At 46.7% G+C, this 103,151-nt stretch overlaps 3 protein-coding genes across 3 annotated transcripts; all 3 read right to left on the bottom strand.

Annotated features, from left to right (window-relative positions):
* Nucleotides 1–204: 204 nt before the first annotated feature.
* LOC120018489 (secretogranin-2-like) lies at nt 205–32,485 on the bottom strand. The gene is made up of 2 exons (XM_038961721.1): nt 32,405–32,485; nt 205–2,229 (listed from the first exon to the last, which is right to left on the bottom strand). The coding sequence occupies exons 1-2, from the start codon at nt 32,483–32,485 to the stop codon at nt 205–207; spliced, it is 2,106 nt and encodes a 701-aa protein (XP_038817649.1).
* Nucleotides 32,486–41,594: 9,109 nt separating this feature from the next.
* On the bottom strand, nt 41,595–42,777 carry LOC120018851 (potassium voltage-gated channel subfamily E member 4-like). Its single transcript, XM_038962071.1, has 2 exons — nt 42,703–42,777; nt 41,595–42,556 (listed from the first exon to the last, which is right to left on the bottom strand). The coding sequence occupies exon 2, from the start codon at nt 42,518–42,520 to the stop codon at nt 41,984–41,986; it is 537 nt and encodes a 178-aa protein (XP_038817999.1). The 5' UTR covers nt 42,521–42,556; nt 42,703–42,777; the 3' UTR covers nt 41,595–41,983.
* A 3,737-nt stretch (nt 42,778–46,514) lies between these two features.
* LOC120018736 (long-chain-fatty-acid--CoA ligase 3-like) lies at nt 46,515–88,707 on the bottom strand. Its single transcript, XM_038961939.1, has 14 exons — nt 88,276–88,707; nt 86,950–87,127; nt 84,183–84,292; nt 77,359–77,497; nt 74,914–75,064; nt 73,909–74,032; nt 73,707–73,778; nt 66,349–66,488; nt 65,925–66,097; nt 49,816–49,890; nt 48,147–48,335; nt 47,343–47,457; nt 47,107–47,264; nt 46,515–46,911 (listed from the first exon to the last, which is right to left on the bottom strand). Exons 1-14 carry the CDS (start codon nt 88,645–88,647, stop codon nt 46,754–46,756), a joined length of 2,154 nt encoding a protein of 717 aa, XP_038817867.1. The 5' UTR covers nt 88,648–88,707; the 3' UTR covers nt 46,515–46,753.
* Between the last annotated feature and the right edge of the window lie 14,444 nt (nt 88,708–103,151).

Raw genomic sequence — 103,151 nt, 5'->3', positions numbered from 1 at the left:
CCACACACTCAGTTACAACCACCAATAGGCACTCCCTTGTAGCTACATCAGATCAAGTTTATGTATAAATTGTCTATTAAAGCATGAGCTGTAGTAAATCTACTGAAGAGACTAAACTCCATTGCATTTATTTATTTTTCAAAATACTTTATTATGATTCCCCCCTCATCAAAACAATATAATATGGATCTACATCCCCACCATCTACAGTCCTTTGACAGTTTTGGCATAAAGGTCCTTATCTTCGCCCTCTTCAGTCTCTGGGTTCAGATAGCCTAGAATTTTCAGCAGCGTGTCGTCATCCAAGCCCTGCGTTTGTGACACATCGCCCGTGTCCTCCTTGGGTTCTGACTGTCTTTTCTGAGGCGGGTTTTTATCTGAGTCCATTTGGTCAAAGTAGTAGTCCTGTATCGCCTGCTCCAACGTTCCCAGCACGAGCTGATGGTCTTGTGAGGGAGGCTGCGAGGCGCGCTTTTTTTGGTCTGCCTTGTTTGCTGTCTGCGGATACTGTGCCAACATCTGGGCAGCCAGATACGTCGACAGCTCGTCTTCGTCGACAGTGTTGTCGTAGTCGTCCTTTCCTTTCTCTGGAACATTTGGCTCAGAGAACATGTAGTTTTTCTGCTTTCCAGCTGGCGCGTAAAACCTTGACGGTGGGCTTGTATGCTGTTTCTGCTTCTTGAGTGCAGGTGCGTTCTGATTTGCCACACTTCCCAGCCCGAGGATTTTTAGAATGTCTTCTGTGTTTATTTCTTCCGGGACGTTGCTTTTTTGGGTCTCAGGCAGCCGTCTGTTGAAGAATGTCTCTGGAGGGATCTTATTTTTTTGGTGAGAGGAGATCTGAGTTAGTTTGTCCTCTACCCTGGCCAGATCATTAGGTGTCCAAGACTGTGCCTGTGTCCTCAGTGGTGTCCTGTCCTGTTTTGTCATCTCCCCACTCTTCAGCATGTCCATCAGGTCTTCTGGTGGGATTTGTAGTTTCTGGGAGATTTGGATGAGCTGGTAAATGGCCTGTGGATCTACCTTGTCACTGTACTGAGTTTGAGCTGACCTCCTCTCTTCCCTCTCCTCTTCTTCTAGCTCTCTCTTCCGCTCCTCCTGCTCTGTTTTCTCCAGCACCTTCAGAAGGTAGTAGTCAACTGGGTCATATTCTCTCGGACCTGGCTGACTTGATCGCTTGACCTCATCAATCTCCTCATCATCTTCATTATCACCATCATCATCATCATCTTCATCATCCTCCAAGCCTCTGTCGAACTCCTGCCTGTTGTCTCTCTCTTCATCCTCCGTATCCACCTGCTCCTCTAGGGGCGTCCAATCCTCTCCCCCTGTCACATCCTCATAGGCCAGGTTCCTCACCTTGAACATGTCCTCATCATCACCATCATCTTCATCATCCTCATCATCCTCAGTCTGGCGTTTGTGTCCAGCCTTGGCATTGGCTATCCTCCCCAGTTCCTCAAACACAGACTGCAGGTTGGCCAGGTTCTGGGGCGTGTACTTCCCCTCCATGTTCTCATTGGTGCGTTTGAAGGGGCTCTCGCGGCCCTGGACTCTGCCTTCTTCCTCCCCCTCACTGTCCTCTTCATCTTCAAACATCAGCGGGTACTTCCTGTGAGGCCGGCTAGCACGCTGCGTCCACGGATACGCCACGCCCTCTCCCACCTGGCTGTCCTCCTCGTTCGCCGGTCTCCGCCCTTTGCCCAGAGTGTGGCGGGCTGCACTGGGCCTCACAGGGGCTGGCTTGGGGCCCTTCTTGGTCTGCTGGAGGGTATTCAGTACCGCCTGCAGCCACTCATGGGTCTTGTTCTCCTTGTTGCCCTCCCCTTCCTCATCATCCTCATCTTGGTCCTGGCCTTGGCCTATATTACTCTGACTGGTCTGGGCAGGAGAGGGTAGCCTCAGCATGGAGAGGAGTTTCTCTGAGTCTGTGTCCATGTTGGTGGTGTCATAGTCTAGGGTGAGGGAAGCCTGCTCCTGTGGGGCTGACGCCCCGGTCCGCTGGCGGAGGCTCTCAATGTACTCCAGGGCCTTGAGCATGTCTGCGTTGGGGGGGAGGTAGGGGGTGTCTCCTCGCTGGGGGTCCAGCTCACTGCCCCTCAGTCTGTGTTCTCTGAGAGAGCCCCCCTGGGCACTACCGGGGCCCAGGAGGAGGAGAGGGAGCAGGGAGAGGAGGAAGGCCATCCCTGCCGAGGAGAGCTTGGGGAGTGACGGCATGGTGTCTTCAGCCTGGAGACAGACACAACAGGGAGAGAAGAGTCAGCGCTGACATTTTAGGTTTAGGATATGAAGATTTTTCACTGGTCAGACCATTATGTACTTATCTGCTCCTGTCACTTCAGTTTAGAGTCTTAATTTCTTTCAAACAAGAATATGTTCAAGGGCCGTGCAGTCAAAATCGTGATTTTCCTGTGTTTTATATATATTTCCAGACTAAATTTGTTAATAGACCAATTAAAAAAAAGAGTTCCAAACCTTACTGCCAATAACAGCTAATTTTCAGTTTTTCCCCTTCCCACTCTGATAGTCCTAGCAAAATTCTTGCTTGAGAAATTGCTCTTTGCTAAAAAAGCTATTTTATTAGATTTTATAACAATTTTAATTGAAAACAATCACAGTAAGGTACTTAATTGCTAGTCAGGAATGATTTGATATTGAGATAACTGCTTCATTGGCCCTTTAATGATGAGGCCAGTTTAAAGGCTTTTGTTATGATCAGCTCTAATGACCATTACAATTCTAAAATGTTTCATTTTTAGACCTGCCTTTTATTCCCGTTTGATGCTTCAGCTATATTGCTATAGACTATTAGTGATATGCATTGAGGTTCTGTCACTCTAGCTGCATTTTTTTACCCAGAGAATGAAAATCGCATCTGTTGAAAGCCCAAATGATTGTTTGCAGAGCAGTAATAGCATGGGCATTCAGCTCGCCTATAAATCTCATTAGTTTTCAAATTGTTGCTCTCCAGAATGAGTCACAATCCAGTTGTCTTGGTAACCCTTCGGCTGATGCTGGCTGCTGTCGAAACACTACTACCTACACCCAAGACATCTCTAGCACACTCAAACAATGTTGTGTTGCACAAGCCTTTCACTGAGAAAATGCAATGGAACTTTATAATCATGCACCTAATTTGGATACAAATATTGAACACTGCTATTTATAAATCAACTAGTGGATGAATTGGTTTTGAAATCAAAGTGTTGTTTAATTTAGGCTATGTATTATCTGCTTATCCTACATAATAAAAAATACAAATTACTTTAGCAAATCACTAAAAACGAAACTATAATAAACTTGAATAGTTAGTCTAAGACACTATAAAACAGATGATGCATCTCTTCACTGCGGTAGCCCTGTTTGCAATGCATCAGGTTGGTTAAAGATAAACGGATTTAAAAATGGAAATTAACATATTAAAAGAACTGAAAAAGGTACAACTGAATTCCATTTTCTTCAAATAATAATTTCGATGTAGGCCCTATGTAAAATCTTACCTCTGCAAAATAGTTTCAATCGATAGTCGTGAGTGAACTTAGCATCTCTTTCTCAGTGTAAGTGTGAGCAGGGATTCTCTGTGTTCAGCACCGGGGACAGCTCCTCCGGTTATATGAGGCGCCACCTGACTCGTGCGTCACTGCGACATACGCAATACTCGATCCAAAGAAACACACAAACATAATTAGAACTGGTTCACGTCTCTTCACCTCGACGTTCAATTGGAAAGCCTTATGTGATCACTGTTTTATCATCATGTCTAATTATATTGGTTGTTAATAACCAACAGCGATGACTAAGTGATTAATTAGCTCACAGCACAAGGTCTACCTATATGGTGATAGACCTATACAACTATGCCTACGAGTTTTCCAGAGAGAGTATAGGCAAATTATAGGTAACAGGTCCAGTTATAATAATTTGCTCCAGGGACTTAAGCCTACGTGAGGCATTTTGTAGGCCTATGCTAAATAATGTTGCAATATTTGTGTTTCAAACTAAACACTTGTGTTGGCTATAACAGAAACGCTACACAGCATTTTAGATAATGATGTTGGCCAGTCAAGGAAAAATGCAACATCTATTGATTAAAACATTGGTAGAGCTCAGTTCCCGTTCCCGTATCGCCCCCCCCCCCCCCCCATCTCCTACTCGGCACCATAACTGCTGATGTTCGCAGTAAATTGTGATTTGCACCTATGTATGCATCAACAAAACCGCGCTGCGGGCGTCCCTCTCGAAAGAGAGTAGAATCCATCGATGACTCACTCACGCCCAAGATCGGCCAAAGAATGAGGCGGGGTGATGAGGACTGCAGAGAGATCGTGTGCTATGGGAGCTGCCTATGACGGTGCAATCGTAAGCCACTGGTCTTTTATTTTGGTTGCCTGTCAAGTCCTGTCTGGCCCAGGTCAAGGGTACGTCGTCACTTTCATTCATACATTTCCGTCGGGAGTCGGCACTCAGATGAGTACGGTAGTATGATTTGTTAACTAGGGATCCTGATTCCAGATACGCTTTCAGAAATCGCTTCTATTTTGACATTGTAACAATAGATTATGATGGTGTCTCAGTGTGACCGTATGCGTCTGTTGATGCATTTGACTGACCAACCATATTTTGTTTACATTCAGCACATGCCTCCACTTTTCATGTAACTCCCTAATGACTGCATGATCTCGCGCATGCGCAAACACAGACACACACGCCAAGCAGTAAAGGATGTAAGGCTCAAGCAGCTTGGCTAATTGCTTGTGGTTGTGGCTGTGCTATGGGTAAACAGAAACCAATTACCCCTCTGTTCCAACCTCTCCCTCCTCCTACAGCCCATCTTCCCATTACACAGGCCTTTAAGGTCAAATAGAAACTTTTCTTACAGGCAATTAGCAGCAGTCTCAAATATAACTACAGCCATACACATATTGGTGTCATATCTTTGTAAGTGGTATCTGTATATGTTCCACCATCTGTTCAATGTGTTATCAAATTGTATCGGCCTATTAGAGGGACAAAAAAAACTCCTGTCTCCAAGTGCCTCAGATACTAATCAACCTGCTTTATCATAAGCCCTGGGTGTAGCCTAAAGATGCTCTCTGATTTCATTAAGATAACATCAGTGAACTTCAGGCCAATTGTGTTCTTAATGCTTGCTTGGCATCATATAGACATTGATCTGTAGTCGGCTATTGTTCTGTTCAGTATCAGTAATACACAGACATCTGACACATCTATAACAATCCCATTTGAATTGATCTCATCGATCAAATTGATTCCAATGCCATAGCAATTATCAATATCCCTGATGATGTCATATAATAGGGAAACTGCATCCTGACAGTGATACTGCTCCTTAACCCCAGCTGTCAATGTCCTGGCAGGGTGGATGGAGAAAGGCAGAGAGAGAGAGAGGCAGAGGCAGAGCGAGAGAGGCAGAGCGAGAGAGGCAGAGCGAGAGAGGCAGAGCGAGAGAGACAGCGCGGCGGAGAGAGGGAGGCAGAGGCGGAGAGAGAGGGAGCGAGAGAGGAAGAGAGGGAAACCAGAGAGCGAGAGAGAGAGAGAGAGAGAGAGAGAAGGATAATTGTATTGGTCTAGAAGCTTTGACGTCAATGGCTCAATTTACAGGTGGATCATGTCCCTCTTTGTGTGTGTGTATGATATGGGCTAGTTGTCCCAGCCGTTGTCTGCATATCTCTCTGTCTGTGTTGGGGGGGGGGGGGGGGCATGAACATGAGTCACTGAATTCTGTACATTTATGGCAATGGCAATTTGTTTCAGATAAACATCTTGGTGTGTGTGATGCACTTGAGTGTGGGAAGACTATGAAATGATTTCAATATGCTCCAGCCTCCAGAACCCCAGGATGCCATATTAATACTCATCAATGTGGCTAGGCCTTACCTTATTACTGTGAGGGGATGTAAAGATTACAAAGGTGTCATTATTATCAAGGACGTTTTAATGTCACGTACAGTGAAATGCCTTTCATGCAGACTCAAAACCCAACAATGCAGTAATCAAAAACATGATTAAATCAAGTAGTAAGAACATGAGAAAGTAAGCATACTATATACAGGGTCAGTCAGTTCCAGTACCATATTTACAATCTGCAGGAATACTGGACTGATAGAAGTAGATGTGTATAGGAGTAAAACATGTCTAACCTTTATGTGTAATTTGTGAGGCATTTATGTGTTGATGTAGTTGTAGCGCGACATACTGCTCTTACATAAATGTGCCCTTTTTTATTTTTCTGTTTTCATCTCCTGCTAAAAAAAGGAACACTTTTTTCATTACTACAAGAGCATGAGTCAGACGTAGCTTTTTTCACAGACAGATTGTGCTGAGAGAGAAAGCAAAGACAAACACAGACGTCCTCTGCTGTTGGATTATTTTCAAACTAAAATGATGTAGTAAATATAGAAAAAAGTGCATTAGTTTGGACGTTTTTGTCATTTGTATGATGGATTGACCAGGGTGATTCAGCAATGGAGAGGACAATGAGGGAAGTACAGTACATCATATTGTAAAAAGCAATGGTACAAATACAGAGCCCTGAAGAACACCACCAATTCAAATATGTTCTTTAAACAATCTAGATCTCTGCTTTTTTTGTGGAGTGCTCCAACTCTTTTCTACCTCGAATTAGTCCTTTAGGAAGTTTTTCTTGGTTAGCCCATTTCAGTCTGTTTGTAGTATTAACCATCAAACACATTCATGTTGATCCATAACGGTTTTGCATGTTTCTCAGAAGATGTCTTTGAGTTCAAATGCCATGTAATCCACAGTGAGACAGAATTATACTGGTTACCATGGTGCGCACATGTCCTTAGTGTTTGGTGTCCTGTGGTAAAGAGCGCTCTAGGTAAAATTCACTATACTTTTAGAAAAAAAAAAATCCTTATAGAACCAAAAAGGGTTCTATCAGTTGCTTCATAAAAGTTATATATAGAACCATTTTATTGTCACACCCTGACCTGTTTCACCTGTCTTGTGATTGTCTCCACCCCCTCGAGGTGTCACTTATTATCCCTGGTGTATTTATCCCTGTGTTTCCTGTCTCTCTGTACCAGTTAGTCTTGTATGTTTTTCAAGTCAACCAGCATTTTCCTGCTTCTATTCTCTTTTGCTAGTTCTCCTGGTTTTTGACCCTTGCCTATTTTCTGGACTCCGCACCCGCCTGCCTGACCATTTTGCCTGCCTTGATCTCGAGCCTGCCTGCCACTCTGTACCTCCTGGACTCTGAACTGGTTTTGACATTTTGCCTGTCCACGACCATTCTCTTGCCTACCCCATTTGGATTGTTTTATAAATATCAAGACACACCATCTGCCTCCCATGTCTGCATCTGGGTATCGCCTTGTGCCCTTATATTTATAGGGTTCTTTGACCAGAACCCTAGAGGCTCTTCTTCACTGAACCAAAATGGTTCCATATAGAACCTTGCATGGTGCCATTTAGGAATTATGGCTACTACTATTAAATTGTAATATTTTTAGCTAAGAATATAATTTAATAAACAATTAAATAATGGACAAAAGAATACCAGCATAGTTTTTAGAATTTATTGCAAACGTATTTTGGAAATATGCGCTGGTGGCCAGGGAGGCATCATTGTTTGAGTCATGGCCCACGTCAACTCTGGCTGACTTCTTTACAATACAGTACAACTTTGTCCATTAGTTAAAGTGAATAACAAAAATGTGTGTTCTGCTCCATTCTCAACCAAACAGCAGACCTCAAACACACAGTTGAGACAAGCACAAGCTGCAGTGCAGCGCCCCTGGAAGGAGAGCATGTTGTGGGGTTAAGGGCCTTGCTCAAGGGCCCAACAGTAGTGGAATGTTTTGAGGATGTAAACCCAGCAGCCCTTCAGTTGTCAGATCAATTCCTCACGTTTTTTTCCAGCACCCGGCCCGGGATTTGAACTGGACGCCTTTTGGCCACAGGTACAACTCCTGCCACAGGTCGAACTCCTTTGCCGCTGGGCTACCTAACGCCAGTACAGTATGGATTGTCTGACTGGTGCTAGAGAAGAGGAAAAAACGAGTTAATCTGCCAAAATGAAGACTGTTTAAACTGCCAGCTTCAGTCAGCTGATTCTAGCGATCCCTTCTGGTTAGTTCTATTCGAGCAGCTTAGTCTCCTATTCAGAAGACCCCCACTTTTGTTCGTGTCTTATTGGTCAAGGTAATGGCAAATAATTATCACCACATCTCCTTCAGCCCATCAGTGGCCTTGATTCCCGGGACTTCAGGTTAAGTTAGTCTATGACCCCAGCACGCTGTGTGGTCAGAAACGTGCTTTTCCCATCCTGATGAGCACTTCCACAGTTTTCCCTCTTGCTGAACTTTTCCTCCTGTGGACTGAATCCCTGTATGTCTGATGTTTAATTGTGCGTGCATCTAAAGGACCACGTGGACATGATTCTCAGTTATCTGAACCGTGAGTGGTCAGATGTGTATGATGTGTGTGTAAATGTGGACCTCTTTGTCCATTAAACTCCCCTTAACCTGGACATCCGCCTCATCCTTGTTCTGACCGGACATTGTGTAGTGGTTGCTATCGGCCCTAAGCCAACATCTAAGGTTTCTTATTACATTCATGGTCCTTTGATTCTCTACAATCCTAGCCCTATTTTTCAAAGACAAAATGCTATGCAGACATATGATGTAGATTAGAAGAACAACGTACATGCAGTTGTTCTCAGCAGCAGCCGAAAGAGATCCTCTGCCTCTGATAGTTCTGGGTTACTGCCAGACTGAGCAAAACATAGTGTGTTAAAAGCCATGTAATGATTAACTAGGCTATTGAATCACCAAGACTTATTATACATATTTCATTATGAATAACGTATACTTAGCTACCTCCTCTCAGTCAGCTACAGTCTCCTAATGATTCATGAAACATAGTCCCCTCAATTGACCCCACACTGAAATACTGAAATAAAAGTAACAATTAGCTAATTGCCAATGTTAGTCTGGTTCTGTAGCTCTATTTGGCATATCCCATAAAAAAGTATATTTTTTGAAGGAGTTAGCTGGCTAGCTTAACTTGGTGAATTAAAGTAGCCTAGCTTTTTCTGTTTAGCTAGCTAAATTAACTTGTTAAGTTTTGTTAGCTTACAAAAGTGCTCAAATTCAAATAATATTTCAACTTTATTTATTTATCTAGCCTATAGTTTATCATATGACTTAGGCTTCATATATTTGAATTAAATAATCAACTTCGCTTTCTTTATCCAAGACTGTATGCTTTTATTAAAAATCTTATTTCCTCCTGCTTCTAATAATTATGAATAATAACTGATTGGATCTATGTAGTGCTTTTCTACCAACTGAGGTACTCAAAGCACTTTACATAGTAAGGGGGAAACTCAACTCATCCACCATCAATGTGTAGCACCCACCAGTGTGATGCACGGCGACCATTCTAGATAGCATTTACTTTGCAACAGCACAGGTTTGTATGAACAACACAGGATTGTATGAACCTTGCTGTCTGCCACTCAGACCTCGGCAGCAATGTTTGAATATGAATTTGATCTCCCCCTGCCATAGAGGGCTAACGGTGTCGGATGTCAACTAGACATTTTTCTGACCAGGCAAAGTCATAGAGCACCATCATTCATTATGGATAAAAATGTCAATGCAAAACAGCTGAAACAAATTAAAAGGGAATGTTAGCTGTCATTCCAGAAATTTAATTTGACTGGGTTAGCTTTTGATAGCTGTTTTTTTTTTTCTTCGAAAATTCCCATTACACTCTGGGGAAGGGATAGAACCCTCACTGGATATATACAGTACCAGTCAAACGTTTGGACACACCTACTCATTCAATTGTTTTTCTTTATTTGTACTATTTTTTACATTGTAGAATAATAGTGAAGACATCAAAACTATGAAAAAACACATATGGAATCATGTAGTAACCCAAAAGGTGTGAAACAAATCAAAATATATTTTATATTTGAGATTCTTCAAAGTAGCCACCCTTTGCCTTGATGACAGCTTTGCACACTCTTGTCATTCTCTCAACCAGCTTCACCTGGAATGCTTTTCCAACAGGAGTTCCCACATATATTGAGCACGTGTTGGCTGCTTTTCCTTCACTATGTGGTCCAACGCATCCCAAACCATCTCAATTGGGTTGAGGTCGGGTGATTGTGGAGGCCACGTCATCTGATAAAGCACTCCATCGCTCTCCTTGGTCAAATAGCCCTTACATTTACATTTACGTCATTTAGCAGACGCTCTTATCCAGAGCGACTTACAAATTGGAAAGTTCATACATATTCATCCTGGTCCCCCCGTGGGAAATGAACCCACAACCCTGGCGTTGCAAGCGCCATGCTCTACCAACTGAGCCACACGGGACCCTTACACAGCCTGGAGGTGTGTTGGTCATTGTCCTGTTGAAAAACAAATGATAGTCCCACTAAGCGCAAAGCAGATGGGATTGCGTATCGCTGCAGAATGGTGTGGTAGCCATGCTGATTTAAGTTTGCCTTGAATTCGAAATAAATCACCAACAGTGTCACCAGCAAAGCACCACCACACCATCACACCACCTCCTCCATGCTTCACGGTGGGAACCACACCTGCAGGGATCATCTGTTCACCTACTTTGCGTCTCTCAAAGACACGGCCGGTTGGAACCAAAAATCTCAAATTTGGACTCATCAGACCAAAGGACAGATTTCCACTGGTCTAATGTCCATTGCGCATGTTTATTGGCCCAAGCAAGTCTCTTCTTATTATTGGTGTCATTTAGTAGTGGTTTCTTTGCAGCAATTTGACCATGAAGGCCTGATACACACAGTCTCCTCTGAACAGTTGATGTTGAGATGTGTCTGTTACTTGAACTATGTGAGGTGCAGTTAATTGCCGATTTATGAGTCTGGTAACTCTAATGAACTTATCCTCTGTAGCAGAGGTGACTCTGGGTCTTCCTTTCCTGTGGCGGTCCTCATGAAAACCAGTTTCATCATAGCTCTTGATGGTTTTTGCGACTGCACTTGAAGAAACTTACAAAGTTCTTGAAATTTTCCGGATTGACTGACCTTCATGCCTTAAAGCACAGGTGTCAAACTCATTCCATGGGGGGCCGAGTGTCTGCGGGTTTTCGCTCCTCCCTTGTACTTGATTGATGAATTAACATCACTAATTAGTTAGGAACTCCCCACACCTGGTTGTCTAGGGCTTTATTGAAAGGAAAAACCAAAAACCTGCAGACACTAGGCCCTCCGTGGAATGAGTTTGACACCCCTGCCTTAAAGTAATGCTGGTCTGTCATTTCTCTTTGCTTATTTGAGCTGTTCTTGCCATAACATGGACTTAGTCTTTTACCAAATAGGGCTATCTTCTGTATACCACCCCTTGTCACGAATCCCGTTTCCTGAGTCTGGTTGTTGCCTGTGTTCTGTTCTGGAGTGTTTTTCCGGTGTCCTGGAACGCACCCTGTCTGGTTGCTGGGCGTTTTAGCTAGTTGGGAGATCTCAGATTACCCGCACCTGTATCCCATCAGCTATCTGTGCACCTGGTCCTGATCATCATCTCTCCTCTTCATAAGCCCGGACCTGACATCCATTCCCTGCCGGATCGTTAGCCATTAACAGTATGTTGTGCCAGCGTATCAGCCTCCAGCTTGATAGAATTTGTTTTGTTGTTTTGTACGTCTTGCTTGCCTTAAACTTTCCCCCGTTTGTTCTGTCTTCAGTTATTCACCCGGATCACTTACCCCATTCCTGCCTGGTCGTCGGAGGCTTCCGCTACTCCCTTGGACCCACCTATTCACTCCCATCAACTCACCACCGCTGCCCGTTACGCTACCTGGATATTTCTACCCCTTCATATTCACTTGTAAATAAATACTCACCTTCTTCTTACTCTCCTTGTCCTGGTCTGCTTCTGGGTTCGATTTTGAAAGAACGTGACAGAACGATCCGGCCCAGGATGAACCCAGCGGACCTGGACCCCGTTTGCCATGCCGTTACCCAGCAGGGGAAGATATTGGAACAACACAACACGGCGCTACAGGAGATAGCGGGTTCAGTCCGGAACTTATCTGCTAGCTTGACGAAGATCCAGGATCAGCTCAGGTTGCCGGCGGGACATCCACCACCTGTTTCACCCATCTCACCTGCCGATTCTGGAGAGGTTTCCTTCCGTGAGCCCAAGGTTCCGACGCCTGATAAGTACGAGGGGGATTTCGGAAGATGCCGTTCATTTCTTATGCAGTGTGGCTTAGTTTTTGATCTACAGCCCTACTCTTACGCCACAGATAAGGCTAGGATAGCTTTCGTGATTGAACTGCTGCGTGGTAGAGCTCTGGAATGGGCTTCAGCCGTTTGGGAACGACCGGACACCTGCATGGCTTCATACCAGGAGTTCACGGCGGAGATGAGAAAGCTTTTTGACCATCCTGTCCGAGGTAAGGACGCAGCTAAACGTTTGTTCACTCTTCGCCAAGGAGCTCGCAGTGTGGCAGACTTTATGATCGAATTCAGGACATTGGCTGTGGAGAGTGGTTGGAATGAGGAGTCACTACAAGCGGCTTTTTACCAGGGGTTGTCGGAGCAACTCAAGGACGAGCTGATATCCTATCCAGAGCCTAGTGACCTAGACAGCTTGGTCACTTTAGCTATTCGGGTAGATAATAGAGTCCGAGAGAGAAGGAGGGAGAAGCAGTGGGGGCCGTCCAATCAATCAGCAACTCGGTTACCATTTGGTTCAGGAAATGGACCAGAACGTGTTGATCATGCTTCCCCACACGGGATTAGTGGAGGGGTCTTGCCACCAGATCCTGAACCAATGCAAGTGGGGCGACATGGGCTAACTAAGGAGGAGCGCCAACGTAGACGTGAGACCAACAGCTGCCTCTACTGTGGTAGCTCGGGACATTACATCTCCGCTTGTCCACAGCGCCCGTTAAACTGCCCGGCTCGCTAGTTTTGGGAGGAATTTTTGCGAGCCAGTTTCAACCTCTCAAGAACCCTGTCAGACCCCGTTTTCCTGCGACCCTTATGAATAAGGATCAGAGCTTAGAGATGAACGCTTTTATCGATTCAGGTGCCGATGGCAGCTTTATTGATGCCGACTTGGTGGAACAGCTGGGGCTTTCCAAGGAGCAATTGCCGGAAGCCATTGAAGCAACCACTCTGAACGGCAGTAGTCTGGCACGGATTACGATGAGGACTGAACCGGTTAAGATGTTGTTGTCGGGGAATCATTCAGAGTTTATCTCCTTCCTCATTCTGTCCTCGCCCCATGTTCCTCTGGTTCTTGGTTACCCCTGGCTGAAGGAACACAATCCCTCGTTTGATTGGGTGACGGGTAAGGTAACTAGTTGGAGCATTGAGTGTCATGCTAACTGCCTTAGGACTGCCTGTTCTCCTGCTGTTCCCAGTCAGGTCAGTGACTCTGCTCCTCCTGATTTGTCCCTGGTTCCAGAAACATATCACGAGTTGGGTGAAGTATTCAGTAAGCAGAAGGCTCTGTCCCTTCCTCCCCACCGACCTTATGACTGTGCGATTAATCTGTTCCCTGGAGCTGCCTTTCCCAAGGGACGGTTATACAGTATCTCTCGACCTGAACGTGAAGCCTTGGAGACCTACATCAAGGAATCTCTAGCTGCAGGTCTCATTCGGCCCTCGTCATCACCTCTGGGAGCAGGATTCTTTTTTGTGAGTAAGAAGGATGGCTCTCTTCGACCATGTATTGATTATCGGGGGTTGAATGATATTACGGTTAAGAACAAGTATCCCCTGCCCTTGATGAGCTCTGCTTTCGACTCTTTACAGGGTGCTACGGTTTTTACGAAGCTTGACCTACGTAATGCTTATCATTTGGTTCGGATCAAAGAGGGGGACGAGTGGTTGACTGGGTTCAATACTCCTATGGGACATTTCGAGTACCAGGTGATGCCGTTTGGACTGACCAACGCTCCTGCTGTGTTCCAAAGTATGGTGAATGATGTTCTGAGAGATATGATTGGTATTTTTGTGTTCGTTTACCTGGATGATATCTTCATCTTCTCGAGGGAGCTTTCTAGCCACGTCCAGCATGTCAAGCAGGTCTTGCAGCGGTTATTGGAGAACCGTCTGTTCGTGAAGGCTGAGAAGTGTGATTTTCACGCCCACACGACGTCCTTCCTCGGGTACATCATCTCCAGGGGAGAGATCATGATGGACCAAGAGAAGGTTCGGGCGGTTCGGGATTGGGCCCAGCCCGGTACGAGATTGCAGCTCCAGAGATTCCTGGGGTTTGCGAACTTCTATCGGAGGTTTATCCGTGATTACAGCCGGGTGGCCGTTCCTTTAACTGCCCTGACGTCTTGCACCAGAGATTTCTGTTGGACTCCTGAGGCAGACCGAGCATTTCTGGACTTGAAGAGCCGATTCACCAACGCCCCGATTCTCTCTCAACCTGACACTTCCCGTCAGTTTGTTGTTGAGGTGGACGCGTCTGATGTGGGGGTGGGCGCCATCCTGTCCCAGCGTAGCTCCACTGACGGTAAACTCCATCCCTGCGCCTTCTACTCTTGTCGTCTTTCTCCAGCTGAAAGAAACTACGATGTGGGTAACCGGGAGCTTCTCGCTGTGAAGCTTGCCTTGGAGGAGTGGCGTCACTGGTTGGAGGGAGCGGAGCAACCGTTTGTGGTCTGGACTGACCACAAGAATCTGGCTTACGTGCAATCGGCTAAACGTCTCAACTCCCGTCAGGCCAGGTGGGCTTTGTTTTTTGGACGCTTCAATTTTTCCCTGACGTTCCGACCTGGGTCGAAGAACGGGAAGGCGGACGCCCTGTCCCAGATGTTCTCCAAGACGGAGGAGAGTGGGGCCAAGACTGAGACGATTATTCCCCAGAATGTTGTCGTGGGAGCCGTTACATGGAGGATTGAGGAGGATGTGATGGCGGCCCTTCGGACGCAGCCCGGGCCCGGTAACGGTCCACCCGGTCGGTTGTTCGTGCCTGAGTCGGTCCGCTCTGCTGTCCTTCAGTGGTCCCACACCAGCAAGATAGCTTGTCACCCTGGCGTTGCTCGGACTATGGCGCTACTGCGCAGACGATTTTGGTGGCCTGCCATGGGAGAAGATACCCGGAGGTTTGTTGCCGCTTGTCCTGTTTGTGCGCAGAATAAGAGTTCCAATCGGCCCAGCTCTGGGCTTCTTCACCCCCTACCTATTCCCCGGCGACCTTGGTCGCATCTGGCCCTGGACTTTGTCACGGGGTTGCCCTCTTCTGTTGGTAACACGGTTATTCTGACCATTGTGGACAGATTCAGCAAGTTTGCTCACTTTGTCCCCCTCTCCAAGCTGCCTTCTGCCACTGAGACGTCCGAGATCCTGGTTAGGGAGGTTTTCAGGGTCCACGGGTTGCCCTGTGACATTGTTTCTGACCGTGGTCCTCAGTTTACCTCTGCTGTCTGGAGATCCTTCTGTTTGGCCATTGGAGCTACAGTCAGTCTCACTTCTGGATTTCACCCCCAATCTAATGGTCAGGCGGAGAGAGCCAACCAGAAGATGGAGTCCACGCTGCGCTGTCTTGTTTCCTCTGATCCCACCTCTTGGTCCTCTCAATTACCCTGGGTCGAGTATGCCCATAATACTCTCCCTTCATCTGCTACTGGGATGTCTCCCTTCCAGTGCCTGTACGGTTACCAACCTCCCTTGTTTCCTTCTCAGGAGAGGGATCTCTCGGTTCCCTCCGTCCAGACCCACATTCGTCGTTGCCACCGGACCTGGCATCGGGCCAGGAAGGCTCTCCTTAGAGTTTCTGACCGGTATCAGATCCAGGCGAATCGTCGCCGTATTCCTGCCCCCGCTTATACGGTCGGAGATAAGGTTTGGTTGGCTACACGGGATCTTCCTCTACGGACTGAGTCGAGGAAACTGTCACCGAAGTTCATTGGTCCGTTTGTAGTGGAGAGAATCATTAATCCTGTGGTGGTCCGACTCAAGTTGCCTGCAACACTTAGAGTACATCCCACCTTTCATGTCTCCTGCCTCAAGCCGGTTCTCCTCAGTCCTCTGTTGCCCCCTCCTCCTCGTCCTCCTCCTCCTCGGATGATCGGAGGTGGTCCTGTCTACACGGTGCGCCGCATCATGGACTCAAGACGGCGGGGTCGAGGGTTCCAGTATCTAGTGGATTGGGAAGGATATGGTCCAGAGGAGAGGAGTTGGATTCCTCGGCGTCAGATCCTTGACGCTGACCTGCTTCGTGACTTCTACCGCCTCCACCCTGGCGCTCCGGGTAGTCCGCCCGGTGGCGTTCGTCGGAGGGGGGGTACTGTCACGAATCCCGTTTCCTGAGTCTGGTTGTTGCCTGTGTTCTGTTCTGGAGTGTTTTTCCGGTGTCCTGGAACGCACCCTGTCTGGTTGCCGGGCGTTTTAGCTAGTTGGGAGATCTCAGATTACCCGCACCTGTATCCCATCAGCTATCTGTGCACCTGGTCCTGATCATCATCTCTCCTCTTCATAAGCCCGGACCTGACATCCATTCCCTGCCGGATCGTTAGCCATAAACAGTATGTTGTGCCAGCGTATCAGCCTCCAGCTTGATAGAATTTGTTTTGTTGTTTTGTACGTCTTGCTTGCCTTAAACTTTCCCCCGTTTGTTCTGTCTTCAGTTATTCACCCGGATCACTTACCCCATTCCTGCCTGGTCGTCGGAGGCTTCCGCTACTCCCTTGGACCCACCTATTCACTCCCATCAACTCACCACCGCTGCCCGTTACGCTACCTGGATATTTCTACCCCTTCATATTCACTTGTAAATAAATACTCACCTTCTTCTTACTCTCCTTGTCCTGGTCTGCTTCTGGGTTCGATTTTGAAAGAACGTGACACCCCTACCTTGTCACAACACAACTGATTGGCTCAAACGCAATAAGAAGGAAAGAAATTCCACAAATGAACTTTTAATAAGGCACACCTGTTAACTGAAATGTATTCCAGGTGACTACCTGGATGAAGCTGTTTGACAGAATACCAAGAGTATGTAAAGCTGTCATCAAGGCAAAGGCTGTCTACTTTGAAGAATTTCAAATATAAAATATATTTTGATTTATTTAACACGTTTGTGGTTATGACATGATTCCATATGTGTTATTTCATAATTTTGATGTCATTATTATTCTACAATGTAGAAAATAGTAAAAATAATAAAATAAATCCTTGAATGAGTAGGTATGTCCAAACCTTTGACTGGTACTGTATATACACTGCTCAAAAAAATAAAGGGAACACTTAAACAACACAATGTAACTCCAAGTCAATCACACTTCTGTGAAATCAAACTGTCCACTTAGGAAGCAACACTGATTGACAATACATTTCACATGCTGTTGTGCAAATGGAATAGACAAAAGGTGGAAATTATAGGCAATTAGCAAGACACCCCCAAAAAAGGAGTGATTCTGCAGGTGGTGACCACAGACCACTTCTCAGTTCCTATGCTTCCTGGCTGATGTTTTGGTCACTTTTGAATGCTGGCGGTGCTCTCACTCTAGTGGTAGCATGAGACGGAGTCTACAACCCACACAAGTGGCTCAGGTAGTGCAGTTCATCCAGGATGGCACATCAATGCGAGCTGTGGCAAAAAGGTTTGCTGTGTCTGTCAGCGTAGTGTCCAGAGCATGGAGGCGCTACCAGGAGACAGGCCAGTACATCAGGAGACGTGGAGGAGGCCGTAGGAGGGCAACAACCCAGCAGCAGGACCGCTACCTCCGCCTTTGTGCAAGGAGGTGCACTGCCAGAGCCCTGCAAAATGACCTCCAGCAGGCCACAAATGTGCATGTGTCAGCATATGGTCTCACAAGGGGTCTGAGGATCTCATCTCGGTACCTATTGGCAGTCAGGCTACCTCTGGCGAGCACATGGAGGGCTGTGCGGCCCCACAAAGAAATGCCACCCCACACCATGACTGACCCATCGCCAAACCGGTCATGCTGGAAGATGTTGCAGGCAGCAGAACGTTCTCCACGGCGTCTCCAGACTCTGTCACGTCTGTCACATGTGCTCATGTGCTCAGTGTGAACCTGCTTTCATCTGTGAAGAGCACAGGGCGCCAGTGGCGAATTTGCCAATCTTGGTGTTCTCTGGCAAATGCCAAACGTCCTGCACGGTGTTGGGCTGTAAGCACAACCCCCACCTGTGGACGTCGGGCCCTCATACCACCCTCATGGAGTCTGTTTCTGACCGTTTGAGCAGACACATGCACATTTGTGGCCTGCTGGAGGTCATTTTGCAGGGCGCTGGCAGTGCACCTCCTTGCACAAAGGCGGAGGTAGCGGTCCTGCTGCTGGGTTGTTGCCCTCCTACGGCCTCCTCCACGTCTCCTGATGTACTGGCCTGTCTCCTGGTAGCGCCTCCATGCTCTGGACACTACGCTGACAGACACAGCAAACCTTTTTGCCACAGCTCGCATTGATGTGCCATCCTGGATGAACTGCACTACCTGAGCCACTTGTGTGGGTTGTAGACTCCGTCTCATGCTACCACTAGAGTGAGAGCACCGCCAGCATTCAAAAGTGACCAAAACATCAGCCAGGAAGCATAGGAACTGAGAAGTGGTCACCACCTGCAGAATCACTCCTTTTTTGGGGGTGTCTTGCTAATTGCCTATAATTTCCACCTTTTGTCTATTCCATTTGCACAACAGCATGTGAAATGTATTGTCAATCAGTGTTGCTTCCTAAGTGGACAGTTTGATTTCACAGAAGTGTGATTGACTTGGAGTTACATTGTGTTGTTTAAGTGTTCCCTTTATTTTTTTGAGCAGTGTATATATATATATACCTTAACTTCGAGAAGGGTTCTTTAGTCTCGTCCAAAGAACCAAAAGGTTCTATATAGAACCCCAAATAACTATTTTTTTGTAAGAGTGCAGGTAATGCTCAGTCTTCTAACAGATGATGTTTACTACACTACAGTAGTGTCTATTCTGTGCTCCTTCTCCATTCAGTGCTGTCATAACAGACCACAATAGGACTTCATCACAACCACGCTACAGTGGTGCCACATATTTCCTTCACATTACTTCCAATGTATTCCTTCTGTTCCTCCCCGTCTCCTTTGCCTAAATCAGCTAACAAACCACCAGAAGAGTCAAGAAAAATCTATAAAACAAAGCAAAAAGTAAGTCGGCCTAGAAAGGGCTCATATTATATTTTCATTTCTCTCTCTTTCTTTACCCCATGTCCCTGACAGTCCCAGTCACAGCTTCCCTTTTTCCTGAATCCATTCTGCCATGTTACACAATAAAACACGCTCAATTCTGTTTGGGGTATAGAAATGGCTTCCCTTGGAGTCTTAAGATTCTTGATGCACTTCAACATAGGCCTTGCTGAATACAGGCTTGTTATGCTTACATTGTCTTGGGCTTTGATGTTTTTATTTTGAGAGATGGGGGGGTGTTTTGTGATTAGCAGATGCTTTGTGATTGGCACAGAGAAGGAGACCCATGTTAGCTTGGTTGGTCTGAAAGATGTGGCTCAGATAAAAATAAATCTCTCCCCGCTCACAGCTGGCATTTTGTAGAGACATCCCTTTGCTGCGATGACACAAACAAGTTGTAATTGGGGTAGGAGTCACACAGGAATTTTCCAAAAGAAACATCACATTACACTTTAACACTGCACATACCCACAACAAGGAGGAGAAACGAGGAAGAAAAGACGTAGAGGGATATTGACTATGCGTGTCTGTGTTCATTCCAGTGAAGCACATGCAAAGACACTTCTCATCAGAAACTTGGCTCCGTTTCAGCCCACTGAGTCCACAATCAACTTAGAGGAAATTCAACCTCCTCCCAATCCCCATCTGAACTGAAACCAAGCTGATAGTGGAGGAAACCACCATTGTACTACAGTATATGCAAATTAATTTTAGGTCTCTTTTCTCCCAAACATTACTGGTTTCTTTTGATCCCATTCCAACCTTATCCAACATTCTCATGCCACAGGTGTCAAAAGAGGCTTAATATTGATATCACAACTAACAGATATTTGACCACCAAGATCTATTTCCAGACCTCTAACATGTTCATTTAATTGACCCTCTTGTGTGTAAGGAGGAGGTTAAATGTTGTGAGAACTAGGCCTTTTGGTTTTGTCCCAGTGTGCCTGGCTTCCTGTAGCGGTGATCTATGGTCTCTCTAATTGACAGTTCAACATGCCGCGCACCTAGCAATTGCTAAGTGCCCATTGAGACAGGAAGCTGCATAGGCCCCGGCTGTCTGCTCTAGGAAAGCGTCTGATCCCAGAGACCAGAGAGAGAGGGATGGAAGGAGAGAGAGGGAGGGACAGAAGGGCAGAGAGAGAGCGGGAGAGAAAGGAAAGAGAGCGATATTAGAGTTTGAGAGAGGAGAGAGATGGCCTGAGGGGGAGAGGAAGAGAGAGCGAGAGGGAGGGGGGAAGGAGAGAGAGGGTGTCTGGAAGTACAGCCAGCATGACTCATAGGTCAGATTTGCACAAGAGAGCTATAAAATGTATGTGTGTGTGTGTGTGCAGACATCTTTGCCTGTGTGCATGTCTTTGCCTGTGTGCATGTCTTTGCCTGTGTGCATGTCTTTGCCTGTGTGCATGTCTTTGCCTGTGTGCATGTCTTTGCCTGTGTGCATGTCTTTGCGTGTGTGTGCGTGTGCATGTGTGTGATTGCGCTTCTGGTGATATGTGAGAAATGAGAAAAACAACCACCTGATTTTATCTCCCTCCTAACCCATGATACCCAAAATACCAGCGGCAGTTAGAGAGTGTCAATCATCATCTCTGAACACCCAAGACGATCGCTCTATAAAAATAAGTGATGGATATGACAGCAAGAAGACTCAAGGCTTCGAGATAAGCATGAAACCTAAAGTCATTGTTTCCCATGAAATGTGGTTTCTGCTATTATACTGACACAGCTAGCACATAATGTTCTCAGAACCATATGTTTCTTAGAGCTTGGTGAGAGCATGGTTGTCCTATGGTTATTTTGCATACAACCTTCCAACAACTTTCTGGGAATGGTGCAGGATAGTGGCTTGGCTTTGGAACATTCTCAGCACATTTAAGGAACTTGACAAAAAACGTTATTTTTTTATTATTAATGTGGATTCCACGTCACAATACTTAAATTTCATTACAATTTTTGACATTAGGAATGTTCTTTAATAGTTCAGAGAACATTAACAAACATCGTTCTTCTGTGGGAAATTCAGTACTTCAGCATAACATTTCCTACAGGGTTCCTCATGGTTCTATTTAAAGTAATTTCTCAAATTGTTCAGATAACGTTAAAAACTTCCCATAAAAAAACACAAGAAAACTTTGGTAATGCTCAGAGAACCTTCTAGGAATGTTAATTAAAAATATACATTCCATTCTCAGCACCAACAAAACTCTATCTTCTATCTTATAAAGTGTGTTCAGATGTGTTGACCGCACTAATTGGCCACACCTGATCTTAATGAGTGCTTGTTTCCTTTGAATTGGGTCTGTTTAAATATACTGAAATGAACAGCTTTGTATGCGTAAAAAAAACAAGGTATGCTAGCTCCATCCTGGTGGCATACCTTCCTGCAACCCAAAAATGTACGTTCCCAGAACAGGTGAAATTTTCACTTCCATTCTCAGAACGTAACCAAATGTGCCAGCTGGGGAGGTGCAGACTGACTGTCTAGACAATACATTCTGCTCCCTGGGTGGCTGTGAGACAGTGTAGAAAACGGTAAAATCAGTCCAGTCTATAGTAAAATGTTAAATGATAAGAAGGATACTGCTCTCATGCGACTTCCCTGAAATCCCTGTGGCTGGGTGACTTTTTTTTACCCCTTTTTCTCCCCAATTGGTAATTACAGTCTTGTCCCGTCGCTGCAACTCCCATACGGACTCGGGAGAGCCATGCGTCCTCCAAAATCACGACCCCGCCAAGACGCACTGCTTCTTGACACAATGCTCGCTTAACCCAGAAGCCAGCCACACCAATGTGTCGGAGGAAACACCGTACACCTGGCAACTGAGTCAGCATGCATTGCATCCGGCACAGAAGTCACTAGAGCGCGATGGGACAAGGACAACCCGGCCAGCCAAACCCTCCCCTAACCCGGACAACACTGGGCTAATTGTGTGCCACCTCATGCGTCTCCCGGTCGTGGCCGGCTGCGGCACAGCCTGGAATCAAACCAGGATCTGTAGTGACACAGCTAGCACTGCGATGCAGTGCCTTAGACCGCTGCGCCACTCGGAGGCCACGGCTGGGTGACTTACTTGTTGGTCTGTCTCCTATGGCGGTATAACGTCTTGGTCTGTCTCCTGGGGGGGCTCTTTCACTGATCTGGGACCTGTCTTTTAGGCCAGTGAGGATTTTCAGCATGAGAGAGCAGAGTGAGGACAGTAGACTACACACTGATAGGCAGACTACAGCTACTTTAGAGTAGCAAACACATACAGTCACTTGGGACCACTGGGCCTTAGTGTGGTGGGAAGTCTCAATCAATAAATCACTCAGGCAGATGAAATGGACTGAGGTGTGTGTTTGTGTGTGAGTATGTTTGTTGTGTGGGTGGCTAGGTTAGAGTAGAATGGTATGTTTAATGTTATTGGAAGCAGCTCATGATCTCCCTCGTCATTGAGTCCTCTTGCTCTGCTACATCTATCTACATTCTGCGTCTGATTTGTTGTGATTTTAACTACTATAACCATAACAACAGACAGAAAATACAAATCTTTTTGATGAACTGGCTTGGGCTTAGATATAAGGTAGACAATAAAACTAATGCACTGTGTATCACCATAGAGGCTTCTCTAAAGCAGGTATTTCCTGACAGGCTGAAGGCACGCTGTAATGTCTTTTATTATTCCCTAGGCAGGAGGAACAAGACAATTGTCTTCTGTCTACCAGGATGCAGTCTGCCGGCGGCTCTGACAAATGCCCGCAACAGAAACATTTGCCCCTTTCCTGGGCCATAGGAATCCACACAGCCTGGAGCCAGGGCCACTTCGCCATCCCCTGTCTCTCTTTATCATCTAACGACTATAAGACACGCGACGGGGCGAAGGAGAGGTGAAAGATGCCCCCTCTTCATTTGTCCCTTTATCTCTCTCTCTGTCTCTATCTATAGTATACACATCTCTCTCTCTGTCTGTCTGTCTGTCTGTCTTTTGGGCAGGGTTTGATTTGGGAAGTGTCACAAGAACAGGCTTATCTGAACTGGGTTAACAGAAGTATATTCAATATTCAATTAGTTCCAATCGAGCGCCAAACTGAACATTAAATCCCTGTATTTCCCTGTCATGCAGGCATCTAGCTACACAATGAATCAGACAAAACGCTTGATTACAAGGCAGAAAAATGACTGCAATTATACAGGACTAGGTGTTCAGTGTGTGTGTGCACGCAAGCAATCCCACGCATACACACACTGACCTATGCACATCAACATACACACATCACCTTACATCCATCCAACATCTCAAACTCTCATCAACACATGCACACAAGTTCTCACGTACACTCTGTCACACCTGCTGGTATTGAATCTCTTCTCACATCTATTTGCTCTTTGTCACTTCCTCTGCAGAGAATGCCACTTGGCTTTTGTGAGCAGCAGTATCCATAGTGACAAAGGAAGTTGCTCCATTGGTGGATGGCCCCCTCAGGAGCAGGTGATATGAAGTGGCTTTCAATTGACTTTTTATACCTTATAGCACAGTGAGACATTGTGACATTGTTACCCTCAGCAACAGGGGTCTCAGTGCAGTGGAGACATGCAGAGAAGTCACAGAAGTCAACTCAAAAACATTCAAAACATCATTGATCACTCTCAACATTCAACAACACAACGTAGAAAGACACATAGGTGTTAACGTCACTGTTATAATCACTTGCCTTATACACTCACAGACACACGCCACTAACATAATAAATATATTGTACTAAAATAAACATGTACTTTGTTATGAACAGTATAGAAAGCAGTATAGAAAATCAGAAACACACTGGTTCCTTTCTGTTCTCTATGTCAATGGAGGAGAAGGTGAGGTAGAGTATTGGGAGAGAGGTGGAGAGGACCAACAACCAACAATGGAGGCGGTATTTATAGTTTATAACAATACCATAAAAAATACACACAGATGATGCAATATGCTTCCCTGCCTCTGAAGGACATGTTTATTTATTTGACCTTTATTTTGTCAGGGAGTCATGCTGAGACCTATTTTACAGATGAGCCTTGTAATTACGTACAGTACCTTCAGAAAGTATTCACACCCCTAGACTTTTTCCACATTTTGTTGTGTTACAGCCTGCATGCGTTTTGTTACTGGCCTACACAATACCACATCATGTCAAAGTGGAAATATTTTTTTTGAAATTTGTACAAATTAATAAAAAATGTAATAAAAAATGAAAATATGAAATGTGTTGAGTCAATAAGTATTCAACCCATTTGTTATGGCAAGCTTAAATAAGTTCAGGAGTAAAGCTTTGCTTAACAAGTCACATAATAAGTTGCATGGATTCACTATGTGTGCAATAATATTGTTTAACATGATTTTTGATTGACAACCCCACACATACAATTATCTGTAAGGTCCCTCAGTCCAGCAGTGGGCTCCCGAGTGGTGCAGCGGTCTAAAGCACTGCATCTCTAAGGCACTGCAGGCGTCACTACAGACACCCTGTTTCAAATCCAGGCTGTATCACAACCGGGCCGTGATTGGGAGTCCCATAGTGCGGCGCACAATTGGCCCAGCATTGTCCGGGTTTGGCCGGGGTAGGCCGTCATTGTAAATAAGAATTTGTTCTAAACTGACTTGCCTAGTTAAATAAAGGTTACAATTTAAAAAATTTAAATAATTATATATTCAAATACAGATTCAACCACAAAGACCAGGGAGGTTTTCCAATGCCTCGCAAAGAAGGGCACCTATTGGTAGATGGATAAAAAAAATACATACATTGAACAGCCCTTTGAGCATGGTGAAGTTATTAATCACACTTTGGATGGTGTATCAATACACCCAGTCACTACAAAGATAGAGGCGTCCTTCCTAACTCAGTTGCCGGAGAGGAAGGAAACCACTCAGGGATTTCATCATGAGGGCAATGGTGACTTTAAAACAGTTACAGAGTTTAATGGCTGTGATAGGAGAAAACTGATATTAATTTATATTCATTTTTAAATAGTTACCGACGTTAATTGTTGTGATAGGAGAAAACTGACAATGGATCAACAACATTGTAGTTACTCCACAATACTAACCCAATTGACAGAGTGAAAAGAAGGAAGCCTGTACAGAATAAAAAATAATCCAAAACATGCATCCTGTTTGTAACCAGGCACTAATACTGTAATACTGTAATACTGCAAAAAAAAAATAATTCTGAAGAAACACGTTTTATGTTTATGGCAAATCCAATACAACACATTACTGAGCACCATTATCCATATTTCCAAGCACAGTGGTGGCTGCATCATGTTATGGGTATCCTTGTAATCAGGAGTTTTTCAGGATATAAAGGAAACAGAATGGAGCTAAGCACAGGCAAAATACTAGATGAAAACCTGGTTCAGTCTGCTTCCCACATATAAGGACACAGGGCGAGACCCAGATGCAGACACAGGAGGCAGATGGTTTGAGTCTCTGATATTTATTAAAATACAAGGGGCAGGCAATAGGTCAGAGTCCGAAAGGTACCGGGCGGCAGGCGGGCTTGAGGTCAGGGCAGGCAGAAAAGGTCGGAACCGGGAGGGCTAGAAAACAGAGACTAGGAAAAACAGGAGCATGGAAAAAACACGCTGGTAGGCTTGACAAGATGAACTGGCAACAGACAAACAGAGAACACAGGTATAAATGCACTGGGGGAAGATGGGAGACACCTGGAGGGGGTGGAGACAAGCACAAAGACCATGTGAAAAAGATCAGGGTGTGACACCACCAGACACTGGGAGATTAATTCAATTTTCAGCAGGACAATAACCTAAAACACAAGGCCAAATCTACGCTGGAGTTGATTACCAAGAAGACAGTGAACGTTCCTGAGTGGCCGAGTTACAGTTTTGACTTAAATCTACTTGAAAATCTATGGCAAGACCTGAAAATGGTTGTGTACTGTAGCAATGATCAACAACCAATTTGACAGAGGTTGAAGGATTTTGAATATAATAATGGACAAATATTGTACAATCCAAGTGTGCAAAGCCTGTTTTGAATTCAGGATGTAACACAACAAAATGTGTTAAGGGGTATGAATACTTTCTGAAGGCACTGTAAATATACACATCAATACACTAGAGAGTTTTGTAGATTATTGTAGACTATAACCAGATTTACCTTACTCAGTGGATATCGAAGGAATCTCAAGAGTTCGATATCCACTGAGCCATTCCTGTAACGTTCGTCATATTCCTCCTCCTCGGACGAGCATGGATCGGACCAACACGCAGCGAGGTATGTAGACATAAATGATTTATTAAACAAGACGAAACACGAAGAACACTTGAATAAACTATAAAACAACAAACGACGTTAAACAGACCTGAACATGAGAACTACATAAACACGAAGAACGCACGAACAGGAAAAACGAATGAACGAACGAGACATACCGTGTGGTGCAACAAAACACAGACACAGCGACAATCACCCACAAACAAACAGTGAGAACAGCCTACCTTAATATGGTTCTCAATCAGAGGAAACGTCAAACACCTGCCTCTAATTGAGAACCATATCAGGCAACACATTTAACCCAACATAGAAACACATAACATAGAATGCCCACCCCAACTCACGCCCTGACCAACTAAACGCATACAAAAACAACAGAAAACAGGTCAGGAACGTGACAGAACCCCCCCCCTCAAGGTGCGAACTCCGGGCGCACCCCTAAAACTCAAGGGGAGGGTCTGGGTGGGCATCTGTCCGCGGTGGCGGCTCCGGCGCAGGACGAGGACACCACTCCACCATTGTCTTTGTCCCCCTCCTTAGCGTCCCTTGAGTGGCGACCCTCGCCCCCGACCCTGGTCCAGGAACCTTCACCAAGGCCCCTCCTAAATAGAGGAGACAACTCAGGACAGAGAGGTAGCCCAGGACAGAGAGGTAGCTCAGGACAGAGGGGTAGCTCAGGACAGAGGGGTAGCTCAGGACAGAGGGGTAGCTCAGGACAGAGGGGTAGCTCAGGACAGAGGGGTAGCTCAGGACAGAGGGGTAGCTCAGGACAGAGGGGCAACTCTGGACTGAAGGGCAGCTCCGGACAGAGAGGCAGCTCTGGACTGAATGGTTGCTTCGGACTAGATGCAGCTCCGGACTATATGGCAGCTCATGACTGGAGGGCAGCTCATGACTGGAGGGCAGCTCATGACTGGAGGGCAGCTCATGACTGGAGGGCAGCTCATGACTGGAGGGCAGCTCATGACTGGAGGGCAGCTCATGACTGGAGGGCAGCTCATGACTGAAGGGCAGCTCATGACTGGATGGCGGCTCTGGCAGCTCCTGACTGGCTGGCGGCTCTGGCAGCTCCTGACTGGCTGGCGGCTCTGGCAGCTCCTGACTGGCTGGCGGCTCTGGCAGCTCCTGACTGGCTGGCGGCTCTGGCAGCTCCTGACTGGCTGGCGGCTCTGGCAGCTCCTGACTGGCTGGCGGCTCTAGCGGCTCCTGACTGACGGACGGCTCTAGCGGCTCCTGACTGACGGACGGCTCTAGCGGCTCCTGACTGACGGACGGCTCTAGCGGCTCCTGACTGACGAACGGCTCTGACGGCTCGGGACAGACGGGCGGCTCTAATGGCTCGGGGCAGACGGATGGCTCAGATGGCGCTGGGCAGACGGATGGCTCAGATGGCGCTGGGCAGACGGATGGCTCAGATGGCGCTGGGCAGACGGATGGCTCAGATGGCGCTGGGCAGAACGGCCGACTCTGACCTGCTGAGGCGCACAGTAGGCCTGGTGCGTGGTGCCGGAACTGGTGGTACCGGACTGGAGACACGCACCTCAAGGCTAGTGCGGGGAGCAGGAACAGGGCACACTGGTTTCTCAAAGCGCACTATAGGCCTGGTGCGTGGTGCCGGAACTGGTGGTACCGGACTGAGGGCACGCACCTCAGGGCGAGTGCGGGGAGAAGGAACAGTGCGCACAGGGCTCTGGAGACGCACAGGAGGCTTGGTGCGTGGTGCCGGAACTGGTGGTACTGGGCTGGAGACACGCACCATAAGGCTAGTGCGGGGAGCAGGAACAGGGCACACTGGTTTCTCAAAGCGCACTATAGGCCTGGTGCGTGGTGCCGGAACTGGTGGTACCGGACTGAGGGCACGCACCTCAGGGCGAGTGCGGGGAGAAGGATCAGTGCGTACAGGGCTCTGGAGACGCACAGGAGGCTTGGTGCGTGGTGCCGGAACTGGAGGCACTGGGCTGGAGACACGCACCACAGGGAGAGTGCGTGGAGGAGGAACAGGGCTCTGGAGACGCACTGGAAGCCTGGTGTGTGGTGTAGGCACTGGTGGTACTGGGCTGGGGCGGGAAGGTGGCGCCGGATAAACCGGAACGTGCAGGCGTACTGGCTCCCTTGAGCACCGAGCCTGCCCAACCTTACCTGGTTGAATGCTCCCCGTAGCCCGTCCAGTGCGGGGAGGTGGAATAACCCGCACTGGGCTGTGTAGGCGAACCGGGGACACCATGCGTAAGGCTGGTGCCATGTACACCGGCCCAAGGAGACGTACTGGAGGCCAGATATGTAGAGCCGGCTTCATGGCACTTGGCTCAATGCTCAATCTAGCCCGGCCAGTGCGGGGAGGTGGAATAACCCGCACCGGGCTATGCACACGTACAGGAGGCACCGTGCGCTCTTCCGCATAACACGGTGTCTGCCCGTACTCCCGCTCTCCACGGTAAGCATGGGAAGTGGGCGCAGGTTTCCTACCTGCCTTCACCACACTACCCTTTAGCCCCCCCCCCCCCCCCCCCCCATAAATTTTTGGGGTTTCTTCACGGGCTTCTTACCGCGTCGTCGTGCTAACCTCATTCGCCGGTATCCCTCTGCACATTGCTCCAACCGACCACCTGTCTATTTCCTCCCAAGTGGTGTAACCCAGATCCGGCTCCTGCTGCCGAGCTAGCTCCTCGAAACGCCGCCTCTCTGCTTTTGCTGCCTCCAGCTCTGCTTTGGGGCGGCGATACTCCTCTGGCTCTGCCCAGGGTCCTTTTCCGTCCAGCTCGTCCTCCCATGTCCATTTCTCCTGGTCCCGCTGCTGCTGCTGCTGCCCGTTACCCCGCTGCTTGATCCTTTGTTGGTGGGTGATTCTGTAACGTTCGTCATATTCCTCCTCCTCGGACGAGCATGGATCGGACCAACACGCAGCGAGGTATGTAGACATAAATGATTTATTAAACAAGACGAAACACGAAGAACACTTGAATAAACTATAAAACAACAAACGACGTTAAACAGACCTGAACATGAGAACTACATAAACACGAAGAACGCACGAACAGGAAAAACGAATGAACGAACGAGACATACCGTGTGGTGCAACAAAACACAGACACAGCGACAATCACCCACAAACAAACAGTGAGAACAGCCTACCTTAATATGGTTCTCAATCAGAGGAAACGTCAAACACCTGCCTCTAATTGAGAACCATATCAGGCAACACATTTAACCCAACATAGAAACACATAACATAGAATGCCCACCCCAACTCACGCCCTGACCAACTAAACACATACAAAAACAACAGAAAACAGGTCAGGAACGTGACAATTCCTGAGACCGGGTCTGGTAGATCACATAAATATGCACATCAATACATTACGAAAGTAAAACAGAGATTCAAAATACAATCATAAAATAAATAAATTCAGGTTAATAATGAAGTACGGTATGGCGGAAGTTTGTGCAAGAGTGCTTTATAAACAAAAAGAGTGCAATGCATCGATCTACGAGACTTCAAAGGGGGCCCGCCTACTTTCTGACACAGAATGCAGTGATGTGTGCTACACCTGCATTGCTTGCTGTTTGGGGTTTTAGGCTGGGTTTCTGTACAGCACTTCGAGATATTAGCTGATGTACGAAGGGCTATATAAAATAAACTTGATTGATTGATTGATGTGTACTGAACCTGTCGCCGTAATAAAGTGTATAGTGCGTTTTGATAAACTGCCTCCAATGGCTTCAATAAAGTGGCAGCTGCATTCATATAGACATATTGCCATAATCTATAACTGGTATGAATGTTGACTGAATTATTTAGTTTTTTGTTAACCTGCAGTTCAATGCATCAATCAGCAGCTGACATTTCAAGAGCAGACTTTACAAAATACTCAAATGCACTGCACAGAGGAACAGAAAGTCTGGCAGGTTTTGTTGAATGTTTCATACCATTGTATTTATGTGTGTGTGTGTGTGTGTGTGTGTGTGTGTGTGTGTGTGTGTGTGTGTGTGTGTGTGTGTGTGTGTGTGTGTGTGTGTGTGTGTGTGTGTGTGTGTGTGTGTGTGTGTGTGTGTGTGTGTGTGTGTGTGTGTGTGTGTGCGCATTCAGAGATGTTTTATGTTTTATGAGGAATTTGTCTTGCTCAATTAAAGCCCCCTCCTCTCCTGGTCTTTCTATAAATATTCTGGCTAGGTGACTCATCGTCCGCAATACCAGCCCTCCCTCGCTCCCTCCCTCGCTCCCTCCCAACACTGCATCTGTTCTCTCTCTCTCTCTCTCGCTCTCTCTCCCCCTCTCTCGCGATCTCTATTCCATCCAATCTTACTCTCTCTCTGCAGCTCTGCTCATTATTAGAGGTCCTTCATTTAAAGAGCTCAACAGTGTCTGCCACACCCTCCCAATATCCAGACTGATGTTTTTGTGGTTGTTGTTGTGATGTGTTTGCTTCCTCCACACGTCATGATGTGAAAAAAGCTAGTTTTACTCCACTATAGACATAATAGCACTGTCTAAGAATTTCAGAGTGGTTACATTTCTCTAGCCCCATCCCTCAGCTTTTTACCAAAACAGTGGCGTGGTGGCCACTTTGTTATTGTTTGAACTGCAGATTTCCCCTGGCTGCATTTGTGGAAGTCTAATTAACTATTCTATAAGCATTCTTGTCATTGCATTTCAAAGACTTTCCTGGCAGTCAATGCCACTCAAGTTGCTAAATTGATTGATCGATTGATTGATCGTTTATGGCAAAATCTAGTTTGTGCCAATATGCAGTTTTTAAACAGTGATAAACCCTTAATTCAAATCAAATCAAATTGTATTTGTCACATGCGCCGAATACAGCAGGTGTAGACCTTACAGTGAAATTCTTACTTACAAGCCCTTAACCAACAATGCAGTTTTAAGAAAAATAAGTGTTAAGTAAAAAATAGATAAGTATTTTTTTTTTTTATAATTACCAAACTGTCACTATTAAACAGATTTATCAGGCCTCTGGCACATTGAAGAGCTCAGTAATTAGAGATTCTCTGGCATTTGACTCAATCAGACACCATGATGACAGGCAGCCTGCTGAATGGCCCTACTGAGAGTAGAAGAGGAAAGTCAAACAATAGCGTTTACACATGAAGCAATTATTCTAACAAGTAAAAGTAATAATGTAAACACCATAAGAAACAATCTTATAAAGATGCAATTGCCATGACCGCTGTCTGGTCGTCATGGCAACAGGTTGGTCCAGAGGTGTTTGTGGGTAATTAACCTGCATTGCGGCTCAATTTGCTATTCGTTAGCAGGTGTGTTCTATGAACCAATGAGGATGGTTAGTCTTTGACAACTATACTGTTTTAGAACTGTCTGAGCAGTTCCCATCATAACAATAATATTCATAAGGCCCTACGTTTTTTCGTACTACTTAATCTCTCGTGGAAAGATTCACATGTAAACGGGAAGTGACAACTTTTGTGAGAATTTTACTTCTGGGTAACCTAGATTACTTACTACTTGACCTCTAAACTCCAGGCCCTATTCAGTCTCAGGGCCCTATCTGTCATCCATGTTGTCATCTGTTTGGGGGGATAATATAAAGGGAGATTCCCTCCTCTGCTTTTCTCCAACTCTGCTGAATCGCGTCACCATTTCACCCTGACTAATCAACATGCTTGTTAGATGTGCGTTCGGCAGGCATGTAGGGCCACGCAACACCTCCCACATCCTTAACGAAGCTTCAAGGAAGCCCTAACTAACAAAATCTCCAGCAAGCTGTGTGCTTTAGCTCTGTAGCTCTCCCTCCACCGCTCCACTCCACCCACCTCATCTCTGGGAAACTCTGTAGCTCTCCCTCCACCGCTCCACTCCACCCACCTCATCTCTGGGAAACTCTGTAGCTCTCCCTCCACCGCTCCACTCCACCCACCTCATATCTGGGAAACTCTGTAGCTCACCCTCCACCGCTCCACTCCGCCCGCCTCATCTCTGGGAAACTCTGTAGCTCACCCTCCACCGCTCCACTCCGTCCGCCTCATCTTTGGGAAACTCTGTAGCTCTCCCTCCACCGCTCCACTCCGTCCGCCTCATCTTTGGGAAACTCTGTAGCTCTCCCTCCACTGCTCCACTCTTCCCGCCTCATCTCTGGGAAACTCTGTAGCTCTCCCTCCACCTCTCCACTCCGCCTGCCTCATCTCTGGGAAACTCTGTAGCTCTCCCTCCACCTCTCCACTCCGCCCGCCTCATCTCTGGGAAACTCTGTAGCTCTCCCTCCACCGCTCCACTCCACCCACCTCATCTCTGGGAAACTCTGTAGCTCTCCCTCCTCCGCTCCACTCCACCCACCTCATCTCTGGGAAACTCTGTAGCTCTCCCTCCACCGCTCCACTCCACCCACCTCATCTCTGGGAAACTCTGTAGCTCTCCCTCCACCGCTCCACTCCACCCACCTCATCTCTGGCAAACTCTGTAGCTTTCCCTCCACCCCTCCACTCCACCCACCTTATCTCTGGGAAACTCTGTAGCTTTCCCTCCACCACTCCACCCGCCTCATCTCTGGGAAACTCTGTAGCTTTCCCTCCACCACTCCACCCGCCTCATCTCTGGGAAACTCTGTAGCTTTCCCTCCACCACTCCACCCGCCTCATCTCTGGGAAACTCTGTAGCTTTCCCTCCACCGCTCCACTCCACCCACCTCATCTCTGGGAAACTCTGTAGCTTTCCCTCCTCCGCTCCACTCCACCCACCTCATCTCTGGGAAACTCTGTAGCGTTCCCTCCACCGCTCCACTCCACCCACCTCATCTCTGGGAAACTCTGTAGCGTTCCCTCCACCCCTCCACTCCACCCACCTCATCTCTGGGAAACTCTGTAGCGTTCCCTCCACCCCTCCACTCCACCCACCTCATCTATGGGAAACTCTGTAGCTTTCCATCCACCTCTCCACTTTGACCGCCTCATCTCTGGGAAACTCTGTAGCTTTCCATCCACCTCTCCACTTTGACCGCCTCATCTCTGGGAAACTCTGTAGCTCACAGCTCCCCGACACAACATCTCACAGTGGGTGACTAACCTCCAAAGTCAATACGTGGGTTCTCACTTGAGAGAGACGAGTCACATTCACTGTGATGTTAACAGAGATTAAATAGATGCTTCTGGAAATCACTTTGAAACACTTTCTATCCTTTCTATAAGGTTATGTATGATGGGAAGGACATATGTTCTCTCTACATAGTCAGAAATAAGACATTGAGTGAGCACACTTCATCTATAGAGTGACCCCATACCACAGTCCATCTATACATAGGAGAATTACCATAGGACAGGTGGACGCAGGTGGCCATCAATTAGAGTTCATTTAGTCACAGGTGGCTAGCGTTTAGACTTCTTTACTATTCACTAGCAAACTGACTTCTCCTGTGTTGGGTGGCATTCCCTTTTCTACCAGAGACAACACAGACTCACGTTACTCACTACCTTCTGCCTAGGTCGCCATAGAAACCGTTATTAGGAAAAGGGTGAGATTAGCTCCTCTGTTGTTTGTTGCTGAGAAGCAACACAGACGCTACCTCTTTGAATGCATCACAAATGTGATTTATTCACAAACCTCAATTAATGACCATTAGCCTAATGGTTATTTCAGTTTTTACACCACATAATTTCCAGCTCTGACAGCAAAAAGCCCTTGGTCCTCAGTAGAATAAATGCAGCCTATGCATGTGTTCTCGTAGTTTCTGAGTGGTTCTCTTCCTAGTGCTGATTATACAACAAAACAGGACTATTGTTTTGATTCATGTATGATTTCTATATTACCGAGCCCTGGCTAACCACCCTTGATGATAACAGTAATGTATTCAGCAGTCTTGGCAACACTGACAGCAACTTCAAGGGAAAAAGCAGAAAGGTCATGAACCACATTTCCTTTTAAAAAGCAGAAAGAAAAGAGCAAACATCAAATGCTCCCCCCTCTCTGGCCCAATGCTGAAGACCAATCACTATTTATGATGGAAGAATTACTGAATGATTATTCTCACTGTTCTTTCCACTATATGGAAAGTAAGGAAAGTGCTGGATCCATATACTCTGAGGGAGGGGAGTCTGTGTTACCGGAAAGAAATAACCACAATAATAGTCAATGATGGAAAAAAATGTGACTCACAACACATCTAAGAGTGTGTCAGTAGTTTGACTCATAATTACCCCTACCGGTTTGTATTTAACCCTTATTTTACTGAGTGACTATGCAAGATGAGAACGTCCAAATTTGAGACGTTTTGGGAGGAAGAAGTTGAATAACTAAAAGAACAACAATCATCAAAGCCAAAGGAACTGCACAATATTAAGAAATGTTATAAATGGAAGGAAACTAGTCTAGAAACCTAACAAAAAACAGTTAAGGCAAAAACAAATTCAAACCCTTTCAGACAACTTCCTGGACAAACATTTCACTGTAATAGTGAAGGTGTAAACTTGGTAGTAGAAAGCCTAAACAGTATATTTGACCTCTCAGCTTTCCTATCAAATCTAAACATTTCAAGCAGACAACCTAAGAACATTAACAACAATGACAAATGTTTGATGAAGAATGTAAAAACCTAAGAAAGAAATTCAGAAATCTATCCAACCAAAAACATAGAGACCCAGAAAAACTGAGTCTACGCCTTCACTATGGTGAATCACTAAAACAATACACAAATACACTATGGAAAAAGAAGGAACAGCATGGCAGAAATCAGCTCAATGTAATTGAAGAATCAATAGAATCTAACCACTTCTGGGAAAATTGGAACACAATTAACAAACAACAACACAAAGAGTTATCTATCCAAAATGGAGATGTATGATAAACCACTTCTCCAATCTTTTTGACAAAGAATTAACAGCAAAAACATATACATGATCAATTACAAATCTTAGAATCAACTATTAAAGACTACCAGAACCCACTGGATTCTCCAATTACATTGAATGAACTACAGGACAAAATACAAACCCTCCAACCCAAAAAGGCCTGTGGTGTTGATGGTATCCTTAATGAAATTATAAAATATACCACACATTTCAATTGGCTATACTTAAACTATTTAACATCATCCTCGGTTCTGGCATCTTCCCCAATATGTGGAACCGAGGACTGATCACCCCAATCCATAAAAGTGGAGACAAATTTGACCCCAAAACTACCGTGGGATATGAGTCAACAACAACCTTGGGAAAATCCTCTGCATTATCATTAACAGCAGACTTGTACATTTGCTCAATGAAAACAATGTATTGAGCAAATGTCAAATTAGCGGTTTACCAAATAACCGTACGACAGACCACGTATTCACACTGCACACCCTAATTGACAAACAAACAAACCAAAACAAAGGCAAAGTCTTCTCATTTGTTGATTGCAAAAAAGCGTTTGACTAAATTTGGCATAAGGGTCTGCAGTACCAATTGATGGAAAGTGGTGTTGGGGGAAAACATATGACATAAAAAAAATCCATGTACACAAACAACAAGTGTGCAGTTAACATTGGCAAAAAAACACACACATTTCTTTCCACAGGGCCGTGGGGTGAGACTTGAGCCCCACCCTCGTCAACATACAGTATATGAATTGGCGAGGCCACTAGAACAGTCTGCAGCACCCGGCCTCACCCCACTAGAATCTGAAGTCAAATGTCTACTGTGCTGATGATCTGGTGCTTCTGTCCCCAACCAAGGAGGGCCTACAGCAGCACCTAGATCTTCTGCACATATTCTGTCAGACCTGGGCCCTGACAGTAAATCTCAGTAAGACAATAATAATGGTGTTCCAAAAAAGGTCCAGTTGCCAGGACCACAAATACAAATTCCATCCAGACACTGTTGCCCAAGAGCACACAAAAAACGACATCTATCTCGGCCTAAACATCAGCACCACAGGTAACTTCCACAAAGCTGTGAACGATCTGAGAGACAAAGCAAGAAGGGCCTTTTATGCCATCGAAAGTAACATGAAATTCGACATCCCATTTAGGATCTGGCTAAAAATACTTGAATCAGTTATAGAACCCGTTGCCCTTTATGGTTGTGAGGTCTGGGGTCCGCTCACCAACCAAGAATTCACAAAATGGGATAAACACCAAATTGAGACTCTGCATGCAGAATTCTGCTAAAATATCCTCTGTGTACAACGTAAAACACCAAATAATGCATGCAGAGCAGAATAGGCCGATACACGCTGATTATCAAAATCCAGAAAAGAGCCATCAATCACCTAAAAGGAAGCTGTTGTCTAACCTTCCATAACAAATCCATCACCTACAGAGAGATGACCCTGGAGAAGAGTACCCTAAGCAAGCTGGTCCTGGGGCTCTGTTCACAAACACAAACACACCCCACAGAGCCCCAGGACAGCAACACAGTTAGACCCAACCAAATCATGAGAAAACAAAAAAATAATTACTTGACACATTGGAAAGAATTAACAATAAAACTGAGCAAACTAGAATGCTATTTGGCCCTAAACAGAGAGTATACAGTGGCAGAATACCTGACCACTGTGACTGACCCAAACTTAAGGAAAGCTTTGACTATGTACACTCAGTGAGCATAGCCTTGCTATTGAGAAAGGCCGCCGTAGGCAGACCTGGCTCTCAAGAGAAGACAGGCTATGTGCACACTGCCCACAAAATGAGGTGGAAACTGAGCTGCACTTCCTAACCTCCTGCCCAATGTATGAACATATTAGAGACACATATTTCCCTCAGATTACATAGACCCACAAATAATTCAAAAACAAATACAATTTTGATAAACTCCCATATCTATTGGGTGAAATACCACAATGTGCCATCACAGCAGCAAGATGTGTGACCTGTTGCCACAAGAAAAGGTCAACCAGTGAAGAACAAACACCATTGTAAATACAACCCATATTTATGTTTATATTTATTTTCCCTTTTGTACTTTAACTATTTGCACATCATTACAACACGGTATATAGACATAATATGACATTTGAAATGTCTATTCCTTTGAAACTTGTGAGTATAATGTTTACTGTACATTTTTTACTTTTGTTTATTATCTTTGGCAATGTAAATATATGCTTTGGCAATGTAAACATTTGTTTCCCATGACAATAAAGCCCTTTGAATTGAACTGAAAGAAGGAGTGGAAGGATCCACAATGCTAGGTCAGAGTGACTCATTTAAAACCGAATTCATTCTGCATATGTGGGCAGAGCGCAGGGCGCAGGAGGACGTAGGCAGGACTCAAAATCCTCAGCTCCCAGTGGTGGAGGAGGCTATTTAGACACATCCTGTTGTATCATGCTGCTACGCATTGTCTCTCTCTCGCTCTCTTGCTCGCTCTGTGTGTGTGTGTCACTCTATTTCTCTCTCTCTTCCTCTTTCTCTTTCTTTTTTTGTCTCTTTCTTTCTTTTTCTCACTGGCTCTCACTTTTAATTTCACCACTGCAGCTTCTAGTTCCACCTCCATGTCCGGCTCTTTCTTTCACTGACCCTATCTCTCTTCTTGTCCCTTATTAAAAAGACATGAGCCCAAACATTCCTACAGCTGTAGTTCTACTTTATGCTGCACACTGAGGTGTCTACACTATCAATAATTAGGAATGGTTCATTTGTGGAATAGCATTAGGTAGACAACAGCATTAACCCTGCCTCAACTTCCTTGTGTATAATGTATGAATTTTCCCCGAAACTATTTCACATTCATAATTCAGTTACGTTTAAGGTGCTCAGGAAATAGGATTTAGTACGCCTCAACTAGTTTTTGTGATTGTATATATGTCAACTTAACCTGAGAGAGAGAGAGGGGGGGGGAGAGTAAGAGGGGAGAAAGAAAGAGAAAGAGAGTGAGAGGGGGGAAATGGAGAGAGAGGGGGAGAGAGGGGGGGGAGAGAGATAAAGAGAGAGAGAGAGAGAGAGAGAGAGAGAGGGGGGGGGAATGGAGAGAGGGGGAGAGAGAGAGGGGGGGAGAGGGAGAGAGATGAAGAGAGAGAGAGAAGGGGGAAATGGAGAGAGGGGGGAGAGAGAGAAGAGGGGCAGAGAGAGAGGGAGAGAGATAAAGAGAGAGAGAGGCAACATATATAACATATACTTTATATATGTCGGATGTGGCAGGGCCTGCAAACCATTACAAACTACAAAGGGAAGCACAGCCGAGAGCTGCCCAGTGACACGAGCCTACCGGACGAGCTAAACTACTTCTATGCTCGCTTCAAGGCAAATAACACTGAAACGTGCATGAGAGCACCAGCTGTACCGGAAGACTGATCACGCTCTCCGCAGCCGATGTGAGTAAGACCTTAATAACCTTTCTGAAATCCGGGATTTCTGTCATTAAAAACCCTGACTAGCATAGCGTAGCCTAGCTTCAGAGGGTAATCATAAAATATAATTTCATGAAATCACAAGTGCAATATTGCAAAACACAGCTTAGCCTTTTGTTAATCCATCTGTCGTCTCAGATTTTGAAATTATGCTTTCCAGCGAAAGCAATACTTGCATTTGTGTAAATGTATCGATCGCTCGACAAAACAATAAGAACAGCTAGCGCCAGGTAACTCGGTAACAAAAACCAGCAAAGCAATCAAATTAATCGTTTACCTTTGTTGATCTTCGGTTGATTTCACTCACGAGACTCCCAGTTAGACAGCAAATGTTCCTTTTGTTCCATAAAGATATGTTTTATATCCAAATACCTCCGTTTGTTTGATGCGTCATCACAAGTAATCCACCGGAAAAAGCGTTCACGACAACGGCGGAAAAAATTCCAAATTATATCCATAATGTCCACATAAACATGTCAAACGTTGTTTTTGATCCAACTTCAGGGTGTTTTTCACATATCTATTCGATAATAAATCAACCGGGACAATTGGCTTTTCACTAGGAGCGAGAGAGACAATGGCTACCTTTCAGATTTGCGCAAAAATCACCCGGAGAGCCCCCACCTGTCCACTTACCCAATGTGCTCTTGCAGGCTCATCCTTCAAAATAAAGGCCTGAAACTACGTCTAAAGGCTGTTGACACCTTAGGGAAGACATAGAAAAAGAGGTCTTATTGATGAGACTTCACATATGCGATAGGAAGGCATTGGAACACAGAGCTCTCAAAATGAGTGCCACTTCCTGCTTGAAATTTATATGCATATTCTAGTTTCGGGGGCTGAGAAATAGGCAGTTTAAAATGGGTACGCATATTTTGCCAAATGTTAAAATTGCGCCCCCTAGTTAGATTAAGACAGGTCAACATTCACAAGGCCGCAGGGCCAGACTGATTACCAGGACGTGTACTGCGAGCATGCGCTGACCAACTAGCAAGTGTCTTCACTAACATTTTCAACCTCTCCCTGTCCGAGTCTGTAATACCAAACATGTTTTAAGCAGACCACCATAGTGCCTGTGCCCAAGAACACTAAGGTAGCCTGCCTAATTGACTACCTACCCGAAGCACTCACGTCTGTAGCCAAGAAGTGCTTTGAAAGGCTGGTCATGGCTCACATCAACACCATCATCCCAGAAACCCTAGACCCACTCCAAATTGCATACCGCCCCAACAGATTGACAGATGATGCAGTCTTTATTGCACTCCACACTGCCCTTTCCCACCTGGACAAAAGGAACACCTATGTGAGAGTGCTATTCATTGACTACAGATCAGCGTTCAACACCATACTGCCCTCAAAGCTCATCAATAAGCTAAGGACCCTGGGACTTAACACCTCCCTCTGCAACTGGATCCTGGACTTCCTGACGGGCCGCCCCACCAGGTGGTAAGGGTAGATAATAACACATCCGCCACGCTGATCCTCAACACAGGGGCCACTCAGGCGTGCATGCTCAGCCCCCTCCTGTACTCCCTGTTCACTCATGACTGCACGGCCAGGCACGACTCCAACACCATCATTAAATTTGCCGATGACACAACAGTGGTAGGCCTGATCATCGTCAACAACGAGACAGCCTATAGGGAGGAGGTCAGAGACCTGACCGTGTGGTGCCAGGACGACAACCTCTCCCTCAATGTGATCAAGACAAAGGAGATGGGCCAAAATTCACCCAACTTATTGTGGGAAGCTTGTGGAAGGCTGGCTACCTGAAACGTTTGACCCAAGTTAAACAATTTAAAGGCAATGCTACCAAATACTAATTGAGTGTATGTAAACTTCTGACCCACTGGGAATGTGATGAAAGAAATAAAAGCTGAAATAAATCATTCTCTCTATTATTCTGACATTTCACATTTTTAAAATAAAGTGGTGATCCTAACTGACCTAAAACAGGGCATTTTTACTCGGATTAAATGTCAGGAATTGTGAAAAACTGAGTTCAAATGTATTTGGCTAAGGTGTATGTAAACTTCCGACTTCAACTGTATATTTTTTTATTTTTCCTTTGGTACTTTAACTATTTGCACATCATTACAACACTGTATATAGACATAATATGACATTTGAAATGTCTATTATTTTGGAACTTGTGTAATGTTTACTGTTCATTTTTTATTGTTTATTTCACTTTTGTTTATTGTCCATTACATTCTAATTAGCATCATAAAATACATTCCTTTTCTTTCACACTATTGTTCTACCTCACTTTGGTTTGGCATGTTGTCAATGGAGTGAGTTGTGAGCATTATGGCCTGCAGCAGGGCTGATATGGTATGGTGTGTGGGAGCTTGGAGGGGGGTGGGCTGTAGAAGTGTTGTCGTCATAGCGATTGGGAGAAATACCAGCATTCTTCATGCTCTTTCCCAGGACTCCTATCACATGGGAAGATCTGCAGTGGGTGGGATGGTTTGGCCTAATCTTACCGTATGATGACTTGTCAGATATAGGGTGCTGGTTCGAATCTCCGAGCCAACTAGGTGAACGATCTGGCAATGTGCCCTTGAGCAAGGTACTTAACCCTGTTTTCTCCTTTAAGTGGCTTTGGATAAGAGTGTCTGCTAATTGTGCTAAATTATGTAAATGTAAATAAGTCAAAATAAATAATCAGCTAACTGCCTGAAAAAAATAGCTTCTTATTTTCTAAATTAGTATGTCAACACTTCAGAACAAATAAGACAATGCAAGGACAGGATGGTAAACCCCATGTTGTGTTGATTCTACTGAAATTACTGGTGTGCCCCAGCAACAGGTGGTGTAAAACTACTGCAGCACTGCCCCCTTTTGGAGAAAACTAGATATTGCAACAACGTTTTTCAAAATAAAAACATGTATTTCCCAAGAAGAGTAAGAAGAGAGAACCATATCTCTTAAATCTCTTAAACAGATCATTATTTTTTTCCAAGTTTTTTTTCTTCTCTTCAATTTACACAACAACCCCAAGTAAACCTACATTATGAACACTGCACAGTGAAATCATTAGGCTACTTCTTAAGAGGATTTCGTTACAGAAAATATATTTCAAGTGGGTTCCAGGTACGTTTCAATGCTCAGAACCGGATGGTTAGAGAGCAATTGTTCCATATGTCAAGCTAAACTTTACCAGTCTTTAACTTCTCCACGTATTTCCTATATGACGTAGAGGGATGGAAAGTCTACAGTTTTTGCGTTTATTCCCCCTCTCATCATCTGTTCTGAGCGTCACAGTTCCTCTCCGAGTATCTGTATCTCGGCGGAGTCGTCGCTGTTGTCAGTAGAACTGCCCTTCAGGGTCTCGTCCGGTCCCTCCGCGGTCCCGCTGTCCGACTCCTCCTCGATGGCAAAGCGCGCGTCGGCGGAGGAGCACAGTGAACTGACACTGGTTTGTTCAATGGAGAACAGGGCGCAGGCCAAAGGGGAGCCCAGGACCCTTCCTTCATTGACATCCTGGCTCCCCGCGGAGAAGGGAAGCGATACCTGGAAGGAGGTCATGGTGATGCTGTGCTTCTTTTTCAGCGCGCCCCATTCCCGCTGCTCCTCCTCGTGCACCAGGCGCGTAAAAACGTTCGACCTTCTCTTCTCCCGCCTTTTGGAGCGAACATAGCCCAGCATTATACCAACGAGGAAGACTCCATAGAAGGAGATTACTATGAAAATGTACACGTATGCGTTGCCATTGCTTTTGTCGGTTTGGGAAGCATCATTAGCGCTCTGCAGGGGAAGAACTTGGGGCGTTGTGAAGTTGTGTGACTTCTCCATCCTCAGTGGAGTTTATGAGGTGGAATAAAAAGTTTCCTGTAAAAATAGATAAATTACAGAGGTTATGATATTGTTTCTTTACCCACACTTTTACGAATTATAGCCAAATTAAACTTTTATAAGACATAACTTAGTTAACAATGGCCTATTGTTACTAATGATACACTACTTATCCAACTTACCCAGCAACAGAACTGTGGAACATGTGAACCCAGCTGTGTGATCCGTGTCCTCGTGGGAGTGTGCGCCTATCGAATGTAACAGGATATCCAAGTGCATGGGAATATTTATATAGCGACCTTGGGACGTCACCAATCACGTGAGGGGACTGTAGTCGAGAGGCAAATTTTGGCCCAATGTCAAATTTTGGAGTGGACACAAATTTCGGGTGGACACTATTGTCTTGGATAGTGCTAAAGGGAAGGGTTTGGAAATGTTTGCTTCAAATTAGTAGGCAATGAAAAATGCTTATTGGATAAATGAAGTTCAAAGAGTTCGTTCTTACAGCTCAAACAGAACTTTCTCACGCAGTCATCATCATCATAACCACCTAACGTGTGTCACCAATCACTGCTTTATTATGGGTCTAATTGTAATGGACGACATAATGGAGAACAGCCTAATTCCTCAATTTGCTCTCAAATAACGCAGGACAGCTCTGATAGACCAAACACAATCTTTATTTATTTCTTCATGTAATTAATTCCAAGGCAAATTACTAATAAATACAATTGATGCACTTATGTTACAAGGCAGATTCCCCAGACAAACAGGGAGGAGTTCCAAAACGGGTCTATATTATAAAGCTTCAATAGATTTAACATATTCCTTTTTCAGTGATCACTGCCCCTCATATACTGTGTGTACAGTATACAGGAAAACATCCGAAATGCATGTTAGTCTGGGTTACAGTAACACATACTGTCAAGAAACTATATATTTCATTACCGTGTACAGCATTGTTATTCAAATATTTCCTATATGTAGTTATCCACTTGAAATCACAAGAAAAGGCAACAGGTGTCATGTGTGGAATGATGTTCTACAGAGCAATGTTTGTACCATTTAGGAAAGCTTGAGGCCATCTTTTGCTGTGGTGTATCACATTCAACAACATACAAGGAATGGCCTTTTCAAGTGTGAGAGTGCACGCACCGCACGCACGCACGCACCGCACGCACCGCACGCACCGCACGCACCGCACGCACCGCACGCACGCACGCACGCACGCACGCACGCACGCACGCACGCACGCACGCACGCACACACACACACACACACACACACACACACACACACACACACACACACACACACACACACACACACACACACACACACACACACACACACACACACACACACAAATAAATGCTGAAGCTGTGCTCTTAACTAAAATCTTTAAATTCTCAACTGTTGTACGGAAGTGTTTTGTGTGCATCTCTTCTTGCCGTCGGCCAAGTAATCCCACCTTAGTTTGGTCCAAATGTTATATTATCATATGGCCTACTGTTTACTCCAAGCATGGCAGTGGTTCTAGAACGACAGCTCTTACATTAGTGAATGTGTGGTTCACGTAAGTGCACACCTATAACAGAGTACAAATATGTTTTCTACCACTGAAAGAAAATGGTATTCACCAATCTACATATTTCTTACAAACATTATGAGTTTATGACAAGAGTATTATTAATTGGCATTATCATAAATAATAACAATTGTATTAATGACAGAAATGGCAAGGGAAAGTTCTGAAATACATACACTACATGGCCAAAAGTATGTTGTCACCCCTTCAAATGAGTGGATTCGGCTATTTCAGCCACATATATATATATATAATTATAAAATTGAGCACACAGCCATGCAATCTCCATAGACAAACATTGACAGTAGAATGGCCCAGCTCAGTGATTTTCAACGTGGCACCGTGATAGGGATGCCACCTTTCCAACAAGTCAGTTCATCAAATATCTGGTCTGCTTGAGTTGCCAATGGTGGAGGAGGAATAATGGTCTGGGGCTGTTTTTCATGGTTCGGGCTAGGCCCCTTAGTTCTAGTGAAGGGAAATCTTAACGCTACAGCATACAATGCCATTCTAGACAATTCTGTGGTTCCAATTTTGTGGCAACAGTTTGGGGAAGGCCCTTTCCTGTTTCAGCGTGACAATCCCCCCGTGCACAAGGCGAGGTCCATACAGAAATGGTTTGTCAAGAATGGTGTGGAAGAACTTGACTGGCCTGCACAGAGCCCTGACCTCAACCCCATTGAACACCATTGTGGTGAATTGGAATGCCGACTGTGAGCCAGGCCTAATCGCCCAACATCAGTTCCGACCTCAGTAATGCTCTTGTGGCTGAATGGAAGCAAGTCCCCGCAGCAATGTTCCAACATCTAGTGGAAAGCCTTCCCAGAAGAATGGAGGCTGTTATAGCAGCAAAGAGGGGACCAACTCCATATTAATACCCATGATTTTGGAAAGAGATGTTTGACGAGCAGGTGTCCACATACTTTTGTCCATGTTGTGTATATTCACCTCGAAAGTTTTTTTCTCAACATTTCCCTGCCCTAACATTTCCCCTTGGGCACAATAAAGTAATTATCTTAGTCTCTCTGAACCTTCTGTTGACTTTGTGCCAGTAGGATCAGATGGGCAGATGGGAATCTAATATAAATCACAGTGCTAAAGCCTCACTAAGCAGGAGAAACAGGATCAACAAAACAGAACAACCACAACAAAAAGAAACGACGACAGCTAGTTGCAGCCAATAAGACTAGTCTCCGGGCAGAACTAGGTTCTGAAATAAACCAGAGAATAAGCAATGGAAAAACCTGACTTCAGGAACAGGGCTGAGAATTAGCCAACGAGGAGCCCTGGATTTGGAATTTGTAGACAGAATCAGCCAACGAGGACTCTAGACTAATGTGGACAGAATCACAGAATTAAAGGAGAAAAACGAATAATTAAACAACAGCTATTAATTGCAATGTTAATGGTACTTACACTCTACAGGCTCTCATGGCTTAGCATTCCTGACACCCTCAGACAGAAGGGAATTGGTGTTAAAACAATGTTTTCCAACCAACCTGAGCTTGTGCTTCAATAACGGTCAACAACACTCACTAGTCATTTAGCAGACGATTTTATCCAGAGCGACTTACAGTAGTGAGTGCATACATTTTCATTGGTACTGGTCCCCCGTTGGAATCAAACCCACAACCCAGGCATATGCCATGCTGTACCAACTGAGCCACACGGGACCACTACCAGACATGAGCTCAACAGGCAACGGAAAATGTGCTGTTTCTCCTCCAGTTCTTGTCCTTGTCGCACACACGCACGCACACGCACACACGCACACACACACAGAGAGAGAGAGATCAACAGGCAACATGACCTTATCTGTCCTGTCTCATAACTCACATCTGGAGGAAAACCATCTCCAGAGGGCAAGAAGTGGAATGAACATGGAGATATTAGGGTGTTCCAACAACACCCTTTACTTACTCTCTCCTAACTAATCCTTCTCTCTAACAGTCTTCAGGGCTTATTTATTGTCTATTGATTTGAATTTTTAAGCAAAGCCATTTCATCAAATGAAGGAACAGTAGAAATGTTGCAACACAGCCTCCTCTCTTTGATATCGCTATTTCTCTCCCTCTATCTTTCTCAATCTGTTTCTCTATCTATTTCTCTCCCTCCATCTTTCTCAATCTATTTCTCTCTCTCTATCTTTCTCAATCTGTTTCTCTATATATTTCTCTCCCTCTATCTTTCTCAATCTGTTTCGCTATCTATTTCTCTCCCTCTATCTTTCTCAATCTGTTTCTCTATCTATTTCTCTCCCTCTATCTTTCTCAATCTGTTTCTCTATCTATTTCTCTCCCTCTATCTTTCTCAATCGGGTTCTCTATCTATTTCTCTCCCTCTATCTTTCTCAATCGGTTTCTCTATCTATTTCTCTCCCTCTATCTTTCTCAATCTGTTTCTCTATCTATTTCTCTCCCTCTGTCTTTCTCAATCTGTTTCTCTATCTATTTCTCTCCCTCTATCTCTTTCTCTGTCGATCTTTTTTGGTCTCATTAGAACAAAGTAGATTCAAGTAAATTGAGTGCTTATGGGGGCTCGTCCGGGATGGGGGTCTGGTGGGGATAGGAGGATGGAGCTAAAAGCTTGGAGGCTTGAGGCAGATGCTGGATCTGTGCTTGGAGAGGTTCTGGTCTGGTCTGGTCCTACTTCCCGCCGTACATTCTCTCGATGTCGTCCTGGTACTTACTCTTCAGCTGCTGGCGTTTGAGCTTGAAGGCGTCGGTCACTAGGCCCGTCTCGGGGGTCCAGGGGTCGGGGCTCAGACGGATCTTACGGGGGATCTCAAACCGCTCCAGCTGGGCTGCACAGGCAGACAAGAAGAAGAAATGCATCACAACTCCAGTCAGAGGTGGAACCGAAGAAATCACCAAAAGGAGTGGATGACAAAAGTAGAGCTTCAAATGGACTTTAATGTGTATCTACTACTACCACTTCCATCTACTGCATAACCGTCCTCTCCTCTCTCTCCAAGGTGTGATGACCTTTGACCTCTCACCTGATAGGGCAGCCTCAGTGATGACCTGCAGGACCACCCCCTCCATGGCAGCATTGTTACACAGCTCCTCCCACGAGCCCCGGATACAATACTGCTCCGCTAGCGACAGCAGATGCTTCTGATTGGGCACCACAAAGCCAATCACGTACATCTCTTCACTGAAGAGAGATAACGGTTAAGAAGACACCACCATGTCTCTGTTTTTTTTACATAGACTGATTCATACACACACACACCTGTTGGCGTAGGCACAGATGTTGTCTATAAGGGGGCAGTTCTTCAGCATGGCCTCCACCTTCCCCAGAGACACATACTCTCCTGCCTGGAGCTTAACCAGGTCCTTCTTACGATCTGTAGACACAGGGACACACTGTCACACTGTATGTGTGTGTGTGTGTGGGGGGGAGAGGACTGGAGGAGAAAAAGCACATTTTCCATTGCACAGCAAATCTTTACAGACAGATATAGACAACAGAGAGCATTAGGATTTCTGTCAGTCTAAAGTAAACACGACTCAAGAGGAATTCTCAGAAGTGAGGTGGAATTGAGAAATAGTTGTTCTTGGGAGCTGTCCTGCTAGACTGATAGATGAACGTAGGGGCATAGGTTATTTAGAAGGGTTTCAGTGGTTTTGGCATGACGTTGATGCGGTGTGCTGACGTAGGTGGTATCAGGGATGGTTTTTACATGGTACTGTATATGGACATCAGAGGAGGCTGGTGGGAGGAGCTAGAGGAGGACGGGCTTATTATAATGGCTGAAATGGAATCAATGGAATGGTGCCAAACACATCAAACACAATGTGTTTGACTCCGTTGCATTGATTCCATTCCAGCCATTACAATGAGCCCGTCCTCCTCTAGCTCCTCCCACCAGCCTCCTTTGATGGACATGCCCAAAAGTAAATGTTTATCTTAGCAAATACGAACTTGGGTGCATAACCATGGTGAAAGGGAACACTTTGGAATAGAGTAGATGTCTCTTTATTCAGAAACCGAGAATGAGGACATTCAGTTAGAGGTGTTAGCCCTGCACCTCACCAATGATCTTGAGGCATCCATCAGGATGGACCTCTCCTATGTCTCCCGTACAGAACCAGCGCTGGCCGTTGTCGTCCACAAAGAAGTCCTGGTTCTTGGCCTCATTCTTGTAGTAACCCATGGTAACGTTGGGCCCACCAATCAGGATCTCACCTTGTGGGTTGGGCGTGTCTGTGCTGTGGTAGCCACCTGGAGGACAGAGCAGGGGAGGAAATAAAGACAAATAGACATCAGCAGAGTAGACGGACACAGAAATATAGAGAGTAGATTGTACTGTTAATACAGAGGAAACACAGAGTGGATAAAATACAGACAGCATGTCCTATTTCTGGGGTCCAAACTAGGACAGAATAAACTAGATTAGATAAGACGATTAGCACAGAATAGACCATGTACAGTCGCGTCAGAAAGTATTCACACCTTTGACTTATTCCACATTTTGTTGTGTTACAGCTTGAATTTGGATTTAAATGGATAAAATAGACGTTGTGTCTCTGGCCTACACACGATACCCCATAATGTCAAAGTGGAGAGTTTTTTTTGACATTTTTACAAATGAATTAAAAATGAAAAAATGAAATGTCTTGAGTCAATAAGTATTCAACCCCTTTGTTATGGCTATCCTAAATAAGTTACGGAGTAAAAATGTGGATAACAAGTCACATAATAAGTTGCACGGACTCTCTGTGTGCAATAATAGTGCTTAACATGATTTTTGAAAGACTACCTCTCTGTATGCATTCGGTTTGCAAAAAGGCACTTAAGTAATAATGTGGCAAAGACATTATGTTTGGGGCAAATCCAACACAACACAACACTGAGTACCACTATTCATATTTTCAAGCATGGTGGTGGCTGCATCATGTTATGGGTATGCTTGTCATTGGCAAGGACTAGGGAGTTTTTTAGGATAAAAATAAATGGAATAGCGCTAAGCACAGGCAAAATCCTAGAGGAAAACCTGGTTCAGTCTGCTTTCCAACAGACACTGGGAGAGAAATTCACATTTTAGCAGGACAATAACATAAAACACAAGACCAAATATACACTGGAGTTGCTTACCAAGACAACATTGAATGTTCCTGAGTGGCCTATTTACAGTTTTGACTTAAATCTATGGCAAGACTTGAAAATGGCTGTCTAGCAATTATCAACAATCACATTTTTAAAAGAATAATGTGCAAATATTGTACAATCCAGGTGTACACAGTTCTTAGAGACTTACGCAGAAAGGTGATTCTAACATGTATTGACTCAGGGGTTTGAATCAAATTGATTATGTAATCAAATTTCCACTTTGACATTAGAGTATTTTGCATAGATTGTTGACAAAAAATGACAAATACATTTTAATCCCACCTTGTAAGTGAAGGGGTGTGAATACTTTCTGAAGGCACTGTATGATGGAAAACTGTACAGAGGAAAGAGTTGTGTTCTGAATGGCTTCCTTACAAGGTCATGGTGCAGTTGAAATATGAAAGAGGTATTTTTCCCCAAAAAAGCTGTCCATCTCTCACACTGACTAGGGCGTGTGTGTAAATAATGTGGGATGGATCGGTAAACTATATGACATTGTTTTCATAAGTGTGTGTGTGTGTGGGTTTGTGTGGGTGTGTGTGTGGATAAAGAGACCCAGGGGTCTTCCTCCCTGTCTTTCTGTGTCACTCACCCTCCACCCAATCCTTGAGCTTGATTTCAGAACAAACGAGCGGTCCTCCAACTCGCCCTGTGCTGTAGTCCCACACTGGAAAGCAGACACACGCACACGCACACACATCGTCATCCCAAACTGCAGTGACTGACCACTGTATAATACACAGTGGCACTGTGATGCTGAATGTTCCACATCTGTTACCGTGGTAACCTAACCAAACCATAGTAGCCCTGCCAGGGCCCTGCTCTCTCTCCTATCTCTAAGGAATGACAACACAGAACAAATAGTTATGTTGGGCAATGGATCACTGCTGACTGCAGTTTATTACTGCATTGGGGAGAAATAATGGATATTTCCATGATTTCCAGAACTCTGCTCTCCAATTTACTCTCTCTCCTACCCCATCCCTCTGTATCTAATACAGTCTCTCCTCCCTCCTACCCCATCCTTCTGTATCCACTAGTCTCTCCTCCCTCCTACCCCATCCCTCTGTATCTACTACAGTGTCTCCTCCATCCTACCCCATCCCTCTGTATCTACTACAGTCTCTCCTCCCTCCTACCCTATCCCTCTGTATCTACTACAGTGTCTCCTCCATCCTACCCCATCCCTCTGTATCTAATACAGTCTCTCCTCCTTCCTACCCTATCCCTCTGTATCTACTACAGTCTCTCCTCCCTCCTACCCTACCCCATCCCTCTGTATCCACTACAGTCTCTCCTCCCTCCTACCCCATCCCTCTATCTACTACAGTCTCTCCTCACCCCTACCCCATCCTTCTGTATCCACTAGTCTCTCCTCCCTCCTACCCTATCCCTCTGTATCTACTACAGTCTCTCCTCCCTCCTACCCTATCCCTCTGTATCCACTACAGTCTCTCCTCACCCCTACCCCATCCTTCTGTATCCACTAGTCTCTCCTCCCTCCTACCACATCCCTCTGTATCTACTACAGTCTCTCCTCCCCCCTACCCCATCCCTCTGTATCCACTACAGTCTCTCCTCCCCCCTACCCCATCCCTCTGTATCTACTACAGTCTCTCCTCCCTCCTACCCCATCCCTCTGTATCCACTACAGTCTCTCCTCCATCCTACCCCATCCCTCAGTATCCACTACAGTCTCTCCTCCCCCCTACCCCATCCCTCTGTATCCACTACAGTCTCTCCTCCCCCCTACCCCATCCCTCTGTATCCACTACAGTCTCTCCTCCATCCTACCCCATCCCTCTGTATCCACTACAGTCTCTCCTCCCTCCTACCCCATCCTCTCTGTATCCCACTACAGTCTCTCCTCCCCCTACCCCATCCCTCTGTATCCACTACAGTCTCTCCTCCCTCCTACCCCATCCCTCTGTATCCACTACAGTCTCTCCTCCCTCCTACCCCATCCCTCTGTATCCACTAGTCTCTCCTCCCTCCTACCCTACACCATCCCTCTGTATCCACTACAGTCTCTCCTCCATCCTACCCCATCCCTCTGTATCCACTAGTCTCTCCTCCCTCCTAACCCTATCCCTCTGTATCCACTACAGTCTCTCCTCACCCCTACCCCATCCTTCTGTCCACTAGTCTCTCCTCCCTCCTACCCCATCCCTCTGTATCCACTACAGTCTCTCCTCCCTCCAACCCCATCCCTCTGTATCCACTACAGTCCTCTCCTCCTCCTACCCTATCCCTCTGTATCCACTACAGTCCTCTCCTCCTCCTACCCTATCCCATCCCCCTGTATCTACTACAGTCTCTCCTCACCCTCCTACCCCATCCCTCTGTACCACTACAGTCTCTCCTCCCTCCTACCCCATCCCTCTGTATCTACTACAGTCTCTCCTCCCTCCTACCCCATCCCTCTGTATCCACTACAGTCCTCTCCTCCTCCTACCCTATCCATCCCTCTGTATCTACTACAGTCTCTCCTCCCCCCAACCACCCATCCCTCTGTATCCACTACAGTCTCTCCTCCCTCCTACCCCATCCCTCTGTATCCACTACAGTCTTCCTCCTCCCTCCTACCCCATCCCTCTCGTATCCACTACAGTCTCTCCTCCCCCTACCCCCTCCCTCTGTATCCACTACAGTCTCTCCTCCCTCCTACCCCATCCCTCTGTATCCACTACAGTCTCTCCTCCCCCTACCCAATCCCTCTGTATGTACTACAGTCTCTCCTCCCTCCTACCATATCCCTCTGTATCTACTACAGTCTCTACTCCCTCCTACCCCATCCCTCTGTCCACTACAGTCTCTCCTACCTCCTATCCCATCCCTCTGTATCCACTACAGTCTCTCCTCCATCCTACCCCATCCCTCTGTATCTACTACAGTCTCTCCTCCACCCTACCCCATCCCTCTGTATCCACTACAGTCTCTCTCCTCCTCTACACCATCCTCTGTATCTACTACAGTTTCTCCTCCCTCCTACCCCATCCCTCTGTATCCACTACAGTCTCTCCTCCATCCTACCCCATCCCTCTGTATCTACTAAAGTCTCTCCTCCCTCCTACCCCATCTCTCTGTATCCACTACAGTCTCTCCTCCCCCCTACCCCATCCCTCTGTATCCACTACAGTCTCTCCTCCATCCTACCCCATCCCTCTGTATCCACTACAGTCTCTCCTCCTCTCCTACCCCATCCCTCTGTATCCACTAAAGTCTCTCCTCCCCCTACCCCATCCCTCTGTATCCACTACAGTCTCTCCTCCCTCCTACCCATCCCTCTATCCACTACAGTCTCTCCTCCCTCCTACCCCATCCCTCTGTATCCACTAGTCTCTCCTCCCTCCTACCCTACACCATCCCTCTGTATCCACTACAGTCTCTCCTCCATCCTACCCCATCCCTCTGTATCCACTAGTCTCTCCTCCCTCCTACCCTATCCCTCTGTATCCACTACAGTCTCTCCTCACCCCTACCCCATCCTTCTGTATCCACTAGTCTCTCCTCCCTCCTACCCCATCCCTCTGTATCCACTACAGTCTCTCCTCCCTCCAACCCCATCCCTCTGTATCCACTACAGTCTCTCCTCCCTCCTACCCTATCCCTCTGTATCCACTACAGTCTCTCCTCCCTCCTACCCTATCCCATCCCCCTGTATCTACTACAGTCTCTCCTCCCTCCTACCCCATCCCTCTGTATCCACTACAGTCTCTCCTCCCTCCTACCCCATCCCTCTGTATCTACTACAGTCTCTCCTCCCTCCTACCCCATCCCTCTGTATCCACTACAGTCTCTCCTCCCTCCTACCCTATCCCATCCCCCTGTATCTACTACAGTCTCTCCTCCCCCCTACCCCATCCCTCTGTATCCACTACAGTCTCTCCTCCCCCTCCCCCATCCCTCTGTATCCACTACAGTCTCTCCTCCCTCCTACCCCATCCCTCTGTATCCACTACAGTCTCTCCTCCCCCCTACCCCATCCCTCTGTATCCACTACAGTCTCTCCTCCCTCCTACCCCATCCCTCTGTATCCACTACAGTCTCTCCCCCTCCTACCCAATCCCTCTGTATCTACTACAGTCTGTCCTCCCTCCTACCATATCCCTCTGTATCTACTACTGTCTCTCCTCCCTCCTACCCCATCCCTCTGTCCACTACAGTCTCTCCTACCTCCTATCCCATCCCTCTGTATCCACTACAGTCTCTCCTCCATCCTACCCCATCCCTCTGTATCTACTACAGTCTCTCCTCCATCCTACCCCATCCCTCTGTATCCACTACAGTCTCTCCTCCATCCTACACCATCCCTCTGTATCTACTACAGTTTCTCCTCCCTCCTACCCCATCCCTCTGTATCCACTACAGTCTCTCCTCCACTCTACCCCATCCCTCTGTATCTACTAAAGTCTCTCCTCCTCCTACCCCCATCTCTCTGTATTCCACTAAGTCCTCTCTCCATCCTACCCTAATCCCTCTGTATCTACTACAGTCTATCCTCCCCTCCTACCCATCCCTCTGTATCTACTCAGTCTCAACCTCCCTCCTACCCCATCCTCTGTATCCACTACAGTCTCTCCTCCTCCTACCCCATCCCTCTGTATCCACTACAGTCTCTCCTCCATCCTACCCCATCCCTGTATCCCTACAGTTCTCCTCCTCCTACCCTATCCCTCTGTATCCACTACAGTCTCTCCTCCCTCCTACCCTACACCATCCCTCTGTATCTACTACAGTCTCTCCTCCCTCCTAACCCACCCTCTGATCTACTACAGTCTCTCCTCCCTCCTACCCCATCCCTCTGTATCTACTACAGTCTCAACCTCCCTCCTACCCCATCCCTCTGTATCCACTACAGTCTCTCCTCCCTCCTACCCCATCCCTCTGTATCTACTACAGACTCTCCTCCCTCCTACCCCATCCCTCTGTATCCACTACAGTCTCTCCTCCATCCTACCCCATCCCTCTGTATCCACTACAGTCTCTCCTCCATCCTACCCTATCCCTCTGTATCCACTACAGTCTCTCCTCCCTCCTCCCTACAACCCATCCCTCTGTATCTACTACAGTCTCTCCTCCCTCCTAACCCATCCCTCTGTATCCACTACAGTCTCTCCTCCCTCCTACCCTACCCCATCCCTCTATATCTACTACAGTCTCTCCTCCCTCCTACCCTACCCATCCTCTGTATCCACTACAGTCTCTCCTCCCTCCTACCCATCACTCTGTATCCACTACAGTCTCTCCTCCATCCTACCCCATCCCTCTGTATCCCACTACAGTCTCTCCTCCATCCTACCCTATCCCTCTGTATCCACTACAGTCTCTCCTCCCTCCTACCCCATCCCTCTGTATCTACTACAGTCTCTCCTCCCTCCTACCCCATCCCTCTGTATCCACTACAGTCTCTCCTCCCTCTGTATCTACTACAGTCTCTCCTCCCTCCTACCCTACCCCATCCCTCTGTATCCACTACAGTCTCTCCTCCCTCCTACCCCATCCCTCTATCTACTACAGTCTCTCCTCACCCCTACCCCATCCTTCTGTATCCACTATCTCGTCCTCCTCCTCCTACCCTATCCCTCTGTATCTACTACAGCCTCTCCTCCCTCTCCTACCCTATCCCTCTGTATCCACTACAGTCTCTCCTCACCCCTACCCCATCCTTCTGTATCCACTAGTCTCTCCTCCCTCCTACCACATCCCTCTGTATCTACTACAGTCTCTCCTCCCCCCTACCCCATCCCTCTGTACCACTCAGTCTCCTCCTCCCCCCTACCCATCCATCTGTATCTACTACGTCCTCTCCTCCCTACCCCTCCTCTGTATCACTACAGTCTCTCCTCCCTCCTCCCCCCATCCCTCTGTTCACTACAGTCTCTCTCTCCCTCCTCTACCACATCCCTCTGTACCACTACAGTCTCTCCTCCCTCCTACCCTACCATCCCCCTGATCTACTACAGTCTCTCCTCCCTCCTACCCCATCCCTCTGTATCCACTACGTCTCTCCTCCCTCCTACCCCTCCCTCTGTATCTACTACAGTCTCTCCTCCTCCTACCCCTCCCTCTGTATCCACTACGTCTCTCCCTCCCTCTACCCTATCCATCCCCCTGTATCTCTACAGTCTCTCTCCCCCCTACCCCATCCCCTGTATCCACTACAGTCCTCCTCCCCCTACCCCCATCCCTCTGTATCAACTACAGTCTCTCCTCCCTCCTACCCCATCCTCTGTATCACTACAGTCCTCCTCCCCCCTACCCATCCCTCTGTATCCACTACAGTCTCTCCTCCTCCTACCCATCCCTCTGTATCCACTACAGTCTCTCCCCTCCTACCCATCCCTCTGTATCTACTACAGTCTTCCTCCCTCCTAACCAATCCCTCTGTATCTACTACGTCTCCCTCCCTCCTACCCCATCCCTCTGTCCACTACAGTCCTCTCCTACCTCCTATCCCATCCCTCTGTATCCCTACGTCTCTCCTCCATCCTACCCCATCCCTCTGTATCCTACTACAGTCTCTCCTCCATCCTACCCCATCCCTCTGTATCCACTACAGTCTCTCCTCATCCTACAACCATCCCTCTGTATCACTACAGTTTCTCCTCCCTCTACCCCATCCCTCTGTATCCACTACAGTCTCTCCTCCTCCTACCCAATCCCTCTGTATCTACTACAGTCTCTCCTCCCTCCTACCCCTCTCTCTGTATCCACTACAGTCTCTCCTCCATCCTACCCTATCCCTCTGTACTACTACAGTCTTCCTCCTCCTACCCCATCCTCTGTATCTACTACAGTTCCCTCCCTCCTACCCCCATCCCTCTGTATCCACTACAGTCTCTCCTCCCTCCTACCCATCCCTCTGTATCTACTACAACTCCTCTCCTCCCTCCTACCCCATCCCTCTGTATCCACTACAGTCTCTCCTCCTCCTACCCATCCCTTTGTATCCACTACAGTCTCTCCTCTCCTACCCTATCCCTCTGTATCCACTACAGTCTCTCCTCCCTCCTACCCTACACCATCCCTCTGTATCTACTACAGTCTCTCCTCCCTCCTAACCCATCCCTCTGTATCTACTACAGTCTCTCCTCCCTCCTACCCCATCCCTCTGTATCTACTACAGTCTCTCCTCCTCCTACCCCATCCCTCTGTATCCACTACAGTCTCTCCTCCCTCCTACCCATCCCTCTGTATCTACTACACTTCTCCTCCCTCCTACCCCATCCCTCTGTATCCACTCGTCTCTCTCCATCCTACCCTCCCTCTGTATCCACTACCGTCTCTCCTCCTCTCCCCTACCTCTGTATCCACTACAGTCTCTCCTCCCTCCTACCCTACACCATCCCTCTGTATCTACTACAGTCTCTCCTCCCTCCTAACCCATCCCTCTGTATCCACTACAGTCTCTCCTCCTCCTACCCTACCCCCATCCCTCTTATCACTACGTCTCTCCTCCCTCCTACCCTACCATCCCCTGTATCCACTACAGTCTCTCCTCCATCCTCCCCATCCCTCTGTATCCACTACATCTCTCCTCTCCTACCCCATCCCTCTGTATCCAACTACAGTCTCTCCTCCATCTCCTACCCTATCCCCTCATGTACCACTACAGTCTCTCCTCCCTCCTACCCCATCCCTCTGTATCTACTACAGTCTCTCCTCCCCTCCTACCCATCCCTCTGTACCCACTACAGTCTCTCCTCCCTCTTATTCTACTACGTCTCTCCTCCCTCCTACCCTACCCCATCCCTCTGTATCCACTACAGTCTCTCCTCCCTCCTACCCCATCCCTCTATCTACTACAGTCTCTCCTCCCCCTACCCCTCCTTCTGTATCCACTATCTCTCCTCCCCTCCTACCCATCCCTCTGTTATCTACTACAGTCTCTCCTCCCTCCTACCCATCCCTCTGTATCCACTACAGTCTCTCCTCACCCCTACCCATCCTTCTGTATCCACTACGTCTCCCTCCCCCCTACCCATCCCTCTGTATCTACTACAGCTCTCCTCCCCCCGACCCATCCCTCTGTATCCACTACAGTCTCTCCTCCCCCCTACCCCATCCTCTGTATCTACTACAGTCTTCTCCTCCTCCTACCCCATCCCTCTGTATCCACTACAGTCTCTCCTCCCTCCTACCCAATCCCTCTGTATCCACTACAGTCTCTCCTCCCTCCTACCCCATCCTCTGTATCCACTACAGTCTCTCCTCCCTCCTACCCTATCCCTCCCCCTGTATCTACTACGTCTCCTCCTCCCTCCTACCCCATCCCTCTGATCCACTACATCTCTCCTCCCTCCCCCTCCCTCTGTATCTACTACAGTCTCTCCTCCCTCCTACCCCATCCTCTGTATCCACTACAGTCTCTCCTCCCTCCTACCCTATCCAATCCCCTGTATCTACTACAGTCTCTCCTCCCCCCTACCCCATCCCTCTGTATCCACTACAGTCTCTCCTCCCCCTACCCCATCCCTCTGTATCCACTACAGTCTCTCCTCCCCCCTACCCCATCCCTCTGTATCCCTACAGTCTCTCCTCCCCCTACCCATCCCTCTGTACACTACAGTCTCTCCTCACCTACCCATCCCTCTGTATTACTACAGTCTCTCCTCCTCCTACCATATCCCTCTGTATCTACTACAGTCTCTCTCCTCCTACCCCATCCCTCTGTCCACTACAGTCTCTCCTCAACCTCCTACCCATCCCTCTGTATCCACTACAGTCTCTCCTCCATCCTACCCCACCCTCTGTATCCACTACAGTCTCTCCTCCATCCTACCCATCCCTCTGTATCTACTACAGTTTCCCTCCCTCCTACCCCACCCCTCTGTATCCACTCCAGTCTCTCCTCCTCCTACCCCATCCCTCTGTATCCACTACAGTCTCTCCTCCCTCCTACCCCATCCCTCTGTATCTACTACAGTCTCTCCTCCTCCACCCATCCCTCTGTACACTACAGTCTCTCCTCCATCCAACCCTATCCTCTGTATCTACTACAGTCTCATCCTCCCTCCTACCCTCACCTCCCTCTGTATCTACTACAGTCTCTCCTCCCTCCTACCCCATCCCTCTGTATCCACTACAGTCTCTCCTCCCTCCTACCCTACCCCTCCCTCTATATCTACTACGTCTCTCCTCCCTCCACCCTACACCATCCCTCTGTATCCACTACAGTCTCTCCTCCCTCCTACCCTACACCATCCCTCTGTATCCACTACAGTCTCTCCTCCCTCCTACCCCATCGCTCTGTATCCACTACAGTCTCTCCTCCATCCTACCCCATCCCTCTGTATCCACTACAGTCTCTCCTCCATTCCTACCCTACATCCTCTGTATCCACTACATCTCTCCTCCCTCCTCCCCCTACCCTCCCTCTGTATCCACTACAGTCTCTCCTCCTCCTACCCCCATCCCTCTGTATCTACTACAGTCTCTCCTCCCTCCTACCCTACCCATCCCTCTGTATCCTCTACAGTCTCTCCTCCCTCCTACCCCATCCCTCTATCTACTACGTCTCCTCCTCACCCTACCCATCCTTCTGTATCCACTATCTCTCCTCCCTCCTACCCATCCCTCTGTATCTATTACAGCTCTCTTCCCTCCTACCATATCCCTCTGTATCCATACAGTCTCTCCCACCCTCCCATCCTCTGTATCACTAGTCTCTCCTCCCTCCACCACAATCCCCTGTATCTACTATAGTCTCTCCTCCCTCCTACCCCATCCCTCTGTATCCACTACAGTCTCTCCTCCCCCTACCCATCCCTCTGTATCTACTACAGTCCTCCTCTCTCTACCCCATCCTCTGTATCTACTACAGTCTCTCCTCCCTCCTACCCCATCCCTCTGTATCCACTACAGTCTCTCCTCCATCCTACCCTATCCCTCTGTATCTACTACAGTCTCTCCTCCCTCCTACCCCATCCCTCTGTATCTACTACAGTCTCAACCTCCCTCCTACCCCATCCCTCTGTATCCACTACAGTCTCTCCTCCCTCCTACCCCATCCTCTGTATCTACTACAGTCTCTCCTCCCCCTACCCCATCCCTCTGTATCCACTACAGTCTCTCCTCCATGCTACCCATCCCTCTTTATCCACTACAGTCTCTCCTCCCTCCTACCCATCCCTCTGTATCCACTACAGTCTCTCCCCCCCTAACCCATCCCTCTGTATCACTACAGTCTCTCTCCCTTCTACCCCATCCGTCTGTATCCACTACTAGTCTCTCCTCCCTCCTACCCATCCCTCTGTATCCCACTGTCTCTCCTCCCTCCTACCTACACCATCCCCTGTATCAACTACAGTCTCTCTCCTCCTACCCCATCCCTCTGTATCCACTAGTCTCTCCTCCTCCTACCCTATCCCTCTGTATCCTCAGTCTCTCCTCACCCTACCCCATCCTTCTGTATCCACTACTCTTCCTCCCTCCTACCCCATCCCTCTGTATCCACTACAGTCTCCCCCCCCCCCCACCCCATCCCTCTGTATCCACTACAGTCTCCCCCCCCCCATCCCCATCCTCTGTATCCACTACAGTCTCTCCTCCCTCCTACCCCATCCTCTGTATCCACTACAGTCTCTCCTCCCTCCTACCTATCCCATCCTCTGTATCTACTACAGTCTCTCCTCCCTCCTACCCCATCCCTCTGTATCCACTACAGTCTCTCCTCCCTCCTACCCCATCCCTCTGTATCCACTACAGTCTCTCTCCCTCCTACCCTATCCCATCCTGTATCTACTAAGTCTCTCCTCCCCCCTACCCCATCCCCTCTGTATCCACTAAGTCTCTCCTCCCTACCCCTCCCTCTGTATCCACTACAGTCTCTCCTCCCTCCTACCCCATCCCTCTGTAACCACTACAGTCTCTCCTCCCCCTACCCCATCCCTCTGTATCCACTACAGTCTCTCCTCCCTCCTACCCCATCCCTCTGTATCTACTACAGTTTCTCCTCCCTCCTACCCCATCCCTCTGTATCCACTACAGTCTCTCCTCCATCCTACCCCATCCCTCTGTATCTACTAAAGTCTCTCCTCCCTCCTACCCCATCTCTCTGTATCCACTACAGTCTCTCCTCCATCCTACCCTATCCCTCTGTATCTACTACAGTCTCTCTCCCCCTACCCATCCCTCTGTATCTACTACAGTCTCACTCCCTCCTACCCCATCCCTCTGTATCCACTACAGTCTCTCCTCCCTCCTACCCCATCCCTCTGTATCTACTACAGCTCTCCTCCTCCTCTCCCCATCCCTCTGTATCCACTACAGTCTCTCCTCCTCCTACCCCATCCCTCTGTATCCACTACAGTCTCTCCTCCATCCTACCCATCCCTCTGTATCCACTACAGTCTCTCCTCCCTCCTACCCTACACCATCCCTCTGTATCACTACAGTCTCTCCTCCCTCCTACCCATCCCTCTGTATCTATACAGTCTCTCCTCCCCCCCTACCCATCCCTCTGTATCTACTACAGTCTCAACCTCCCTCCTACCCCATCCCTCTGTATCCACTACAGTCTCTCCTCCCTCCTACCCCATCCCTCTGTATCTACTACAGCTCTCCCCCTCCTACCCCATCCCTCTGTATCCACTACGTCTCTCCTCCATCCTACCCCACCTCTGTATCCACTACAGTCTCTCCTCCATCCTACCCTCCCTCTGTATCCACTACAGTCTCTCTCCCTCCTACCCTACACCATCCCTCTGTATCTACTACAGTCTCCCTCCCTCTACCATCCTCTGTATCCACTACAGTCTCTCCTCCTCCTACCCTACCCTCCTCTATATCTACTACAGTCTCTCCTCCTCCTACCCTACACCATCCCTCTGTATCACTACAGTCTCTCTCCCCTCCTACCCCATCCACTCTGATCCCTACAGTCTCTCTCCTCCTACCCCATCCCTCTGTATCCACTACAGTCTCTCCTCCATCCTACCCTATCCCTCTGTATCCACTACAGTCTCTCCTCCTCCTACCCCATCCCTCTGTATCTACTACAGTCCTCTCCTCCCTCCTACCCCATCCCTCTGTATCCACTACAGCTCTCCTCTCTGTACTACTACAGTCTCTCCTCCCTCCTACCCTACCCCACCCTCTGTATCCACTACAGTCTCTCCTCCCTCCTACCCCATCCCTCTGATCTACTACAGTCTCTCCTCACCCCTACACCCATCCTTCTGTATCCACTATTCTCTCCTCCCTCCTACCCTATCCCTCTGTATCTACTACAGTCTTCTCCTCCCTCCTACCCCTATCCCTCTGTATCCACTACAGTCCTCCCTCCCCCCTACCCATCCTCTGTATCCACTAGCTTCTCCCTCCCCTACCCATCCCCTGTATCTACTACAGTCTCTCCTCCCCCTACCCCATCCCTCTGTATCCACTACAGTCTCTCTCCCCCCTACCCATCCTCTGTATCCACTACTACAGTCTCTCCTCCCTCCTACCCCATCCCTCTGTATCCACTACAGTCTCTCCTCCTCCTACCCCATCCCTCTGACCTACCACTACAGTCTCTCCCTCCCTCCTACCCATCCCTCTGTATCCACTACAGTCTCTCCTCCCTCCTACCCTATCCCATCCTGTATCTACTACAGTCTCTCTCTCCTCCCTCCTACCCCATCCCTCTGTATCCACTACGTCTCTCCTCCTCTCCCCATCCCTCTGTATCTACTACAGTCTCTCCTCCCTCCTACCCCATCCCTCTGTATCCACTACAGTCTCTCCTCCCTCCTACCCTATCCAATCCCCCTGTATCTACTACAGTCTCTCCTCCCCCCTACCCCATCCCTCTGTATCCACTACAGTCTCTCCTCCCCCTACCCCATCCCTCTGTATCCACTACAGTCTCTCCTCCACCTACCCCATCCTCTGTATCCACTACAGTCTCCTCCTACCCCTACCCATCCCTCTGTATCCACTACAGTCTCTCCTCCCCTACCCATCCCTCTGTATACTACAGTCTCTTCCCTCCTACCATCATCCTCTGTATCACTACAGTCTCTACTCCCTCCTACCCATCCCTCTGTACCACTACAGTCTCTCCTCCTCCTATCCCATCCCTCTGTATCCACTACAGTCTCTCCTCCATCCTACCCCATCCCTCTGTATCCACTACAGTCTCCTCCTCCATCCTACCCATCCCTCTGTATCTACTACAGTTTCTCCTCCTCCTACCCCATCCCTCTGTATCCACTACAGTCTCTCCTCCATCCTACCCCATCCTCTGTATCCACTACAGTCTCTCCTCCCCTACCCCATCCCTCTGTATCAACTACAGTCTCTCCTCCCTCCTACCCATCCCTCTGTATCCACTACAGTCCTCTCCTCATCCAACCATCCCTCTGTATCTACTACAGTCTCTCCTCCTACCTCCTACCACACCATCCCTCTGTATCACTACAGTCTCTCTCCCTCCTACCCCATCCTCTGTATCCACTACAGTCTCTCCTCCCTCCTACCCTACCCATCCTCTATATCTACTACAGTCTCTCCTCCTCCTACCCTACACCATCCCTCTGTATCCACTACAGTCTCTCCTCCTCCTACCCCATCCTCCTGTATCCACTACAGTCTCTCCTCCTCCTACCCATCCCTCTGTACTCCACCGTCCTCCTCCATCCACCCTATCCTCTGTATCCACTACAGTCTCTCCTCCTCCTACCCTACCCATCCCTCTGTATCCACTACAGTCTCTCCTCCCTCCTACCCCATCCTCTGTATCTACTACAGTCTCTCTCCCTCCTACCTACCCCATCCCTCTGTATCCACTACAGTCTCTCCTCCCTCCTACCCACCCTCCCTCTACTCTCAGTCTCTCCTCACTCCCTCCCCCATCCTTCTGTATCCTCTAGTCTCTCCTCCCTCCTACCCTATCCCTCTGTATCTATTACCTCTCTTCCCTCCTACCATATCCCTCTGTATCCACTACAGTCTCTCCTCACCCCTACCCCATCCTTCTGTATCCACACTCTCTCCTCCCCTCCTACCATCCCTCTGTATCACTACAGTCTCTCCTCCCTCCTACCCCATCCCTCTGTATCCACTACAGTCTCTCCTCCCCCCTACCCCATCCCTCTGTATCCTACTACAGTCTCTCCTCTCTCCTACCCATCCCTCTGTATCACTACAGTCTCTCCTCCCTCCTACCCCATCCCTCTGTATCCACTACAGTCTCTCCTCCTCCTACCCTATCCCTCTATCTACTACAGTCTCTCCTCCCTCCTACCCCATCCCTCTGTATCCTACTACAGTCTCTCCTCCCTCCTACCCCATCCCTCTGTATCCACTACGTCTCTCCTCCCTCCTACCCCATCCCTCTGTCACCTACTACAGTCTCTCCTCCCCCTAACCCCATCCCTCTGTATCCACTACAGTCTCTCCTCCATGCTACCCCATCCCTCTGTATCCACTACAGTCTCTCCTCCCTCCTACCCCATCCCTCTGTATCCACTACAGTCTCTCCCCCCCCTACCCCATCCCTCTGTATCCACTACAGTCTCTCCTCCCTTCTACCCCATCCGTCTGTATCCACTACAGTCTCTCCTCCCTCCTACCCATCCCTCTGTATCCACTAGTCTCTCCTCCCTCTACCCTACACCATCCCTCTGTATCACTACAGTCCTCTCCTACCTCTACCCCATCCTCTGTATCCACTATCTTCCTCCCTCCTACCCATCCCTCTGTATCCCTACAGTCTCTCCTCCCCCCCCCCCCCCATCCCTCTGTATCCACTACAGTCTCCCCCCCCCCACCCCATCCCTCTGTATCCACTACAGTCTCTCCTCCCTCCTACCCCATCCCTCTGTATCCACTACAGTCTCTCCTCCCTCCTACCCTATCCCATCCCCTGTATCACTACAGTCTCTCCTCCCTCCTACCCCATCCCTCTGTATCCACTACAGTCTCTCCTCCCTCCTACCCCATCCCTCTGTATCCACTACAGTCTCTCCTCCCTCCTACCCTCCCTCTGTATCCACTACAGTCTCTCCTCCCTCTACCTCCATCCCCTGTATCTACTACAGTCTCTCCTCCCCCCTACCCCATCCCTCTGTATCCACTACAGTCTCTCCTCCCCCTACCCCATCCCCCTGTATCCACTACAGTCTCTCCTCCCTCCTACCCTATCCCTCCCTGTATCCTACTACAGTCTCTCCTCCCTCCTACCCCATCCCTCTGTATCCACTACAGTCTCTCCTCCTCCTACCCATCCTCTGTATCCACTACAGTTCTCTCCTCCTCCTACCCCATCCCTCTGTATCTACTACAGTCTCTCTCCCTCCTACCCCATCCCTCTGTATCCACTACGTCCTCTCCTCCTCCTACCCCATCCCTCTGTATCACTACAGTCTCTCCTCCCTCCTACCCCATCCCTCTGTATCACTACAGTCTCTCCTCCCTCCTACCCTATCCCTCTGTATCCACTACAGTCTCTCCTCCATCTACCTATCCCTCTGTATCCACTACAGTCTCTCCTCCCTCCTACCCCATCCCTCTATATCTACTACAGTCTCTCCTCCCTCCTACCCCATCCCTCTGTATCCACTACAGTCTCTCCTCCCTCCTACCCTACCCCATCCCTCTGTATCCACTAGAGTCTCTCCTCCCTCCTACCCTACCCCATCCCTCTGTATCCACTACAGTCTCTCCTCCATCCTACCCCATCCCTCTGTATCCACTACAGTCTCTCCTCCATCCTACCCCATCCCTCTGTATCCACTACAGTCTCTCCTCCATCCTACCCTATCCCTCTGTATCCACTACAGTCTCTCCTCCCTCCTACCCTACACCATCCCTCTGTATCTACTACAGTCTCTCCTCCCTCCTACCCCATCCCTCTGTATCCACTACAGTCTCTCCTCCCTCCTACCCTACCCCATCCCTCTATATCTACTACAGTCTCTCCTCCCTCCTACCCTACCCCATCCCTCTGTATCCACTACAGTCTCTCCTCCATCCTACCCTATCCCTCTGTATCCACTACAGTCTCTCCTCCATCCTACCCTATCCCTCTGTATCCACTACAGTCTCTCCTCCCTCCTACCCCATCCCTCTGTATCTACTACAGTCTCTCCTCCCTCCTACCCCATCCCTCTGTATCCACTACAGTCTCTCCTCCATCCTACCCCATCCCTCTGTATCCACTACAGTCTCTCCTCCCTCCTACCCCATCCCTCTGTATCTACTACAGTCTCTCCTCCCTCCTACCCCATCCCTCTGTATCCACTACAGTCTCTCCTCCATCCCACCCCATCCCTCTGTATCCACTACAGTCTCTCCTCCCTCCTACCCCATCCCTCTGTATCTACTACAGTCTCTCCTCCCTCCTACCCCATCCCTCTGTATCCACTACAGTCTCTCCTCCCTCCTACCCTATCCCTCTGTATCCACTACAGTCTCTCCTCCCTCCTACCCCATCCCTCTGTATCCACTACAGTCTCTCCTCCCCCCTACCCTATCCCTCTGTATCCACTACAGTCTCTCCTCCCTCCTACCCCACCTCTCTGTATCCACTACAGTCTCTCCTCCCTCCTACCCCATCCCTCTATATCTACTACAGTCTCTCCTCCCTCCTACCCCATCCCTCTGTATCCACTACAGTCTCTCCTCCCTCCTACCCCATCCCTCTGTATCTACTACAGTCTCTCCTCCCTCCTACACCATCCCTCTGTATCCACTACATTCACTCTCTCTTACTCTCACTGATGGTTCCAGCTCCGCAGGTCTCGGTGAGGCCGTAGCCCTGGCCCACGGGGCAACAGAAGCACACGTTCATGAAGCGCTGGGTGGCGGCAGAGAGGGGCGCCCCGCCCGACAGCAGCACCCTGGTCTTCCCCCCCAGGAGGGACCGAACCTTCTTAAACACCAGGCTGGAGGGGAAATTCATGTTTACACTTCCTGGATCAACTGTGCTTCATTATGTTATTTGTTTTTGGATTCGGTTTTGTGTGTGTAATCGATATTATGTGTATATGTAAGGACTGTGTGTGTGTGTGTGTGTGTGTGTGTGTGTGTGTGTGTGTGTGTGTGTGTGTGCGTGTGCGTGCGTGCGTGCGTGCGTGCGTGCGTGCGTGCGTGCGTGCGTGCGTGCGTGCGTGTGTACTGTAGTAGACTGACGTACTTGTCACACAGTGGCGTGCTGCGTCCCTGGGAGAGCTGCTCCAGCTTGTAGTTGTAGGCCAGAGTGAACAGAGTCCTCTGAGCACTGCTCATCTCCTCCACCTTGGTCATCACATTCTTATAGATACGATCCATAATCTCCTGTAGCACACACAGAGAGAGAGAGAGAGAGAGAGAGAGAGAGAGAGAGAGAGAGAGAGAGAGAGAGAGCATGAGAGAGAGAGAGAGAAAAGAGGGGATGAATTGAGAGATGGTGAGCAGAGACACATAAAGAGAGAAATAAAGAGGGGGAGTTGAGTTGGATGTATAAGAGAGGGTAGAAAATAGGGGGAGATGGAGAATTAGAGACAGGAACAGAAAGAGGAGGGGAAATAAGAAGAGGGTGGTGGGTGTTCGGGTCAATCAGTTCTGGATCTGTCTGTATGTGGCCAAAGCACATTGCTTTACATTGTGTCTGTCTACAGTCTTAATATGGGGCTTTGGTCCCAGGCCCAGACAGCAGATCCCTGACACCTCTCTGTCAGGAGGTCCAGTTCTGAGGAGCTTTGTGAGCACAGAGATAACACATGGAGGGAGTGACATCAGCCAGTGTCTCTTCTCTATCTGCCCAGCAGAGACTCCGTGTCCTGGGTATGAAACGAGACCAAGTCCCAGACAAACCATTTCAATATTAGAGGTCTAAATTCAATAAATTCTGTAAAGATGCTCACAGATTCAGCAACTAGTAAAGCAATCAGAATCTAATGTGGTGTATTGGGGAACAATCTGGTCAATACATATTCAGTGTTACAGTAAACAATAGAATGGGAATGCCCAACTCTCCTGTGGGCATGGAAAACAGTGCCCTCATCACTCCCAGAGAGATTGATATAGAGAGAAGGAGAGGAACCACAGTTGTCAGGAAGTCATTCAGTTGTCCAGTTAGTTGTTCTCGGATCTCAGATTACACTCTGCAGGAGATGATGGGAGTGATGCTATAATGTCTTAAAGATGGTACCATGTCCGTGTGTGTGTGTGTGTGTGTATGTGTGTGTGTGTGTGGACGTGTTTAACTATTCTTGTGTGGACTTAGTAAACAAACAAGAATTTGACCAACTGGAGACATTTTGTTAGTCCCCACAAGGTCAAATGCTATTTCTAGGGGTGAGGGTTAAGGTTAGAATTAGTGTTAGGGTTAGAATTACGTTAAGTGTCAGGGTTAGGAGCTAGGGTTAGGGTTAGGGTTAGGAGCTAGGGTTAGGGTTAGGGTTAGGAGCTAGGGTTAGGTTTAGGTTTAGGTTTAAGGTTAGGTTTTTGGGTTAATGTTAAGGTAAGAGTACGGGTTAGGGTTAGGTTTAGGGGTCAGGGAAAATAGGATTTTGAATGGCACTGAATTGTGTGTCCCCACAAGGTTAGCTGTACATGACTGTGTGTATGTGTATGTGTGTGTGTGTGTGTGTGTGTGTGTGTGTGTGTGTGTGTGTGTGTGTGTGTGTGTGTGTGTGTGTGTGTGTGTGTGTGTGTGTGTGTGTGTGTGTGTGTGTGTGTGTGTGTGACTTAGCACTGTCTGTTTCTTATTGACATGGTGACTGTAGGGAGAGTTTGTCCAACCCCACTAAAACCCAGAACACTTCGTTATTAAATTAATCAGTGAGTTCCAAAACTGGGCTCCAAGTTTTAATGGAGCAAAGGGCACAAACAACAAACAATAAAAACCAGCTGGTGGGTGTGAGAGTCTGTGTTTGTGTGCATGTTAGATAAAGTAGTGAGAGAGGAAGTTGATGTGGGACACATGCAGCCTGGTGTCACAGAGGAAACTACACACTGTGAGCGGTGTGTGTGTGTGTGTGTGTGTGTGTGAGTGAGTGAGTGAGTGAGTGAGTGAGTGAGTGAGTGAGTGAGTGAGTGAGTGAGTGAGTGAGTGAGTGAGTGAGTGAGTGAGTGTTTGTCTATGACGGAGAAAACCACACAGGGCTTTCTCACGTTCTGTTTACAGCTGTGAATGGTTCCAGACATTGGGGCACTCTGACCTGTGTCCCCTGACTCCTAGGGTCCTCATGGGGGAACACACAGATGAAGAGATGCATGGGGTCTCACAGAAAGAGAGAGAGACAGACAGAGAGAGAGAAATAAATAAATAGAGAGAGAGCCAGCCAGACAGACAGAGAGAGAGACAAAGAGAGAATTAAAGACAGAGACAGAGTGAGAGAGACAGAAAGAGAGACAAAGAGACAGACAGAGAGAGAGAGAGAGAGAGAGAGAGAGAGAGAGAGAGAGAGAGAGAGAGAGAGAGAGAGAGAGAGAGAGAGAGAGAGAGAGAGAGAGAGAGAGAGAGAGAGAGAGAGAGAGCTAAAGAGAGAGAGAGCAGGAAGCTATACTTCATCAAAGAAATTGGAAATACAGACATTGTCATCCTACAAGAAACATGGTATAGAGGAGATGGACCCACTGGTTTCCCTCTAGGTTACAGAGAGCTGGTAGTCCCATCCACCAAACTACCAGGTGTGAAACAGGGAAGAGACTCAGGGGGTATGCTAATTTGTTATAGAGCAGACCTAACCCACTCTATTAAATTAGTCAAAACAGGAACATTTTACATCTGGCTAGAAATGAATAAGGAAATGTCCTCATGTGTGCTACCTATATTCAATTCAATTCAAGGGGCTTTATTGGCATGGGAAATATATGTTAACATTGCCAAAGCAAGTGAAGTAGATAATAAACAAAAGTGAAATAAACAATAAAAATGAACAGTAAACATTACACTCACAGAAGTTCCAAAAGAATAAAGACATTACAAATGTCATATTATGTATATATACAGTGTTGTAAAGATGTACACATGGTTAAAGTACAAAAGGGGAAACAAATAAGAATAAATATGGGTTGTATTTACAATGGTGTTTGTTCTTCACTGGTTGACCTTCTCTTGTGGCAACAGGTCACAAATCTTGCTGCTGTGATGGCACACTGTGGTATTTCACCCAGTAGATATGGGAGTTTATCAAAATCGGGGTGGTTTTCAAATTCTTTGTGGATCTGTGTATTCTGAGGGAAATATGTGTCTCTAATATGGTCATACATTGGGCAGGAGGTTAGGAAGTGCAGCTCAGTTTCCACCTCATTTTGTGGGCAGTGTGCACATAGCCTGTCTTCTCTTGAGAGCCAGGTCTGCCTACGGCGGCCTTTCTCAATAGCAAGGCTATGCTCACTGAGTCTGTACATAGTCAAAGCTTTCCTTAAGTTTGGGTCAGTCACAGTGGTCAGGTATTCTGCCACGGTGTACTCTCTGTTTAGGGCCAAATAGCATTCTAGTTTGCTCTGTTTTTTTGTTAATTCTTCGCAATGTGTCAAGTAATTATCTTTTTGTTTTCTCATGATTTGGTTGGGTCTAACTGTGTTGCTGTCCTGGGGCTCTGTGGGGTCTGTTTGTGTTTGTGAACAGAGCCCCAGGACCAGCTTGGCTGAGTGGACTCTTCTCCAGGTTCATCTCTCTGTAGGTGATGGCTTTGTTATGGAAGGTTTGGGAATTGCTTCATTTTAGGTAGTTGTAGAATTTAACGGCTCTTTTCTGGATTTTGATAATTAGCGGGTATCGACCTAATTCTGCTCTGCTTGCATAATGTGGTGTTCTACGTTGTACACGGAGGATATTTTTGCAGAATTCTGCATGCAGAGTCTCAATTTAGCGTTTGATATCCCCCCAATAGAATCCCCATACTTTAACGATGACAGCTTCACCATCCTAGAGGGGGAGATCAACCATTTCCAGGCCCAGGGACATGTACTAGTTTGTGGTGACCTAAATGCCAGAACTGGACAAGAACCTGACACTCTCAGCACACAGGGGGACAAACACCTACCGGTAGGTGACAGTATTCCTTCCCAAATATCAAATAGACACAACTATGACAACAACAAAAAAGGGGTCAAAACTCCTGCCGCTCTGTCGCACGCTGGGTCTGTACATAGTCAATGGTAGGCTTCAAGGAGACTCCTTTGGTAGGGACACCTACAGTTCATCCCTTGACAGTAGTACTGTAGATTACTTTATCACTGACCTCAACCCAGAGTCTCTCAGAGCATTCACAGTCAGCCCACTGACACCCCTGTTAGATCACAGCAAAATCACAGTCTACCTGAACAGAGCAATACTCAACCATGAGGCATCAAAGCCAAAGGAAATGCACAATATTAAGACATGCTATAGATGGAATGAAAGTAGTGTAGAAACCTACTGAAAAACAATTAGGCAACAACAAATTCAATTCCTTTTAGACAACTTCCTGGACAAACATTTCACTGTAATAGTGAAGGTGTAAACTTGGTAGTAGAAAGCCTAAACAGTATATTTGACCTCTCAGCTTCCCTATCAAATCTAAACATTTCAAGCAGACAACCTAAGAACATTAACAACAATGACAAATGGTTTGATAAAGAATGCAAAAACCTAAGAAAGAAATTGAGAAATCTATCCAACCAAAAACCAAGAGACCCAGAAAACCTGAGACTATGCCTGGACTAAAGTGAATCACTAAAACAATGCAGAAATACACTACGGAAAAAGAAGGAACAGCACGTCAGAAATCAGCTCAATGTAATTTAATAATCTATAGAATCTAACCACTTCTGGGAAAATTGGAACACACTAAACAAACAACCACCCAAAGAGTTATCTATCCAAAATGGAGATGTGTGGATAAACCACTTCTCCAATCTTTTTGACAAAGAACAAACAGCAAAAAAATATACATGATCAATTACAAATCTTAGAATCAGCTATTAAAGACTACCAGAACCCACTGGATTATCCAATTACTTTGCATGAACAACAGGACAAAATACAAACCCTCCAACCCAAAAAGGCCTGTGGTGTTGATGGTATCCTTAATGAAATTATAAAATATACCACACATTTCAATTGGCTATACTTAAACTCTTTAACATCATCCTCAGCTCTGGCATCTTCCCCAATATGTGGAACCAAGGACTGATCACCCCAATCCACAAAAGTAGAGACAAATTTGACCCCAATAACTACCACGGGATATGAGTCAACAGCAACCTTGGGAAAATCCTCTGCATTATCATTAACAGCAGACTTGTACATTTCCTCAGTGAAAACAATTTACTGAGCAAATGTCAAATTGGCTTTTTACCAAATTACCGTACGACAGATCACGTACTCACCCTGCACACCCTAATTGACAAACAAACAAACCAAAACAAAGGCAAAGTCTTCTCATGCTTTGTTGACTTCAAAAAAGCTTTTGACTAAATTTGGCATGAGGATCTGCTATACAAATTGATGGAAAGTGGAGTTGGGGGAAAAACATACGACATTATAAAATCCATGTACACGCTTAGAATTGGCAAAAACACATTTTTTCCAAAGGGTCATGGGGTGAGACAGAGACAGCCCCACCCTCTTCAACATACATATATACGAATTGGTGAGGGCTCTAGAACAGTCTGTAGCACCCGGCTTCACCCTACTAGAATCTGAAGTCAAATGTCTACTGTTGGCTGATGATTTGGTGCTTCTGTACCCAACCAAGGAGGGCCTACAGCAGCACCTAGATCTTCTGCACAGATTCTGTCAGACCTGGGCCCTGACAGTAAATCTCAGTAAGACAAAAATAATGGTGTTCCAAAAAAGGTCCAGTTGCCAGGACCACAAATACAAATTCCATCTAGACGCCATTGCCCAAGAGCACACAAAAAACTATTCATACCTCGGCCTAAACATCAGTGCCACAGGTAACTTCCACAAAGCTGTGAACGATCTGAGATACAAGGCAAGAAGGGCCTTCTATGCCATCAAAAGGAACATAACATTTGACATACCAATTAGGATCTGGCTAGAAATACTTGAATCAGTTATAGAACCCATTGCCCTTTATGGTTGTGAGGTCTGGAGTCCGCTCACCAACCAAGAATTCACAAAAACACCAAAGTGAGACTCTGCATGCAGAATTCTGCAAAAATATCCTCCGTGTACAACGTAGAACACCAAATAATGCATGCAGAGCAGAATTAGGCCAATACCCGCTAATTATCAACATCCAGAAAAGAGCTGTTAAATTCTACAACCACCTAAAATGAAGCAGTTCCCAAACCTTCCATAACAAAGCCATCAACTACAGAGAAATAAACCTGGAGAAGAGCCCCCTAAGCAAGCTGGTCCTGGGGCTCTGTTCACAAACACAAACAGACCCCACAGAGCCCCAGGAGAGCAACACAATCAGACCCAACCAAATCATGAGAAGACAAAAAGATAATTATTTGACCCATTGGAAAGAATTAAAAAAACAACCCCAGAGCTAACTAGAATGCTATTTGGCCTTTAACAGAGAGTACACAGTAGCAGAATACCTGACCACTGTGACTGACCCAAACTTAAGGAAATATTTGTCTATGTACAGACTCAGTGAGCATAGCCTTGCTATTGAGAAAGGTTGCCGTAGGCAGACCTGGCTCTCAAGAGAAAACAGGCTATGTGCACACTGCCCACAAAATGAGGTGGAAACTAAGCTGCACTTCCTAACCTCCTGCCAAATGTATGACCATATTACTAGAGACACATATTCCCCTCAGATTACACAGATCCACAAAGAATTCAAAAAAGGAACCCAATTTTGATAAACTCCCATATCTATTGGGTGAAATACCACAGTGTGCCATCACAGCAGCAGGATTTGTGACCTGTTGCCACAAGAAAAAGGCAACCATTGAAGAACAAACACCATTGTAAATACAACCCATATTTATTTATTTTCCCTTTTGTACTTTAACTATTTGCACATTTTTACAACACTCTATATAGACATAATATGACATTTGAAATGTCTCTATTGTTTTGGAACTTGTGTGAGTGTAATATTTACTGTTCACTTTTTTAATTTTTTTTCACTTTTGTTTATCCATTTCACTTGCTTTGGCAATGTAAACATACAATACCGTTCAAAAGTTTGGGATCACTTAGAAAAGTCCTTGTTTTTGAAAGAAAAGCACATTTTTTGTCCATTAAAATAACATCAAATTGATCAGAAATACAGTGTAGACATTGTTAATGTTGTAAATGACTATTGTTGCTGGAAATTGATGATTTTTAATGGAATATCTACATAGGCGTACAGAGGCTCATTATCAGCAACCATCACTCCTGTGTTCCAATGGTACGTCGTGTTAGCTAATCCAAGTTTATCATTTTAAAAGGCTAATTGTTCATTAGAAAACCCTTTTGCAATTATCTTAGCACAGCTGAAAACTGTTGTGCTGATTAAAGAAGTAATACAACTGGCCTTTAGACTAGTTGAGTATCTGGAGCATCAGCATTTGCAACCCTACATTGACAGTACAGTAATGTATGTGTCTTACCGGCACAGCTGCCATTAGAGTCGGCTGCAGAACACTGGTGTCTCCTTTACTGCCTTTTTTAATCTTTGTTGACTGGTGTGAGAGAAAGGATACAGTTATCATACAGGTACTCTACACATATATTCACCTTTTATATATGTGTTTAGTAATGTACAGTCCAAGCAGGTGACACAGTATACAGAGCAGGGGGGGACCACCTCACCTGGTCCGCTAGCGTCTGGGGGGAGGAGTAGCCAATCCTGCAGCCGTGAGCCACACACACCAGCTCTGCACTCAGCTCCAACACATGGGCCAGGGGGAGGTACCCGATGTAGGTGTCATTCTCACTGCCACAGAACAATATACCTAACTCCTTATTATTCTAGCATACGGACAGACCAGACCAGACCAGACCAGACCAGACCAGACCAGACCAGACCAGACCAGACCAGACCAGACCAGACCAGACCAGACCAGACCAGACAGACAGACAGGCAACAGTCCAAAATCGTACACGATCGTCTTTCAATAAACTTGCATGACAAAACTATATGTATAAGAAAGGTTTACACAATTAAAGAACAAAATACACAAAGCACTGCAGTAAATGTCCTTCTGGGCCAGATCAAGATGCTCTCTAAAGGGTAACGACTTGACCCCCTCTCTTCCATCTTCCTATTCTTCCCCTCCCCTCCCTCTGTTCCCCCAATCCTGTTCTCCAGAGAAAGAGAGAGTTTTTTTTAAGAACACAAAGCAAACACATTTGTCGTCGTAGTGATCACCAGTGTGATGGTACAGCATCTACATTTATTTACAGCACAGCCTTAAACCCACGCTTCTGCACGTGCTCAGTTGACACCAAGGCCTCAATCAGGAAGTTGTCCTCATAGATCACTTTGAGTGTTTCTTTAATTCAGCGTTGAAATGGAACCTGCTATGACAGCTGAGATCAGTCAAAGAGCATAGACAGGACATGATGGGACCTTCCTCTAAGACAGCGCCAACTGAAAAAGGGCTAAGTAAACATTTAATCAGTCTTCCTGGATAAGGTGCACTTTGGAAGCCAGCTTGGATTGTGAACATTCTTAGAGCATTCAAAGTGGTATTCGATGATTCATGAAAAAATGTTGCTTATCAGGAAATGTCGGTAGTAGTAGTTTGGTACTGGGGGAAGTGAGCCCAGGAGGGTAAAGAGAGGGTATAAGGTTGGCAGGTTAGCGGTACCTACCCCAGGTTGGGTATCCTTTCTGCCATGCCAGTGATGCCAGCAATGATGTTGCTATGGGAGATCATGACGCCCTTGGGTACGCCAGTGGAGCCACTGGTGTACATGATGACAGCGATGTCAGAGGGCATGGGCTGTTTACGCCCACGAGACACTACACACACACACACACAAATACAGGAAAACAAATTAGTTCATGGCATGAAAGCATGTTTTTGTAAATATTCAGCATATGGTAGGAAAAGGGAGTTCATGGGAGATCATAAGATATGTTGCAGGGCAGGACAATAAAAGGAGGAGGTTTGTTAAGTCCATGTTAGGATATATAGTCTGTAGGCGAAGGTCCTGGGAACATATGGTGGTGTTAAACAAGATGGGGGTACATAATGATGAATATCTAAAGGAGTGGTAGAATGGAACATTCCTAATGGAATAAAGAGGGAGAGGAACATCAGTCAAGTAAAATATTAAACACATTAAACATAATGTCACCATTTAGTAAACCTCCTCAGCCTCTTGGCACTCTCAGTAGGAAGATACAGCATATCTTAATGCCAAAAACCCCATATACCTCTCCCTCTTTCCTCTCTCCACATCTACCTTCCTCTTTACAATATCTCTCTCTCTGCCCCTCTACGGCTCTCTTCATCTTATTTCACTCTTCTCTTTCTTCTCTGACATTTGGCTGTGTGTTAACTGGCTGAGAGCTGTTCAATTGACGTAAAGCCTCTCCTCCCCGTCAGCCCACTTCAAATGTTTGGGCTTAAGTTCTCCAAGACACTATGTTCATCTTGTCTAGGCTTGCCAAAAAGCCACTCAGAAGTTATATTATGTCAAGCAATGTGGATTCTGACAATGTGGAAGGAGGTGAGATGATTCTAGATCATATAGGTTTCTTAAACTATGGGTCGGGACCCAAAGTGGGTCCTTGGCTTGTGAGAGGTAGGTTGTGTGTTATAAGAATACATCTACAATCACACACTATTTCTTCGTAATTTGGGTTGCAGGAGGACGATTTGGATCACGGGAGGATGGTTAATTTATAATTTGGGTCTCGGGCTGAAAAAAAAAATCCCAGTTCTAGACTACATAAGAAATGAATGGAGTAGGGCTAAAACAACAGTCAGCAGATTTCTCTCAGTTGTCCTCATGTGGAAATATAAGACGTGATTTCGAATGTTTTTTGTAGGGCTGGGGGGCTGCTCAGTGTCGTGTGGAATATAAACATTTCCACGATGTCCACAGCGAGTGCAGAAAAACAAAACACACCCAAACAGAAGACCCGCAGGACAGAGAGAGAGGAAGAAGGGAGCAAAAGAGTGGGAGAGAGAGAGATAGGAGTGGGAGATAGGAGAGGGAGAGAGGAGTGGGACGTGATTTGGAGTCTACCGCATGCGAGAGGAGGGGCCTTGTTCTGACTTGAACATGGACCCAGAGATACAGGGTGGAGAGGAGGAGGAGAGGGGTGTTGGGGGAATGATGTCATGTGAAGTTTACAGAAGTGTCTATAAACATGAGCCTCCTTCCTAATCCCACAGGTCAGCACACACACACACACGCACACGCACACGCACACACACACACACACACACACACAAACACACACACCTACCCCTCACAGTACCAGCTCTACTTGTTATGGGTCAAGCAGTGCAGCACTAGAGAGCAGCTGGAGAAAGGGAGGGATGGAAAGAGAGAGGAAGGAAAGGAGAGAGAAATTGGAGAGAAAGGGAGTGTTTCCTCTGAGTTTAATCTGACACAGATGTGTCCACTTCCTCATTCACATGACCTAATGAGCCGCACCACCAAACCCACCCACCCTCCCCCTTGAGACTACAGTATCTCTGAGACTACAGTATCTCTGAGACTACAGTATCTCTGAGACCACAGTATATCTGAGACCACAGTATCTCTGAAACCACAGTCTCTGAGACTACAGTATCTCTGAGACTACAGTATCTCTGAGACTACAGTATCTCTGAGACCACAGTATCTCTGAGACTACAGTATCTCTGAGACTACAGTATCTCTGAGACCACAGTATCTCTGAGACCACAGTATCTCTGAAACCACAGTATCTGAGACCACAGTATCTCTGAGACCACAGTATCTCTGAGACCACAGTATCTCTGAGACCACAGTATCTCTGAGACCACAGTATCTCTGAGACCACAGTATCTCTGAGACTACAGTATCTCTGAGACTACAGTATCTCTGAGACCACAGTATCTCTGAAACTAGCAAAGTGACTTACTACAAACTAGTAAATGAGTGCTATAACGATGTTATACATGTTGTGTACATTTCAGTATAATGCCGTTAAAGAAATGCTCAGTCCACACACACACACACACACACACACACACACACACACACACACACACACACACACACACACACACACACACACACACACACACACACACACACACACACCTGTGTGTTTACCATTCTCAGGCTTGGTCCCCAGCTCCTGAACGGTAGCCATGTTGTGGACACTGATGCCTCGTGGGTAACCAGGCCACTTGGTGGGTGTGTCATCCACCACAATGATGTGCTGCAGCCTGGGCACCTCCAGCAGGATGAACTAAACTCAACCAGGAAACACAAAGAAGTATTTAAGACAGCTATACTGTAACCATCAAATGGTTGGTCAGGACAGGGAAAAGGCACACTGATAGGGGTTGGCTGATTCCTTCTGGTTGCAGACTGGCTCCTGACTACAAAAGGTGGTTTGTTTATTTATTCCTTTTCAAGTATGTTTTCAAAGGCTTGGCCTTTCCGTACATGTAGACATGCAAAAAAAACAAATGCACGTTGTACATCGTTCTACTTCAGTATGTTTAGACAACCTAAACATGTGAGTCAACTCTTTCATGTTTTGACAGATACATATTGCTTTATTGCTTCCCTGTCTCTCTCCTCAGGAGGTAGAAAGGACTGTATGACTCTAACTCTCTTACCCAGTGTGTTGGTCTGTCTCTAACCCAGTGTGTTGGTCTGTCTCTATCCTAGTGTGTTGTTGTCTCTCTAACCAGTGTGTTGGTCTCTCTCTATCCCAGTGTGTTGTCTCTCTCTAACCCAGTGTGTTGGTCTGTCTCTATCCCAGTGTGTTGGTCTCTCTCTAACCCAGTGTGTTGGTCTGTCTCTAACCCAGTGTGTTGGTCTGTCTCTATCCCAGTGTGTTGGTATCTCTCTAACCCAGTGTGTTGGTCTCTCTCTTACCCAGTGTGTTGGTCTCTCTCTAACCCAGTGTGTTGGTCTCTCTCTAACCCAGTGTGTTGGTCTCTCTCTAACCCAGTGTGTTGGTCTCTCTATAACCCAGTGTGTTGGTCTCTCTCTAACCCAGTGTGTTGGTCTCTCTCTAACCCAGTGTGTTGGTCTCTCTATAACCCAGTGTGTTGGTCTCTCTCTAACCCAGTGTGTTGGTCTGTCTCTAACCCAGTGTGTTGGTCTCTCTCTAACCCAGTGTGTTGTTGTCTCTCTAACCCAGTGTGTTGTTGTCTCTCTCTATCCCAGTGTGTTGGTCTCTCTCTAACCCAGTGTGTTGGTCTCTCTCTAACCCAGTGTGTTGGTCTCTCTCTAACCAGTGTGTTGGTCTCTCTCTAACCAGTGTGTTGGTCTCTCTCTAACCAGTGTGTTGGTCTCTCTCTAACCAGTGTGTTGGTCTCTCTCTAACCCAGTGTGTTGGTCTCTCTCTAACCCAGTGTGTTGGTCTCTCTCTAACCCAGTGTGTTGGTCTCTCTCTAACCCAGTGTGTTGGTCTCTCTCTAACCAGTGTGTTGGTCTCTCTCTAACCAGTGTGTTGGTCTCTCTCTAACCCAGTGTGTTGGTCTCTCTCTATCCCAGTGTGTTGGTCTCTCTCTATCCCAGTGTGTTGGTCTCTCTCTAACCCAGTGTGTTGGTCTCTCTCTATCCCAGTGTGTTGGTCTCTCTCTAACCCAGTGTGTTGGTCTCTCTCTAACCCAGTGTGTTGGTCTCTCTCTAACCAGTGTGTTGGTCTCTCTCTAACCAGTGTGTTGGTCTCTCTCTAACCAGTGTGTTGGTCTCTCTCTAACCCAGTGTGTTGGTCTCTCTCTAACCCAGTGTGTTGGTCTCTCTCTATCCCAGTGTGTCGGTCTGTGTCTAACCCAGTGTGTTGGTCTGTCTCTAACCCAGTGTGTTGGTCTCTCTCTAACCCAGTGTGTTGGTCTCTCTCTAACCCAGTGTCTCGTTCTATCTCTAACCCAGTGTGTTGTTGTCTCTCTTACCCAGTGTGTTGGTCTCTCTCTAACTCTGTGTGTTGGTCTCTCTCTAACCAGTGTGTTGGTCTGTCTCTAACCCAGTGTGTCGGTCTCTCTATAACCCAGTGTGTTGGTCTCTCTCTAACCCAGTGTGTCGGTCTGTGTCTAACCCAGTGTGTTGGTCTGTCTCTAACCCAGTGTGTTGGTCTGTCTCTAACCCAGTGTGTTGGTCTGTCTCTAACCCAGTGTGTTGGTCTCTCTCTAACCCAGTGTGTTGGTCTCTCTCTAACCCAGTGTCTCATTCTATCTCTAACCCAGTGTGTTGTTGTCTCTCTAACCCAGTGTGTTGTTGTCTCTCTAACCCAGTGTGTTGGTCTCTCTCTAACCCAGTGTGTCGGTCTCTTTCTAACCCAGTGTGTTGTTCTCTCTCTAACCCAGTATGTTGTTGTCTCTCTAACCGAGTCTGTTGGTCTGTCTCTAACCCAGTGTGTCGGTCTGTCTCTATAACCCAGTGTGTTGGTCTCTTTCTAACCCAGTGTGTTGTTCTCTCTATAACCCAGTGTGTTGGTCTCTTTCTAACCCAGTGTGTTGGTCTCTCTCTAACCCAGTGTGTTGTTCTCTCTCTAACCCAGTGTGTTGGTCTCTCTCTAACCCAGTGTGTTGGTCAGTCTCTATCCCAGTGTGTTGGTCAGTCTCTAACCCAGTGTGTTGGTATCTCTCTAACCCAGCGTGTTGGTCTGTCTCTATCCCAGTGTGTTGGTCAGTCTCTATCCCAGTGTGTTGGTCTGTCTCTAACCCAGTGTGTTGGTCAGTCTCTAACCCAGTGTGTTGGTATCTCTCTAACCCAGTGTGTTGGTCAGTCTCTAACCCAGTGTGTTGGTCTGTGTCTAACCCAGTGTGTTGGTCTCTCTCTTACCCAGTGTGTTGGTCTCTCTCTAACTCTGTGTGTTGGTCTCTCTCTAACCAGTGTGTTGGTCTCTCTCTAACCAGTGTGTTGGTCTCTCTCTAACCCAGTGTGTTGGTCTCTCTCTAACCCAGTGTGTTGGTCTCTCTCTAACCCAGTGTGTTGGTCTCTCTCTAACCCAGTGTGTTGGTCTCTCTCTAACCCAGTGTGTTGGTCTCTCTCTAACCCAGTGTGTTGGTCTCTCTATAACCCAGTGTGTTGGTCTCTCTCTAACCCAGTGTGTTGTTCTCTCACTAACCCAGTATGTTGTTGTCTCTCTAACCGAGTCTGTTGGTCTGTCTCTAACCCAGTGTGTCGGTCTGTCTCTATAACCCAGTGTGTTGGTCTGTCTCTATCCCAGTGTGTTGGTCTGTGTCTAACCCAGTGTGTTGGTCTCTCTCTTACCCAGTGTGTTGGTCTCTCTCTAACCCAGTGTGTTGTTGTCTCTCTAACCCAGTGTGTTGGTCTCTCTCTATCCCAGTGTGTTGGTCTCTCTCTAACCCAGTGTGTTGGTCTCTCTCTAACCCAGTGTGTTGGTCTCTCTCTAACCAGTGTGTTGGTCTCTCTCTAACCAGTGTGTTGGTCTCTCTCTAACCAGTGTGTTGGTCTCTCTCTAACCCAGTGTGTTGGTCTCTCTCTAACCCAGTGTGTTGGTCTCTCTCTAACCCAGTGTTTTGGTCTCTCTCTAACCCAGTGTGTTGGTCTCTCTCTAACCCAGTGTGTTGGTCTCTCTCTAACCCAGTGTGTTGGTCTCTCTCTAACCCAGTGTGTTGGTCTCTCTCTAACCCAGTATGTTGGTCTGTCTCTAACCCAGTATGTTGGTCTGTCTCTATCCCAGTGTGTTGGTCTCTCTCTAACCCAGTGTGTTGGTCTCTCTCTAACCCAGTGTGTTGGTCTCTCTCTAACCAGTGTGTTGGTCTGTCTCTAACCCAGTGTGTTGGTCTCTCTATAACCCAGTGTGTCGGTCTGTGTCTAACCCAGTGTGTTGGTCTGTCTCTAACCCAGTGTGTCGGTCTCTCTATAACCCAGTGTGTTGGTCTCTCTCTAACCCAGTGTGTCGGTCTGTGTCTAACCCAGTGTGTTGGTCTGTCTCTAACCCAGTGTGTTGGTCTGTCTCTAACCCAGTGTGTTGGTCTGTCTCTAACCCAGTGTGTTGGTCTCTCTCTAACCCAGTGTGTTGGTCTCTCTCTAACCCAGTGTCTCGTTCTATCTCTAACCCAGTGTGTTGTTGTCTCTCTAACCCAGTGTGTTGGTCTCTCTCTAACCCAGTGTCTCGTTCTATCTCTAACCCAGTGTGTTGTTGTCTCTCTAACCCAGTGTGTTGTTGTCTCTCTAACCCAGTGTGTTGGTCTCTCTCTAACCCAGTGTGTCGGTCTCTTTCTAACCCAGTGTGTTGTTCTCTCTCTAACCCAGTATGTTGTTGTCTCTCTAACCGAGTCTGTTGGTCTGTCTCTAACCCAGTGTGTCGGTCTGTCTCTATAACCCAGTGTGTTGGTCTCTTTCTAACCCAGTGTGTTGTTCTCTCTATAACCCAGTGTGTTGGTCTCTTTCTAACCCAGTGTGTTGGTTTCTCTCTAACCCAGTGTGTTGTTCTCTCTCTAACCCAGTGTGTTGTTCTCTCTCTAACCCAGTGTGTTGGTCTCTCTCTAACCCAGTGTGTTGGTCAGTCTCTATCCCAGTGTGTTGGTCAGTCTCTAACCCAGTGTGTTGGTATCTCTCTAACCCAGCGTGTTGGTCTGTCTCTATCCCAGTGTGTTGGTCAGTCTCTAACCCAGTGTGTTGGTCAGTCTCTAACCCAGTGTGTTGGTATCTCTCTAACCCAGTGTGTTGGTCAGTCTCTAACCCAGTGTGTTGGTCTGTGTCTAACCCAGTGTGTTGGTCTCTCTCTTACCCAGTGTGTTGGTCTCTCTCTAACTCTGTGTGTTGGTCTCTCTCTAACCAGTGTGTTGGTCTCTCTCTAACCCAGTGTGTTGGTCTCTCTATAACCCAGTGTGTTGGTCTCTCTATAACCCAGTGTGTTGGTCTCTCTATAACCCAGTGTGTTGGTCTCTCTCTAACCCAGTGTGTTGGTCTCTCTCTAACCCAGTGTGTTGGTCTCTCTCTAACCCAGTGTGTTGGTCTCTCTCTAACCCAGTGTGTTGGTCTCTCTCTAACCCAGTGTGTTGGTCTCTCTCTAACCCAGTGTGTTGGTCTGTCTCTAACCCAGTGTGTTGGTCTCTCTCTAACCCAGTGTGTTGGTCTGTCTCTAACCCAGTGTGTTGGTCTCTCTCTAACCCAGTGTGTTGGTCTGTCTCTAACCCAGTGTGTTGGTCTCTCTCTAACCCAGTGTGTTGGTCTCTCTCTAACCCAGTGTGTTGGTCTCTCTCTAACCCAGTGTGTTGGTCTGTCTCTAACCCAGTGTGTTGGTCTCTCTCTAACCCAGTGTGTTGGTCTCTCTCTAACCCAGTGTGTTGGTCTGTCTCTAACCCAGTGTGTTGGTCTCTCTCTAACCCAGTGTGTTGGTCTCTCTCTAACCCAGTGTGTTGGTCTCTCTCTAACCCAGTGTGTTGGTCTGTCTCTAACCCAGTGTGTTGGTCTCTCTCTAACCCAGTGTGTTGGTCTCTCTCTAACCCAGTGTGTTGGTCTGTCTCTAACCCAGTGTGTTGGTCTCTCTCTAACCCAGTGTGTTGGTCTGTCTCTAACCCAGTGTGTTGGTCTGTCTCTAACCCAGTATGTTGGTCTCTCTCTAACCCAGTGTGTTGGTCAGTCTCTAACCCAGTGTGTTGGTCTCTGTATAACCCAGTGTGTTGGTCTGTCTCGAACCAGTGTGTTGGTCTGTCTCTAACCCAGTGTGTTGTTCTCTCTCTAACCCAGTGTCTCGTTCTATCTCTAACCCAGTGTGTTGTTGTCTCTCTAACCCAGTGTGTTGGTCTGTCTCTAACCCAGTGTGTCGGTCTGTGTCTAACCCAGTGTGTTGGTCTGTGTCTAACCCAGTGTGTTGGTCTCTCTCTAACCCAGTGTGTTGGTCTGTCTCTAACCCAGTGTGTTGGTCTGTCTCTAACCCAGTGTGTTGGTCTCTCTCTAACCCAGTGTGTTGGTCTCTCTCTAACCCAGTGTGTCGTTCTATCTCTAACCCAGTGTGTTGTTGTCTCTCTAACCCAGTGTGTTGGTCTGTCTCTAACCCAGTGTGTCGGTCTGTCTCTAACCCAGTGTGTTGGTCTCTCTCTAACTCTGTGTGTTGGTCTCTCTCTAACCCAGTGTGTTGGTCTCTCTCTTACCCAGTGTGTTGGTCTCTCTCTAACTCTGTGTGTTGGTCTCTCTCTAACCCAGTGTGTTGGTCTCTCTCTTACCCAGTGTGTTGGTCTCTCTCTAACTCTGTGTGTTGGTCTCTCTCTAACCCAGTGTGTTGGTCTCTCTCTAACCCAGTGTGTTGGTCTCTCTCTATCCCAGTGTGTTGGTCTCTCTCTAACCCAGTGTGTTGGTCTGTCTCTAACCCAGTGTGTCGGTCTCTCTCTAACCCAGTGTGTTGGTCTCTCTCTATCCCAGTGTGTTGGTCTCTCTCTAACCCAGTGTGTTGGTCTGTCTCTAACCCAGTGTGTCGGTCTGTCTCTAACCCAGTGTGTTGGTCTCTCTCTAACTCTGTGTGTTGGTCTCTCTCTAACCCAGTGTGTTGGTCTCTCTCTTACCCAGTGTGTTGGTCTCTCTCTAACTCTGTGTGTTGGTCTCTCTCTAACCCAGTGTGTTGGTCTCTCTCTTACCCAGTGTGTTGGTCTCTCTCTAACTCTGTGTGTTGGTCTCTCTCTATCCCAGTATGTTGGTCTGTCTCTATCCCAGTGTGTTGGTCTGTCTCTAACCCAGTGTGTTGGTCTCTCTCTAACCCAGTGTGTTGGTCTCTCTCTAACCCACTGTGTCATTCTGTGTTTCTCTGGCCCCACTCTGCATCACACACTGATAACAGTGGGCATAGTACAGACTCCAGATCCACAACGTGCATCACATGTACCTCTCCCCCTCCTGCTCTCTCTCCCACTCATAAACTCCTCTTTCACACGCTTCCTGTCCCTTCTTGATTTCGTCCTTTACCTTCTAAATATGTACTAATTTCAGATGTGCATGTGTTCTCTCACCTTGAGTCTGGTCTCCAGTAGCTCTCTGCTGGTGATGATGTGACTAACCTCTGTCTCGTTCAGACCGTGAGTTATGGCCGGACCCCCCAGGGTAGAGTACAGAGTGACCACTGCAACGCGCACACACACACACACACACACACACACACACACACACACACACACACACACACACACACACACACACACACACACACACACACACACACACACACACACTAAGGTAAGCCCAATGAGGTATCATCAGGTAATAACGTTCATGATAAGATATCATATGGATAGAGTTAGGGTAAGATTTAAGATCAAGGTGTATTTTCTGTTCCTGTTTGGAAGTGAGTCCACATGGTAAAGCCCTAGTGAGCAGTATATTCTGTTTGCTTCAGGGCTGTGGTAATGTGACACTGTGTTAGTGTAACGCTGCAGCGATGGCATCATGTCTGCTCTGGCTCTGTCACTGGCATGAGTGAGTGAGTGGCCTGGGAATGGGCTAAACCAGGCTGAACTGGGCTGGGCCCAGGCTACATTACATCAGTATATGTCTGACTGGTAGATATGGGAATCCCTCAGCACAGGGACCAGGGGCACGTGCCGAGATGAGGGTGTGTGAGGGTGTACATGTTCATGTTCAAGCATCCCTAAACCACCCTTTTACACTCCTCCACACAGACATGCACACGTCTCTTCTCCAGAAAAACATGACCCCATGCAGAGTCATCCTTCTCAGGCATTAGAGGAGAATGTGCTCTCCGTCTGTGTCTACACAGCTCAGCCATCTCCAACACAGATGACATCCCCACCCACCATCAGTGGGCTCAAAATGGACTCCCATCCAATCAAATAAAGACTCAGGCTGTTGGGAATGGGGTGGAATTTGTATGGAATGTGTATAAATGTGTATAAATGTGTATGTGTGTACGTGTGTGTGTAGTGCACAGTAGCTGCAGCAGTGCTCACGCAGAGCTGTGAAGAGGTCATACCAGTAGCTTGCAAGGGTCAAGACACCTGGCCCAAAATCCACTCATGACCCCTCTCTGACAGGACAAAGAGAGAAGGGGGGAGAGAGAGGGGGAGGACGGCGGGAGAGAGGGGAGATCACCTGACCCATGGCAGGCTGACAGAGAAGGGGCTTATGCAACAGGGCCAGTGACATTGCTGCCATGTGTCATGGACGGCTGAGACTTCCTGTTGTGTGTGTGAGGACACGGGGTGTGACACCTCCATCTGTGAGATACTAACACACTGTTCACACACACTCTCTCGGCTCTTCCTTTATTAGACCCAAAATTAAATCATCAGGTGATCGATTAGCTCATACTCTGCAACCAACCACGAACAAACTCCTAGCAAGGCCAACCAGTCAGATTGAGTCAGACTAAACTTGACAATACAAACAGAGAGAACAAAGAAGTAAGAAGGAGGTGGAGGCGCAGGAGGGAGAATGAGAGATGGATGAATAGAGAGCCTATGGAGAGAGGAGGAAGGCTGAGAGATGGATGAATAGAGAGCCTATGGAGAGAGGAGGAATAATGAGAAATGGATGAATAGAGAGCCTATGGAGAGAGGAGAAAGAATGAGAAATGGATGAATAGAGAGCCTATGGAGAGAGGAGGAATAATGAGAGATGGATGAATAGAGAGCCTATGGAGAGAGGAGAAAGAATGAGAAATGGATGAATAGAGAGCCTATGGAGAGAGGAGGAATAATGAGAGATGGATGAATAGAGAGCCTATGGAGAGAGGAGGAAGAATGATAACTGGATGAATAGAGAGCCTATGGAGAGAGGAGGAAGAATGAGAAATGGATGAATAGAGAGCCTATGGAGAGAGGAGAAAGAATGAGAAATGGATGAATAGAGAGCCTATGGAGAGAGGAGAAAGAATGAGAAATGGATGAATAGAGAGCCTATGGAGAGAGGAGGAAGAATGATAACTGGATGAATAGAGAGCCTATGGAGAGAGGAGGAAGAATGAGAACTGGATGAATAGAGAGCCTATGGAGAGAGGAGAAAGAATGAGAAATGGATGAATAGAGAGCCTATGGAGAGAGGAGGAAGAATGAGAAATGGATGAATAGAGAGCCTATGGAGAGAGGAGAAAGAATTAGAGATGGATGAAGAGAGCCTAGGGAGAGAGGAGGAAGGCTGAGAGATGGATGAATAGAGAGCCTATGGAGAGAGGTGGAAGGCTGAGGCTATGGTGTCAGAGGGTCTATGTGAGCATCTGATTTTGGCATCAGGCAGGAGAAGAAGCATACAGCCCTCAGGCCAAATGAAGAAGAGGGGTGGGGGAGAAGGAGGATAATTGGGACACTTATATAACATAGGCATAGCAACAGGGCATAGCAACAGGGACAAACTGACCTTCTTCCTCAGCTGGGCTGGACATATTTCAGATGTTATGTATACCCTCCTCACACACCACTACAACTATACATCTATTAAACTCCATGGGACCATAACTGATGCATAAACAGAGAGAGAGAGAGAAAAGAGAGAGAAGAGAGAGAGAGAGAGAGAGAGAGAGAGAGAGAGAGAGAGAGAGAGAGAGAGAGAGAGAGAGAGAGAGAGAGAGAGAGAGAGAGAGAGAGAGTGATGAACTGTCTATGTATGAAGAGTACTCACAGGGAGGTTGTACATGAACCAGACCTGGGGTGTGTGTGTGTGTGTGTGTGTGTGTGTGTGTGTGTGTGTGTGTGTGTGTGTGTGTGTGTGTGTGTGTGTGTGTGTGTGTGTGTATGTGTGTGTGAGAATGTGTGTGTGGACACTCACAGGGGAAGTTTTGCATGAAGCACGCCTGTGCGGCTATGACCCACTCGGCCCTGGTCTCACAGAAGATGGCAATGTTGTTGTGGGCCCTCTGGCCCAACGCTGCAAGACCACTGCCAAAGCGTGCTGCTGCCTTGTGGGTCTCGGCATAGGACAGCCAGCGGTACTGCCCCAGGATCACCTACAGGGAGCCACAGAATGTTATATATATATATATATATATATATATATATATATATATATATATATATATATATATATATATATATATATATATATATATATATATATATATATATATATATAGAGAGAGAGAGAGAGAGAGAGAGAGAGAGAGAGAGAGAGAGAGAGAGAGAGAGAGAGAGAGAGAGAGAGAGAGAGAGAGAGAGAGAGAGAGAGAGAGAGAGAGAGAGAGAGAGAGAGAGAGAGAGAGAGAGCGATCAGAACCAGGGGAAAAAGCAGAGAGGTGGAGAATAATAGACATATAGAGGAACAGCGTTTTGGAAAGAGTTTCAGGGAAACAGAATGTGAGGGAGAGATGCTGGAGGGCAGAATAGTTCACAGTGGTGAACAGTAAAGCCTACAGCTTGAGGTTGTGCACTTTCTGCTAAGTAATATGAAAGTAGGATTTATTTTTGCTAATGGACGCGTTTTAACTTTTGGAATTTGAATCACAAACTCACAAACAGTTGGGAACTCCTGCCCTCTACTGGGATAACACTGGTACTGCATACACCCAGACCTGGCACAGACTAATGCACATGCACATTCACACTGTGCCAGTGAAACAATAACAACATTTAAATACATTTATTCTATGTTTTTCGCTCTAGGTCTCATTGTCCAGGAAGTCAAGAGGTGGCAAAACACACTCCATTATTTTATTCCAGCAACATGAGTTTCAACAGTACTGTGATTAGACTAGCGGGATTAGCCTGATGATTGGGGTTTAATTAAACGGGTTCCAAGTCTCACACACACACACACACACACACACACACACACACACACACACACACACACACACACACACACACACACACACACACACACACACACACACACACACACACACACACACACACACACACACACACAGCGAGAGTGCTTTATTTGAGCAAAGTTTAGATTGGCCTGTGTGTTGTGTTTGAGGTGATGTGAGGCCTTTCTGTTGAGCAAGAGATATGTGTTATGTATTAGTGGCTGTTCTCTCCTGTTTTGGCTAGATTGACTTGGCAGAACAAGGTCTTATGTTTTCACTGCAAACACAAAACACACCTGAGTTTCTTGCCCAACAGAAAGTCCTCAAGTCACATTTCCTGTCCTCACCTTCTTGAAGACCTTTCCGTTGCTCTGTCTCTCATCCTCCTCCATGACCACCTCTCTTGTGCCCAGGCAGTCTCTGTCAGGGAACCTTCTGGATGCATCCTCAAACACCTTATCCAGTGTGTCTACCCCGGGGTGCAGGGACGACACCAGCCTCTTGGTGGCGCCCATGGCCCTGTAGGGCCCCGCGGGGCGACCCGTCACAGACTGGGCCTTGAGTCTCTGAGCCCGCTCCTGTTCTGAGCCGAGGCCTGCGTCTGATTCTGACACAGAGCTGAAGAGGTAGGAGGGGAGGAAGGCTAGGACAGAGTACAGCCACACCGTCACCTGGAAGAGCAGCAGCAGCACTGGGTTCAAATCCTCTTTCAGCTTCATCCTGACTGGGTGTGTGTGTGTGTGTGTGTGTGTGTGTGTGTGTGTGTGTGTGTGTGTGTGTGTGTGTGTGTGTGTGTGTGTGTGTGTGTGTGTGTGTGTGTGTGTGTGTGTGTGTGTGTGTGTGTGTGTGTGTGTGTGTGTGTGTGTGTGTGACTTTAGAACCCAAGGTAGGGTCCAGGGTTTATGCTCTGAGCAGGTAGTTTATCACCAGGACAGCTCCTCTAAGTCTAAGGTGTGAATGGTTGGAGAGAGAATGAATCCTGTTGCCACTGACGGGGCAAGGTATTCATTTCCTGGTCCTTCTTCTTCTGCCCTTGTGTGTTTATCTGATGACAATGGCAGCAACACCTTACTCCTAGTCAAGGGACGACAAAAAACAACAACATTCAAACAAAGTATGAGAATATGCTATTTATAATATGTCAATGTTTTGTTATACATGTATACTAACATTAGTGCTTGAGCTACAATTCATCTGACACCATCTGAGCTTTTTAACCCAACAGTCACCAGACGCCACACTCCAAGATAATAGGTTAAAATGGATTCTTCTAATGTTTCTGTTGGTGGATCCTCAAGCACCCACCAATGGTAATGCACAGCCTGATGGCTTGGCCTACATAATAAGACACCCAGCCGTGTACTGTAGGCTACATCTCAGCCTGAGTGCTCCTTACCCACTCCCTGTCCCCCTGCAGCCAGCCAGAATGCTGGAGCGCAGAGCTCCCTATCTAACCCCATCTCCCACAAATAACTGTACAGCACGCTCTTTCTATCACTAACCACCAAGACATAGATACGTACAGACAGACAGACAGCAGATGGACTACGACGGGCTGAGAAAGAGGAGGGAGATAGAGATACACTATATATACAAAAGTATGTGGACACCCCTTGAAATTAGTGGATTTAGCTATTTCAGCCACACCTGTTGCTGACAGGTGTATAAAAGGGAGCACACAGCCATGCAATCTCCATAACCAAACACTGGCAGTAGAAGGACCTTACTGTGACCTTCAACTTGGCACCGTCATTGGATACCAATAAGTCAATTCGTAAAATTTCTGCCCTGCTAGAGCTGCCCCGGTCAACTGTAAGTGCAGTTATTGTGAAGTGGAAACATCTAGGAGCAACAACAGCTCAGCCGGGAAGTGGTAGGCCACACAAGCTCACAGAATGGGACCGCTGAGTGCTAAAGCGCGTAGTGCATAAAAGTTGTCTGTCCTCGGTTGCAACACTCACTACCAAGTTCCAAACTGTCTCTGGAAGCAACGTCAGCACAATAACTGTTCGTCAGGAGCTTCATGAAATGGCTTTCCATGGCCGAACAGCCACACAGAAGCCAAAAATCACCATGCGCAATGCCAAGCGTCGGCTGGAGTGGTGTGAAGCTCACCGCCATTGGACTCTGGAGCAGAGGAAACGCATTCTCTGGAGTGATCACACTTCACCATCTGGCAGTCCTTAGGACGAATCTGGGTTTGGCGCATGCCAGGAGAACGCTATCTGCCCAAATGCATAGTGCCAACTGTATAGTTTGGTGAAGGAGGAATAATGGTCTGGGGCTGTTTTTCATGGTTCGGGCTAGGCCCCTTAGTTCCAGTGAAGGGAAATCTTAACACTACAGCTTACATTGACATTCTAGACGATTCTGTACTTCCAACTTTGTGGCAACAATTTGTCGAAGGCCCTTTCAGCATGACAATGCTCCCGTGCACAAAGCGAGGTCCACACAGAAATGGTTTGTCGAGATCGGTGTGGAAGAACTTGAATGGTCTTCACAGAGCCCTGACCTTAACCCCATTGAACACCTTTGGGATGGATTGGAACGCCGACTGCAAACCAGGCCTAATCGCCCAACATCAGTGCCTGACCTCACTAATGCTCTTTTGGCTGAATGGAAGCAAGTCCCTGTAGCAATGTTCCAACATCTAGTGGAAAGCCTTCCCAGAAGAGTGGAGGCTGTTATAGCAGGAAAAGGGGGACCAGCTCTATATTAATGCCCATGATTTTGGAATGAGATGTTCGACAAGCAGGTGTCCACATACTTTTTGTCATGTAGTGTAGATAGAACGAGAGAGAGGTGAAGTTAGAAGAGAGTGAAAGCGCAGGAGGGAAACGAAACAGAGGAAGAGTGATAAAGAGTGTGAGAGGGAAAGAGATGGAGAGAGAGTGAAGGGAGGGGGTTGGATTATGGTTGAGAGAAAGGCCTAGGGTACATGCGTCTTTTACCCCCATGTACCCATTACAACCCACGATGCAATGACAGATGACAGTGGGAGAGAAATCATGAGAAAACAAAAAGATAATCACTTGACATATTGGAAAGAATTAACAAAAAAACAGAGCAAACTAGAATGCTATTTGACCCTTATCAGAGAGTACACAGTGGCAGAATACCTGACCACTGTGACTGACCCAAAATTAAGGAAATATTTGAATATGTACAGACTCAGTGAGCATAGCCTTGCTATTGAGAAAGGCCGCCGTAGGCAGACATGGCTCTCAAGAGAAGACAGGCTTTGTGCACACTGCCCACAAAATGAGGTGGAAATAGAGCTGCAATTCCTAATCTCTTGACAAATGTATGACCATATTAGAGACACATATTCCCCTCAGATTACACAGATCCACAAAGAATTAGTGTAAATGTAAATGTACAGTGTCTTCGGAAAGTATTCAGACCCCTTGACTTTTTCCACATTCTGTTAAGTTACAGCCTTATTCTAAAATTGATTCAATTGTTTTTCCCCCCTCATGAATCTACACACAATACCCCAAAATGACAAAGCAAAAACAGGTTTTTAGAAAAGGTTGCTAAGTTATTACAATAAAAAAATGAAATATCACATTTACATAAGTATTCAGACCCTTTACACAGTACTTTGTTGAAGCACCTTTGGCAGCGATTACAGCATTGAGTCTTCTTGGGTGTGACGCTACAAGCTTGGTACACCTGTATTTGGGGAGTTTCTCCCATTCTTCTCTGCAGATCCTCTCAAGCTCTGTCAGGTTGGATAAGGAGCGTCCCTGCGCAGCTATTTTCAGGTCTCTCCAGAGATGTTCGATTGGGTTCAAGTCCGGGATCTGGCTGGCCATTCAAGGACATTCAGAGACTTGTCCTGAAGCCACTCCTGCGTTGTCTTGGCTGTGTGCTTAGGGTCGTTGTCCAGTCTGAGGTCCTGGGCGCTCTGGAGCAGGTTATCATCAAGGATCTCTCTGTACTTTGCTCCATTCCATCTTTGCCTCGATCCTGACTAGTCTCCCAGTCCCTGCTGCTGAAAAACATCCCCACAGTATGATGCTGCCACCACCATGCTTCACCGTAGGGATGGGGCCAGGTTTCCTCCAGACGTGACGCTTGGCATTCAGCCCAAAGAGTTCAATCTTGGTTTCATCAGACCAGAGAATCTTGTTTCTCTTGGTCTGAGAGTCTTTAGGTGCCTTTTGGCAAACTCCAAGCTGGCTGTCATGTGCCTTTTACTGAGGAGTGGCTTCCATCTGGCCACTACCATAAAGGACTGATTGGTGGAGTGCTGCAGAGATGGTTGTCCTTCTGGAAGGTTCTCCCATATCCACAGAGGAACTGTAGAGCTCTGTCAGAGTGACCATCGGGTTCTTGGTCACCTCCCTGAGCAAGGCCCTTCTCCCCCAATTACTCAGTTTGGCCGGCAGTCAGCTCTAGGAAGAGTCTTGGTGGTTCCAAACTTCTTCCATTTCAGAATGATGGAGGCCAATGTGTTATTGGGGGCCTTCAATGCTGCAGAAATGTTTTGATACCCTTCCCCAGATCTGTGCCTCGACACAATCCTGTCTCGGAACTCTATGGACAATTCTTTGGACCTCATGGCTTGGTTTTTGCTCTGACATGCACTGTCAATTGTGGGACCTTAAATAGACAGGTGTGTGTCTTTTCAAATCATGTCCAATCAATTGAATTTACCACAGGTGGACTCCAATAAAGTTGTAGAAACATCTCAAGGATGATCAATGGAAACAGGATGCACTTGACCTCAATTTCGAGTCTCATAGTAAAGGGTCTGAATACTTATTTAAACAGTATTTCAGTTTTTTATTTTTAATACATTTGCAAACATTTTGTCGTTATGTGGTATTGTGTGTAGATTGCTGGAAAAAAAAATATTTAATCCATTTTAGAATAAGTCAGTAACGTAACAAAATGTGGAAAAAGTCAAGGGGTCTGAATACTTTCCGAAGGCGCTGTATGTTTCCCATGCCAATAAAGCCCCTTGAATTGAGTTGAGAGAGTGAGTGATAGAGAGAGAGACAGAGCGAGACAGAGAGAGATGGAAAAAGAGAGAGATGGAGATACAGAGAGAGACAGACAGAGAAAGAGAGACAGAGACAGAGGAAGAGAGACAGACAGTGAAAGAGACAGACAGAGAGAGAGTGAGATGGCAAGGAGAGGGGGAATGAGGAAGAAAGAAATAAGGGGGCTGAATGAGTCACGTTAACTCAGAATGTATTTCAACACAAATTCTCAACTGGGTGAAAGGTGCTCTACTACTTTATACCAGATTGAAAACAAATGTGTGTGAAACTTTCACTGAAAGGGATTCTGTGTGTGTGATTTATGTGAGGATTATGTGTGTGAAATAGGTTATGTTATGTGTGTGTGTGTGTTAACAGGGATGATGATAGCTACCTCCAACTCCTGAGGATAGTAGTGTTGGGTAGCTGTCCATGGTACTGGAAAACCATGCTCCTCCTCCCTCTCCATGGCCATCTCTGATGGTTACCCCAGAGAGGCTAAAGACATTGAGCTACAAATGGTAGCGATGATATGTTATCTTGCCTGGTTGGGCGCTAATGGTGTGCCATGTCTGTCCCTGCAGCCCATTTTCTAGCTCATTTCCCTAGCCACTGATCCATAGCATTGTCCTGCTGCTCAAACTCACTTTGTAAGTCTCTGTCTTTCTGACATGAGTTTCTACTGAGAAATAATAACAAACAACAAAACATACATGCGCACACACACACACACACACACACACACACACACACACACACACACACACACACACACACACACACACACACACACACACACACACACACACACACACACACACACACACACATACTGAATTAGCCTTAGACCACAGCAGGCTATTTTAGCAGCAGTCATTCATTATTCATATGAGAGAGCAGCACATCTTCAACTCCTCTCCAGCAGCACGACATCCTTCCCCCATCCTTCCATCACACACACACACTATCCCCTCTCCAAAATGCTCCCTAAAGACTCATGAATAAACCAGAGTGAGACAGCAACTCCCAGCATTATCATCCTCCCTCTGTGCTGGCCTGGTGTACAATTACCCAGCACATCTAGCAGTGCCGTAGCTCACTCACAGTCACTATAATGAACTGATACACTGCTGAGGTTACTGACCGCTCGCTGGCTCTCTGTTTCCTTCTCCATGGACACATACACAATCTGGGTTTGTTGGAGTAGTCTTTGGGTTTCTTTGGAGGTTGTTGAAGTAGTGATTGGTTTTCTTGGAGTTTATTGGAGTAGTCTTTGGGTTCCTTGGAATAGTCTTGGGGTTTGTTGGAGTTTATTGGAGTAGTCTTTGGGTTCCTTGGAATAGTCTTGGGGTTTGTTGGAGTTTATTGGAGTAGTCTTTGGGTTCCTTGGAATAGTCTTGGGGTTTGTTGGAGTTTATTGGAGTAGTCTTTGGGTTCCTTGGAATAGTCTTGGGGTTTGTTGGAGTTTATTGGAGTAGTCTTTGGGTTTCTTTGGAGGTTGTTGAAGTAGTGATTGGTTTTCTTGGAGTTTATTGGAGTAGTCTTTGGGTTCCTTGGAATAGTCTTGGGGTTTGTTGGAGTTTATTGGAGTAGTCTTTGGGTTCCTTGGAATAGTCTTGGGGTTTGTTGGAGTTTATTGGAGTAGTCTTTGGGTTTCTTTGGAGGTTGTTGAAGTAGTGATTGGTTTTCTTGGAGTTTATTGGAGTAGTCTTTGGGTTCCTTGGAATAGTCTTGGGGTTTGTTGGAGTTTATTGGAGTAGTCTTTGGGTTCCTTGGAATAGTCTTGGGGTTTGTTGGAGTTTATTGGAGTAGTCTTTGGGTTCCTTGGAATAGTCTTGGGGTTTGTTGGAGTTTATTGGAGTAGTCTTTGGGTTCCTTGGAATAGTCTTGGGGTTTGTTGGAGTTTATTGGAGTAGTCTTTGGGTTTCTTTGGAGGTTGTTGAAGTAGTGATTGGTTTTCTTGGAGTTTATTGGAGTAGTCTTTGGGTTCCTTGGAATAGTCTTGGGGTTTGTTGGAGTTTATTGGAGTAGTCTTTGGGTTCCTTGGAATAGTCTTGGGGTTTGTTGGAGTTTATTGGAGTAGTCTTTGGGTTTCTTTGGAGGTTGTTGAAGTAGTGATTGGTTTTCTTGGAGTTTATTGGAGTAGTCTTTGGGTTCCTTGGAATAGTCTTGGGGTTTGTTGGAGTTTATTGGAGTAGTCTTTGGGTTCCTTGGAATAGTCTTGGGGTTTGTTGGAGTTTATTGGAGTAGTCTTTGGGTTTCTTTGGAGGTTGTTGAAGTAGTGATTGGTTTTCTTGGAGTTTATTGGAGTAGTCTTTGGGTTCCTTGGAATAGTCTTGGGGTTTGTTGGAGTTTATTGGAGTAGTCTTTGGGTTCCTTGGAATAGTCTTGGGGTTTGTTGGAGTTTATTGGAGTAGTCTTTGGGTTTCTTTGGAGGTTGTTGAAGTAGTGATTGGTTTTCTTGGAGTTTATTGGAGTAGTCTTTGGGTTCCTTGGAATAGTCTTGGGGTTTGTTGGAGTTTGTTGGAGTAATCTGGGCTGCCGCTGGAACCCAAGGTCGAAAGCACTGTGGCTGACATGAAGAATTGTTAGGCTAAAGTGAACAAATTATCTCAATTAGATCGGCTCAGCCGATGACTCTGCGTATTGGGAGGGAAGAAAAAACTATACACGACTGATAAAACTCCAACTGTTGCACCGTGGCGTTGGAACTCATAACTGTGACCACACGTACGTTATTGCTGTAATATTTGTCTAGCTAGCAATAAAATGGATGATTAAACTTATGTCATGTGTGACTGTTCCAGTGGTTGGATACACTGAGTGACCGATGCCTTTTCTATCTGAGACTGGGTAATGACTTATAACATCACACAGGAGAAGGGGCTAACCGCAGTGGGATGGGCTGTCTGGTATTAAAACACAAGTGAGACTGACTGTACAGGTGATAGGTGAGAGTACAAAGGTAGTGTTGTATGAGGAGGAGAGGAGGCTGTGTCAACACCGTGACTTGATCCATATGTGAGCCTTGCCAGGTGCCAGAGTACTAAGACTCAGAACAAAGCAGGAGGCCATGAGGAGACCTGGTGAAGGAGGCCATGAGGAGACCTGGTGAAGGAGGCCATGAGGAGACCTGGTGAAGGAGGCCATGAGGAGATCTGGTGAAAGAGGCCATGAGGAGACCTGCTGAATGAGGCCATGAGATGTGGTGAAGGAGGCCATAAGGTGACCTGGTGAAGGAGGCCATGAGGAGACCTGCTGAAGGAGGCCATGAGGAGACCTGCTGAAGGAGGCCATGAGGAGACCTGGTGAAGGAGGCCATGAGGAGATCTGGTGAAAGAGGCCATGAGGAGACCTGCTGAATGAGGCCATGAGGAGATGTGGTGAAGGAGGCCATAAGGTGACCTGGTGAAGGAGGCCATGAGGAGACCTGCTGAAGGAGGCCATGAGGAGACCTGCTGAAGGAGGCCATGAGGAGACCTGGTGAAGGAGGCTATGAGGAGACCTGGTGAAGAAGGCCTTGAGGAGACCTGGTGAAGGAGGCCATGAGGAGATCTGGGGTTCATCTCTCTTTCTTTTTAAAGGACAGTGACTCTCCTGTATGTTTTATGCTTTATTGACAGACAGATAAGAAAGTAGCCTAGGTGAGGAGGAAACATAGCCGGAAAGGTGTGACACATTTCCTCTCTCCACTGCTAACAGCTCACTGACATACTGACATATTCTGACTGCATTAGGATTCCCTGCTTGAGAAACCTGACTAACAAGTTAAACCTCTCTCTCTCCCTTCCTTTCTCTCCCTCCACCAGATGGGCGAGGCTGCAGTTTACGAGCCCTGTTTTGGAATTCACACTCGTGATAGGAGCAGGCACTAAAATGACATTTTTGCATGTACTTATCAATTTTGCAATTTTGGGGTATTTTGGTCCATTAATATTAGTATTTTCCAAAAAGTAAAAATGTCAAAAGCTTGATGAAATGTATATATTCGGTAGTTTATCATACTACCGTCATCAAAATGTTATGAATTGTAACCCCTTTTAAATGGACATACATCCATAATTTCAAAGCTCACAACATTGAATCACACTTCATTTAAAAGCCCATTTCATAGTGAATGTTTTCTAAATAGGTGTTTCTCATTTGGTAGTCTAAATTCAGTGTCCTTGTCTTTAACTGCCATTTCCCGAAAGTCAGACTTTTCTCACGCGCTGTCACGGATCCCCCGGTACTGCTGCTCATTCTGTTCACCAGTTCCGGAGGTCTACGTCACCGGCTTTCTAGGCTTCACTGAACGGGATTCATTATCATCAACCCCGGACTGTCTTGTCTGATTACACACTCCTGGTTCCCATTTCCCCTGATTAGTATGTTATATATGTGCCCTCTGTCTTTATCGGTTATTGTTCCCATGTCCGTTGGTGGTGTGAGTACCTATGCGTTGCTGCAGCTGTTATGCTGCGTGCTTTATATATTGTGTATTACGGGTATCGTCCTGTGGCGTTCAACGAGGTTTACCCTCGCTCTTTTGTTTGGGTACAGCCCAGTGTTTTTTTGTATACGTGTTAGTTTTGGGTGTATTAAAAACCCCTATTGTGTATTCCTGCGCCTGTCTCCAAAATCCTTTATACCAGCGTGACACGCGCCAACTCATTTTCCTCAGCTTCAGAAGCATCTGCATTCACCACATCTTGTGTGGTTATCCTTAGACATATTCTCCAGTCTTATACACAGGGAATTGTTCATAGGTTGTCAAATTTTATTCTAGATTATTGAAAAATGTGCCAAATTAATTTTACGTACCTTTCTTTAGTGTTCTACAGATAGAAAGATTTAAAACCGTATTTATTCACAATCGGTTATAATGTGTAAGTCCTGTACAGGTGTGTCTTAACAAAATGAAACCAAAATATTTAGGATGAATTCTTCCTGTGTCCAGAGAATTTGATTTGTGTGATATGTAAATATTTAATGAGATATCACCTAATTTGCATATTTTCATACTATATTTCTGGGGGGAAGAATATACAAAAAAATATATTTCTGTCCACATTTAACTGGTAAAAGTTGATTGTGATATGATTTAAGGGGGTTAAATACCCTATTAGGGTGTGGTGCCTGGCCTTATGTCCATTATAAAGCTTCAACCAATAGAACAATCAAAAGAACTTCAAGAATGAATAAGGAAGGGAAACAATTGCTCAATAATTGAGCTTTGTAGAACAGGGCAGGAGGTTTGGAAATGGCATACGACCATAACACAGTGGATTAATTGAGTAATATTTTGCCACCCCTCCTCCCGTGGTTGGTGGGCAGGCAGACAGGCCGCAGTAAGAGGGAATCACTGCTTCCTTAACTGATTGTGAATGGGCCTTTTGTGTGACCACGCCACCCTCTCGTCTTGTCCGCGCAGGCAGGCCACCTGGAGAAAGCTCAACGTCGCCATTGTGCCAACAGTCCAGCTCACGCCACAGCTAGGACAGCCACTGGAAGGGTCAGACTGTGTGTATGTATGAGCCCGTGTGTGCACAGACTTCTCCAAATAATGGCGTAATCATACTTGAAAAGCTTTGAGTAAGCATGTTTTCACAACACACAATGGAATGGATTATGTGGCTCAGACTACAGCTTTTCTTCTTAGTGTTTGAGTGGTAGCAGAAGCAAGCAACTAGTAAAAATACCAGACAACCACTAAAACAACTAGCCTAATCTGAAACTAAAGGTTCTCTATGATATCTTCCTTTCTCTGCCATCTCCCACACTGCTGAGTTTAGGATACATGAACCTGGACGCAGGGCTAGCAGACCATGACATTTAGCCTATGTATGCCATGCTGCCAAGTGATGGACCTCAAACATTTGATTCAACCAAAAGGTATAGCCATACCCTCCGGTGAATGATATGGGCCTATGACCAACCCTCTGAAACCTATTACATAAGAACGCTCCACAGAAGAACACTCCACAGAAGAACGCTCCACAGAAGAACGCTCCACAGAAGAAAGCTCCTGCAGACAGAAACATGGCATAAGAGAATAGGGCATATGTGTGTGCACATATCCCATCGGACCATCCCTGGCAGACAATAGATGCTCTGTGTATAAGTACAGGCTCTCTCCAATAGACCACCCCGATTTGATTGCAGTTGCCATGAGCCAAGTAAATGACAACAGCAGTACAAACAAGTCTAACAGTGGACAAGATATTCACAACTAGAGTGAGTTACGAGACAGGACAGTCTTCTGGTAACATTATGCATAACATGTGTCAATGGTAAAGTGCAGACTTCGTCAACCAAAATGTTGATTATGGTGTCCATACAAAGGCAATGGTGAAGACAGGCAACGACAAAAAATCCCATTACGAAAAATAAGTTATTCTGTCAGATAATAAACAAAGGTACATCAACAAGTCATTATTTATGTAATTATTCATTCAAATCAATGTGAAACTTATTATTGACCATCTGAACAGTCAGTGGGCGCACTGCTGAGAAATCGTATCTGCAAGCCACAGGGATGACAGCGATCATTTAAAAAGGGAGTAAAACTGATTGAGCAGAGCAGATACAGGTTGTCAAAAAGCCATTACCACCTATCTGGAATAGATATTATGTATCCTACAGATAATGTATTATAGGTGACCGGGACGCTCAGTCTTCCATCCTCTGCTCTGCACCGTATGGCGAGCAGCGACTGGCTGGATCCACAGCATCATGCACATCTGGACATCGCCGGCTGCCGCTGAGTGGGCATCACCGAGAAAGAATACTTTATCATGACACTTACCTTGAATAAAACACCTGGTGTATCAGCGACGAAAGGGAATGCGTTCTTTTATTTCATGAATTGCAATTGAATTCCCGCATCGTCTGTCTGCTGATATTGGTCGCCGCTCGCAGCTCGGAAGTGACAGGCGCGTCGTCATGGTATTATTACACAGGAGGCATTCCCTGGCTTTTGATTGGACTCGTTGAGGTGGCGCGTGCTGGGGGCCGGTCTGTGATGGAAATGAAAGGTTACTCCCGGTCAGAGCGGACTGAGTTGAATTTGATGAAGAAGGCAGAGAAACTTTTCAGACAGTAGGCTACTGTCATAATAAAACGTCGGGTATATACTGTATTACACATAGCCTACGTGTAGGTGTGTCATTGCTCGGGTCTTTGTACCGCAGAGAATATAGACCACATAGCATACCAAAGAGTGAAGTTATACAGATATGCATGATGCTGCTTTGGGGACACCTCGGATTAGGTCACCCATCAAATCCAATCAAACGAGTCAATAGGGGCGTCACCTGAGTGTCAGAACATTAGGGCACTCAGCCACTGCGGTATAGGGCTCAGGCCATTGTTGTCTCACGTCAGATGGCATCACTCCTAGAAGACGCTCGTACCAAATCCGATCTGTCTTGAAGGAAGTGGAACTCGTCTCTAAAAACCTAGATTTTGCTCATCCGCCTAACACTAGCTATGACTCACTACAAACCATGCTCGATCAACTGAGCAAACTTCTCCAGTTAGCAGCCTAGTGCTGGCCATACAGTAGCTAGTTTGCCCACTTGTTGATGAAGTTGTACTATAGCAAAGTAATGCGACTGTTCTCAGAAATCAGCAAGCATGTAGCCTATCTGACTTTGACAGCTGGCACTGTGCCTCACTACTTTCGGAGAACAGTCAGAACTCCGTGCACTAATGACGACGGAACAGATATCATAACTCATTGTGCATTAGCTAGAACTTAACTACACTAGCTAGCAGGCTAAGTTAATATTCAGCATTGAGTGTGTTAACTAGCGTTGTTAGAATTCCTGTCTTTCGTTTCATATGTATTGATTTGAGACTGGTTCAAAGCATTAGCCATCTCCTTTTCGAATTTCATAAATATTCATTCTACCAACACAAAACACATTAGCTAGACGTAGAATTAGGAAGTGAAGACTTGCCAAGTGAAAATAACGTCAAGATTAGCTACAGGTTTATCGTTTTTGGGAAGATTAACTTTTTTTACCCCCTTTTTCTCCCCAATTTCGTGGTATCCAATTGTTAGTAGTTACTGTCTTGTCTCATCGCTACAACTCCCGTACGGGCTCCGGAGAGACGAAGGTCGAGAGCCATGCGTCCTCCGAAACGCAACCCAACCAAGCCGCACTGCTTCTTAACACAGCGCGCATCCAACCCGGAAGCCAGCCGCACCAATGTGTCGGAGGAAACACCGTACACCTAGCGACCTGGTCAGCGTGCACTGCGCCCGGCCCGCCACAGGAGTCGCTAGTGCGCGATGAGACAAGGATACCCCTACCGGCCAAACCCTCTCTAACCCGGACGACGCTAGGCCAATTGTGCGCCGCCCCATGGACCTCCCGGTCGCGGCCGGCTGCGACAGAGCCTGGGCTCGAACCCAGAGTCTCTGGTTAACTCTGATTCTTTTGAGGATGAAAGGGGGTTCAGTGGACAATGTCACCATGGTAACATTTTCGAATGTTTGGACAGCATATTGTAGCCAAACGTCTCTTTAAATACCCCATGAGTGTTTGCGAGTTAGACAGATCCGTGCAGACGGCCTTCACGCTACCTAACGTAAGAGAATGGGGGGTCGGCTCTGAAGACCAGGGGTTGACAGGGGAGGGTGAAAAAAAACAAAAAACTTTAGGCCTATAATAAAGCATTGCATTCATATCATCTTACTTGCGGGTTGGAGAAAAAATTGCCTTTAATAAAATAATTTCATGCAATTCTACTTCATTTTACACGACTGGAGACATTAGAAGGACATTTTTTAATACCACACAACTGACCGAAATGACAGGCTACTCTTACAGTGACATAGGTTACTGAGATCAATAAAACGAACGACCCTGTCTGAAATGCAACCAATGAGCCATCGACCAATGAAAAGAGTGGATACAGATTGTACAATATCACAAAGAAATTATAGTCCACAAATTTTCCAGTGGCATTGACTCATCAAAACTGTATTTTGAAAGGCCTTTTAGCTTCTGCTTGCTGTTCATTGACAGCCACAACTCAACAATCAGCTGTTTGATATTTGCCAGGCTGCTTCCCAATTGCGGGCGCTTCCGACTCTACATGCATTTAAAAAAATAAAGTATTGATCCTCAGTGTTTATATTATGTTCTCTTGTGTAGTAGTTTCAATGATTTCAGTATGCGTTACACCTGTGCTGGTTGCCATCTCTTTAGTTGGAAGGCGTTTCCCCTGTGCTGGCCCAGGTGCTATTTAAGAGTGGCTGGCTCAGTGCTCTAGTTGTCTTGAGAGATGTTGGTACTCCCTATTTGATTTCTAGAAAATACTCCTTTGTCTGATCTTCCCTGTTTTTGTTATGCGCCACCATTTTGTTTTGCTTCCTGTCTTTAAGTTTGGTGTGGATTTTAATTTTGTTTGTCTCTTCTTGGGCAGATTTAGGTTCCAGTTGATGATGCTAGTCAACTTTCAGTGGACACTCCCATGAGTGTCTTTCAGAACCCCTCCTAAAACCCCACCTGTTTCGTTTTGGTTGTTGTCAGTGACTCTTTGTTAGTTCCCCCTTCTGTTTGAGTGACATCACCACCTGGGGGCGGCCCATCAGAAAGTCCAGGACCCAATTTCACAGGGTGGGGTTGAGACCCAGGGTCTCCAGCTTGATGATGAGCTTGGAGGGTTCTATGGTGTTGAATGTCAAGCTGTAGTCAATGTACAGCATTCTTACATATATATTCCTTTTGTCCAGATGGGATAGGACAGTGTGCAGTGTGATGGCGATTGCTTCGTTTGCGGACCTGTTGGGGCAGTATGTAAACTGAAGTGGGTCTAAAGTGGCCGGTAAGGTGGAGGTGATATGATCCTTGACTTGTCTCTCAAAGCACTTCATGATGACAGAAGTGAGTGCTACGGGACAGTAGTTTAGTTCAGTTATCTTTGCCTTCTTGGGTACAGGAACAATGGTAACCATCTTGAAGCATGTGGGGACAACAGACTGGGATAGTGAGTGATTGAATATGTCCGTAAACACACCGACCAGCTGGTCTGCGCATGCGCTGAGGACGCGGCTAGGGATGCTGTCTGGGCCAGCAGCCTTGCGAGGCTTAACACGTTTAAATGTTTTACTCACGTCAGCCACGGAGAAGGAGGAGGGGGGGGGGTGCAGTCCTTGTTAGCGGGCCGCGACAGTGGCACTGCATTATCCTAAAAGCGGGCAAAGAAGGTGTTTAGTTCGTCTGGAAGCGTGACGTCGG

This window comes from Salvelinus namaycush, chromosome 23, assembly GCF_016432855.1.
Source record: "Salvelinus namaycush isolate Seneca chromosome 23, SaNama_1.0, whole genome shotgun sequence".
NCBI classification, from domain to species: Eukaryota; Metazoa; Chordata; class Actinopteri; order Salmoniformes; family Salmonidae; genus Salvelinus; species Salvelinus namaycush.
This window is presented reverse-complemented; position numbering and strand designations above follow the sequence as displayed.

Bases quoted from the DNA above. Each gene is read 5' to 3' on its own strand.
- LOC120018851 (XM_038962071.1), bottom strand. From the start codon at position 42,520: ATGGAGAAGTCACACAACTTCACAACGCCCCAAGTTCTTCCCCTGCAG.
- LOC120018736 (XM_038961939.1), bottom strand. From the start codon at position 88,647: ATGAAGCTGAAAGAGGATTTGAACCCAGTGCTGCTGCTGCTCTTCCAG. The intron at 84,293-86,949 runs GTGAGTGTCCAC...TGCGCGTTGCAG, and splicing joins CTTCATGCAAAACTTCCCCT to TGGTCACTCTGTACTCTACC. The intron at 66,489-73,706 runs GTAAGACACATA...TGTGTGCTACAG, and splicing joins CTCTAATGGCAGCTGTGCCG to GAGATTATGGATCGTATCTA.
- LOC120018489 (XM_038961721.1), bottom strand. From the start codon at position 32,485: ATGAGGCGGACGGAGTGGAGCGGTGGAGGGAGAGCTACAGAGTTTCCC. The intron at 2,230-32,404 runs GTGAGCTACAGA...GTCTGTCTCCAG, and splicing joins ACGGAGTGGAGCGGTGGAGG to GCTGAAGACACCATGCCGTC.